The sequence below is a fragment of the Manihot esculenta genome, chromosome 12 (assembly GCF_001659605.2).
Source record: "Manihot esculenta cultivar AM560-2 chromosome 12, M.esculenta_v8, whole genome shotgun sequence".
Classification (NCBI taxonomy): Eukaryota; Viridiplantae; Streptophyta; class Magnoliopsida; order Malpighiales; family Euphorbiaceae; genus Manihot; species Manihot esculenta.
This window is the reverse complement of record NC_035172.2, coordinates 30876781-31020959: the sequence shown is the minus strand read 5'-3', so window position 1 is coordinate 31020959 and position 144179 is coordinate 30876781. Positions and strand designations below refer to the sequence as shown.

General features: G+C 36.8%; 9 protein-coding genes and 1 long non-coding RNA gene across 15 annotated transcripts; 3 read left to right on the top strand and 7 right to left on the bottom strand.

Annotated features, from left to right (window-relative positions):
* Positions 1-25265: 25265 nt before the first annotated feature.
* On the bottom strand, positions 25266-25944 carry LOC122725249. Its single transcript, XR_006352716.1, has 2 exons — positions 25690-25944; positions 25266-25599 (listed from the first exon to the last, which is right to left on the bottom strand). It is a non-coding gene; the product is annotated as an uncharacterized LOC122725249 (long non-coding RNA).
* A 13569-nt stretch (positions 25945-39513) lies between these two features.
* LOC122721321 lies at positions 39514-39907 on the bottom strand. Its single transcript, XM_043948566.1, has one exon. The coding sequence runs from the start codon at positions 39900-39902 to the stop codon at positions 39609-39611; it is 294 nt and encodes a 97-aa protein (XP_043804501.1). The 5' UTR covers positions 39903-39907; the 3' UTR covers positions 39514-39608.
* A 4188-nt stretch (positions 39908-44095) lies between these two features.
* On the top strand, positions 44096-51910 carry LOC110628085. Of its 2 annotated transcripts, none has more exons than XM_021774552.2 (8): positions 44096-44581; positions 45568-46461; positions 48237-48322; positions 48798-48938; positions 49847-50196; positions 51079-51193; positions 51282-51352; positions 51834-51910. In XM_021774552.2, the coding sequence occupies exons 1-5, from the start codon at positions 44276-44278 to the stop codon at positions 49989-49991; spliced, it is 1572 nt and encodes a 523-aa protein (XP_021630244.1). In that variant the 5' UTR covers positions 44096-44275; the 3' UTR covers positions 49992-50196; positions 51079-51193; positions 51282-51352; positions 51834-51910. The 2 variants fall into 2 exon arrangements, with proteins under 2 accessions (XP_021630244.1, XP_043804632.1); XM_043948697.1 differs by having other exon boundaries at positions 49847-50272.
* On the bottom strand, positions 50801-54953 carry LOC110628086 (protein CONSERVED IN THE GREEN LINEAGE AND DIATOMS 27, chloroplastic). Of its 3 annotated transcripts, XM_021774553.2 has the most exons (7): positions 54493-54946; positions 54061-54213; positions 53666-53743; positions 52477-52572; positions 51866-51901; positions 51251-51432; positions 50801-51171 (listed from the first exon to the last, which is right to left on the bottom strand). In XM_021774553.2, exons 1-7 carry the CDS (start codon positions 54724-54726, stop codon positions 51009-51011), a joined length of 942 nt encoding a protein of 313 aa, XP_021630245.1. In that variant the 5' UTR covers positions 54727-54946; the 3' UTR covers positions 50801-51008. The 3 variants fall into 3 exon arrangements, with proteins under 3 accessions (XP_021630245.1, XP_021630247.1, XP_021630246.1); XM_021774555.2 differs by lacking the exon at positions 54061-54213 and having other exon boundaries at positions 54493-54953; XM_021774554.2 differs by lacking the exon at positions 52477-52572 and having other exon boundaries at positions 54493-54951.
* An 18480-nt stretch (positions 54954-73433) lies between these two features.
* On the top strand, positions 73434-77389 carry LOC110628326 (probable prolyl 4-hydroxylase 9). The gene is made up of 8 exons (XM_021774941.2): positions 73434-73755; positions 73832-73948; positions 74029-74186; positions 74460-74562; positions 75255-75350; positions 76601-76666; positions 76753-76872; positions 77207-77389. The coding sequence occupies exons 1-8, from the start codon at positions 73633-73635 to the stop codon at positions 77291-77293; spliced, it is 870 nt and encodes a 289-aa protein (XP_021630633.1). The 5' UTR covers positions 73434-73632; the 3' UTR covers positions 77294-77389.
* Positions 77390-77511: 122 nt separating this feature from the next.
* LOC110628325 (molybdate-anion transporter) lies at positions 77512-83474 on the bottom strand. 3 transcript variants are annotated; one of them, XR_002490040.2, is made up of 10 exons: positions 83108-83474; positions 82870-83014; positions 82521-82689; positions 82105-82360; positions 81013-81101; positions 79290-79472; positions 79108-79193; positions 78930-79014; positions 77977-78249; positions 77512-77812 (listed from the first exon to the last, which is right to left on the bottom strand). XR_002490040.2 is itself a non-coding variant. In XM_021774940.2 (9 exons), the coding sequence occupies exons 1-9, from the start codon at positions 83328-83330 to the stop codon at positions 78115-78117; spliced, it is 1371 nt and encodes a 456-aa protein (XP_021630632.1). In that variant the 5' UTR covers positions 83331-83474; the 3' UTR covers positions 77512-78114. The 3 variants fall into 3 exon arrangements, 1 of the variants encoding a protein (XP_021630632.1); XR_002490041.2 differs by having other exon boundaries at positions 77989-78249; XM_021774940.2 differs by having other exon boundaries at positions 77512-78249.
* Positions 83475-89106: 5632 nt separating this feature from the next.
* Positions 89107-90535, top strand: LOC110627788 (uncharacterized protein At2g23090). Its single transcript, XM_021774152.1, has 3 exons — positions 89107-89270; positions 89419-89459; positions 90235-90535. Exons 1-3 carry the CDS (start codon positions 89195-89197, stop codon positions 90352-90354), a joined length of 237 nt encoding a protein of 78 aa, XP_021629844.1. The 5' UTR covers positions 89107-89194; the 3' UTR covers positions 90355-90535.
* Positions 90536-92047: 1512 nt separating this feature from the next.
* Positions 92048-97890, bottom strand: LOC110628521 (casein kinase II subunit alpha-2). Its single transcript, XM_021775221.2, has 10 exons — positions 97522-97890; positions 95579-95708; positions 95253-95447; positions 94690-94847; positions 93528-93618; positions 93384-93449; positions 93174-93256; positions 92962-93025; positions 92787-92855; positions 92048-92276 (listed from the first exon to the last, which is right to left on the bottom strand). The coding sequence occupies exons 1-10, from the start codon at positions 97857-97859 to the stop codon at positions 92217-92219; spliced, it is 1254 nt and encodes a 417-aa protein (XP_021630913.1). The 5' UTR covers positions 97860-97890; the 3' UTR covers positions 92048-92216.
* A 3367-nt stretch (positions 97891-101257) lies between these two features.
* On the bottom strand, positions 101258-102670 carry LOC110627278. Its single transcript, XM_021773527.2, has one exon. The coding sequence runs from the start codon at positions 102585-102587 to the stop codon at positions 101424-101426; it is 1164 nt and encodes a 387-aa protein (XP_021629219.1). The 5' UTR covers positions 102588-102670; the 3' UTR covers positions 101258-101423.
* A 2894-nt stretch (positions 102671-105564) lies between these two features.
* LOC110628897 lies at positions 105565-106887 on the bottom strand. The gene has a single exon (XM_021775720.2). The coding sequence runs from the start codon at positions 106772-106774 to the stop codon at positions 105674-105676; it is 1101 nt and encodes a 366-aa protein (XP_021631412.1). The 5' UTR covers positions 106775-106887; the 3' UTR covers positions 105565-105673.
* Between the last annotated feature and the right edge of the window lie 37292 nt (positions 106888-144179).

Sequence of the window (144179 nt, the reverse complement as noted above, 5' to 3'; positions counted from 1 at the left end):
TACAGAGTACAGAGCTAGTGCATGCACAGGTTAAGCCTTGGTTCAGAAAAGAATTTTTATTTTCACAGGAAATGTATGATCTTGTATGAGTTTTACAGGTACACAGAGAGTATAGCAGGCTTACTACGGGTTCTGGCGGCCTTAAGCCGACCTGAATCCTAGCGCCGGTGACGGTCCATTTTGGGGTCGTTACAGATTGGTATCAAAGCCCTAGGTTCACATGATCGGACCTATAGAGACAGTGTTGGGCTCATACAGGGTAGAAATGGTCAAGCACAATAGGAAATCATGTCCACTAGGATAGGGTCTTGAGTCCTATCTGCTATGCTATGCCATGAGTGTTGCATGTGTATTACTGATAATGCCATGAGTGTTGCATGTGTATTACTGATATGTGATGTTTATGTGCTAAAGTGCTATATTATATGTTGTGTTCCAGAGTAAAGATGAGAGGAACTCATCGATCAGCTCGATTGACTGGAGTCCCACCAGAGAATGAGAGACCAGCTGCTCGTCCTCCTGCATTGCCAAGGGCAAGGTCTCAGAGATCTAGCAGGGAAGGTGTGTCAATAGACCCTAGAAGGTCTGTAGACGAGAGCAGAAGAGGAACAGCTAGGGGAGGAAGATCAGAGGAAAGGAGGGAAGCTATGGAGCTTGATCAGTCTAGAGATGACAGCATGGGTATAGGCAGCTTTGAGGAAGGTATGGGAGAGTCGCAGGGAGGCGCTCAGACCTCAGGTTTTGGCTATCCAGAGTATCCGATGGGAGGTATGTCGGAGTACTCGAGTTTTGTGCCATATCCTCCTTACATGCCATATATGCCTTATCCTTACTATCCACCATATCCTATGTATCCCTCTTCCCCTACCCATCCAAGTGCAGCACACCCAGAGCCAAATGACCCAGTACCACCACCAGAACCAGTAGCCCCTGTTGTTGACAGACATGAACCTAGCTCATCTGGAGGTAAAGTCCACATGACGGAGTACTTGAAATTGGATGCTCCTAAATATAACACGGGAGATGATCCATTTGATTACCTCAGAGCAGTTAGGATGATAACCAGTGAATTGGGAGCTGATGATAGGAGAGCCATTGAGATGGAAGGGTTTACACTTAAATGCAAGAAGGCCAGAGAATGGTTCAAGAATTATGTGGAACCCAGGATGACCAGCATGTCTTGGGGAGAGTTCGCCAATGAATTTGCAGGGTGGGCTTTTCCTGATAGTTCCAGGGAGATGAAAGTAATGGAATTCGAACAGTTGAGACAGACAGATGAGATGAGTGTTGATGAATTCACAGATAAATTTCTGGATTTGCTTCAGTATGTGGGTCAAGCCTATGATACTGATCAGAAGAAGGCAAGGAGATATACGATGAGATTGCATCCCAGGTATTCTTCCTTGATTCTTCCAGCATAAAAGGAGAGTTTCCACACGATAGTGGACGCAGCCAGGAAAATGGAAGCTAGTGCCAATATTCAGAAACAGTCAAAGGCACAGGCTTCGGGTTCTAAAGCCCCCACTCCAGGCAGTAAAAGATGGGATAGAGCAAAAGGAACAAAGAGTAAGTTCTGGAGTAAAGTCAAGTCAGGTCTGGGAATAGGTAGTGGCTCAAGCTCTGGCACAGCTCCAGTATGCAGACGATGCGGGAAACCACATGGAGGAGTTTGTCGGTTGGGATCTACAGCTTGTTTTCGATGTGGACAGGAAGGGCATATTGCTCGGGATTGTCCGCAGATGACTTTTGCACCATCCCAGCAGATGAGTTCAGGCAGTGTGGTACAGCCAGTTGTTCGGCCAGCAGCTTCAATCATGCCTCAGAGTAGTGGCAGAGGTAGAGGGAGAGGGGCAGCCTCTACTTCAGCATCAGGTTCCCGAGGTGGAAATCCGATAGCCCCAGCACGGATTTTCACTGTGACACAGGAGGAGGCTAACACGTCGAACACAGTGGTGTCAGGTAATCTCATCATTGGGTGTTCCGATGTGTATGCTTTGATGGACCCCGGTGCTTCTCATTCCTTTATTGCTTCGAGAGCCATAGAGCAATTGGGTTTGATCAGTTCTGAGTTAGAGTATCCTCTCTGGGTCAGTGGACCTAGATGTGACCCATCAGTGGCAGTGTCAGTCTGTCGTTTCAATCCAGTGTTCATAGAGGGTAGATACCTTCCAGCTGACCTTGTGGTTTTAGATTTGACGGATTTTGATGTCATTCTAGGGATGGATTGGTTATCTACATATAGTGCTACTTTGGACTGTAGAGAGAAGCTAGTGAGTCTCAGAGACCAGGATGGGTCAGAATGTGTCTTCAGAGGAGACAGGAGAGGTATACCCAGAGGTATGATTTCAGCCCTTCAGGCTCGTCGTTTGCTTAGGAGGGGTTGTCAGGGGTTTCTAGCTCATGTGAGAGAGCTAGACAGTCAGGTGAGGGAACCAGCCACAATACCAGTAGTCCGAGAGTTTCTCGATGTGTTCCCAGACGATTTGCCAGGACTACCACCTGAGAGGGAGATAGGGTTTGAAATTGAATTACTGCCAGGTACTAGACCTATCTCTATTCCTCCCTACAGGATGGCGCCAGCAGAGTTAAAGGAGTTGAAAACACAGTTGCAGGACTTGGTAGATAAGGGTTTCATCCGCCCTAGTACCTCACCTTGGGGTGCTCCAGTGCTCTTTGTCAGAAAGAAGGATGGCTCCCTCAGACTTTGTATCGACTATAGACAGTTGAACAAGGTCACTACCAAGAATAGGTATCCTCTACCTAGGATTGATGATCTATTTGACCAGCTAGCTGGAGCAGGTTGTTTCTCGAAAATAGATCTGAGATCCGGGTATCATCAGTTAGAGAGTCAGAGAGGCAGATGTGCCTAAGACAGCTTTCAGGACCAGATATGGGCATTATGAGTTCTTAGTGATGCCGTTCGGGTTGACTAACGCCCCTGCAGCATTTATGGATCTCATGAACAGGGTATTCAGTGAGTTTCTGGATCACTTTGTCATTGTGTTCATCGATGATATCCTAGTGTATTCCAGAGATGCAGAGGAGCATGCCCAGCATCTGAGGATTGTTCTGCAGACACTGAGAGAGCATGGTTTGTATGCCAAGTTCTCGAAGTGTGAGTTTTGGTTGAGGAGCATTGCCTTCTTGGGACATGTGGTATCAGCAGAGGGTATGGAGGTAGATCCCAAGAAGATAGAGGCTGTAGCTAACTGGCCCAAACCCACTACAGTGACTGAGATTAAAAGCTTTCTGGGACTGGCAGGGTACTACAGGAGGTTCGTTCAGAACTTCTCAAAGATAGCGGCTCCTATGACCAAATTGACTCAGAAGAACCAGAAGTTTGTCTGGTCAGACCAGTGTGATGAGAGCTTTGAGGAGCTCAAGAGAAGATTGACTACAGCACCAGTGTTAGCTCTGCCAGTGAGTCATGAGGACTTCACAGTGTTCTGTGATGCATCTCGAGTGGGATTGGGTTGTGTTTTGATGCAGAGTGATAGGGTGATAGCTTATGCTTCTAGACAGTTGAAGAAGCATGAGTTGAATTACCCCACCCATGACCTCGAGATGGCAGCAGTTATCTTTGCACTTAAGATATGGCGGCATTACCTCTACGGAATAAAATGCGAGATATTCACTGATCACAAGAGTTTACAGTACATCTTGAGTCAGAGAGAGCTAAATTTGAGGCAGCGGAGATGGGTAGAATTGCTCAGTGATTATGATTGTAAGATCCAGTATCATCCGGGTAAGGCGAATGTTGTGGCAGACGCCCTAAGCCGGAAATCACTAAGCAGTTTATCCCATATAGCAACAGAGCGGAGACCAATTGTGTTGGAGCTTTATAAGCTCTTAGAAGAAGGATTGCAGCTAGAGTTATCTGGTACAGGTGCGTTGATAGCACAGATGAGAGTGACACCTGTGTTTCTGGAGCAGATCGCACAGAGACAGCATGAGGACCCTGAGTTGATGAAAATTGCCAGGACTGTTCAGTCAGGCAACAGTGCAGAATTCAGATTTGATAACAAAGGGATCCTTCGCTATGGGAGTCGACTTTGTGTACCAGATAGGGGCAGTGTGAAGGAAGACATTATGAGGGAAGCTCATAATGCGAGGTATAGTGTTCACCCAGGAGCCACCAAGATGTACCAGGATCTGAAAAAGGTTTATTGGTGGCCAGCCATGAAGAAAGAAGTGGCGCAGTTTGTGACAGCCTGTGAGGTTTGCCAGAGGGTGAAACTAGAGCATCAGAAACCAGCCGGAATGCTTAACCCACTGCCGATTCCAGAATGGAAATGGGAAAACATAGCTATGGATTTTGTAGTGGGCTTACCAGCAACGTCCAACAGGATAGACTCTATATGGGTGATTGTGGACAGACTCACGAAATCTGCTCATTTTCTTCCAGTACGGAGTAACTATTTTGTGGATACGTTGGCACAGGTCTATCTGGATGAGATCGTGAGATTACATGGAGTTCCAGTGTCGATAATCTCAGATAGAGGACCTCAGTTTACCTCCTGCTTTTGGCGGAGTCTGCAGAGTGCGATGGGCACGCGATTGGATTTTAGTACTGCTTTCCACCCACAGACTGATGGACAGTCAGAACGGACCATCCAGACCATAGAAGATATGCTTCGACTGTGTGTGTTAGATTTTGGCGGTTCTTGGAGGCAGCATCTACCTTTGGTGGAGTTTGCTTACAATAACAGCCATCATGCTAGCATAGGGATGGCTCCTTATGAAGCTTTGTATGGGAGGAAGTGCAGATCACCTGTTTGCTGGGAAGAGGTAGGAGAGAAGGCTCTTGCAGGGCCAGAGTTAGTAGACATTACCAGTAGAATGGTGCCCATGATCAGAGAAAGAATCAGAACAGCGCAGAGCAGACAGAAAAGTTATGCAGACGTTCGCAGAAAGCAGTTAGAGTTCCAGGAGGGTAATTGGGTATTGCTGAAAGTGTCTCCAATGAAAGGAGTGGTTCGTTTTGGGAAGAAGGGTAAATTAGCTCCACGGTACATTGGACCCTTTGAGGTGTTGCAGAGGATCGGAAATGTGTCGTATAAGCTAGATTTACCTGCTTCTATGGAGCGGATTCACCCGGTCTTTCATGTTTCTATGCTACGGCAGTTTGTGTCAGATCCGAATCAGGTTCTGAGTGAGCCTGAGGTGGAGATTCATACAGATCTCACCTATATAGAGCAGCCAGTGCGGATTTTGGACACACAGATCAGACAGCTAAGGAACAAGGAGATTCTGATGGTGAAAGTTCTGTGGAACCACCATAATCTAGAAGAGTGCACTTGGGAGACGCGGGAGTCTATGCTCCAGCAATATCCATATTTGTTTTGAGGTTCGTTTCCTCCTTTTTATGTGTTCATTGTTTATGTTAGGAACATTCGAGGACAAATGTTCTTAAGGGGGGGAGAATGTAATACCCGGCTAGAGTCCGGCACCGGAATTCTTGTCGTCCGGTGGACTCCGGGATGTCGGAATCCTCTAGAAGGGTAGGCGATATGATTTTCTAAAGAAATGTTGTATGTTTTAATGTGTTAAAGGGAAATGGAACTAAGTTTTGAGGTGAAATGAACCAAGGCAGAGGAGCCAAGTTCGGCCGCCGAAAGTGCCCAATGTTCGGCTTCCAAAATTCAGGTTCGGCCCCCGAATGTTGCATGGTTTTGTATGCGATTTGGCAGCCGAAGCTGAGTTGCTTAGCCAGCAGTTGTGTATCCCTTAGTCAGCATTTTGGACAGGTGTTATCACCAGATCATGTCCAGAAGGTGGCCACATCTCCCATGATTTATTTGCAAGCTTTTAGCTGTTCAGGCTAAGAGTTTCAAAGGTTTTGAAAGTTTTGAAGTTAAAAAGCAAGTTTTGAGGTTTTATGCGTTTGAAGAGATGGTGGTTCATTTTCTTTGTTCAGATTGGTCATCTTCGTGTTTACAGGAGGTAAGTGAAGATCGTGCACATGTTTTATTGTTTTACAGACGTGACGGTGTGGGTAGAGATGCATGCTTAGGTGACAAAGGGTGTTTGTGATGGTTTAGCTTGTAAGCATGATTATGTGTTTTGTTTGATGTGTTTGTTGGGGTTTTTAGGGAGTTTTGGACCCCTTTGTACATATACATGAGTATATGTGTGTTGAGGAGTTGAAGTCTGAATGTTTTGTGAGATTGAAGGGATGGAGGAGCTTGTTTGCCGTCGGGGCTGAGTTCTGGATGAACTCAGGTTCGACAGCCGAAGGTTCATTCGGCCGCCGATGTAATGACCCCAAAATGGACCGTCACCGGCGCTAGGATTCAGGTCGGCTTAAGGCCGCCAGAACCCGTAGCAAGCCTGCTATACTCTCTGTGTACCTGTAAACCTCATACATGATCATACATTTTCTGTGAAAATAAAACTCTTTTCTGAACCAAGGCTTAACCTGTGCATGCACTATCTCTGTACTCTGTACTCATGTACTCAGTACTCTGTATCCCTGACTAGAGCTTACTCTAGATGGGTTATTCCATACCTGTTAAGCCTGGTTTTCACATACAAGAAAACATATATACATAGACAGATCATGTACAAAACATACATCACTAGGTCAAGCAACAACTATTACATCTCTTTAATATTACATGTCCACTCTAAGCTATTACAGATCTCTTTACTTTTCCTGTACTCTGCTGGACTGTCCCTCCCTGTACACTGTATACTGAACCTGCAAAACTGGGGTTAAGGGAGTGGGATGAGCTCTATAGCCCAGTGAGTAGAACAGTAAAACATCTCAGTAAAATATGATCTCATGGAATGCACCATATCACAGACAAGCCACATCAAGAGTAAACCTGTCACCACATAGTCCCAGTAACTCTGTGCCAGGGCGTAGAATCGAGCACCTGGTCTTCCTGTCATATATGTATATGTGTATATAACACCTCTGTACTTACCATTGCCAGGGCGTAGTCAAAGGCTCCTGGACTTTGCTATACCGGCCAGGGCGTAGTCAAAGGCTCCTGGACTTCACTATACCTGCCAGGGCGTAGTCAAAGGCTCCTGGACTTCCTGTCTGAGACTATTGGATCATTCAGCATTCACTCACATCACAAAATAACGATGCAATGCAACATATTCGTGAATACTAATGCAGGCAACCTATTTGCATAATCAGGATGCATGAGATATGCTAAAACATTCCATTGTTTCATTAAAAACATTAAGTTTAGTTCCACTCACCTCTGGCTCTGGACTGACTATGCAGGTTCAGTAAACTCTGGAGCAGTACTCACTGCTGCTCTCTCTGGTTCCTCTGGTCTGTAACACAAAAAGACTCAAATGAGGGACCAAACTATCTTAAGAATACCTCTCTTAAACGACCCAAGAAACCCCTTAATCTTACTCTAAAACTCATGCAAAACATGCAAAAGAAAAGCTGGACATAACACTTTCGGCGGCAGGTTCGGCGGCCGAATGTCCTCTCCAGAGACGAAACTCAAGCACCTTCGGCGGCACCTTCGGCCGCCGAATCCCCCAAACAGAGCCGAACTTGCAAAAACACTCGGGGGCAAGCTGTGGCAACCAAGTCACCATGCAGGAGGTTCGGCGGCCGAATGAACCTTCGGCTGCCGAACCTGAGTTCATCCAGAACTCAGCTTCAACGGCAAACCATCTTCTCCTTCCCTTCAACCACTCAAACCATATATACTCCAACTCCTCAACACACATATACTCACGTATATGATCACAGGGGTCCAAAACTATCTCATAACCCCAAACAACAAATCAAACATAACACATAAACATGTATACATGCATAAAACAGCAAAACTATCATTAATAACCTAAGCATGCATCTCCTTCCTTTATCCCCATAAAACCTTCAGAAAACACATAAACAGGTTCAAGAGCATTACTTACCTCCTGTAACAAGAAGCTGAACACTCTGAACTAAAGAAAACGGACCAACTCTTCTTCACCCTCACTAACTCTTCAAAACCTCAAAACCGTAGCTTGAGTTCTCTCAACTTTCAACACAAACACCTCAACCTTCGGTGTGATCAACCAAAACATGTACAGATGAGTCATAAGAGACGTGGCCTATTCCATGGCAAGAATCTGAGGCCAACATCTGTCAAAATACATGACTCAGCTGACTAGCCAATTCAGCTTCGGCTGCCCAAGCGCATGCAAACACCATGCACCATTCGGGGGCCGAACTTACCTTTGGAAGCCAAACCTTGAGCACTTTCGGCGGCCGAACTTATCTTCGGCGGCCGAACTTGGCTCCTCTGCCTTGGTTCATTTCAACTCAAAACTCACTTCCATTAACCTTAAAACATCAAAGTAAAACATAAATCCTACCCTTTTTATAGAATTCCGACACCCCGAATTCTACCGGACAACAGGAACTCCGGTGCCGGATTCTAGCCGGGTATTACATTCTCCCCCCCTTAAGAACATTCGTCCTCGAAGGTTCCTAAAACACACAATAACACATGAAACGGAGGAAACTAACCTCAAAACAAATATGGATACTGCTGGAGCATAGACTCCCGCGTCTCCCAGGTGCACTCTTCTAGATTATGGTGGTTCCATAGAACTTTCACCATCGGAATCTCCTTGTTCCTTAGCTGTCTGATCTGCGTGTCCAGAATCCGCACTGGCTGCTCTATATAGGTGAGATCCGTATGAATCTCCACCTCAGGCTCACTCAGAACCTGATTCGGATCTGACACAAACTGTCGTAGCATAGAAACATGAAATACCGGGTGAATTCTCTCCATAGAAGCAGGTAAATCCAGCTTATACGACACATTTCCGATCCTCTGCAACACCTCAAAGGGTCCAATGTACCGTGGAGCTAATTTACCCTTCTTCCCAAAACGAACCACTCCTTTCATTGGAGACACTTTCAGCAATACCCAATTACCCTCTTGAAACTCTAACTGCTTTCTGCGAACGTCTGCATAACTTTTCTGTCTACTCTGAGCTGTTCTGATTCTCTCTCTGATCATGGGCACCATTCTACTGGTAATGTCTACTAACTCTGGCCCTGCAAGAGCCTTCTCTCCTACCTCTTCCCAGCAAACAGGGGATCTGCATTTCCTCCCATATAATGCTTCATAAGGAGCCATCCCAATGCTAGCATGATGACTGTTATTGTAGGCAAACTCCACCAAAGGTAGATGCTGCCTCCAAGAACCGCCAAAGTCTAACACACATAGTCGAAGCATATCCTCTATGGTCTGGATGGTCCTTTCTGACTGTCCATCAGTCTGTGGGTGGAAAGCAGTACTAAAATCCAATCTCGTGCCCATCGCACTTTGCAGACTCCGCCAAAAGCGGGAGGTAAACTGAGGTCCTCTGTCTGAAACTATAGACACTGGAACTCCATGTAATCTCACTATCTCATCCAGATAGACCTGTGCCAACTTATCCACAGAATAGTTACTCCGTACTGGAAGAAAATGAGCAGATTTCGTGAGTCTGTCCACAATCACCCATATCGAGTCTATCCTGTTGGACGCTACTGGTAAACCCACTACAAAATCCATGGCTATGTTCTCCCATTTCCACTCTGGAATCGGTAATGGGTTAAGCATTCCGGCTGGTTTCTGATGCTCTAATTTCACCCTCTGACAAACCTCACAGGCTGTCACAAATTGTGCCACTTCTTTCTTCATGGCTGGCCACCAATAGACCCTTTTCAGATCCTGATACATCTTGGTGGCTCCTGGGTGAACACTATACCGCGCATTATGAGCTTCCCTCATAATGTCTTCCTTCACACTGCCCCTATCTGGTACACAAAGTCGACTTCCATAGCGAAGGATCCCTTTGCTGTCAAATCTGAACTCTACACTATTGCCTGACTGAACAGTCCTGGCAATTTTCATCAACTCAGGGTCCTCATGCTGTCTCTGCGCTATCTGCTCCAGAAACACAGGTGTCACTCTCATCTGTGCTATCAACGCACCTGTACCAGACAACTCTAGCTGTAATCCCTCGTCAAAGAGCTTATAAAGCTCCATCACAACTGGTCTCCGCTCTGCTGCTATATGGGATAAACTGCCTAGTGACTTCCGGCTTAGGGCGTCTGCGACAACATTCGCCTTGCCCGGATGATACTGGATTGTACAATCATAATCACTGAGCAATTCGACCCATCTTCTCTGCCGCAAATTTAGCTCTCTTTGACTTAAGATGTACTGTAAACTCTTGTGATCGGTGAAGATCTCGCATTTAACCCCGTAGAGGTAATGCCGCCACATCTTAAGTGCAAAGATAACTGCTGCCATCTCTAGGTCATGGGTAGGGTAATTCAACTCGTGCTTCTTCAACTGTCTAGAAGCATAAGCTATTACTCTATCACTCTGCATCAATACACAACCCAATCCCACTCGAGATGCATCACAGAACACTGTGAACTCTGCATTACTGACAGGCAGAGCTAACACTGGTGCTGTTGTCAATCTCCTCTTGAGCTCCTCAAAGCTCTCTTCACACTGATCTGACCAGATAAACTTCTGGTTCTTCTGAGTCAATTTGGTCATAGGAGCTGCTATCTTTGAGAAGTTCTGAACGAACCTCCTGTAGTAACCTGCCAGTCCCAGAAAGCTTTTAATCTCAGCCACTGTCGTGGGTCTGGGCCAGTTAGCTACAGCCTCTATCTTCTTGGGGTCTACCTCAATACCCTCTGCTGATACCACATGTCCCAAGAAGGCAATGCTCCGTAACCAAAACTCACATTTCGAGAACTTGGCATATAAACCATGCTCTCTTAGGGTCTGCAAAACTATCCGCAGATGATGGGCATGTTCCTCTGCATTTCTGGAATACACTAAAATGTCATCAATAAACACAATCACAAAGTGATCCAGAAACTCACTGAATACCCTGTTCATGAGATCCATAAATGCTGCAGGGGCGTTAGTCAACCCGAACGGCATCACTAAGAACTCATAATGCCCATATCTGGTCCGGAAAGCTGTCTTAGGCACATCTGCCTCTCTGACTTGCAACTGATGATACCCAGATCTCAGATCTATTTTTGAGAAACAACCTGCTCCAGCTAGCTGGTCAAATAGATCATCAATCCGTGGTAAGGGATACCTATTCTTGATAGTGACCTTGTTCAACTGTCTGTAGTCGATACTAAGTCTGAGGGATCCATCCTTCTTTCTGACAAAGAGCACTGGAGCACCCCAAGGTGAGGTACTAGGGCGGATGAAACCCTTATCTACCAAGTCCTGCAACTGTTCTTTCAACTCTGTTAACTCAGCTGGCGCCATCCTGTAGGGAGGAATAGAGATAGGTCTGGTACCTGGCAGTAATTCAATTTCAAACCCTATCTCCCTATCAGGTGGTAGTCCTGGCAAATCGTCTGGGAACACATCGAGAAACTCTCGAACTACTGGTACTGTGGCTGGTTCCCTCACCTGACTATCTAGCTCTCTCACATGAGCTAGAAACCCCTGACAACCCCTCCTAAGCAAACGACGAGCCTGAAGGGCTGAAATCATACCTCTGGGTGTACCTCTCCTGTCTCCTCTGAAGACACACTCTGACCCATCCTGGTCTCTGAGACTCACTAGCTTCTCTCCACAGTCCAACGTAGCACTATATGTAGATAACCAATCCATCCCTAGAATGACATCAAAATCCGTCAAATCTAGAACCACAAGGTCAGCTGGAAGGTATCTACCCTCAATAAACACTGGACTGAAACGACAGACTGACACTGCCACTGATGGGTCACATTTGGGTCCACTGACCCAGAGAGGATACTCTAACTCAGAACTGATCAAACCCAACCTCTCTATGGCTCTCGAAGTAATAAAGGAATGAGAAGCACCGGGGTCCATCAAAGCATACACATCAGAACACCCAATGATGAGATTACCTGACACCACTGTGTTTGATGTATTAGCCTCCTCCTGTGTCACTGTGAAAATCCGTGCTGGGGCTATCGGATTTCCTCCTCGGGAACCTGCTGCTGAAGTAGAGGCTACCCCTCTTCCTCTACCTCTGCCACTAATCTGAGGCATGACTGGAGCTGCTGGCCGTACAACTGGCTGTACCACACTGCCTGAACTCATCTGCTGGGATGGTGCAAAAGTCATTTGCGGACAATCCCGAGCAATATGCCCTTCCTGTCCACATCGAAAACAAGCCGTAGATCCCAACCGACAAACTCCTCCATGTGGTTTTCCGCATCGTCTGCAGACTGGAGCTGTGCCAGAGCTTGAGCCACTACCTATTCCCAGACCTGACTTGACTTTACTCCAGAACTTACTCTTTGTTCCTTTTGCTCTATCCCATCTTTTACTGCTTGATGTGGGGGCTTTAGAACCCGAAGCCTGTGCCTTTGACTGTTTCTGAATATTGACACTAGCTTCCATTTTCCTGGCTGCGTCTACGATGGTATGGAAACTCTCCTTTTCTGCTGGAAGAATCAAGGAAGCATACCTGGGATGCAGTCTCATAGTATATCTCCTTGCTTTCTTCTGATCAGTATTATAGGCTTGACCCACATACTGAAGCAGATTCAGGAACTTATCTGTGAATTCATCAACACTCATCTCGTCTGTCTGTCTCAGCTGTTCAAATTCAATTACTTTCATCTCCCTCGAACTGTCAGGAAAAGCCCACCCTGCAAACTCATTGGCGAACTCTCCCCATGACATGCTGTCCATTTTAGGCTCCACATAATTCTTAAACCATTCTCTGGCCTTCTTGCATTTTATTGTGAAACCTGCCATCTCAATGGCTCTCCTATCATCTGCTCCCAATTCACTGGTTATCATCCTAACTGCTCTGAGGTAATCAAATGGATCATCTCCCGTGTTGTATTTAGGAGCATCCAATTTCAAGTACTCCGTCATTTGGACTTTACCTCCAGATGAGCTAGGTTCATGTCTGTCAACAACAGGGGCTACTGGTTCTGGTGGTAGTACTGGTTCATTTGGCTCTAGGTGTGCTGCACTTGGATGGGTAGGGGAAGAGGGATACATAGGATATGGTGGATAGTAAGGATAAGGCATATAAGGCATATAAGGAGGATATGGCACAAAACTCGAGTACTCCGACATACCTCCCATCGGATACTCTGGATAGCCAAAACCTGAGGTCTGAGCACCTCCCTGCGACTCTCCCATACCTTCCTCAAAACTACCTATACCCATGCTGTCATCTCTAGATTGATCAATCTCCATAGCTTCCCTCCTTTCCTCTAATCTTCCTCCCCTAGCTGTTCCTCTTCTGCTCTCGTCGACAGACCTTCTCGGGTCTATTGACGTACCTTCCCTGCTAGATCTCTGAGACCTTGCCCTTGGCAATGCAGGAGGACGAGCAGCTGGTCTCTCATTCTCTGGTGGGACTCCAGTCAATCGAGCTGATCGATGAGTTCCTCGCATCTTTACTCTGAAAACACAACATATAACATACCACTTTAGCACATAGCACATAAATATCACATATCAATCATACACATACAACACTTAGTACGTGCGCAAGCAGGCATGGTTATAATCAATAGCCAGAGAAATATGACTCAAGACCCTATTCCCAGTGGACATGTATATTCCTGTATGTGTTCCTTGTCATAGAGCTATGCTCATAGCTTCTAACCTGTGCTGAGGCCAACCTGTCTCTCCTAGGTTTCCGATCATCGATTGGAACTACTGAGGAGCTACGGAGTACCCTAGATTGACAGCTATAGGCTATACTGGAGTAGTCGACTTGTGCGATGATGCAGCTCGGCTATAGATGTCGACCATTGCGTTCAGGTCACAACCAAAATGGGAATGGAAGGCACCCTTTGAGGATGTCCAGACGTTCGAGTGTGGGCGGACTTCGATTCAGCATTGCCGAGGAGCTGATTGATTAGGATAGCGAGGACCTACAGTGAGTCCTTATGCCTGCGGAGTGCGGCTTCGCTAGGGACATTCCGGTCGGCTTGACAGGGCCCGACAGTAAACCCGTGAGCAAGACTGCTATAACTAGCTTCCTGTGTACCTTAAACCTCATACATTGATTCATACATTTTTTGCTGTGAAAATAAAACTCTTTTTCTGAACCAAGGTCCTTTAACTGTGAATAGCACTATACTCTGTACTCTGTTACTCATAGTAAAGCTCAGTACTCTGGTATTCACTGACTTGGGCTATGAGTCTTATCGTCGTGTACGAGAGCGGCTTCTTATGTCGCAGTATACCGGTGGATATTATGAGGTCCTGCTATATGGGTTTCGATCACATGACAGAACAGTACCATGACGATTGATGTGTCGTCATTAGTCCACTTAGGGAGAGGTCACTGATCATGTAGCATAAATCATACAGTCACTGAGAGCTTCGAACAGGGTGCAGTACGAGAGAGCACGAGAGAGGATATGAGTCTTTGCTATTATTAATACATGTCCAACATAGAGGGCGCGAACGACGTGATTCGCCGACACAGCCATGATTTCGTTAGAGAGAGAGCACGCGAGGAGGAGCGCGCCACTTCCTCTCTGTATGTCGGGATGGTAAAATAATCTGGAGAGAAGCGTGCCAAGAGACCTTGGGCTTCACAGAAGTGTGGGATGAGCATCTATATGCCCAGTGAAAGTAGAACAGTAAAACATCTCAGTAAAATATGATCTCATGGAATGCACCATATCACAGACAAGCCACATCAAGAGTAAACCTGTCACCACATAGTCCCAGTAACTCTGTGCCAGGGCGTAGAATCGAGCACCTGGTCTTCCTGTCATATATGTATATGTGTATATAACACCTCTATACTTACCATTGCCAGGGCGTAGTCAAAGGCTCCTGGACTTTGCTATACCGGCCAGGGCGTAGTCAAAGGCTCCTGGACTTCACTATACCTGCCAGGGCGTAGTCAAAGGCTCCTGGACTTCCTGTCTGAGACTATTGGATCATTCAGCATTCACTCACATCACAAAATAACGATGCAATGCAACATATTCGTGAATACTAATGTAGGCAACCTATTTGCATAATCAGGATGCATGAGATATGCTAAAACATTCCATTGTTTCATTAAAAACATTAAGTTTAGTTCCACTCACCTCTGGCTCTGGACTGACTCTGCAGGTTCAGTAAACTCTGGAGCAGTACTCACTGCTGCTCTCTCTGGTTCCTCTGGTCTGTAACACAAAAAGACTCAAATGAGGGACCAAACTATCTTAAGAATACCTCTCTTAAACGACCTAAGAAACCCCTTAATCTTACTCTAAAACTCATGCAAAACATGCAAAAGAAAAGCTGGACAGAACACTTTCGGCGGCAGGTTCGGCGGCCGAATGTCCTCTTCAGAGACGAAACTCAAGCACCTTCGGCGGCACCTTCGGCGGCCGAATCCCCCAAACAGAGCCGAACTTGCAAAAACACTCGGGGGCAAGCTGTGGCAACCAAGTCACCATGCAGGAGGTTCGGCGGCCGAATGAACCTTCGGCTGCCGAACCTGAGTTCATCCAGAACTCAGCTTCAACGGCAAACCATCTTCTCCTTCCCTTCAACCACTCAAACCATATATACTCCAACTCCTCAACACACATATACTCACGTATATGATCACAGGGGTCCAAAACTATCTCATAACCCCAAACAACAAATCAAACATAACACATAAACATGTATACATGCATAAAACAGCAAAACTATCATTAATAACCTAAGCATGCATCTCCTTCCTTTATCCCCATAAAACCTTCAGAAAACACATAAACAGGTTCAAGAGCATTACTTACCTCCTGTAACAAGAAGCTGAACACTCTGAACTAAAGAAAACGGACCAACTCTTCTTCACCCTCACTAACTCTTCAAAACCTCAAAACCGTAGCTTGAGTTCTCTCAACTTTCAACACAAACACCTCAACCTTCGGTGTGATCAACCAAAACATGTACAGATGAGTCATAAGAGACGTGGCCTATTCCATGGCAAGAATCTGAGGCCAACATCTGTCAAAATACATGACTCAGCTGACTAGCCAATTCAGCTTCGGCTGCCCAAGCGCATGCAAACACCATGCACCATTCGGGGGCCGAACTTACCTTTGGAAGCCAAACCTTGAGCACTTTCGGCGGCCGAACTTATCTTCGGCGGCCGAACTTGGCTCCTCTGCCTTGGTTCATTTCAACTCAAAACTCACTTCCATTAACCTTAAAACATCAAAGTAAAACATAAATCCTACCCTTTTTATAGAATTCCGACACCCCGAATTCTACCGGACAACAAGAACTCCGGTGCCGGATTCTAGCCGGGTATTATAGCCGAACCTCTTGCATGGTGGCTTAGGCTGCCACAGCTTGCCCCCGTGAGTTTTGCATGTTCGGCTCTGTTTGGGGGATTCGGCCGCCGAAGGTGCCACCGAAGGTTAGAGACTTTCGTCTCTGGAGTGCCTTTTGGCCCCCGAAACTTGCCCCCGAAAGGGTTCGGCCGCCGAAGCTTGAGATTCGGCCGCCGAAGGTGCTTGAGTTTCGTCTCTGGAGAGGACTTTCGGCCGCCGAACCTGCCGCCGAAAGTGTTTTGTCCAGCTTTCTTTTGCATGCTTTGCATGGATGTTGGAGTGAGTTTAAGGGGATTCTTGGGTCGTTTCATAGAGTTGTTAATAAGCTAGTTTGGTCCCTCATTTCAGTCTATCTGTATAGGTACAGACCAGAGGAACCAGAGAGAGCAGCAGTGAGTTCTGCTCCAGAGTTTTCAGAGCCTGCAGAGTCAGTCCAGTTAGCCAGAGGTGAGTGGAACTAAACTTAATTCTTACTTGCACAATGGAATGTTTTAAAATATCTCATGCATCATGACTATGCAATAGGTTGATTGCATTAGTATCGACGAATATGTTGCATTGCATGGGTAGTTGATGATGTGAGTGAATGCTGAATGATCCAATAGTCTCAGACAGGAAGTCCAGGAGCCTTTGACTACGCCCTGGCAGGTATAGAGAAGTCCAGGAGCCTTTGACTACGCCCTGGCAGGTATATAGTAAAGTCCAGGAGCCTTTGACTACGCCCTGGCAATGGTACGTACAGAGGTGTTATATACACATATATCTATATGACAGAAAGACCAGGTGCTCGATTCTACGCCCTGGCATAGAGTTACTGGGACTATGTGGTGACAGGTTTACTCTTGATGTGGCTTGTTTGTGCTATGTTGCATTCCATGAGATCATATTTTACTAAGATGTTTTTCTGTTCTACTCACTGGGCTATAGAGCTCATCCCACTCCCTTAACCCCAGTTTTGCAGGTTCAGTGTACAGTGTACAGGGACAGTCCAGCAGAGTACAGGAAGAGTAAAGAGATTTGTAATAGCTTAGAGTGGACATGTAATATTAAAGAGATGTACTAGTTGTGTATACAGTTAGACATGTGCTTGACCTAGTGATGTATGTTTTCTACATGATCTGTATATGTATCTATGTTTTGCTGTATGTGAAAAACCAGGCGTAACAGGTATGAGTTAACCCAGCTAGAGTAAGCTCTAGTCAGGGGTACAGAGTACAGCGTACAGAGTACAGAGCTAGTGCATGCACAGGTTAAGCCTTGGTTCAGAAAAGAATTTTTATTTTCACAGGAAATGTATGATCATGTATGAGTTTTACAGGTACACAGAGTGTATAGCAGGCTTACTACGGGTTCTGGCGGCCTTAAGCCGACCTGAATCCTAGCGCCGGTGACGGTCCATTTTGGGGTCATTACAGCGGAGGAGTTAAATAATGAGATAATATTAAAGAAAGGAATACGCAACGTCAAGTTCATAGATTCCTTAATCAAAAACCCAACCGCAGCGTGTCAACAGCTCCTAGACAAAGCCATAAGTATATCAGGCTGGATGATGAAGTCCAAGCACTGAGAGATGACAAGAGGGCGAACCAAAAGCAAAATCAAAAGCCAGAGAGGCAAGGACGTAAAGACCACGGGAGTTACCCCGTCTCTCGAAGAAGGGAAGACTAAAGTAAGTATAAGAATTATAATCAATTAAATGACTCACAGACACGTATTCTAATATGGATAAAAAAAAATGATAAGGAGGTCAGGTGGCCCCTCAAAATTAATTCTGAGAAAGCGGAAAGGTGAGATAGGACCAAGCACTATCGTTTCCATAAAGACCACAGACATACGACGGAGGAATGTTGGCAATTGAAAGATGAGATTGAAAGACTAATAAGGGACAATACACTTCAAATGTTTGCTAGAAAAAGTGGAGAAGAGAGGAGGCCCGAGCCTGAGCCGATAACTTTTGAGACTCTGGCTTACCAGGAACCTGTAGGGGTTATACATATAATTGCAGATGGACCCAGCGACGAAATAAATGAGTCGCAGAAGATGTCTTGAAGGTTCACCAATAGAGACATATCACATGCCTTTAATGTAGAGGGCTTAGTCCCTAAAAGAAGAGATCTAACTAGAGGTCATACTGGGTTTGGTAAGATGGGAGAAAACTAGAAAGGACCATTTGGGGTCTCAAAGGACATTTTTCCAAGATCCTATAAGCTGGCCAAGTTAGATGGCTGAGTCATTTTTTATTTCTAAAATATTTGTAATTTGAGAAAATTTTATCAATAAAGAGTTAACGAGGTATTGTTTCATATATTGTGCTCTTCAGTGGCAAGGAACGATGGAATTGCCTTCTTTAAGAAAGATTGAGGAGCATTCATTGGAGGCCACAAGGTGAGTTTCATAAGAAGACCAGGCATTGATCGCACTAAACAAGGCCATAAAGCGGGTTCCGCCAGGCTAGAAGACCAAGCATTGGTCCCAATAAATAAGGCCACAAGGCAGGTTCTATCAGGCCATAAGACCAAACGTTGATCCCACTAAACAAGACCACAAAGCGGGTTCTGCCAGGCCAGAAGATCGGGTGTTAGTCCTATTAGACTAGGCCACAAGGCAAGTTCTGCCAAGACAAAAGACTGAGCGTTGGTCCCACTAAAATGCATTCAGGCCAGGCCATGAGATGAGCATAACTATCGGGTGTTAATCTCATATTAATTTTTAAGGCACTTAAGGCACAAGCCACAAGACGAGTGTTTGCATTCAGGTACTACCCTCAAGTTTATAAGGAATCTTATAGAGCATCTTAGGTCTAAGGCAGGTATCCACCAGGTCATATGTCCAGGTATTTATTTTTATCACCACTATGATGGTCAGGTGTTAGTCCTTTAGCAATCTTTTAAAGAAATAATGTAAGTCTTGTTGACAAGGATTGGACAAGATTTATGGCTAAATAGTGATAATACAACACTGTCAAATAAAATGAGTATTAAAGGCAGGAGGGACATCATCAATCACCTCCGCTTGGGCTTCTGTTACAGGTTGATTATTGGCTATTGCAGTAGAAGCTGGGCCAGGAGGGTTGTCTTCAATTATTCCTTCTTGTCCCGCTCATCCCCATCCTCCTCATCAGAAAAGATGTTGTCAATCCAGGAGAATTCCTCTACAAAAAAATGCCTAAGAAGCTCCTTCATGATAGAGTCCTGACCTTGTACGAACATCTCCCCATCTTGGACCATCGTCTCTTGAAGTTCTGCCTCAAGCTCAGCAACCCTGGTAGAGGCGGCCCGGGCCTCCTCAGCTTGAGCAATTTCAGGACTTGGCAATGTAGTATGGCCACTTGATCCTCAGTAGTATTTTCTCGATTCTTAAGGACCATCTTGGAAGCATTAGTCTCACTTAGCTCAGCCTAGAGCTTGTCCATGAACCCTAGAGTCTCCTTCATAGTGCCTTTCACTCATCAACCCAATTCTTCAGCCTTAAGCATTCTTTTGCCAAGAGTCTTCTGTCCATTTCTTAAGTACCACAAATTCTCGCTCAGGACTTTGTTACGCTCTTTGGCTACATAGGCACAGAGGGCACTCTCCACAGCAGAATATATAACATTTTCAAAAAGCTCGTCCATCTCAAGCTCATTCAAGCGATAGTAGTCCTTGGGGCATTCTTGGTTAAAAGGACAGTCAGGTTGGGATCCTCAAGGAGTGAGGGCGTCTGAGTTAGCGCCAATGCCCAGTGCTAGAGGCTAGGAGGCCATGAGAAATCAACCCCCCACGTTCGCAGGAACGAGCTCAGTAGGAGTGGTGACTACAATAGAAGGCTAAAAAATAGGGACAGATGCAGAAGCACCCATTGCAGAAGACTCAGGCTACAAGTGAGTTGGCTCTTCTACTGTAGGTTAGGGAGGAGGAGGAGGAAGCTTGATTACTTTTTCTGCTCAGTGAGCAAGCTTGGGAAGGGGATCGGTTGCCCTAGTGACAACTTTGCCTTTGCGGGCAGCACGCGTTGCCTCAGCAAATCTGCTTCTTGACTCGACCATATCTACGTAAATTGAAAAGCAAGTAAGACAGTTTGAAATTTAAAAGAAGGCAGAAAGAAAAATACCCTAATGTCTAGATAGAAAAGTGCTCTCCCCAAGACTAGGAAGGTTGTGTAATATTCGACTAGACTCCGGTATCGGAATTTCCACCGTCCGGTGGAATCTCGGATGTCGGAGATCCCTAGAGGGGTAAAAGCATATTTTTTTATAAAATGTTTTAATGTATTTTATGTTTTTAAGCAAGAAAGAAAATGAGTTTTTGTGTAAAAACAGCCTTGGAGGAAGACCCAGGTTCGGCCGCCGAACATGCATGCGCTTCGGGAGTCCTTTAGGCCCCCGAAGGCATAAGTGAGGGAAGTCCAGGTTCGGCTGCCGAACATGGCATGCATGCGGAGGCACGTTAGGCCCCCGAAAGTGGCCTGACCAGCCACCTATAAAGGGGTCCCCATGTCCGAATGGGCGAGCTTTTTTTTTTCTCCCCATTTTCGGCCAAGGTGAGTCTCCGCCGCCCTCATGCCAATCTTGAGTTCTTCCTTCAGATCTTCCATGATTTTTACGAGTTTTCACCTTTATTTTGAAGATTTTTGAGCAAATAGCAAGTTTTGGAGCTTGGAGGTTTAAGGAACTCGATCTCTCCCATCTCCGAGCTAGGATCATTTTTCCTCTCGATCTTCAAGAGGTAAGAGCCGATCTTAAGCTCATTATATGTTTTAAACGAGTTTTAAGTTGATTTTTGGGGTAGAAGTGCATGTTTAGTTTAGTTGAGCTTTGTTAGGTTTTGTGTTGTGTTTATGGTTAATGTAGGTTGCTGAGTTGCTTTTGATGTGTTGTAGTTGGGGTTTAGGATAGTTTGAAGCCCCTAGGAGCTTATGTATGTGTTTATGCATGTTTTGGTTGAGTTGTATGCATGATTGAAGGTTTTGGGAGGCAAATGTGCATAAGAGCCGAGTTTCTGCCACTTGGGAGAAACTCAGGTTCGGCAGTCGAACCTACCTGTGGAGGCAAGCTTTCGGCTACCGAAGCCTGCCCCCGAAAGTGGACTTTCGTCTCTGGAGGGGACTTTCGGCCGCCGAAGGTGCCGCCGAACATGCATGAGTTTCGCCTCTGGAGAGAACCTTCGGCCGCCGAAAGTGCCGCTGAAGGTGCATGACTTTCGGCTCTGGAGGGACTTTCGACCGCCGAAAGTGCCCTATTCGGCCCTCCTTTGCATGAATTTTTTGATTGTTTTGAGGTGTTTTAGGGGGGTTTCTGGGGGTTATTTTAGAGTCATGTTCTAGTATGTTTGGTCCCTCATTTGAATCCACCTGTGTAGGTTCGGACCCGAGGAACCAAGGACCCCAGCAGTGAGTCAGCTGCTTCAGTTTATTGTTAGAGCTAGCCTGAGGTGAGTAGAATAAACTTTTATGTTTTAAAGCAAATAAATTATAAAGTTTGAGCATGTTCATGCATCATGACTGCCATGTGATATCCTAGGTTGTTTGCATTAGAATTCACGAATATGCTGCATTGCATAATTCTATGATGGATATGGATGGATGTTGGATAATCCTTAGTCCTCGATATGATGCGATGTGATATGATACGGTATGATATGGTATGGTATGGAAGTCCGGTTGACCCATTCTACGTCCCGGCACTATGTAAGAGAAAGACCGGTTGACCCATTCTATGTCCCGGCACATTGGAATGTTATGATATGTTATGTTAAGAGAAAGTCTGGTTGACCCATTCTACGTCCCGGCACTTTGGAATGTAGAGGACTATAGGTGACAATACCATCCTTGATGTGACTTGTTTGTGATGTGTTGTATTTCATGAGAGCATGAAATTTTAATATATGATTTAAATGTTTTATTATTCTGCTCACTGTGCTCTAGTAGCTCACTCCTTTCCCTATATCCCCCAGGTTTGCAGGTACGGGCTAGACCAGGAAGTCAAGAAGTGTAAAGTCATGTGTTTTGTAATAGCTAGATGTGGACATGATAAATTGTAAAATGATGTAAGGTTATGAACAGTCATGTTATGTAATATTGATATTGAGGATTAGAAATGTACTTGATCATAGTATGTTTGGTTAATCCCATTTATATACATGATCCATGTTTTACGATGTCCATGTTCAACCAAGTTTGATGTATGATGAGATACCCCATTGGAGCATTTGATGAGGGCTCCAGTGTGTGATTTATGTTTATGTGTATGTGCATGCATAGGTTGAGCTTGGTAAAAGAAAAAGAAAAGAAAAAGTTCAAATTTTTATGTATATGTTTGATCATGTATGGGATTTGACAGGTATTCAGGATGTATGTTTGGCTTGCTACGGGTCCCAGCGACCTTAAGTCGATCTGGATCCTAGCGCCGGTAGCGGTCCGATTTTCGGGTCGTTACAGGCTGGGTGGGTGAGGACCCCGAGACTAGCTCGCCTAGAGATAACTCTACCAAGACAAAACGACATTCCTCACCGTGTTGGGAATGTCCACGTTTTGAGGGGACCTAGCTATTGTTAACAGAAAGGCTAAAGCCTCATCATCATCCCTCCTCAGTTGGACCCCATCCCTCCTCAGTTCCACCCATAGGTTCCAGATCGTTCGGAAGCGCCCAAAACCCCTAGAAGTCTGGTGACGAAGGACAAAAACTTGTTCTTCCACCGCTTTAATGAAGAAAGTATCCAGTCGAACATCGTTTGGCATTTTTATCCGCTAAAAAATCAGAACTCTTCATTTCTCCGAGTACCCAGCTGGTACAGCTAGGAGAAGGGGGTCACGCTCAGCTCGATGTTATTATTGAAACAAAAAAATTGAAAGACCACCAAAATTCTCCAGCCATTAGGATGTAGCTGGGCGATTATAAGCTTATGAAATCAGAGGACCTCAACAAAAAAGGGGTCCATGGGGCATGGAAGACCTGTCTTTAGCTGCTCTTTATAGAAAATGAAGGTATCCTCTACAGGGATCTAGTCGGTTACACGAACGCCCAAGGATGGAATAAAGGCACAAAAGGTTTCTGGAGAAATTTTGTAATGGCCATAAAGATGATCTATGTCTTGCTCTGTTAGTATAGACGTGATGTCACTAATTAGGCTACCTTTATTTTTTGGAGCCACCCTCAATGAAACGATAGGAGCTGATGCACAGATGGAGCCACCGGAGGAGGAGTTTGAGGTGGAATCTCCACAAAGAGTAAGAGAAGAAGAGGAAGTATTCATTTTAAAAGGGAAAAAGGAAACAAAAATTACTGTGACCAAGAGAGTATAAATGAGAAAGAAGGAGTGACTGAATCTTTTTAGAAGCAAAAATTACGGTTTTAAGCAAAAGTGATATTTAGAGAAGAAGAAGGGTTCTTATAAGACGATTTCGACGATAGGCTTTAAATGCGACTCAAGAAACGGGACAACCATCATTGAAGAGCTAGGTAGGGTAAGGACCAATCTCGATGGACCATGTGCCCTAGATCGTGAAAACAACTGTCATCTTCGAATTTGAAGAATCAATGACCAGCGGGTAGACCTCTGATGCTACACAAAAATCGTCCAAAGTGAGCCATGAGCTGTCACCATAGAATAGAGTCACGTGGTAAGTATCCAATAAGCCGGTACTCGGTCCCACCTGAGAAAATGAAGATTCGAACACTATTACATGTGGCTCTTCATCAAGACTCGCCCTCCCATAAAGAGGTCGAACATTCACATAAAATTATCGTGAGCAAGCACAATCCAGTAGACTCCCATTACACCTGTAATCATGGGATCACTAACTAGATAAAACCAGTGAGATCCCTTATCTAATAGCTGGACACATCATCGCCAGAATATCAGAAAATAGTATATTTAATTACATCCTCTTACAGTATAAAAGTTAACGATTATAGAGACAAAAATACACAATTCTTATATAATTATACTTGAAGTCTAAGAAATTTATTACATTCACCCTGTTCTCCAATTTATTGACTTGAGCGTTCGAATGGCTGTCATGAGTACCCACCACCTCACATTCTCTTTCTTGTAGAATTGACCGATTACAGTATAGCTCCATTTTGATCACCTCATCAACTTGGTTTTAGCAACATCAATACTAATTAGTTCTTTCATTAGTTTTAGTCATTAAATGTTTTATTAGTCCTTATAATAAGAGAGAATTCATTAGTTGGTCTTTCGATTTTATAAAAATTTCTATTAATTAATCCCTTCCTAGTGAGAGAACTTAAAAAAATTTTGCAACTCTTAACAATTAAAATTGATGGAGAGGTTAACTAATAGATTCTTTAAAATTTCAAGGACGTTAATGCATTTTTTCAAAATTAATGGATTATTTAGTAAAGTTTTTATATTATAGGGATTAAATAATAATTTTTATTTTTTATAATATTTAATGGTTAAAATTAACGGATTGACTAACTAATAGATTTTTTAAAATTTCAAAAACGTTTTAATATATTTTTCAAAATAAAAAAAATAATTAACGAATTTTCTTATAACATAAAGTTTAAATAATAATTTTACTTATTTATGTTAAAATAATTTATTATTTATTTTTATATATAACTATTTATAAGATTATTTATATCCGTATTTTATTATTAAATATCATACTTCAAAAAATATTTTAGTTTTTATTGTTGTATAAAAATTTATAGACTTATTTTTATATAAATAGTGTTTAGAGAAACGTTTTTAAAAAGTGAATAATAGAAATAAAAAAAATTATTTTTAATTTTTAAAAAGTAAAAAATAGAAAATCTGCAGTGCTATCTAATGATATCTCTCTATTTCTAAAGGCTAATGCTTTATTCTTAAAATTTAATTTCGTTAAAATCTGATACTTATAAAATTATCTTTTTTAAATTTTAATACGTTAGTCGTTAAAATTTAATTTTATCAAAATAAAAAATATCGCTTTCAAAAAATTGAAACAATAAAATTTGTTCATAAGTCAAAATAACAAACTGAAAATTTTATACTCAATATTCACAAAAAAAAATCAATAGATCGAAGATTGAAACTCAATAAATGCCACATAAATTAAAACAGAGGTTCCTCCTTAAGTTCTTGTCGCTGCTCACTATTACTCATTGCTTGTGTTGCCCACCAATCACTGTTATCCGTCGCTCGCATTTCTCCTTATTCGCCATTGTCTGTGGGTCTCATCGTTCGTCATCTTGCGTCCTACGCTGCTCGTCATCACGCGCAGCTTGGTCATCCACCATCGCGCATTGTTGCTCGTCATCTCACTTTGTTGGCCATCAATCGTTGCTCGTTGCTTGCTGCTTGCTGCTTATCGTCACCCTCCGCTTCTCCATCCTTTTAACCAACATGAATAATAAAATGATCTAAAAATTTGTAAAGAATGAAGATGATTTAGAAATTTGAAGAGTGATGTTGGCTATCGACCATTGCTCGTTGTTTGCCGTCGATTGTTGCTTGCTGCTTATCGTCACCCTCCGCTTCTCCATCCTTTTAACCAATATGAATAATGAAATGATTTAAGAATTGCTATCCACCGTTGCTCGTTGCTTGCCGTCGATTGCTGCTTGCTGCTTATCGTCACCTTCCGCTTCTCCATCCTTTTAACAAGAATAATGAAATGATTTAAGAATTTGTAAAGAATGAAGATGATTTAGAAATTTGAATAGCGATGAAAAGGATTTGAGAATTTAAAGGGTAAAAATAATTTTTTTCATTGATAAGGGTATTTTATAATTATATTTTATCATTTTTTCTTTTAACTAAATTAAAATAATTGATTTAATAGAATTATTGGATGAAAAAACTTTTAATTTTGATAAAATTAAAATTTAAAAATTAGGATGTTGAGTTTTAAAAATAAAAATAAAAATTTATTAATTATATTATACTTTAAAAAAAATTCTAAAATAAATTATTATTTGAATCCTAATCAGCATTCCATTTCTTTTAGCAGATCATGAATCAGTCTTAACAATTAGATGTATACACCTATGCAATTCATAAATATCATATAAATTAAAATAAAAAATAAACGTCACTTGTAAATACAAATTGAATTGTCCCAAATCTTTTATGCTAATCACAAATTCATCTTAACAAAACATTAGACAACACCTTGCTTCCTGTTCCTTCCAATTATTATTTTCCCTTTTTTTTTTTTTTTTTTTTACGGATTCAATGATTTTTTCTTCCTTTTATAATTTGTGTTTGTGGGTTTTCTCTGTTTTGTGGCACTCACGAATTGCCATTTTCACACCCCACATTTGCATTAAAGCACCATTTATGAAACTTTAATCATGACAGCCACCTCCATCACCACCCCCACCGCCACCGCCAACTCCTCCACCCCTCCTCACGGCTGCCTTTCTCACACATGACTATTTCAATAAAAAAAAGAAAGAAAGGCCTACAGTTCTGGAAAATAGTGCTTATCACCATGTCAAATTACTCGATTCAAATTAAAGAGAAAAAGGACGAACCCAAAAAGAAATTTAAAAAAACAAAAAAAAAAAAAGAATACAAAGCATGCGCAGAGAGATGTTCATTATTCACGAGTATAGGCCCTTCTCCTTCTCATGATTAACTACAAAGCTCGCAGTTGAAAGCTCCTTTATCCACTCAAATGTTCGATGATGTGACATTGCTTGCTTTCCCTGCTGCTTATGCTGCTGCTGCTGTTGCTTCTCCACCATTTTCTTCATCTTCTTCTTATGTATCTTCAATTCTTGTAGCTCTTTTTCTTTGCTTTTTTCATTATTACTGTTCTTAATGATGATTATGTTTATGGGAACTGGTTTAACTGCACTAACTGTACAACTACACCCACTTAATAAGCCTCCTGATTTTTTCTCCAGGAAACTCTGTTTTCTCTGTTTCCTCTGTTTCTCCATGTTTTCCCCTTGCCGCCTCCTGCTGCTGCTGCTGCTGATTTTAACTCTATTGTTACTACTAATCCTGACGCTGGAATTGCTATTACTACTGCTTGAACTGCTGTTTCTACTAACGGGTGTACGATTCTTGAGATGTTGCAATTCAATTTCTGGTGTATGGACTAAACCCAATTTGAAAAAATCCCAAATGTTTGATTTTCTGTTCCTGTTACTGCTAGCATTTCCCTTTGAGGAGCTGTGAAGTCTGATTTGAGGCTTGGGACTTGGGTGGGTGTGAAACTGATTTTGGATTCTTGGCTCTGAAATTCTTGTGCTGGTGCTACTTGATGAGAATTGGCTTTGGCTTCTACTGCTACTGCTTCTGCTACTGAAACTTGTGAACCCTCCTATTGAACCATGGTCCATGGATTCTGATCTCGATATACAACGGCTTGGGTTCAAAGATTCTTGCCTTGACTTGTTAAGACCACTTTCAGAACTGACCGAGAGTCGAAAGGGTAGAATTTGGCCCTGAAAGAATATATCATCAGCTGCACACATTTCTGAACTTGTAAATTGAGAGCCACAACAGGGTCCGAAATCGAAATCTTCATGACTGGCCTCAGTTTCTCGAACAGCTACAGCTTCTTCACTTGACTGGTTTTCTTCTTTGATCAAATTCACTGGTAAATCGCAAAGAGATAACGCTTCTTCTTCTTCTTCTTCTTCTTCTTCTTCTTCTTCTTCTTCCTCCTCCTCCTCAACGTGAGAGCCAGAAAGTTGCCATTTTTCATCAGCAGAAGAATTTCCTTCCATTTGAAGAATCGGAATTTGTTGGGGACCCTCAGAAAGAAAGGATACAGAGGCTTAAATTTATATCCAAAGAAGAAAGTATTTAAATAAGAGAAAGAAACAGAGATTTGAATATGTTGTTATGAGAGAGAGCAGAGACGTGTGGCAGTTGGCGCATCATAAAGAAATAAAGGCACTGGGGGAAAAGGATTAAAGAAACGAATAGCCAAATGGCCTTTCTCTTTCTTTGTTTGGAACGGATCAGAACTGTACAAGTTTTCGGGGCCGGCCATTAACTGCACCTGACCCTTTAATCGTCCACAAATATACTCCTCATTGGAAGGGAGGTGCTCAAAGTGGGGCTTCACATCAAAAATTAAAAATTCAAAAAAAAAAAACTTCTACAATATATAAAATCTTATTAAATATAAAAGATAAAATCACAATTACATCTAAAATTTTTTAAATTTGGATGAAAAAAATCTATTTTTAAATTTGTCCAAATCATACTTTATTTGTAAAATAATTTTTTTAATTGGACTTATAACCGCCAGTCAGGGTGAGCATTCGATCGGTTCGGTTCAAAATCGAATCGAATCGAATAAATCAAAAATCGAAATTTTAGTGTTTATGAAAATTGAATTGAATCGATTTTGGTCAGAAACCGAATCGAATCGAACCAGTCTGATTCGGTTCGGTTTAATCGGTTTCGATTTTTAATAATTTTTTTATTTTTCACACTTTATTTTTAATATTTTAAAATTTAATTAAAATATTTTAATTTTAATATGATTTAATTTCTCTATATTATTAAAAAAACATATTATTATCACTAATCGGTTCGGTTCAGTTTTTTCAATTTTTTTCTGATCAAAATCGAACCGAACCGAAATACTTGAAATTTCTGAAATTAAAAACCGAACCGAACTGAAATGTATAAAAAACCGAACCAAATTTTTAAATCTGTTCGGTTCGGTCGGTTTTTTCGATTTGAATCGAATACTGCTCACCCCTAACCGCCAGAATTCTTCCTTTCAGACAAAGACAGACCCTAAGGAAAAATACTAGCCCAAAACCCATTAGCTTGATTCAAATGAACTGGCTTCATGCTACGTTTTTTATAAGCAGGCCGGACACGTCACGCGAATGAACCCATACAGAAGAAGTCTAGCGCGATGACGTCATAAGAGATAGGAGACGGGTCAAATCACCTAGTAGTCGTGCTCGCATAATTAAATAGTCGTCTGACATGAAAAGAGATTTTGACACATCCATAGATACGACGGGTGGCACTGGCAAACAAAAGGAAAGAGGATAAAAGGGTATAAATGTTTTTTTCTTCAGCCAAATTTACATAATCACTGTAAACCCTATTTTCGATCTCAGAATATCAAAACTTAAAAATCTAAATTTTTAGATTTAATTATGATTAGGACTTAAAAATAATTTTAGGTATAATTATTTCCGAATGTCCATATAAAACAGCAACTTTTTTGTGGGTTTTTCTTGCAATTCTTGAACATCACATAAAGCTTATTGTTCAACTTTATACGTTTGGGAGATTCATTTGCTGAAGGAAAAAAAGCAAAGTGTTCTTATTTTGGAAATCCAAATTTACTATTTTTTCTTTATCTTGAATGAAATAGAGATATTCTTGAAATGGGAATTACGGGTCGGTGAGGTTTTTATTTGTGAAAATGAACTGATATTAATTAATAGTGGGTGATATTTGTGGAGGAATTGAAAGCAATGAAGATTTTGAATGTTGTGTCATAGAGAGATGCAATGCCACTAAAGGTTTTTGTCTTTTATTTTGCTTTCTTATGGACATGACGTTTCCGCTTTTGAAGGTCATGTAGGAATGGAATGCCTAAAGTAATTAAAATTTTTAAATAATATTCTAATTTAAAAATCAAAATAAATTATTGAGGAGTGTTGGTATAATAGATAAAAAAAAATTTTCTTAAATGAAACGAAAATTTTAATACTCATTAACGAAGGAAATTCTTATTAAAATCAATTTATTTTTCTGATTTTAAATACCTATAAAAAATATATTTAATCAAAAAGTCATTGAGAGGCAACGAGATGATGTCATGCATTTAGACAAGAATTGGATTATGGTATTTGGAGTGTAGTGTTTTGATTCTGATTTTCTAAGTACTATTCATGAAGATGAGACTACGAATGTTCAAATTTGGATTGATTTTATCTCATATATACTTGGAAATAATTTTATTTTTTAACATGGTTTAGTATATATAATACAAAAACATTGCCAAATGTTAAAAAATATATTTTAATAAAATTAAACAAATTGATGAGCACACATATTCGTTTTCAGATAATTAGGGTCAAGATTCGGTATCAAATTGAATTAAATAAATTAAAAATTAAAATTTTAGTATATATAATCGAATTGATTTTGATTAGAAATCAAATCGAATTGAATTGGTCTGATTTGATTCGATTCAATTCAGTGTGACGGTTTGAATTTTTAATAAATTTTTTATTTTTTATATTTTATTTTTAATATTTTAAAATTTAATTGAAATATTTTAATATTAATATAATCTAATCTTTATATTATTAAAAATAATATATTATTATCATTAATCGATTTCGTTCAATTTTTTTAATTTTTTTATTAAAATTAAATTAAATTAAAATAATTAAAATTTTTGAAATTAAAAATTAAATTGAATCGAAATAAATAAAAAATAAATTAAAATTTTAAATTAATTCAATTTGACCGATTTTTTCAATTTAAACAGAATACGGCTAACCTCTCCACCAACAGTATCTCACAATTTCTGGTAATCATCTTCACAGGTCACACGCAGCAGAGAATGGAATATTTTTATTACATTTTAAGTTTCAATTTCAATTTAAAACTTCCAAATATTTTTTAAAAATTTAGGATAATAATACAATTTTTTTATAATTTAATATACAACTAAAAATATTTCTTTATTTGTAATTTTTAATCCCACTTCAATTTATATATATATTGAGATATATATAAACCAAATAAATTATAAGTTATTCAAGAGTCAATTCGATAAAAATTTAAACTCATTTAATAAATGAGTTAAATTTAAATTTAATAATATTTAATTTATTAAAAAATTTTAATTCGTGCGTAAACTTATTAAAAAGTTTATTCGTTAATAGACTCCTGAGTTAAATTTATTTACGAAGCTGATAAATTTAATAATAATCTCTTTATAAATAAATTAAATATAGACGTTATAAAAATATATATATTTATAAAATATAATTATTTATAAATTTTTTTTAAATTTATTTAGGAACCATTCCATTCAATTTCTGCCCTCTACTCTGCCTATTAATCATAGACCATAGAGGTATCCTGACTCCCAAAAGAGAAAGATAGAAGAGTTAAATGACCATGTGATAAAAGATAAGTTCATTATATTCTTAATATTGCATTCAAAACTCATCATGGCCACTTTAAAGTTCATTATAATCAGGGGCGAGGGGAAGCTACGGTAAGGGGCACGTGCCGTACCGTACCGGCGATCGGAAAATATTTTGAAGAGGGATGAAGGTGTCGCAGCGACGCAACCGGTAATACCGGTGGTGCCCTATCAAAGGGAAACTCCTGGCTCCGCCACTGATTATAATGCTCCTACTTTTCAAAAACTCAATTATCATTTTTCAACATTATTTTAGAAAATTTTTTCTCTCATTACGATGATATTTTAATTTATAGACTTTATCTCAAATCTCAAATGTAGTATTGAGAGAGTGTTTAAGATTTTGCGAGTCTAACAGTAAAGGTGTTTATAGATTAATTCAATTCATGAAATCCAACCAAATCAATCCAATCCAACCAAAACCAATAAATTTAGTCAAAGGTTAAATTGGATTGATTTGAATATTTCATCCAATTTATATATTTTTTGTTGATTTTTATTGGTTAACTAACAAAAAACCGTCTTATATATATACATATCTTAAATTCTATCATCTCTTATTTTTTTTATATTTAAATTTCGTTTATTTCACATAAAATAATTTTTAACTAAATATTTTTCATATTTTCTAACATTTTGAAAATTTTAAAAATTTAGTTAATAAAAAATATTTTTTCAGTCAAATAAAGAATAAGCCCTTTTAAAAAAATTGACTTTCTGTTTTTAAAACGAAAATGTCATTTTTAAAATTTTTATTAACGTTTTTATATATAAACTTTTTAATAAATTTTATTTTGAAAATTAAAATTAAATAATGAAAAATAAATTCTTTTATTCAAAAGTTATTTTTTTGGAAAATATTTTTCTCAAAAAATATTTTATAAATGCAAATTATTTTCTGCAAATAAATAGACACTTAGTTTGCATATAATATTAATTAGATTTTTTTATCTCTATTATTATTAGAAATATAATATCTTAATTCAATTATTTTATTTTTATTTTTATTTTTTAATTTTTAAAAAATTAAAAATTAGCCATATTTTTACATCTACGGTATATTTTATAAATACATTATTTTATTTTTCTGTAATTATTTTGAGTGCAATAATTTTTTAATTTTTATAAAACTAAAATTAGTCATATTTATGAAAAAAGTTAAATTAATATGTATAAATTATTTTAATTTTTAATTTACGTAAAATTTAAAATTTAAAAATAGCCATGTTTTTTAAAAAAATTTTAAAAGTAGCCACTTTCTAATTTCTACAATATTTAATTTTTTATTTTCACTTTTTTAAATTTCTGAAAAAATAAAAATAAAAATAAAATTTTTATTTTGAGATTAAACTACAAGATTTAAAATAGTATAATTTATAAAATTAATTAAATATTTTTTATAATATCTAAATTTAATTATTTTATTTTTATTTAATTTTTTATCATACTTTCTCATTTATTTCGATTGTGTTTTTATTATATTAACAAATTTGCAGTTAGAGATTTGAATTATTTTTTATTATATTTTATAATTAATATATTATTAATTAATAAATTAATTTTAATAGTGGATGGAATATAAGTTAATAGACAGTTTGAATGATTAAGCATTTAATAAAAAAATATATGAATTGATTGAATTTAGTTATAAAATCAATTAATTTATGTGTTATGATGAATGAAAATGGTTTAATTTCAAATTTGATTCAAACCAACCATTGAATGTTTCTAGCTATTGCTTGGAGATCTTAATGTACTTTTGGTCAAAAGGAAATTGAATTTCTGGCAAAAGGGTGTCTGTTGATCCTGAGAAATTGCAAGCAATGGTTTCTTGCTTCACTCCAACTTTAGCAAGCAAACTTACAAGATTTCTAGTCGACTTTTTTCATCACCATTGTGTCATTAGTAAGCCCTTTGCAAATTTAATTAAGAATGAGTCTTTCCATTGGAATGAGTCATCTCAATAGACTCTTGAATCCCTCTAAAATTCCATGGCTCAGGCTCTTGTTTTGGAAATTCTTGATTTTTCCAAATCCTTTATAGTGGAAATTGATGCTGTTAATTGACGTGTAGGAGCCGTTCTTCAGCAATAAGGCCATGCAAATGCATATATCTCTAAGGCTTTTTGGCCTAAGGACAGAGGATGTCAATTTATGAAAAGAGTTGATGGGCATAACATTTGCGGCCACCAAATAGAGGCATTATCTAGATAAGGAATAGTTTTTTATTAAGACTTATCATGAACGTATCAAATTCCATTGTAACAGACAGGCTTCATGCCAACTTACAACAAAAAGAAATCTCCAAACTACTAGGACTGGATTACAAGATCACGTCTGCAAGAGAGTTGATAATAGGGTCACAAATTCCCTATCAAGAAGACCTGCTACACCAGCAACTTTTTCCTGTCCTTTGCAGTTCCAGGGAGATAATGGAATTGCATTCTCATCATTTTATGAAAATTTAGAGTGCAATAAGCAAAATTAGAATATAATCAGCAATAAAAGAGATTAGCCAAAAATATTCTTTCTCATGGATGATCGATGACAAGGTTAATTTGTATTTAATTGTTATGATTCTTTTGAATTTATAATTTTAGTCTAAGTGTAAAATGGAATAATCTCAAATAGTATATATTTGGCTATTCTCCGTTTCTTCTTTCTATGAAGAAAAAATTATTATTTAGTCCTTGTAATATGAGAAAATTCACTGGTTAATATTTCGATTTTAAAAAATACATTAAAATATTTTTAACGTTTCAAAAAGTCTACTACATAATTCATCCATTAGTTTTAGCAGTTAAGTATAGTAAAAAAATCTAATGCCCCTAATAAAAAAAAGACTAATTAGTAAATTTTTTAAAAACTCGAAGGATCAATTAATAAGTTTTTTAAAACCATAGAAATTAAATAGTAAAATATTTAACTGCAAAATTAATGGAGGAATTAAATAGTAAATTTTTTAAAACGTCAAAAACGTTTTAATATATTTTTTAAATTTGATGAACTAACTAATGAGTTTTCTCATAGTATAAGGACTAAATAGTAATTTTTCTTTATTAATTGCCTACTCACTCACGTGCTAAACTACAACTTTTCCATACACCTGAAGTGCTAAATTTGGAATAGAACTTGCATGATACAAAATTGTTGAATGCTCGACTCCAAAACCCTCTCCCATACTTTACGAACCTTTTATGTTAAAGTTGTCTATTTGCATCATAATAATGAGGAAAGTAAGATAATTTCTTATCAAACTGGAATTAGTAATGTTAGCATAAAAGATGTTAAGTATGTTGCAACTGTGGTTGTAGTTGCAACTGTGGTTGTAGCTGCTTTGGATTCTTTAAAGGCCATTTATGAATTTGAAGTTCAGGACTACAATTATAGGGATTTGACAGTTATAAAGAATAACTATGTGCAAGCTTTTCTTGAATTACAAGCTAAGTACCATGAGATGCAAGAACAATTTCAAACTTTATAAAAATCCTATACTTCATTAGTATCTAAGTTTAAAAATGTTAAAAAAATAGCTCACAAATTGGCTAAAATCCTGAAGATGTTCAAAATTTTTGTTAACAATATGGTTAATGGTAATGTGTAGGAGGCAGCTTCTTTTGAGCCCTTAGATATATTAAGTTCGAGTTGTAACTATTTAATTGTTTATTTTTCCTTTAGTTTTGAATGTTTAAAGTGATTTAAGCTCTTTTATAATATTTTGTCTTCTTAATTCCTTTGTGTTGTTAAATATTATTTAATTTTAAGATAATTTATGAATATATCATTAGAGAGGGCATATTTAGTTCTTTTTAAGTCATCATCTATTAATTGAATGCATTGAAGCATATTTAATTCAAGCAATGGATGGATTTAAAAACGTGTTTACACAAGTGTAACAAGGTAAGTAGGCAAACCAGACAAATCATATTAACAACTATGGGCAAAATAAAATTTAAACAAGGATAAAATACAAAGTAAAATTGAAATAGAATTATATTAGCAAAACAGACAAATCGTGTAATATATCAATAAATTAAAACATAAATAAAATATAAGATATAATTAATATGACATTGTATTTTATATTTTTTCTTAGCAATATGATTTTAAAAATTAAAAAATTAATTTCAGTACTTTAATTGAATAATCAAAGAGAAAAGAGGTTAAAAGAAATAATTTTAATGCCATATAATTTTTACTTAGCTTTAAAATCGTTACTTAGCCAATTGGTGTTCTGGTGCATTGTCTTGCCTTCTTCTCCTCCACAGTGATCACAAGCTTCATGGGTCATTTAAAAAAATATTATTTCTACAATAAATACGGTTTACATGAGTATTTTTTTCTTTAAAAAAAAATTATTATAAACAGAGCATGCAATATAGTAGTACCGTAAAGATTTAAGATCAAACAAATAAAAATTAAGAAGTTATAAATTAGACGCTTATCTTTCGATATTCAAGATCAGAAACAAATAAAATAAAAAAGTTGCTTATCTTTCAATTTTTTGCCTTCGTTGTTTTGCTCCGGCAGATCTGTGGCCGTCAATGGAAGCAATGCCTTTAATTTTCATTTCTCGTGATATTGGCCTATAATGAGGCACTAAGTTGGTTGTCCTAAGGGTTATGGATTGCTTCAGTTTGTTAGAACAACTTAGAGTGTCTTTTCCTTCGAAAAAGCATGTGAGATGTAGGAAAGAGAAGCGGTAGTCGTACATGAGGGGAGGCAGGAGAAGAATTGGTGCGCATGAGGAGAGGCGGATGGAGGATTGGTGCGCATAAGGGGGTGGAAGGAGGATTGGTGCCAATGTCGTTCGTGAGAGGAGGCAAAAGAAGGATGGTTATTTTTTTACGGCTGTCATGCACAAAGAAGGTGGAAGAGGAATCGATTAATTGGAGGAGAATTGATGCACGTGAGGAGAGGCAGACAGAGGATCGGTGTACATAAAGAGGGTGAAAGGAGGATTGATGCTAATGTCGTTCGTGAGAGGAGGCAAAAAGAGGATCTATGATTTTTTACCATTGTCGTGCACAAAGAAGGTGGAAGAGAAATTGATTAATTGTTAAGGGTTTTATTATTTTCCTTTTAGATCAATATTATAGGTAGGGCATATTTGGAAATGATGTAATGGACGGTTGAGATGATATTTAGCTCTTTAAAAAACAAATTAAATTGAGTTGCCATTTGGAAGCCGTGGACCATCGGCCCACATGGGCAATTGAATTTATTTATCGGTTATAGGAGTTTATTAGCCCATTGCCAGAATAGCCAACCTATTATTATCTACAGATTGAAATTTAACTGCAATTTTTTTTTTAATTTTCATTTTTTATCAAGCTAAATATATATATTTAATTTTAAATATGAAAAAAGACATGTAAAAATTATTTTTGGTGGTGCAGTTTCACTATAACTAATATACATTAAATTTTCTTACTTAATTTTAATTATTAACCATAAACGAGATATTTTAAAATTTCCATTATTTATAATATGTTACATAAAATAAAGACAATACTTACAAATTATCTTTATAAATAAATAGTTTTGCTAAATAAATAATAATTATTATTATAATATTTTAGTTTTTTGCAACTGTTGGTATTATTTTTTGGTTGCTGTTATCGTCATTTTAATTCTTAATGTACAAGATTTATAAATTATCATTATTTATAAATTTTAAATTGAATTTGCCTATGATCATATTGAATTAATTGATTGTAATTAATTTTATGTTATACGGATTTTAAATTTAAATAAATAATTTGAATATTTCTAAATTATCATTATTTATAATTTTTACCTATAATTCGTTATATTATAGAAGATTAAATTCTTCATTGTCAATGAACGTGTTTAGTTTCTTTTATTACTATAATTATGTTAAACTAACTTATTGTAATTAATTTACCATTCTTTTGGAGCTTTATATTTCTATGATTATATTTAAATATTATATTAGTTGATAATATATTCTTTTAATTTGATTAAAAAAAATATATATTCTTTTAATTGAAGAATCACGTCGTATATACTATTATCAGAAATTAGTGAAAAATAGTAATAATGTCAGAATTATAATGAGAATTGCAAGAATTTGGAACTTCTTTAGCCCCAACAATCCAGCCGAGTTGTTTAGTTTTGATTTTTTTTATAATTAATGAAAAAGGAGATACATACAATAATTTACGAAGAAATAAGATGTTAATCTATTTAAGCTATTGTTTTCTGAAAAAGAGAAATTTATCATATATTTTGATTTGCTATGTTGCTCTATCAAAAAAATTATAGATCGAGTAGCATTCATTCCATATTAAATTAATGTGTAATGCATTTATCAAAAAGATTAATTTAAATAAACTATTGACTCCCTTTGATTGATTTTTTTTTTTTATAGAGTTTGAAGAAATCAATGCATCATGTGGGAGTGATACATCTCTCATCAAGTATTTTATATGATTAATTATTTGATATTGAGTAAATGTTCTTGGATAAATCATATTTGTAGGATATGTTCAAACAATACGCATAGATAACAAGATTGGTCGAAGGAGAGATGTTAAAATTCAAAACACCACATACAATTTTAAATATAGTCATTGCCTTAATATTTTTAATTTTTTTAATTATTTTTAAAATGTAGATAAGAAGAATCGTTGAAAAAAAATGGCTTTCGAATTTCTGGAAGCTCACATTTTCAAAGAAGAACAAAATAGACTAGTTATTTTTATATTTATTGGAACATTGTTAAGTATTTCAGAGGTAATTAATTTATTCTATTTAATTAACAATTCACTTAAAAATATCAACTAATATTTTGCCTTTTTATTTAGACGAAGTCAACCTTAACAGTACAATGTCTACCAAAATTCACATTAATCTAGAAATATCTGAAGTTGTTAGTATTTTTTTTAGTTACAAAACGTTATGTGGCATTTGAAAATATTAACCCTTCAATTTCTTAAATATCAAGTGCTAAATAAATCTTATTATTCATCACCAGATTAATCCTACTAGTGATATGTATATTAACCTAAAATTATCTTTAAAAGAGTTGTACATGTCAACTTTTTATCAGCAAAATTGCACAAGTAATTTCTAGTACAAATATAATATAATCAATGCGATTTGTAGAGATATAAACGAATTAAATTATTTTTGAGCTATTCGAAACTCAACTCGATAAAAGTTCGATTGGACTCGACTCGTTTAGGCTCGTAAACAAACTCGTAAACAGGCTCGCAAATAAATTTATTTGCTAACACTAATCTCACATTCAAAATTGAAAAAATGTGAAAAATTGTGACTTTTTATAAAAAAATAATTATTTTATAATTTTTTTATTAGTTTTGAGTTTGAAAGATTTAATTAAATAAAAAAATTAAATTTAAAAGTTTCTTAATAATTTTATAATTTATATTTATTTATAATTGAAATAAATTTAAATTATATTAAATTTATTTATAATATAATCGAATTCAAATTTAAATTTAAATAAATTTAAAATCGAAATTTTTCAGATCATCACGAACTCAAATTTAATATTTATTTTATAAAATTTATAAATTTATAATCAAATTTAAATTTAATATTTATTTTATAAAATTTAATATTTATTTTATAAATTAAACTCGAATTCAAATTTAATATTTATTTTATAAAATTTAATATTTATATGATACACGTTTTTCAAATCAAATTCAAATTTAATATTTATTTTATAAAATTTAATATTTATTTTATAAATCAAACTCGAATTCAAAATCAAATTTTTAAATTTATTTTTTAATCGAGTATGAATTTTTAATTTATTTTCTTATCAAAACCATCCGCGCCTCCGCTTGAATACGGCCCTAGCGATTCGGCATGAAAATTTTGGGCCGAGCTTAAAATGAATTTGGGCTCATAAGGTCCATTTTAGTCTTAGTTGAGAGATCAACGCGGCCCAATCTTGTTAAGTAATAAAAATCGAGAGCGTAAGCTTATTAAGAATAAGTCGAACTTTGAAATTTTTTTATTCATCGAGCTTACGTTTAACTCGGTTAAATTACACCCAATACATTTTGATTAAAAAAAAAAAAATCACAATACATAACACATTCAAAATGAGAAAAGGAAGAAGGTTTATTTCTTCTAAAAAGCATAGGGCAATTTAATGAAAAAGGAAAATACAAAATTATTAACTAATTGAGAATCTCAATCTTCCTCATCATATATATATCAATATATAAGTGATTCATATAATTTTAGCGAGTCCCTTGATTGCGACGATTGGTTATAGCATCGATAGTACTAACATCAGACTCACGGGGGACCGAGCCACCAGAGAGAGTGGGTGCATCGGTGGCACCGGCGCCTCGGCCAGGCTTGGGTGGGAGATGGCCTTGAGTTCCATAGCCCTTCTGCTTGTAATCCTCCAAATCCTTGTATTGCAGATAAGGGCTATCCTCAACTGGGAGGCCCTCTAAGCTCTTTACGTTCTTTTGCTCTTGATCATTCTCTGGCTTTTTCTCCATGTTTTGACCCTGCTGCTTCTTCATATGATGATTATGTTTCTGGTCTGAACTCGGTTGCCAGTTGCCACCTTATATGGAGTTTTCCCGCTAGCTGTAGCTTCGCCAAATGTTGAGACTGTGGGTACGTACGTGTCCAGTTTGCATGTGTAGTTGGCTCTACGTGTCTTCTGCTCTGCATAAATAATATGAATAACGTACCTGCTCATAATAACAATATATTTTAAATAATTTCTATTTATATTATTATTATATATTCATTTAACAATTATAGTTAAAATAATCACTATTAACTAAGTATATAATATATTAATTTAAAAAATAATACAAACTGATAATTTAAATCATAACTATATATTAGATTTTGTTTATGCATAAAATTTTATAAAATATGGTGTTTTGAAAATTTAATTAATTTCTTAATGAGTAATATATATATTATTTCAAATTATGTAAAATTATTGAAAATAACTAAAAACTAACAATATCTCAAAGACATAATTATAATTTATTCAATAATATACTAAAAGGAGTGCATCCGATTCTTTTTACATATAAGTGCTATATTCAATATATAAATTTATGTAAAATTAATTAAATTATACTTTATTTGTTTTATTATTTTTATTTTTTACACATATTAAAAAATATAGTTTTTTTATTAATTTTTAATTATATTTATTTTAAATATATTAAAATTTATTAAATATTAAAAAATATTTAAAGAGATTTCTTGAAATTAAAATAAAATTAAATAAAATTATAATAATTAATTTATATGTGATTATAGCTAGAAAAAAAAAATAATTTTAACAAAAATTATGAAACAAAAAATATATTATTATTTATAAAATTAAACTATATTTATTTAAATATTATTATTAAATTTATTTTCATATAAAATCGACATTATGATATATGAACTTGATAATAATAATGATTTAATGTTTAATTTTTTCAATTTTTAATTTGTTGTTTCAATTAACTTAAAATTTTAAACTTAAATTTAATTTAACTCAAAATAATAAATTTGAGTTTTTAATTTTTAAATTAAATATAAAAATAACTTTTTCTTCACCCTGCAAAGATAATTGCATTTTTAAAATGCTTACAAAAAGTTGCTAATAAACACCAAAATCTCATAGCGTTTTGAAAATTTGTATTAAGTTTTCCTCTGTAATTCCTTTGTAACTCTATACTCTTGCCTTTTTTTCTTTCTTAGATCTAACTTCTTATTTCTCCTTCTCATGGAAGACGATCTGCGTCAATTAACTATCGATAAAGAAGAAAATGTTGTTATCCCTATTAAGAGCTCTAGAGATATTCCTATCATCACTTATGATTTCTGGTGGTGATGTTTCTCATATACAATCCAATCAATTTTCAAAATATGTAGATCTTTTTGGCAGATTTATGGCGGCAATCCTCGGACAGTTAATGCATTGAAGGATTTGGTTCCTAGTTACAAGCCGGACATTTTATTTTTGATGGAAACAAAAGTTCTTAGTTCTCGTATGGAATTATTTCGTAATTTTTTACACTTTGATGATTGTTTCTCAATTAATAGATAAGGATTGGGAGGAGGCCTTTCGTTAATGTGGAAGAGTCATAGGTTTGTTTCTGTGGTTGGCTTTTATTCAAATTTTATTGATTCGGTTGTTTCGGAAGGTAATGTTCAAGGGAGGTTTACTAGTTATTATGGGTTTCCGGAATCGCAACGACGATATCAATCTTGAAACCTTATTCGAGATTTATCTCGTAGAAGCTCTATTCTGTAATTTTATTTGTGAGACTTTAATAATTTATGTTCGAGAGATGAGAAAGAATGAAGAGTATTTTTGTCAAATTATCTTATGCAAGGGTTTAGATAGACACTTGATGAGTATTTTTGCTAAATTATCTTATACAGGAGTTTGATTTTGAATGATTGTAAATCTTTATTAGACTCTAGAACGGATATTTATGTTAGATGGATTCGTTGTAATACTATTCTAACTGAGAATCTATCGGATATAATTGTCTCTGTATTTGGAATGATTTCCCTTTTTATTTGATGAAATTTTATTAATACAATCAGTAATTTTGCTTAAAAAAAACCCCAAAATCTAAAATAAAAAAAAATTAAAATAAATTTAACACAGACAAAAACAAGTAACCAAGCAGACGCAACCAAACAACCACACAACCACATTAGATCGACTCATCAGTTGCCAATGAGACTAAAAAATATAGAGTTTAAAATAAAAATAGTAAAATGAAAATTATAAAAACACGCAATCAAAGAGAAATATGTAAATGAACACGCAATCAAAAAGAAATATATCAATAGCTTGAATCAACCACCTACCGCAGCGAATCGAAGAAGGATGCTCTGCGAAATCCAATCAAAAAAGACTAACAAAAGCAATATCCACTAGATATATCGGTGCGCCTTAATTAGGTTGTTGACGCCATGCATGTGAAAACCCTTCCCACATGAGGCTGAAGTTAAAGCCCTCTAAATAGGTTTAGCATCATCTCTATCGTATAAACCAACACCAAGAATTCGAAAAATATGGACCAATAAATAATAGTAAAAGGGAAAAAAAAAAGTCTACACAGCCTATTCACGATGTGAGAGAGAGTTGGGATGCACAGTTACACCAAAAATACAAAACCTCTGGCCTAGTAAAAAAACCCAAAAAAAAAACAGTCAATAAGAATCAAACAGAAGATAAAAGCAATAGATCCGATACAACAATCACCACTCTAATTAACTTTTTATTTTGATAATCCAATAAAAATTAAAATTAAAATTTATTTAAAATTTAAAACTAAATCAAATCGATTTATAAGATCAATTGAATCATATTGAATCAAATCGAAATAAATCAATTTGATTTGGCTACAACCAATCGGTTCTCCCTACAAGATTGCAGCCACCATAACACAATTTGAACAAACAACACCCGAAGTTTTGAAGTTTTAACATAACATAATTCATATCACAAAATTGAACGATTTCCCAATTTAAGCATAATACAATTCATATAAAAATTTCAACTTTTCATAAATATTTCAATTAATATTTGATAAATTATCAAAATCATAAAATTTATAATTTAAAAAATGAATAATCGAAAAATTAAATCTAATTTAAAATAAATACCCAAAAACAAAACCTCAAATCTTTCTACAATAATATGAAATGTCCTTAATAATAAATCTCCATAGTAATGCAACTCCAGTTCTTGCAACTCATTTGAAAAACAAGTAACCAAGCGATAGCACACTCAATAATAAAAGTCTCTTAAACATTGTATATATTGGTTTGATTTCATTTTACCGAAATTTTACTTTAAAAATAAAATGAATCGATTAAATTAAAATTTTTAAAAATTATAATTAAATCGAATTATACCAATTAATTAATAAATTAAATTAAAATTTTCATTGGATTTAATTTGATTGATGTATTTGGTTTAAATGAAATAATACTCACCTAATAATTTAAATAAAAAAATTAGAAACATATTAAGATTTTGATGGTCGGTAGGAAAACATTTTTGAAGAAAATATCTTCTATACTTTTTAATGTTTGCAGTATTAAAAATTTAATTAATAAAAAATATTTTTTTTAATAAAAAGAAAAATTAAATTATTTTAAATAAAATAATTTTTTTAAAAAAAATTTTCAGAATTTTATTAATATTTTTATATGTATTTATTAATATATTTTATTTTTAAAATTAAAATTAAATAATAAAAAACAAATTATTTTATTAAAAATTATAAAAAAATATAAATTAAGTTTCACATATAACAAAGTCTAATTTCCACCTTATTTAATTGGGATAACTTAATTAAAAGACTTCAAATTTCCAATAAATAAAAAAATTATTTCTGTTTTGAGATAACTCAATTAAAAAATTTAAAATTTTTAATAAATATAAAATTATTTTTGTTTAGTTGACTTTTTTTCTCCACTTCTCAAAAAGTTAAATTTAAAAAAAAAATTTACTTATTCAATTAAATTAAATTAAATTATAATAAACCACTTCTCAAAAATAACACATTTAAACTTTAAATACCCAACTTAATTAAATTAAATTCTGATAAATGACTTTTTAAAAGATAAACATATGAATCAAATAAGACTTCGTTTTTAATAAAAAGGATTGCAGTTTACATAAGTTTCGCTCTAACTCTAAAAAAATTTTTTTTGAAAGGAAAAACCCCTTGAAACAGCTTCCGTGGCTCACTAAAGACTAGACATGTCTCAAATTCCGTGCACCAACTCGTCGTTGCATCACTTCCCAACCCACCAAACCTGGATGGCCGATAGCAATCCTTCTCGGACTCGGTAGCATCATCACCGTTTCCGATTCTTCTCTTGGAAGGGAAACACGAAAGAATAGAAAATGCTTTCCTCTTTGATATCAATGCCATCAAATAGCTGCTGCCACGGAACGAGGCGCTGTTATATAATTTTGCACTTCAATCCGAGTTCTATAGCTCACTGGTTCAGCACCGGTACTGACTCTACTCGGCCCGAGTTCCCGGGAGAGAACGCATACCATATCTTAGGAGTGTCCGAGACCAGCTCATTCACCGAAATCAAAGCATCCTTTCGGAGATTAGCTAAAGAAACTCATCCGGACCTCGCCGAGTCGAACAGCGGTTCTTCCACCTCTCAACGTTTCGTTCAAATTCTCGCCGCATATGAGGTAATTTTCAGTACTGTGAATTAATTTGAGCCTCATTATTGTTTCTGGTGAGTATTTCAATGTTGTTGTAAGGGATTCTGATTTTAGATGGTATTCATAAGGCTATGTTTGGTTCAATTATAATTTCTAAATTTTTGTAGAATTCAATTAAATTTCATGTTTTGTGTGTTAGTTTCAATAAAAATTAGAATGGAATTGATTATAACTAAAACCAATTCCTATCAAATTTGATGAAATGAATTCCTCAAAATTTACAAAATATCTTTTGAACTAAAATACCCTTCCTAAATAATTTTCTCTCAATAATTTATCCTTATACTTTATTAAACATAAAAGTGAAAACCATAAAACTAATTTTCTATTTATCTACTATTATTATATATAGACAATTATATAACATATTTTCTTTATTTTTCTAATTTTATAATATCTAAGTTTATTTTCTCTTACTAATAAAACTGTTATTTTATTATGTAAACCTTCCAGTCATGAAAATTTATTTTAAATTTATTAATATATATTTTAATGGGTTTATATTTTTGTTAATTGTTATACATTTATTAGATATAAAATTTTTTGATAGAGTAAAAACTTTTTATTATACTCTAAAGAGTAATTTAGGAAATGAAAAGATGAATCATGTGGAATTCAATTGAATCAAACAATGGAATTCATTTCAAATAAATTCTATTTAGAATTCAATTGAATTCCACATAGTTTTGTAAAATAGAATTGAACCAAACTCTATATAAGCGTTTTCTTATACAGGATAGGAAATTCGGCTACTTTTCTCGGCCATGGTTAACTGTTGCCTTTTTGGAGGCACATAACTGAAATTCAGTTGGAAACAGTGCAGTTTCGAATGTTTCTTCTGTTCTAATCCTCAAAAGGAGAGGCATTGCATAAAAATATTTACATTACAGTGTTTGGCTTTCGAGTTTTGATGATGTTGACAAGTGTAATCAATTATAAATAATGAATTGCAGATTCTTTCAGATTCTGAGAGGAGAGCTCTTTATGACAAGTATCTGATGTCTCAGAGAAGAGTCATGCAGAACCATTCTGGAGAAAGTTCGACATTGCACATGTATAAAACCCAAACGACTGCAAGTAAACAGATGGAAGTTGTTGAATGGTTGAAGTGGTATAGGTTGGCCATGAATGACATATTATCACAGAAGAAAGTGGTGGTTGGAACAAGTTATTTTGATGTACTTGAAGCTGATTTTTATTCAGCCATACATGCAGCTTACTATGGCCCTGTAATTGAGTCTATGGATCTTCTTCCTGACTGTTTTGAAGCAGAGGAGAGGTCTGATTATGAAACTTCAGAGGTTCTACATTTGGTTTCTGGACGTGAACTTTTTGGGATGGTCTGCCTGGTTAATAAAGTTCCTGAATTATCTTCTTCTTGTGCCAAGAAGTTGAATTCTTTTGCATCTGCTGGTTTGGGTTACTGTCAGTCTATTGAGAACACAAGTATCTTCATGAATTCTAATGAAGCGAATAATGATGGATTGTCTCAGATACATGCGAGGAATATTCTAAGTCAAGTATCAGATGCATATAGAGATTTGGAATTGCATATAAGTGGAAGGGTGGTTGCTGTGGCCACTAGAGTTCCTCCTAAAGGCCAATATAATGGAGTACAACATGAAGATTCTCAAGATCAAATACGTGTTTTTCTTAATTCTGATGATAATTCCACACATATTAGAAGAGGGTGTTCCCAGGATTCCATTTTGGATGGTGCAGTTGGACTTAAGATTCCCCTGGGAACTATAACAGGATTGGGATCCAGTCCTGAAGAGGGATCATGCTTTGTCTATGATAGGAATGGTGCAAAAACCCATGTCATAATGAAACATCGGACTTTGCTGGTTTGTAATGCTTTTCTTCACTCTGTTTTTTTGTTTTTTTTTTTTGGGTTTCCCTGATTCTTGAGATACAAATTGAGCTTGAATTTCCATGCTTCAGCATGAAAATTTGTATTTCATTTTTCTATTAGTTAATGCAGACAGAAAATAACAGGGCTCCTCTACCTGATTGAGCATCTCTGTATACTTTGTCAACCTGATTAACCTGCTTCTGAGCTGAATTGGATGGTTGAACATCTGCTTTTGGAGTTTGGGATCCTTGGGTTGTTTTTGTATCTCTTGGTTATTGTCTAGCATATCATTAATATTTTGATGACATTATTTAATAGAAGAGTAATAGGTCAAAGAGTACCTTTTTTGTTCTATATTCTTCAGTATTCTTGTGTGATCTATCTATGGTTAAGTCCATATGCAATTGTTAGTGTTTTTCCCATCATTTCTGTGCAGTTATTTTTGGCTGTGTGATGCAGTCAAGGAAATCAAGGAATATTCACTTTTGGAATCATGTTGATTTAATTTTTCATTGTGAAATTAGGAAGTCTAGATTTCTATTATGTAAGAATTCTGTTATTATTATTATTTAGAAATATTAAGTTTATTATTTTCTACTTGGAGTTTATTTGCTCATTTGTTTTGATATAGTATTCCTAATTAGTTACAAGGAGAACTACTTGATAAAATATAAATACCTATGCCTTCTTGGTATTTTATTAGATACAGTTTATTTTGATGTTATTATGGAGAATTAATAAAATTTGAGAATTTCTTTCTCTTCTTCACTATACATGTAGCTTTTGCCAAGGTTCTTTTTTTCCCCCATTTCTGTAGATAGTTAATTATTTTCCAAAATAAAGTGAATTTATTGTGTTTAATTTTCATACTTTTGGAGACATTTTTTGTGGCATACGTGTATGTTAGCTCCTTGTACCCTAGGATAATTAACCACTCCATTTCTCCACATTTTATCAGTGCGTTTCCATGCATCAATGTTGGACCATCCGCAGATTTTCATGCCTGCAAATTTTGTGCTCTAGATGTTCATGCCTAAGCATGAGGGATGTATTGTTCCTCATTGGTTTGAGACAAGCGTTTAGTGCTAAACATAAGTATTTGGGCAAGCCTACACCTTTAACCAAGCTTTCAGCGGGAGTTAGGTCCAATCCATTTTCTTAATAGTCTCTAAATTTGAATAAGCTGATTGTTTGATAGGATAGGTTAGACTTCACATGGGGGGAAACAATATAAGCCCATCTGCCTGCATCTTATAACTCGTTATCATTGCATATCAATAAGGAATTATCCATAAGTGCTTGTAAATGAGAAGAGCAATGGACTGGATGTGAAATTGTGATGAAAAACTTGTATTGATTGGTAATGGAAGAAACTACAAGTCCATTACTGCAACACTCTCACAGCACAACTAAAAACAAGAACAATAAAAGAACCAGGAACCAAGCAAAAAAAAAAAAAAAAAAAAAACAAACTCCTAAGAGCCCCCAAGAAAAGCTTCTTGTGCAGAGAAGAACGCTGCCCCTCTAACAAGAGAAATAAAAGATATTTTTCCAGATCCCTTTTCATTCTCCCCTTCTTCTCTTTATACTAATTTCTGCTCTCTTTGCCAGCTGTCCTGTCACATGTTTCCACCCCCATTTCTTTCCAACATACCCTATCCTTTCTGTTATCATATATTCTAGATTACTCCATATTCCTATCAGCTAATGACTGTATATGCATGTTCTTTAGTTGTTTTACTGATGATTTTGCTGAAAACTTTTCAGGTAAAGCATATGTACTGGTATGCAGTGGGGGATAAAGTTTCTATCTGTGAATGTAGGTGCAGTAGAGCTCGATTACCACCAAGCAGGTAAGAAATAAAATTTCAATTATTCCACACAGATTATTCATGATTCTTATGGGATGATGCAATAAACTTCATCCCATTTATTTCAATTGGCTGAGTTGAATTGTGTTTTTCCAACTTTTTTGTTTGTATCATTTAATAGGCAGCCTTGGCCTTAGTTACAAGCTTACATCATATGTTCCCATATTCTTGGCAATATCTCAGTGGCATTTTGATTATTTGACATTCTGGCCAATGGTATTGATAGTTTGGCACTCTGGAGATGGGACATGCTTTTGGTGAACATTTCAATAATACCCACCTTCATTTTTGTGTCATACCCATTTGAAATGGGTTGAACTTTGAAGCTTCCTTATTCTTGTAGATAGTAAATTGCAACTAGAATTGTTTTCTGTGTTTCATGATCATAATACCATGTGAAATCATTACGCTCCTTAAGAAAATTTTCACTGTTAATTTTTGTGAAATGTTGCTGCAGATTTTGGCTGTTTGAGCCTCGTTGTGATATGCATGATATAGGCGGTTGGTATATTGAAACATTTGGTAGAGATAAGAAAGGTCGAACAGTTCTGTCTCAAAGGTATTGGGATGGCATTGATGAAAGTGAACAATACGACAAGTAAGTTGATAACAATCTTCACAAAAATCTGAGCCAAATTGCAAAATTCTTCCCACTTTGCATCATTAACCTTTGGTTGAGGTCAAGCGTTTTACTTCTGCACTTGTTGGCTTTAACAACTATTCTGACATGAAAGTTTGACTTCAGTTGAACTAATATATTTACACAAGTATTTTTTTTTTTTTTTCTCTAGAACTGTTGAGAAGTTAAAAAATAAAAATAAAAGGAAAAACAAAACAAAAAGAAAAGAATGCCTGGGGTCTTTTAATTTTTTTTTCAAAAAAAACTTGAATTTGTTCTAATGTTTCCTCTACTTTAGGATCATTTTTTGGATTATGTCTTACTATGGAGCAGCAATTTAAAACATGCAGCATATTTAACCTATTTGTCATATGGTTAGGTACATGATAAGCCAAAAAATAGCTGAAAGGGAAACGAAGAAAAGGAAACAAATTAGTCATCCAGGAAAACCTAGTTATCCATATTATTTATTTATATGATTATTGTACAACATTATTGCATTCATCAATATTAAACGCTAGCTCAAGTTTTGTTTTATACCATGGGTTATTGATTAGCTTAGGATGTTGGATTTTGATTGCTGTGAATATAATTTCACCTTGTGTGATCTTTTCTCCAAAAATAATTTAATTTATCATCAATTAGTATTTGGAATGATCGTGTCAAATATTGAATTTTTTTTGTTTGAGGTGTTTGTTATGGTGAGTTTGAGGTGTGGGTACTGATTCTTAGCTGAGGAAGCATGGTGTACACTTCATGCAAGGATTTATTTTTTCTTCTCTTTCTTTGTATTTTTGAAGCTCCAGTTGTAGGTGAGTTGATTTATGTTGCATAATTGCACTCTTTAGGACATGAATAATTCCCTTCTGTTATTTATATAATTGCAGGAGACTCCATCCAGCAATGTATTTACTTGCTCTTGCATATAGAACATTAGATCTTGAAGATACAAAAAGAAGAAAACGAGCATTCAAGAATTTCATTGAAAGCCAACTGTTTAGAGTTTTCCATTGGTGCAAGAAACTTGTTTAGGAGTGATCACTAGATCTTAAAGATGCAATATATGGTTACGTCTCTGGCTTGATTGGATACTTCTTTTCTGAGGTGGTGGTGCTTCACCATTTAATTGGCTAAGTCAATTGCACTAGCAAGTAGCAAAGCTTTCTGGAAGATGATTCTTGCAATATTGAACGGATAAAACGCTTCAGAATTCTCAGCAGAAGAAGTTTATTTAAGGGTAGCCACTTCAGATGTTAAATATCTGATACTATAAATGCTCTGAATCTGGCATATTGGAAGGATTTGTTTCCTAGGTAGAAGAAGCTAATAACTCGCTTCGGTGTCTGTTTATCAAGATCACATTAATTGCCAATAATTTCTTCAGAATCTACCATAGTAAACCCTGATATTGTGGATTACTTAAGTGGTGTACAGAAAAGACCTTTACCAGTAGTTCCACAATTCTATGAAGACAAACTCATTTTAATAGTCGAGGGCTTACCTTTTCTGTTGTGTGGTGGCTTCCATCTACTCTAAAGAGCATATGTTACTGCCAATTTCTGCAGAAGGTGTTCTTGAAGTTGTTCTCAGAAATTGTACTATGTGTCTTGGCTGTTTATTTTTAGTGCAAAAATCACAGAAACTGGCTTATTAAGGATGAAATTGATGGTGCAAACAAGTCAGTTGCACTAACGTGGTTCTGTTTTTACTGCTTTATGTGTCAATTCATTTATTTCTTGTCAGAATAAAATGAGGGCCCAATTGAAAGCTTTGCTGTATTTTCTTTCCCTTTAAAGGCTCTTATGTATACACCAGACACTGGCATGTTTTGTTCCTTGAAGTTGATCAAGAGTCAATATATCAGTTTATTTGATCTCCTCAGAGTGCCATTCTTGTTTCTTTCTTTTGTTGGTTCTTGTCTTTTCTAATTTTAGCGATCTAATTTGTTCCTTGAAGATGCAAGGATAAAACTTAGACATAAACTTGTACTATATTTGACACAAATTACAAATTTATGAATCAAGGAAACCCATTCCTCTTTTTTACCCATTACTTAAGAAGATCTTCCCATTTGCAGTACTGCCCACCTGCTAATGCACGATAGTATCTATCTCTGCAGTAGACTGGTCTTCCGTCGGCAGCCTTGGCTGCAGCTGCTGCCAAATCATCATCAGCCATAACCTCCACTGGCAAACTGAGCAACTCCTCTTTTCTAAAATATGTAAAAGAAAAGGGTAAGGGTGTAAATTATGTGCAAGTAGGAACTGAAATCTCTATATTTGTGCTCATACCTGACATTATACTTTGTGTTGACACTTGAAGTTGGATCACTTGATGGGCTTTCTTTTGTGGTGAAGTTGTTCTGAAAGAAATTCTCCACTGGCGTGGCAAAGGTAAATAATAATACTGCTGTAACGAGCAATGCACCTGTTCCTACTAATGTTTGTTTCAGCAATTTGATGACTGGTTTAACCTGGATGCATGAAATTTCCTTTTAAATCCCATTGGAACGAAAGAAGTTCAGAACTTTAGTTTATGCTGCTTTGTAATCTTGAAAGACTTGATAAGCAAATTGGTATTTTATGCCAGTGTTTGATTGCTTGCTATTGGGAGTATTATACTTCACGCTTTACATTTGTGCATATGTGCATTCGTACAATCATATTTGTGTCTGGCTGTCTTCATATCTGTTCATTTGTGATGTTTGACTTGTTCTTCTAACATATTTATGTGCCAATTGAAGCCTTGATCTTTAGTTCTTTTCCTTCTTGTATTGTATTTTGAGTGTGTGGGGTATCTTCGTTTTTCTGTTCTTTTTTTTTTGCCTAAGTTTAGAATGCAGCCGTTTGTTATTTCATTTTGTTTTCTTTGCAGTGTGATGAATTTGATTGATGATGAATTCATACCTTGTAAGAGCCCAGCAATCTGTCACGAGCCAGGACCTGCCAGAGGAAAAAGGAGTCTTGTTATTAGTATTTGCATATGATCAACATTTTATGGCCTGCAAAGCAAAAAGAAAGATAGTCGATATGTCTTCCTTAGTTGCTGAGTCATTACTTCTATCTGTCTCCAGGCTAGACAAATTAACTAACAACTTTGGTGGAACATTTCTGAAAATTTTATATAGATTCTGGTTGCTTTCATTTTTATTAAGTTAGTTTTTGCTTTTTCACAAGATTGTGACATTTTTTCTTGTTTGACATTATATCTCAGTTAAAGACAAGGTAATTGAGTTAGCGCCAACCAGTATATGCTAAATTGAGGATAATTTTGGCTGCACGTTGGTGTTGCAAACTGGTAACTTGAGCTTATATTTTACTGCTTTACATTCTTAAACATTAAAGCTTGTCATATGTGATACTGAATACTTTTATGCATTTTCTTTGTCTATATATTTTGTCTAGTACTCTAATAGTTTTGTTTGGGAGCTACAAACCTGTTATGATGCCTTAATATTTTTCTCGCAAATGAAATGCTTAGAGAAAGAGAGAGAGAGAGAGAGAGAGAGAGTGCTAACCTCCGGTGGCTTCACCCACATTTGTCCGTCATACCATCCACTCTCCTCATAGGGAACCACTGCTGATAGAAGTCTATCGCCCACATAACTCCATCCCTTCATATGCATGTTTAAAATGAGTTGATACTTTCAATAGGATTATTATGAACTTGTGTCAATTAAAATTTAAAAGGGCAATAACTCATACAATGGCACTCCATTTTGATAGAGTAAGCAGTTCTACTAATTATAGTATATGTTAGATAAAATGTTCCTCCGTACAGTATCCATTTCAAATCCTGGGCTAGATGTTCAGTATATCATGCAAAAATCTGGTTTCCAGGAGTACTTTCTTAGGGGTGCAACTATCTTGTAAGTGATTTTGGTGGATAACAGGTAATTGTTAGAGTTCAAGGTCCAGACTCCAGAGTATTACTAATGCCAGATTCATTATCAAATTCTTCCTTGAAACGTAAAAAAGCCTTGAAAGCTGGCATTTATTGTAATGCCCCTTGCATAAATGTAGGTGGCGTTGTTGTATGGTCATTAGTCACTTTACGTCTGACTTTGTTGGATCAATCGGATATGGTCTGCTGCTTATACTATATATGGAGTTTGCATTTGGACCTGTGATAGAGACCGGAAATACATGTGTCTACTCTTTTCAAAATTGATCCAGAATTTATACTTCTTGTGACATATAGAATGGTCTATCGGCAAGGTAAACTAGCTTTAATATGTAGAGAAATCTAAACTTGTTCATTGTGTGCCTATTTGGGGAAAATGCTGCTATTTTCTCGGCTAATTAGGTGAATTGTTCTTGAAGATCTTTTATCTTGATGGTCTGTCAACAAGACAATTGAACTTAGATAATTAGAAAGTTCTGCAACTGCTGCTTGGCTCTGTGTCATGTTTTTAAATACTTTTTTGGTACACAAATAAGAAAAGTGTTTGCTAGTTTAGTTATTCTGCAATATGCATCACCAGAAATGACAAGTAACTAATTCTGGTAGGCTTCATGTACTGATTCCCACAATAAAATGTCAAAATCATATGCTCCATCGTTTGAATCAAATATCTGGTGGAATGTTGCGCAGAGCAATTGCTCTCTTGTCAACCATAGCCACGCAGAGAAGCTATGTTATATTCTCTATAATGGAATAAAGTTCCTGAAAAGAAAAGTTTTGAAGGGCGAGGATGATGATCATACCAGATAAATTCTTAGGACTATCAGTGAAACGAGGAGCAGAGTTCCAGTTCCAGCTGCCAGAATAAATCTTAGGGGTTCCTGCAAATTTGGAGCATAGAATAAGGTTTCTTATAGATAGTGGTTAAAATCTTTTTACTATTGAAACATTTATGGGATCATACTGATGCTTCACCTCGTCAAATGTTGGTTTCTCTTCTGTATGATTCTTAGTCATTGATTTTAGAAGTTTGAAATCTAGTTTGGAGATATGTAACTGCCTTATTCCATTTAGCAGAGAACTTATAATAATGAAGACATTCTTTTAAGATACACTATGGAATAAGCCAGTTCGTTTCTTATCCAGATGGTGTTTTGGTCGACATTTATTTTAAACGAGGTCTTTATTTTTAGCATACCCTTTCAGGATTGAAACTTGCAGCTGCAATTGGGACTCCAAGGACTGTGAAGGTTACTAACCAGAGACCTCCAAGACGAAGAAACAGTGATTGTGGACCCAGTTCGCCCCAGGAATACAAGGCTCCATCTTTCAGAGATTCGTACTCATTCACCTAAATAGACATGAATTAATGCAGCTATGAATACAGTTATCTTTAAATCTACATATGGTAATACACTTGAATACCCCAGAATCTGTTCAGGTTATGATGCCTTTAATCCACCATCCAATTTCATTTTTCCATATGTTTTACTTCATGTGCTGATTATAGTGGAGCTTATGAGGCTAGCAAATCATGTGTTCTTATTTCTCTGTGCACTTGTCAGTGTATACTCTAATACTTGTATGTGTGTATTTTTAATGGAGCAGAGCAGACGTGGAGTGGACATACCGGTCTTTGTTCAAATGGGACCTCAATTTCCAAGCCAGGATCCCATCTCCGGCCTGGAAAGCTGCTTGTGCCTCCATCTGTCTCATCCTTCAAGGCCTTGACATAAATCGAAGAAAATGGTTTCTGAGCAGATGAGGCTACATGGGACTTAATGATCCATGAACTGTAGCTGCTTCCAAGTTTGAATTGTCTTGGACAGGGGATTGAAGAGCAGTAGACGCTTAGCCTGAGCATTTAATTTCCGGTCGAACTGAAAACTGGCTGCTTCGGCAACCTCCTCTGGTAGAGACTTGAGGATTCTCTAGCACTGATGGCTGCGTATTTGTTTGTGACCATGCATTATTTACGTGGAGGAAAACAAACGGATCCATCGTTGTATTTATTTCTTTGAAGGAGAGGATTCCTTCAGACAGGAACATCTTAATCGGACCACCTGACCCCCCCCCCCCAAAAAAAAAAAAAATAAAAAATATTGTGGTCCCATCAGATTGTGGATTTGTTCATGCCAAACAGTCCGCGTACCCTTCTTTAGTACCGTTGATTTGACGAGCCCTTTGGATTATCCTAATTTGAGGCTTTTAGTTCTAACATTTTATGTGGTTGGAGGGAGGAGTTGCTTGCGCAACGTGTCTAGTGTTACCTCGCACGCAATGTTGTGCGTTCTACTCAGGTTTCCACGGGCTCAGGATCCCCAATGCACCAGGTCAAATGAAAGGCTCTAGCCCCTTGCAATACAAAAGAGACTGACAAAAAGGCCCTTGTCAAAGTAAACAATAGCAAGCCCAAGGCCTGGAACCATGAAAACGCCAAGCCTTCAGAGAGTGGGGGATAGAGGCTTGGTAAGCCTTCGGACAACACCGATTAGAAGAAGCATCTGAGGTCGTCGATCTACAAATCAAAGTCTCACTAAGATAGAGCCCTATACCCATGAATGAACCTCAGCTGTCCACAACACAGTAAAACTCGGCCGATAGAAGTCATTTAACGTGTGAACAAAGCTCATTGGCACACTAAAAGACAAATAAACTAAAAGAAAAAAAAAAAAAAAATCAAACCATGACTACACAAATAAAAACATATTAGATGTCAAAACTTCTCTCGTTTTATATTATATTACTAAGGTGCTTTTTCATACCTTCGAAATTGATTCATTTATGGGATAAGAAGAAATCCATGCAGTATTAAAACAAACGTGTTTGCGACGGCTAGCTTGGTTGACAAATAATATTAAGTTAGACCTTTTTTTTCTCTTATTAGAAAAAATATTACTATTTTTTTTATTCCACAATTCCTATCATTTAAAGATTTATACACTGAAATCAATGAAATTAATTAAGAGTTTTATTTTTTAAAAAATTTATAATAATGTCTAATATACCATTTAAATGCTTTTTTTTTTAAAGTAAAATGCTTTTTTTATCCATTAGTATTGAATAATTTAGAGACTAATAAAGGTGTGTATATAAGAGTTAAAATTAATATTATTTTGAAATTTTTAAAAAGACTTAATTTTTAAAAAAATTATAAAATGATATTTATTATGGGTTGCAGACAACGAATATAATTTATCTGCACGTAAAAAATTTCGTTCGTTGGAAAAGGTTGCTTAAGTGGACCCGTACTTAATTTCAGATTAATTAATGAAGCCCGTGATAAAAGTTGGAAAAGGTGACGTGGCGTCCAAAGTTAGGAAATGACAATGTTGGTGGTCCTTGACTCAGCATAACAATACTTTGATAGTTTTACCTATTTTTAATATTGTTCGGTTCTGATATAAGAACTAAAATCTGAATCAAATTTTTTATTTTTTTATTTTTTAAAATTATATTTAAAATTAAATTTTAATATAATTTTAATACGGTTGTAATTATTTTCATATAATAATTAAAATCTGAATCAAATTTTTTATTTTTTTATTTTTAAAAATTATATTTAAAATTAAATTTTAATATAATTTTAATACAATTTTAAATAATTTTAGTATAGTTCGGATTTAGTTTTAATTTTTATTTTATTTTAATTTTAATCTTAATTTTTCTAAATAAAATTATAATATAACTAGGTTTATTTTAAAATTATAAATAACTAATATCAAAATAATAATATTAATATAAATATATACCCTATATAATTTTTAGTAAAAATATTATATCATTTTATATATAATTATTAATTATATATTTTAAATATAAAATAAATATATAATTAATATATGAAGATATATTATATTACTGTGATTCATTCTTATAATATAATTAAAATTTATAAAGTAATTAATATATTTATAATTAAAATAATAGATATATATAACTTATTTAAATAGAATAAATTATAATTAATTAATTAAATTATATTATTAAAAAATTTTAATAACTAATTAAAATATATAATTATTTTATAATATTTTTAATAATTATTTAATAGTCAAAAGAGAGAATTATATTTAAATTATATAAATAATTTAATTTATAAAAGTAATTAAATAATATTAAATATAAAAATAATTAAAGAGAGTATATATACAAATATGAAATTAAATTTTTATTCAGTTTGGAATTATTTTTAAATAATTATTTTATTGATACTTTTATTATTTATAATTTTTTATTATATATTATTTAACGATTTATAAAATTAAGATTTATATTTATTAAATAAAATTTTATAATTTTAATAATACAAAATAATAAAATTACATTAAAAATATATAAAATATAAAATATATTACTAAAATTACATAATATACTATAATATCACTAAAATCATTATACTATCAATTTTTCAGTATGTTCTAATTTAATTTTGGTATAATTTTTAATAAAAAATTAAATTTAAAATTAAATAATTAAATAAATTCATTTAATACAATTTAATGTCTATAATATCAATTTTTTATAATTTCAATACGATTTAATTCAATTTTTTCTCATGAGAATTTCTCTAATAATTAAATTAATTTCAACTATTTAAAAAATTAAATAAAACCCTTATGAATATGTATGCTTTTGAACTTGAATGAAAAAAAAAAAAAAAGAATGCTTATGTAATAAAAGTTTAAGTTTAACAGAAAATTAATAATAAAAATAATTAAATTAAAAGATAATTTTATTTTATTTATTTATTTAACTTTTAAATAGTTAAATAATTTAATTTCTATAATTATAAAAATTTAATTATTTAAAGTTTAAAAATTAAAGAGGTGATATATATATTTGATTATTTTATAAAAATTAAATTATTTAAAATTTAAAAATTAAAAAAATAAATGAAATAAAATAACTTTTTCATAAGAATATGAAAACATAAATGATGCATTTAGCGAAGGATTAACAATGATAGGGGCAGTGCTTTGAAGTTAGGTACAATTTCAGAAAAAGCAAAGCAATTAGGTACAGCTCAGTTTTGTCATGGTTTGACCGCATCATCATTCATCAAATGCAGTGGTGAAGCTTTTCATGTTGTTCACCTTAAAAAAGCTTTTCATGTTGTCCTTTCTCCTTCTAGTCTTTGCTTCTGCTGCTTACCCTGACTCGCATTTTCAAATAAACTTCTCTCTCCTTTTATTCTTTTATTTAGGAAGTAAAAAAAAAAAAAAATCATATAATTTTGTTAAAATTTATTTTAAAATTTATAATTTAATTTATATTAAAATAATATTTTATAAAACTGGAATACATACTCAGAAATAAAAAATTCAGCTTTGATTTTTTTTTGAAAGGGTAATTTTTTTGTTGTACACACTCAGAAATTATAAAACTGGATACATACTCAAAATTATAAAACTAGATAACATTTTCAATATTTAAGTCAATATGAATACGAAATAAATAATCAAATTGGCTATAAATAAAATAATATATTTAATTACGAAGATTGAATTTTTTATATAACATATTGAATATAAATTTTAGATACTGTTAGAAACGTATGAAATAATAGAATTATATACAGCGTAGGATGTGGAGTACTAAAATGAGGAATTTTAGATTTAAGATATATAATTTTATCAAATAAAAATAATATTTTAATATTTATTAGAAATTTAATGTGATTTAAATTACTGGTATAAAATTTAATATATTTTAATATTAAATTACCTCCTTTATATGTTTTTAAAATTCAAATTAAATTTAAGTTTTACGCCTTTTCAACTCGAAGCAAATATCAAAATTTTAAAATTTTATTAATTTGCTAAATTAACCAAAAGTATTTATCGAGATGAGTATCATATATCTGATGAGCAAGTTTATTGATTTATAATTTTATTGAGTTTTAATTTAAAATAATAAGTTAGAAACTAAATTTTACATTTAAATTAAATAAACATAGTCATGAAAAATGTATAAATATAGTCCAATAAAAGAAAATTTTAGATGGATGTTATAGAATTTTTAAAATAAAAAATAATATTTTTATTAAATAAGCATATATTCAGAGTTTAACAGACTAAATTATGTAAATATTATTAAGTTTAAATTCAACTTGTAAAATAAATTTTTAATTTTTAATTTATATAAAAATAAATTAAACCAACTTAAATTTTTATTCGGTTGAGTTTTGAGTGACTCATTATTATATTTTTATTTATAATTATTATTATACGAGAAATTGGAGCTAAATAATAAATAGAGATAGGAAATAATTGATGGAGATAAAAATAGGAGGTTAGAGCATTTGAAAAAGAACCATAAAGAAAATAAAAGGTATGAAAATTATAGAAAAATAAAAAAAATCTCTTATTTAATATGTTTGATTGAGGATTGGGCAGTAAAAATAGTTGGATGGATTTTTTTTAATTTGTGAAAATAAAATATAACAATTTATTAATTGGATTTTAGACTGATTAAGTAAAAAGACATAAATAAATAATTCTGTAACTTTTTCTTTTCCAACTTATTCAAAGTCTTCTATAATTAAATTTTGGAATTGGTCGGACGAAAAGACCAGTTTCATATTATGACAAGGAATTTTCTCCTTTTCCTTTTTTTTTGCTTAGAAAATTTTTAAAAACTGAGAAAAAAAAATCTGAGAGATTATTATTATTAATTAATTGTTAAAGAAAATGAGTTGGTTTATTCATAGATTTTTACAAATTTAAGATTAAAGAAAAATAATCCCTGGACGTTGCCCGAGGAGATTTTTACAAAGTCTGACCGGAATGTGGGGCCACAGCCGGACATAGACAGGCAAATCTGGTTTCAGGATTAGAAAAATATTAATCAAATCAAAGCATCCTTGTAAGTGATTTAAAAAAAAAAAAAAAAAAAAAAAAACTTGTTTTATCAACTGAAATAAATTGAGATTAAAAAAAAACCTAACTACAGCTGAAAAATTCAGTTAGTTATTAGGTATGACTAAATTAATAAAAGTAATGCATATTTTATATTAGTAATTAAAATTAATAAAAACAACGTTTATATCATTTATGAATCATAATATAATTTATATTAATGAAATTATAAAATTATAATAATAATATTTAAAATTATAATTGATATAAAGTATATTATGCGTTATCACTATACGATAGAACCATGTGACAGAATTTTAATAGACTGTAATTATCGGTCACTCAGGTCTCATCCACGAAAGAGAAAATTCGGTCAATCGAATGATCGGTACTCGAAACAATAAAAGTTTAGCCCCGTGTGTCTAGTCGAGTCTCTTTTGATATCTAGTTATCATTAAAAAATGTTATAATAGATCTCATTACACCTACAATAAGAGAATCTCTTGTCCACTAATCAGTACTAGTCAGATTTTCAGGGAAGTCATTAACTAACCTTATCTTATTATAGTATAAAAGCAAAGGATACACAGAGTTCAAAGTACACATTCTAACACACTCTTCTAAAAATTTGAGCTCCCTATTTACACTCGCCCTTCTTGAAAACTTACTAACTTGAGTGTTGGAGTGACTGTCTCTAGGTGCTAATCACCTCACCTTCTCCTTTTACAAATTGACAGATCATATTCAGCTCATTTTCGGCAACATTATTTGGTTCTATTGTCAGAATCTCATTGATTTCTCTTGTTCATTTGGGATAAATTTGACCTAGCAATCTCATTTACCCTTTCACATGAAATCCTCTTCCCTAAAGTTTACTCTTAAAATAGTTGAAAATTCATGAGTTATTGCTTAGTCCGCTGCCAATAGGGGAGCCATCATCTCCTTCACCCTTGGTAATGGATAAGACGCTCCTCTCATGTTAAATGTAATACCCGGCTAGACTCCGGCATCAGAATTCCTACCTTCCGGTGGAATCTCCGTTGGAATCTGGAATTCTCGGATGTCGGAACCCTCTAAAAGGGTAAAATATATTTGTATAAGATGTTTTTACATGTTTTTATGGTTTTAATGAAGAAAGAAAATCAAGTTTTGAAACAAAACACCATGGAGGAAGAGTTCAGGTTCGGCAGCCGAACCTCATGTTCGGCCGCCGAACATGGTGCTCTTGCGGAAGCACCTTTGGCCCCCGAAGGTGGTCTGGCCAGCCACCTATAAAAGGCCCCATGTCCGAAAATGGGCGAGTTTTCTCTCTCTATTTTCGGGCATAGGTGAGATTTCACCCTCCCATGGTTGATTTTGTGTTTTCCTTCAATCCCTTCAAGTTTTTGATGAGTTTTACTCTGTTTTGAAGATTTTTAAGCTAAGATCAAGTTGTGAAGCTTGAGACCCCCGGAGCTCGATTTCTCCCAATCTCCAAGTTTGGATCACATCTCCTCTCGATCTTCAAGAGATAAGTATAGATCCTCATCTTCTTCTATGTTTTAAGTAAGTTTTGAGGGGTTTTAAGGGTGTTTGATGCATGTTTAGGCTAGTTGTAAAATGTTAGGGTTTATGTTAGTTTTATGCTAAATGTGATGCTATGTTGATGTTTGTTGGGGTTTAGGCTAGTTTTATGCCCCTGTGAGCTTGAAAATGTGTTTATGCATATTTTAGAATAGTTGGATATATGTTGTGAGGTTTTTGGTGGCTGGAAGTGAGAGGCAGAATCGGGTTCTGCCATTCTGGAGAACCGAGGTTCGGCCACCGAAGCCATATTCGGCTGCCGAACCTGCCTGTGGAGGCAGCTTTAGGCCACCTAACCTTGCCCCCAAAAGTTAGACTTTCGGCTCTGGAGGCAAGGTTCGGCCGCCGAACCTGCCCCTGAAGGATAGTGACTTTCGGCTCTAGAAGGACCTTCGGCAGCCGAACCTTGCCCCCAAAAGTGCCTGACTTTCGGATCTGTAGGGGCTTTCGGCCGCCGAACCTGCCGCCGAAAGTCCCTTGCCCAGCCTTCCTTCGCCTGTTTTTCTATGCATGTTTATGATGTTTTAGGGGGTTTTGGAGAGATGTTTAGAGTCATGTTAGAGTATGTTTGGTCCCTCATTTGAGTCCACCTGTGTAGGATCAGACCCGAGGAATCGAGGAGGCCAACAGTATTAGCTGTTGTAGAGTCGGCCAAAGGTGAGTAGAACTAAACTATGTTTTGAAGTAATGAAATCTTTTTAGCATGATCCATGCATCACGAATGCCATGATATGTATTAGGTTGTTTTGCATTAGAATTCACGAATATGATGCATTGCATAATATGATGTTGATGTGGATGGATATTGGATGACCCACTAGCCCTCGGTACGATATGATATGGTATGATAAGCAAGTCTAGGGCTACCCATGCCACGCGCCCTAGCACCACGTAAGAAAGTCCAGGGCTGCCCATTCCACGCGTCTTGGCATTTTGTTATGATTAAGAGGAAAGAGGGTTATTGGTGACAAGTCCATCCATGATGTGAATTGTTTGTGTTGTGATGCATTTCATGAAAACATATGTTTAATAAATTGTTTTAATGTTCTGCTCACTAGGCCTTAGTAGCTCACCCCTCTCCCCTAACCCCCAGGTTTGCAGGTTCAGGATAGACCGGGAAGTCGTCGAGGTTGAAGGTTGTATTAAATGTAATAGTCTAGTAGTGGACATGAAATGTAAAATGGTATAATGTAATGTAATGTAAAGAAATGTTTCATGGTTTATTATTGTGCTTGGCCCTAACAGTAGTGGTAATCCCTTTTTGTACATGATCTATATGAAATGTTTTAATGATGAGAAATGTTGAACCAAGCTTGATGTATGTTATGTTGACCCAACTAGAGCATTTGATGAGAGCTCTAGTGTGGGGTTTTATGTTTACAGTTATGGTGCATGCATAGGTTAAGCTTGGTATATGGAAAGTTTAAAGTTTTATGAAAATGTATGATCATGTATGGGATTTTGTCAGGTATGACAAGATGTATGTTAGGCTTGCTACGGGTTCCGGCGATCTTAAATCGATCTGAATTCTAGCGCCGGTAGCGGTCTGATTTTTGGATCGTTATAGAGTGGTATCAGAGCCCTAGGTTCATATGGTCGGACCTAGAGAGTTCGGGCTCATAGATGTTATAAAAGGGCAAGCACAATAGGAAAAATCATGTCCACTAGGATAGGATGTAGAGTCCTGTCTTGATGATGATGTGAAATGCCATGACTATATGCATGTGCATTAATGATATGCTATGTATGATGTGGGTTCATGTGTTTCCACATGAACCATATGATGTTGATGTTTATGTGTATGTGTTGTTTTTCAAAAAACAGAATGCGAGGCACTCGTCGATCTGCACGATTTACTGGAGTCCCACCAGAGAATGAGGGCATGGATGCCCGTCCCCCTGCTTTGCCAAGGGCAATATCATGTAGATCAAGTAGAGAGGGAACGTCAAGGGACCCTAGAAGGTCTTTTGATGTAAGCAGGAGGGGGACAGTTCAGGGTGGAATGTCAGCTGATGTAAGGGGATCAGAGGAGGATGAACAGAGAAGAGATGGTAGTTTGGGCATGAGTATGTCAGAAGAGGGTATGGGAGAGTCTCAAGGAGGCGCTCAGGCCTCGGGATTTGGCTATCCACCCCAATATCAACCCTTTCCATAGGGCCCAGGGTATCCGATGGGGGGTACATCGGATTACTCCAGCTTTAACCCATATCCCTCCTTCATGCCTTACCCTCCTTTTTACCCACCATACCCCCAGTACCCTATGTATCCACCCTCACCTTTCTATCCAAATCCAGCAAACCCTAACCCAGGGAATGCTGCACCTCCTCCTCCACCAGCAGAACCTGTAGTCCCTGAAATCCAAACACCTAAACCTAGCTCATCTGTGGGGAGCAAGGTAAAGATGACAGATTATCTGAAGCTGGATGCTCCAAAGTTCAAGACAGGTGATGATCCGTTTGAGTACCTCAAAACTGTCAAAATGATAACAGATGAGTTGGGAGCTGATGATAGTAGAGCCATTCAGATGGCAGGGTTCACTTTGAAATACAAGAAGGCACGAGAATGGTTTAAAAATTATGTGGACCCAAGGTTGGACAGCCTATCCTGGGAGGAGTTTGCAAATGAGTTTGCTGGATGGGCGTTTCCAGACAGTTTCAAAGAGCTAAAAGTTTTTGATTTTGAGCAGCTAAGGCAGACAGAGGATATGAGTGTCGACGAGTATACCGACAGGTTTCTGGAGTTGCTGCAGTATGTGGGTCAGGCATATGACACAGATCAGAAGAAAGCTAGGAGGTATACCATGAGGCTCAACCCTAGGTATTCCTCCCTGATCCTTGCAGCAGAGAGGGAGAGCTTCCACACCATTGTGGATGCAGCACGGAAGATGGAGGCTAGTGCCATCATTGAGGGGTCAGTTAAGCAGACAGTGGCACAATCTTCGGGTTACAAGACCCCAGGCGGGGGAAAGTTAGATCCCTCTTCTCATAGTACAGCAGCTTCAGGTAGTAAAAAGTGGGGCAGATCCAAGACCAAGAAGAGCAAGTTCTAGAACCGGTTGAAGTCCGGTCTGGAATTAGGTGGTGGCTCGAGCTCAGGTTTAGATGGTTCAGAATGCATGAGGTGTGGGAAGCCGCACAAGGGGGTCTGTCGGTTGGGGTCTACAGCCTACTTCAGGTGTGGGCAGGAGGGACACATGGCACGGGAGTGTCCTAGGGCAGCTTTCATGGCACCGTCCCAGTAGACAGCTTCAGGCAGTGTGGCACAACCAGTAGCTCCAGCCATGACATAGGGCAATGGCAGAGGCAGAGGGAGAGGAGCAGCCTCTTCTTCAGCAGGTTCCCGGGGTGAAGGTCCATCAGCTCCAGCTCGGATCGTCACTATGACACAGCAGGAGGCAAACATGTTAAACACCGTGGTGTCAGGTAATCTCATCATTGGTTGTTTAGATGTGTATGCTTTAATGGACCATAGTGCATCTCATTTTTTTGTTGCTCCGAGAGTCGTAGAGAGGTTGGGTTTGATAGTCTCTGGGTTAGAGTGTCCCCTCTAGGTCAGTGGACCCAAGTGTGATCCATCAGTGGCAGAATCAGTCTGCCGGTATAGTCCAGTGTTTGTTGAGGAGAGATACCTTCCAGCCGACCTTGTGGTTCTAGATTTGACGGATTTTGATGTCATTCTAGGGATGGATTGGCTATCTGCCCATGGTGCTACCTTGGACTGCAGAGACAAGGTAGTCAGGTTCAGAGATCAGGATGGGTTAAAGGTTGTCTTCAAGGGAGACAGGAGGGGTACACCTAGAGGTTTGATATCAGTCCTACAGGCTCGTAGGTTGCTCTGGAGGGGTTGTTAGGGGTTTCTAGCTCATGTTAGAGAGCTTGATAGTCAGGTTAGCGAGCCCGCCTCAGTGCCCGTGGTCAGATAGTTTCCAAATATCTTCCCAAACGAGCTTTCAGGACTACCACCTGCTAGGGAGATAGAGTTCGAAATAGAAGTAATGTCTGTATCTAGACCAATCTATATCCCTCTCTACAGGATGGCACCAGCAGAGTTGAATGAGCTAAAGGAGCAGTTGCAAGAGTTGGTGGATAAGGGCTTCATCCGACCGAGTACCTCACCTTGGGGTGCTCCGGTGCTGTTTGTAAAGAAGAATGATGGATCCTTGAGGCTTTGTATCGACTACAGGCAGTTGAACAAAGTCACTACCAAGAACAAATATATGTTACCTAGGATCTACGATCTATTTGGACTTTCGGCTCTGGAGGCAAGGTTCGGCCGCCGAACCTACCCCCGAAGGATAGTGACTTTTGGCTCTAGAAGGACCTTCGGCCGTCGAACCTTGCCCCCGAAAGTGCCTGACTTTCGGATCTGTAGAGGCTTTCGGCAGCCGAACCTGCCGCCGAAAGTCCCTTGCCTAGCCTTCCTTCGCCTGTTTTTTCATGCATGTTTATGATGTTTTAGGGAGTTTTGGGGAGATGTTTAGAGTCATGTTAAAGTATGTTCGGTCCCTCATTTGAGTCCACTTGTGTAGGATCGGACCCGAGGAACCGAGGAGGCAGTAGTGTTAGCTGTTGCAGAGTCAGCCAGAGGTGAGTAGAACTAAACTATGTTTTGAAGTAATGAAATCTTTTTAGCATGATCCATGCATCATGAATGCCATGATATGTATTAGGTTGTTTTGCATTAGAATTCATGAATATGATGCATTGCATAATATGATGTTAATGTGGATGGATATTGGATGACTCACTAGCCCTCGGTACGATATGATATGGTATGATAAGCAAGTCCAGGGCTGCCCATGCCACGCGCTCTGGCACCACATATGAAAGTCCAGGGCTGCCCATTCCACGCGTCCTGGCATTTTGTTATGATTAAGAGGAAAGATGGTTATTGGTGACAAGTCCATCCGTGATGTGAATTGTTTGTGTTGTGATGCATTTCATAAAAACATATGTTTAATAAATTGTTTTAATGTTCTGCTCACTAGGCCTTAGTAGCTCACCCCTCTCCCCTAACCCCCAGGTTTGCAGGTTCAGGATAGACCGAAAAGTCGTCAAGGTTGAAGGTTGTATTAAATGTAATAGTCTAGTAGTGGACATGAAATGTAAAATGGTATAATGTAATGTAATGTAAAGAAATGTTTCATGGTTTAGTATTGTGCTTGGCCCTAACAGTAGTGGTAATCCCTTTTTGTACATGATCTATATGAAATGTATTAATGATGAGAAATGTTGAACCAAGCTTCATGTATGTTATGTTGACCCAACTAGAGCATTTGATGAGGGCTCTAGTGTGGGGTTTTATGTTTACAGTTATGGTGCATGCACAGGTCAAGCTTGGTATATGGAAAGTTTAAAGTTTTATGAAAATATATGATCATGTATGAGATTTTGTCAGGTATGACAGGATGTATGTTAGGCTTGCTACGGGTTCCGACGACCTTAAGTCAATCTGAATCCTAGCGCCGGTAGCGGTCCGGTTTTCGGGTCGTTACAATAAATGAGACTAATCTTAATAATCTAAATAATGTGCAGATGATGCAATATATTAAGAAGCTACAGACAACTATTAAGCAGTATAAAGTTCGGGAGGAGGTCTCATTCATGGCTTCCAAAATAGGGAGGAAATTTCCTTCGAGGCTCCAAAGACTCGAATAGAGGCAATTCGCACGGAGTTCAAAGACTCGAACTGAGCATCCACTGTTGAGTTTCAATATGATTGAACGTAACAGAAGAAATAGAAAAATAAAATTTTTCACCAACATTGATCACATTTAAACGAAAAAAGCAATAATATAAAAGAGAAAATAAATACCTTTTATTTTCTTTGCAACAAAAACACGAGATCATTCATTTTGGTTAAGTTGTCACAAACTATAAACCGTCCAAATGTCTAGTCTCTAATGATATCCATATAGAATGGTGATCGAAAAACCCTAAAACAATTCTAAGGGATTGAGAAGAAGAGAGGTTTTGACTGTTAGCTCTGTGCTTTTCTTGCAAGTTTTAGAGACTCTCAACAGAGTTTCTGCCAGGAGGCACATGCTCTTATAAGATACCCTTTTATATTAAAAGCCTAAGGTTTCAGTATAACAATAATTAATTATTTATTTAACTAATTAAATAAATAAATTACAACTATGGTCTAACACTTTAATAAATAGGCCATATAAATTTTAGACAAATTAAGTCTCTATTTAATTAATTAGATTAAAATCATAATTTTTTAAAATTGCAATTTTATCCCAATATCAATTTATATGTAATTAAGTCCTCCTTGATTTATCTTCTCATTTTATTTTCTCATACAATTCTTTATGTGTATGACTTATTAGGTTTTAAATATGTTGGCAACAAATATGATTAACTAATTAATTAATTTGAAAGTCAAGAATATTATCTAGCAACATGTTAAGGTTGTCCAAATATTCAGAATGTCAAAAATGGTTTGATTTAACATTTCAGTGCATAGTTTGTCAGTATAATTAATATCCATTTATCACAAATGTCCCGATTTAACATTTAATACATGGAGCGTGTCAACAATGTTAAATCATATTAATTCTCATTTTATTAACCATTGACCGATTAAATGAAATTTCAAATCTCATTTGCTAATTTCATTCCACCTTGTGCAAGGATTTCATGATTAATTCTAGCAGAGAATAAATGGAATATTCCCTAATTTAATGGGGTGATGAAACTTTTCTCAATTACATAAATACCTTCATAAAGTTCCTAATATATCAAATTTATCCCCATTTATTACTCATGAACCAAGTAACATGTAAGATGAATTCAAATATAAAAGTCTCTATATATGATTATTAATTGATTTCAAGTTAAAGGATCACATACACAACCATCACTTGAATAATCCATAAATACAGGTTATTCTCCATATGAATTTCTCAGGCGGGTCAGTTCAATGTACCTATTTATAAAATAAGCACCTAAATATTAGTTCTAGATATCTCACATATCTCAACTTATAAGATCAATTGCTTCCTCTAAAAGGACATAATATAATATGTACTGATTTCAATAATTCTAATCATTGTCCAATCATAATAAGAATATCGACCAGGAACATTTGGAAATGTTACTTAAATACAATAGGAATCTCACAATTATAATCACATTATAATTTTTTTTTGCACAGTAATATAATCTCATGAATTTTATCTTTACTTGAAATTCAATTAAATTAACACTAAAGATAAATAATAGCATTTTTAAAAATATATTTAAATATTTAAAATACATGAAAAATAATATCCAACTACAATCAATAGATTGGCTATAGGGCATATTATTAACATCTACAAGAATAAGCCTCAATTAGAATGGTTGTTTATAGGAACAATGTCTTAGATGTTCAATGTATGAGTTAAACCCTGAGTCTTTAATTTAGGAGACTTAGTTCTTAATCTGTCTAATGTAACAGGAGGTAATGCCGAGTCTGCTAAGTTGGGCGAAAACTAGAAAGGACCATTTACGGTATCAAAAGTCATTCCTCTCGAGACTTATAAACTAGCCAAGTTAGACAATCGAGTCATTCTCCATTTCTGGAATATGTGTCATTTGTGTAAATTTTATCAATAATATTAACAAGGTATTTTTTTTATATGTTGTGTTTATACAACTACATGGAATGATGTTTTGCGAAAATAAGCATAAACCGATGATTAAGGAAGGTGCTTACAGGGATAGGCCACAAGGTGGGCAACTGCTAGGCACATGACTGGGTGTTAGTTCCACAAAATTTTTCAAGGCATTTATGCCCAAACCATAATGCGGGTAATTGTCAGGCACATGATTGGGGCTAGTCCTATTAAAAAGCTTCTAATACATTTATACCTAAACCACAAGCCAGGTAATTGTTAGGCATATGACCAAGTGTTAGTCCCGTTAAAAAGTTTTCTAAGGTATTTATACCTAAACCACAATGTGGATAATCGTCAGGCACATGACCGGATGTTAATCCCATAAAAAAGTTTCTAAGGCATTTATGCCTAAGCCATAAAGTGGGCGACCGTCAAGCAAATGTTCAAATATTAAAATTAATTTATTAAGCCATGAGGCGAGTAAAAATCTCTAGGCAAATATCCGGCTGTTAGCTCCGTTAAAATAAATTAAAGTATTCATTTATCAGTCACGAGGTTGGCGAATAATCTGTAAAACAACCAGACAAAAGTTCAAATTATTATTTATTGGGACGAGTACCAATTCTAATACTTAGCAATAATAAAGATAAGAAGATGAATGAACTATTTTCATTAGAAAATTTTTTACATGGTAGGAGGGACATCTTCAGTCACCTCCTCCCGAGCTTTTATTATATTTCATCTACATCTATTACATTTTCAGCAGAAGCTGGGTCAGCGGGATTGTCTTCATTTGGTCTCTTTTTATCATGCACATCCTGGTCCTCATCCTCTTCCTTGGGAAAGATGTTGTCAATCCAAGAGAAGTCCTCTATCGGGAAGAGCTTGATGAGCTCCTTCTTCATAGAGTTCTGACCTTTAACAAATATCTGCCCACCCCAAGCCACTGTCTCCTGAAATTCAACTTTCAGCTCAGTGACCCTATTAATGGTGGCCCGGCTCTCCTAAGCCTGAGATTGGAGTTCTTGGACTTGGCATTGAAGATTGGCTACTTGATCCTCGGCAGTCTTAAACTGATTTTCAAGAGTGGCCTTCGCAGTATTAGCCTCGTCTAGGTCCGTTTGGAGCTTTTCTATCCACTCTAGGGTCTCCTTCATGGGGTTCTTCACCTTGAACACCCAAGCCTTCAACCTTAAATATTCCTCTTGAAGGAGGTTTTTGTCTATCTCTTGAGACCCGAACACCTTTCTCAGGCCCTTGTTGTGCTCATTGGCCGTTGGCGGGCAGAGCACACTCTATGGCCGAGTGGATGACGTTGTCATACAGACCATCCATTTCAACAACCTCCAACCTCTAGTGATCTCCATGACGTATGAAATTTTTGGCAATAAGGAGAGAAAATCTAGGCTCCTCAAGGAGAGAGTCGAAGTGGTCAGTTCCATAGCAAGATGCTTAAAGGCCAAGAGCTCCTGTACCAGCCTCTTCATAGTTTTGTGGAGTGGGATGTCTGGGAGAGGGGAGAAGATTTCTCCTGGCTGAAGACTCAGGTTGGGTGTTTAAAGGCCCGATCGTTGTAGCAGAGGGAGTAGGGGAGGAGGTAGCACGATGATCTCTTCAGCCCATCGTGCCTGTTTAGGAGGAAGGGACAAGGTACCAGCAATGACTTTTCCTTTTCGAGCAGCACGGGCTACCTTTGTAAACTTGTGCTTCCTTTAGTTAGCCATATTTGTATAAAATGGAGAGTGAGTAAGTAAAATAGTGCAAAAATAAAAGTGTTTAAAAGTTAAAATACCCTGCTCTGAGGAAGAGGGTAAGATCATCCTTGAGTTTTGATGACCGGTTGACCGACGCAACCGAGCTTGCTCTGCTTAGAAGTGGCTTTGCCAGGACAAGGTAGCGTTCCTCATGGTCACATTAATATCTACTCGGTGGGTCGATGGCATCTTCTGGAGGAAGTTCAGAGCCTCTTCCCTGTACCTCCACAGTTGGACCCCATCTTTTCTTAGCTCCACATACACATTCCAATCGGTTCGAAGCTGCAAAAACCCCCCATATACCCTGTGGCAGAGATGAAAAACTTGTTCTTTCAACGCTTTAGAAAACAGGGGATCCAATTTAAAAGAGTCTGGCGCTTTCTCCTGCTGTAGAACCAAAACTCCTTGTTTTATGGGTATCCAACAGGTACAACTGAGAGAATAGGGCCACGCACGGCTCAATATTGTTATTGAAGTAGATAAAGCGAAAAGCCACTAAAATTCTCCAGTTATTGGGGTGCAATTGGGTGATTGACAGTTTGTAGAATTTGAGAATTTCAATAAAATTGGGTCAATCAGAAACCACAAATCCGCTTTCAACTGCTTCTCATATACCATGATAGTATCTTCAACAGAGATTTAGTCATCAACGCGAACATTCAGATGAGGAGCATATATTCGAAAGATATCTCAGGAGATTTGATAGTGGTCATGAAGACAATCTATGTCCCTTTCAGTGAGCACGGGTGGGATGTCATTTACCAGTAGGGTGTTATTATCATGGACCGCCTTCAATGGAGCTATGGGAGCCAGGGCATGGATGGGCTGTCAGAGGAAGAGCTAGAGGTTGAGCTACCATCATAAGAAGAAGACGAGGAAGTAAAAGAAGATCAATTCATTTCAAAGGAATAGAAAATGACAGAAGAAGAAATTATCTTTAGAAAGTGCAAAAGAAAGATTCGAGTGTTTGAGCATTTTTCAAAAAAGAAGGAAGTAATTGAGAGCAAAAGTGGTAAGCATTGGAGGAAGGTTGAATTTATACTATTGTTATGAAGGTTGGTTTAAATGCAGCTCGACAAGCGAAGCAACATCATTTATCACTATAACAGTTGAAGGGACGTGAGTATGGAAGCCATTTTGAGCATGCTATGTGTCCAAACAGTGGAAAACAGCTGTAAGCTTTGAATATGAAGAATCGAAGACCTGTGAGAGGACTTCTGATATAGCACAATAATCACTTAAAGTGTATTATGCGTTGTCACCATATGATGGAACCATGTAGTAGAATCTTAACAAATCGTGACCATCGGTCACTCAAATCTGATCCAAAAGAGAGAAGACCCGATCAACCATATAATCGGTGCTCGGAATAATAGAAGGCTCACCCCATGTGTCTAATGGAGCCTCTCGTGACATTTAGTTACCATTAAAGGATGTTATACAATAGATTCCCATTACATCTACAATTACGAGGTCTTTTATCCACTAACCAGTACCAGTCAGATTTTTAAGAAAATCATTAACTAATATTATTTTATTACAATATAAAAGCAAAATATATACAGAGTTTAAGGTATGCATTCCAACTCACTCTTCTAAGAACTCAAACTCTCTATTTACACTTATCCTTCTTGAAAACTTATTAACTTGAGCATCAGAGTAGGTGCTTCTAAGTGCCAAACACCTCACCTTCTCCTTTTGCAGATTGATAGGTTATGTTCAATTCATTTTCGACAACATCAATAATTAATATATTAAATAATTAAAATTCAATTGTTTCGATAATAAAATTAATATGAATCAAATTAAACATCAAATACTAACAATTAAATAAAAATATCCTCCTATCAAAACAACTAAATTTCATACATTCGATTCAATTATTTAATTTTATTCAAATATTTTATATTTTTAAATAAATTCTATTACATTAAAAAATTTCAAAATGGTTTTAAATAGAAAATTTTGACTTTAATTTAAAATTAAATTGAATTAAACTAATCAACTTAAATTTAATGTTTAATTATTTTTTAATTTTAATTTGATATAAATAAATTTAATTCTAGATGTTATTTGGTTAGAGCAGTACAACTGAAGTTATTGAGAAGGACTAAAATTTATTTATTTGGATAGCTATATTCATTAACTTTCTAACAAATTAAGGGCAGAGTTATTTATGTAAAATAATTTTTAAAAAAATTATAATTTTATTTTTTATAAAAAAATAAAAAAAATTGTAAACATGTTACACTTGTCAATAATAAAAATTTTGTTTATAATTTAAAATAAAAAATAATAACTAAAAAATCATTAAAAAATTTTTAAAAAATTAATTGTTTTACTTTTAAAATAGTTTAACTAATTTTATATATACAAATAAATATTCTTTAAATAACAATGTAATTTTAATAACAAAATATTATAAATTTTTTTCAAAAGAGCCACTGTTGTTTATTTGAAAAATAATTTGAAAGCAGAAGTTTTACTATAGAACAACAGTGAAAAAAAATCTATATATTAAATTTTAGCTAAATTTAAAAAAAATAAAACTAAATTTCCAGAAAACAGGCATTTATAAAAAAAAAAAACCTTGGATTTTCAATTTTATTAAAAAAAATTTACGGAAAACTTTCAAATTTTCTATAAATAAACAATTCTTGAGTTTTTTTTTTTTTATTTTTTTTCTTGACTTGATGACTCGTTAGGAAATGAATAAAACAAATAATAAAAATAAAGAAGTCATTAGTGTTGTATAAAGGCGGAGCGTGGTCAATACTGCCAGAAAGGATCACATAAGGAAAGCGGAAAAAGAAAAAAAATAAATTCAGTGGGCAGCTAAATCTCTGTATTCACTGTATATTCCTGTCTCCTGAACCAATAATTACCAAATCCACCAACGTCTAAATTCCCGCCCGACTCCTCCATTGGATTCGCTCTCACTCATATCTCCACCGCCACTGTCTTCTTCCGACCATCGCCGATCATCTATGAAACCTAAATCCACTAAGCAAAAATGGAATTTCAATCCGAAGCTACGCTTCACTTATGTCTTTCTTTCTTGCTGCTTCTTCTTCCTCGCTGGTCATTTTGCCTCCACTCTCATTTCTCAGGTTTAATTTCATTTTATTTTTTTAAAAAAATTGTATTTGATTTTTTTGTTCTGATTAATCTTCTTGTCCATTGTAGGATTTCTCTGGAGCTAAGCAGAAAGCAAGGCAGCTCCAATCTCTGAAAGAGGAGATTATCGATTTGTTGCCTCCTGGAAAGACTGGAGATGATTCTATTACTGTGATCCCCTTTCAGGTTCTTCTTCTTCTTCTTTTTAATGATACTACTATCTTAGCAGAAATCAGCGTTGAAAATCTTGCGTTGGTACTTTGCAGGTTTTGAGCTGGAAACCGCGTGCTCTATATTTTCCTAATTTTGCAACTGGAGAGCAATGTCAAAGCATAATTAATATGGCAAAGCCAAGCCTTAAGCCCTCTACTTTGGCTTTACGGAAGGGAGAAACAGAGGAGAACACACAAGGAATCAGAACCAGGTTTTTATTTTATATATGCTTAATTACCTTCCTGCATTTGAATTGGGAACAGTTGAATAGATTGATTGAGTCGTTTAAAGACTTCGAATTTCCAGCCATATGGTTATAATGCTATTTACCATGTTCAGGTTGAATGCCCCTGAAAATGATTGGTGCAATTTATTGCCCCAGCAGATATCTTTGCATGTCAAATAATTCTCAAAAGATTGTTTTTTTTTTTTTTGGAGATTTTATGTTGCTTGTTCACTGCTTACCTCTTCCTTTTTCAAACAGCTCTGGTATGTTTATTAGTGCTTCTGAAGACGAAACTGGAGTTTTGGATGCTATTGAGGAAAAAATTGCCAGAGCCACTATGCTTCCCAGGGCCCATGGAGAGGTATTGTTAATACCTCTTTTTGCATACATTTTCATTGGAGAAACCTGCACGTTCTTATTGTTCCTATTTTCTGATAACAGAATAACATAACTATCCAGAAATGACAGGGAAGGTTCTTCACTAAGAACCCTTAAAGAAGCTTATTGTTGTGGTCCCAAAAAAAAGGAAATTGTCAATTTTTAAGTAGCTAAGAATATCGTCCAAAAGAAAGGTTATCCTTGTGCAATTCACTTATTAAATACATTCTTCAATTTTGTCTCTTGCCTTTTTCCTCCTCCTTTCCTGGCTGAACCAAATGAAGGTCGTCAGCATAAAAGACAAGATATGGAAAAGCTAGGGTGAGAAGAGATGCATCACCCCACGTCAACTTTTGTAATTTGGAGTTTACCATTGGAGTGGTGCAGTCAACTTCAGTTTAATATGTATTCTATGTTTTAATCTTTTCATAATATCTGCTGCTGTTGCTTTCCCCAGGCATTCATTGTTCAAACCCTTCTAATAAATGAATCCTCTTCATAGTTATGTTCATGTCAAAGAATTATAATATGCAAATATCCAACTTATTAAGCTTCAAAACAATTATCAAGAGCTCAAACAATTATTTAATTATTTGCAATTAATTTGCTTTGAATTATTGAACCTTTTATTTCAGGGCAATTTTAAAATTGTCTGAGGATTGCACCATGTTTCAGGCATTCAATGTCTTGCGCTATGAGATTGGGCAAAAGTATAATTCTCATTATGATGCATTCAATCCTGCAGAGTATGGGCCACAAAAGAGCCAAAGGGTAAGTCTCGTTCTAAAACATATCTTTTTCTTTTTTTACTTTATTTTAATCCATGTAGTTTTATGCAATACATGCGTATGAATGCGAACATCCACTTACAATCTTGTCATTTCACCTCTCTTTATTTCACAATAACATGGTTTTTATATAGGGATGATAGATCTCTGGTCTGTAAATCAGTTGGAACCAGTTTCATCTAATTGTCATCAAACCAAGCCAACTAGCTGCTGAAATGTTTCACCCTAGAGAAGCATATATAATAAACATGAAACCTTTTTATTTACATGGAATTGTGAAATTCTTGATCTGGTATCCTATCCTATGCCAATCTTGTAGATATCTAACCATCCTGTTGGTCCTTTAACTCATAATTTGCTTATATGATTCCCACATTGTGATTTTTGCAACATGATGATGACTGGATAATGCATACATAGCACTAGGGTAAAATCCCTTTAGAAAGGAAAATGAAAAATAGATCCACTTCTGTGTTGAAAAGGTGGTTTTCTGAATTGATGTATCAGAAACAATGGCATTTGTGATTCACTGGTGAGCTAATTGTGTTTGTGTTTGTATTTTTATTAACATACTGATGGGAAAACCCATCGGCTACTGTATCGGTTCTCCAAGTTATACTACAATGACAAATCACCATTCTATTATTCTTATAAAGTTATTCTATTTTGTTCCAAATGGTCAATATCAATTTCTTCATGTTAGTTCCTTTTTATGATTCACTGGTGAGCTATACATGGGGAGAGCTCCCCCTTACCATAAACACTTGATCCTCCATTCAACCTTACAATGTTTGAACCTGAGACGTTTTAATAGAAATTCCAAGTCTCCAACTACTTGATGTCCCCTTGGACATATCCTGATGAAAATTCTTTATATTACCAAGTGCGTGTATTCATCTCTGACAAAAGTGGTAATATTTGTGCCTGGTTTGAAAGAGAAAAAAGAAATGACATTAAATTTATTATGCAAATACTGCCATACTTGGACCTTCTTGTAATTGCTTCATTTTAGAACTGTCAACTATAGGCCTCCTGAATACAGCAAAAAATTTGGAAAAATAAATAAATTATGTAAGACATAGGACTTGAGAGCCTCAATGGTCTCCGATTGTCAGTTGAAAAATGCCATATCTGTGATTAGAGCCAACTTTCATAAATAAATTCTTAATTTGATTAGGATCATTACAAAGACAAAGTTTTAATTCTAAACCTCTTTGATAAACTTTTATGCAGGTTGCTTCTTTCTTGTTATATTTATCTGATGTAGAAGAAGGTGGGGAGACCATGTTTCCATTTGAGGTAAGATCAAGAACTCTTTCTCCACTTTCTTTTTGTTGGTCACGTTACTTTATAGATTAAACATTCAACTAGACTTTTTTTTACAGAATGGCATGGAAATCGATGAAAATTACGACTTCGAAAAGTGTATTGGTTTGCAAGTAAAACCACGCCAAGGGGATGCACTTCTATTCTATTCACTTTTCCCAAATAATACAATCGATCCAGTAAGTATTTCCGAACTCTGTAAGTTTAACCTGAACATCACACCACATAAGAGTGCATGAATGCCAACAACTGAAGAATAAGTGTATATCAAAGATTTTCCCAAAAACACAGAGAATAATTTCCCCAAAATGGAGATCACCAATAACTTCTCATCCGTTGTAGTTCAACTTAGTATTTTGATCGGCTAGATTCATGGGCTTAGATTATTTGTAGGGCAACTGCAGAATTTAATATTCAAGGCTGATTATTGTTTTGGACATATGTTATCGTCTAGAATTGTAACGAACCTGTTGGTTTCTCTTGATCGATATATGTGTCTGGATGCTTTGGCAGACATCATTGCATGGGAGCTGTCCAGTAATCAAAGGGGAGAAATGGGTGGCTACAAAGTGGATTAGAGATCAAGAACTAGACGAATAGAACAGTTCTGCATGCCTTCAGGGTACTGTAATGTTCAAGTGTTGCTTTTGGACTTCGACAAAAAGAATAAGAAAATTTCGAGCCTCTATTCATTTACCTTTTTGTCGAATATAATTGTTATAGTAATCGAAAATAACAAGTCTATCAGATGAAAAGGGACATCAGATTCAATTTTTAGCCAAATATAGCAGCTTGGCTACAAGGCAAACTTTAAAAAATAATAAAAACAAAGGCTGTATTAAGAATAATTCTAATGAAATCTTTGATCAATCACACAATGGAAAAGAAGAGAACCATATAACTTTAAATACAAAAAAAATTTTAAAAAAATTAAAAAAAAAAAAAAGAACGTCACGTAAATTGTAACCTAAGTTTTGTGCAAAATTGAACATTGAATAAAAATTCTCCCGTGCATGTTGCTAAGCTCTCTCCGGATGTGTGGATGTTGCTCAGCTCTCTCCGGATGTGTGGACTCGCAGCGCCTTTTTCTTTCCTGGTTATATACATATGAGATTGGACCTGCAAATATAAAGTGGAACAATTGATCTACGATCCCTAACGGCCACATCAGTTGATTATCTGGCTATTGTTGGTAAGCTGTGGCTTTGCCAAGGAAGCATTATATAAGTTTTAGCCCTGGATTTCGTTATGTGCTTTCAGAAAGCAGAAAACAAAATGAATACCTTTTTGCTTACTTTGCTATGGGCTTGACATCACGTAATCTATCCTTCACCTCACTTGACCACCTAAGTTAGATGACAGACGCCCAAATTTAATCCAACTCAAGTTCTAAAATTTGGTGTACAATGGAGTTGTTGGAACTACAACTTGTGCCAGTTCTGGTACGGCTGTTTCCCCCATCGCTTCAACAAATGCACGCAACCAGCTGCTATGAAAAGCCCAAGGGCAGCTAACGCGATCACAGTTGAATTCTCAAGTTTCTGATAATAGCCTCTCTGAAACATGGAAAAGATTGCAAATGAGTATGTATTACACAGCTGTTTGTTTATATTGAAGACGGCAACTTAGCCGAGAAGGCTAGAACAGGTTTAAGTGCAAAAGAGCACCCAATGAGAGTAAAAGAATGGCCATAATTAAGAGCTAACAGGACTACATCCAGGTATGCCAACATTTATTGACGCGAAAAAAAGATGAGGGTGACAAGAGAACAAAAACCAGGTGTGAGTCGTGTGACCCTGAAACATCAAGTAAATGGGCCAAACTGGAGGTAGTTCCAACAGGTCCTCATTGTTATTGTTTTGAAAACCATGACTATGTAATGGGAAAACACTTCTCCTGTTAAAGTTCTGGTAGACCAGCTGACAATAATTAGTCTATTCTCTTTCTATTTCTTTTTTTCCCAACTTCTAAGAAAGTCATTGTTGGGCTGCCAATTCTGGCTCACATAGAACCACACTGCAGCCCTGTTTTCACACCCTCCAGTAATCTATTCTATGGTGAAGAAAAGCATGGGGTTATGAACACGTGTTTGCTATATGTACGATCAAACATCTTATTAATGAAGATATCCACAGCAAACATTTATTCATTCAAGGAATGGCCAATGTTTATTGCTATGTATGGAGGAGATGCTCAAGTACCATGTGCTCAGGCAACCTCGTTAACAGAAACTTACTTGCATCAGCAAAAACAGAATAGCTGCATTTGCAGGAGCTAGAGAAAGGCTTATCATTCCTCCACGCAACTCATTCGGCACATGCCTACGCATAAAGAAGTGGAAACTCAATTAAAAGCCACTTGATGGTCACCAGTAGTTACAATACAATAAAATCGGATAGCACATTTCGCCATACATGGTCCTCAGTCTTGCGAGTGAAGGTATGATCAGGCCTACTCCAGCATGGAATAAGCAAAACAGTGATACTAACACTCCAATTTCCTGCATTTCACAGATAAACATCAAGTACCTCAGAAGATCTAGTACAAGAACCAAAATGAATACATACATTTATCAGAGATGCAAAACTTGAGTTACCTGATAATCATAAGCCACAATTGACAACGTGAACCCTAGAACAATGAATGCATACACTAGGCAATCCTCAGTTCTAAGTGATGATGGACCAGTGAAAAGCCATGGAAATACTGTGCTTCCCAGCATTCTTGATCCCAGTAGGCATGGAAGTATCAGTCCCAGAGATACTTCTCGTCCATCAGCCTAAAGTCACATCCAATAAAAAATATCTCATATCCTTGCTGATTAAAATTGGTTTCTTGGTCTACTCCAGAAAAATAAAAGGTTACTTGGTGATTCATCATCATTATTAATTGTAATTAATTCCAAAATTATAAGAAATTACAGGAAGAATATAACTTTTTATAGAAAAGCCCAGCCTTCATGAATTCAAATTAATGTATGTTCTTAGCTGTGTAATTACCAATGTAAAGAGTTTTCAATTAGAGTTCTCTATAAATACAACTATATAAACTCCCCTTCCAACTTCAAACAAAAAACAAATATGCTGTCTCATGTTACAAATATTAACAGTTTTTGGCAAAATCTTCTTGTATATTATTGAGTCAAACCATTTAAACTTTTTCCATGGTAAATACCACAGGAGAGAAGGAAAAAGAAATAAAGAGAGAAAATATTAAAAAAAAACTCATACTCTAGCATAAGACTGAGATGTTTACAGACATATGTATTTATCTTGCATTTGCTTTCAATCATAAAGCAAGCTCGTTCTTAAGGGGGAAGGAATATTGCCTCTTCACCAAGTCAAGGTTCAATTATAAGTTTCAATAGATCATTAACTTTTAATACATCATGTTTGTATCATTTAACCAAGGAATTTATTATATCTTAAAAATAGGTGAATTTATTATTTTGTTTAAAACAAAGTAACAAAAAAAATTTCTGGCTTTACAAAATATTTTATCGACAAGGAACAGCATTATTCACAATCAATAATAAAAAATAACACAATTTATTAGTACTAAGTTAAAATAAGGTTTATTGTTTATAAAGAAATATTATATTTATATATAATTATTTAATGTGAAATATCACTATTTTTCATTAAATTTAACATTTTTTTATTTTTTTTATGAAATAATTACTTTCAAAGACTAAAAATGTTACTTCATGTAAAATTTATTAGAAAATATACTAATTTCATATAGTTTTAAGGGTGGATGTTACAAAGGCTGCCGAAGAGGGAGGCCCAAAACCATCTAGAAGGATAAAAGAAAGTAACAGAAATTGATGCTGAAAATTGATGACTCAGCAGGACTCAATGGAATAGGCCAGCTGTAGGATACAGAGAGAATGTTTATAAATAAGACAAAAGAGAACGTAAAAGACATGTTTTGTGAGTATAGAGAAAATCTCAGACTGAGAGGCTGGTAATTTCCCAGGAATACAAATCTTATTTGCCGAGTATTGGCTAGAATCATCTTCTTCCTTTATTTCCTTCCTACTTCTATTGTGTATTGTTCCTTACTCTACCAGTGGACTTGGTTTCTCACAAAGCTAAATGGAAGCAAAATATCCATATAGTTGACCCCTACTAGTTTGGGATTAACCTTAGTTGAGGTTGTCATTGCTTTTGTAAAACAAAGTAATCCTACTTTAAATAAAAAGCAAATTGATCAGCAGGATAAAAATAAATCTAGCATGACAAGGAGGAAACCGAGATATCAAAAAGCAATAGTGAAAGCATTTGACAATCTTTTATATAAACAAACATGTTATCTACCACCAATGTTGGGGCCCACAGAATCCAGAAGACTGCAATAGAGAACTGAAGGCAAGCGTGTGCAAATCCCAGCAGCCACATCCGTTTATCTGGTGGATATTACAAGATCACCAACAATAAGAACTGATGAGAAAACTCTTATTGTAATCTTATTACTCAAGCCAAGAATATAACAAATGCATAGAGAAGTAAACTTTCCTTCGCTCTATCTTTAACAGCATAAATACATCTAGAAAGTTTTCTTCGAGCATATGAACATCAATATGTCCATGTCAAACAAACACGTTAAATGTAAAATTGATCAAGGTAGTTTCAAAAGTGCAAAGTTTGAAACTATTTATGTTTAGTAAAAGCACACATTATGCTAAATTATACGATGATGCAATCTGCTAAGCATACTGCACGACAATGAGGAAAAAAAAGAAGTAGAACTGTCAGAAAACAGATGCCAAAAATACAAACAGTTCATAGAAAAAGAAAGACAAATCACATGACACTTGCTAATGCATAAACACTTCTCAATCCTACTAGAGTGATGTCCCAATTAAATCAATCCTTTGAACTTCAGGTAAAATGACCATGCTTTCATAGTAAGAAAAATAAAAAAGCCCAAAGTCAGGTACAAACAAGTATAAATAGTTCAACCTTCGGAAGATTTTCTTCAGATTTAATTATGCAAAGCAGCAATGAAAAGACATAATCTAGAAGAGCTGTATGAAATGCGTGCGAGTGATCAGATATGAGATATCATTGGAAAGGTAATCAATAACCTAAAATCCTTCAAAATAGGGAAAAGAGGCTAGTACATAAAACCAAGGTTAGAAGTCCGACCATCAATCCTAGTTTTAAAGTGCAGCATTAAGTAAAGCAAAAAGTACATTCCTTCTTTAGGCTATTGCTGTCCTCACACTAAACTGTTTTTAATAAAGACATTCAATTTTCTAAATCTAAAAATTGCAGTGCCTCGAATCTCAATATTGTACAATGCATGCACCAATACTGAAGAAATTTTAGATTAAAATGTTTCAACACAATTAATTTGTTTGCTTGAGTTAAAACCAGGAAGCTTCATAACAAAATATAAACACTTACCATTAAAGATATGAGTATAAGATACCCTATAATCTTTAATTGCAGCATTCTTTGTGGTTTCTTTCCATCCCTTGCTGACAAACATGATACCTATCATTGCCATAAAGGTGGCTGCAGAGTAAGAGGATGCAATGCCTTTTTCCGGATTACTACCTAACAGCCAATTTGCAAGCACCTGGCTTCCAATTAATGATGCTGACTCAAAGAAAGTCATTAACCAAACTGTGTCACTCAAAGTATCTTGTCCATGTCCTTGCTGCAACAAGGAAGAATACGAATTCATTCATTTTATAGCACAAAAAATGCGCTAATAATGTTCATATTGAAATGGAAATAAAAACTAAGCCTGAATCCTTACCAATATGAATTTGTTAAACGATAATAAAATAAAAGAAAAAAAATTTGCTAACACAAACCTTTTCATTTTCGACAACTACCCATGCCTCGAAACTGAAAGAAAAGATCGAGGTGGCAAGGGATAAACATATACTTGCTAACCAGATGCTAGGATGTGGCATAATCCTCTTCCATACGCCAACAAAGAGATGCAGGATGCAAAAAATCAAACAAGCTTTCTTGTGACCTCTACATAGAAGCATGCCATAATCGGCTTAGTTAGACTTTAATGTACTCTAATCCACACATGAAAGTAAAAAATTACATGAGAATTTTATTTTCCAATAGAAATAAATTATTGGGCAAAGATCTAGAAATCACACTCAGTCTAGCTATCAGATATCGGAGTAAAAAGTTAGCTTTGCTTACATTAAATCAGAGATCATCCCTAAGAAGGTACCAACAAGAAGAGAAGCTCCATATCCAACACACAGCGAAGTCACCATTTGCTCTTTATTAACTCCATAATTAGCCAATTCCAACTCTCCAAACACAGACCAAAGCCCTTCCATGACTGCCAAGAACGACAATTAATCAAACACATATCACATAACCAACCGAATCAAAGCCAATGTGTATGCAATTAAGCGAAGCAAAGGAGACTGACCTGAAGCGAGAGAGAAGAAAAGGAGGAACTTTCGCTGAAAACGTTGGAAAGAAGAAGATGAGATGCCATGATCAAAAGGAGATTGAAATTGAGATTTGTTGATGCTAGTGTTGGTTCTTGATGCGTGAGGGAAGAGAACGATGGAGAAGAAGCAAGAGATGAAAATGAAGAGATACAGAGAGGGGTTAGGTTCCCAAATGGAGGTTTCGATGACCACAGCCATTTTTATGGGGCAGTGTACAGATCTGGAAATTTAGAATTTTGATGTTAGATTGGTAAAGACGTGCATTTCACTCTCATTCAACAACAAACTCAAACCGGTAACTGAATCTGAAATCCGGCCAAAGCTTGGTACTTGTTTCCTCGGCCAATTCCCCAAAAACGGTGCGTTGCAGTACTCTAGTTGTAGAAAACTAGAAATTATAACACACTCTCACCTAATTATCAATTAATTTTTCCTATAATTAATAGTAAAAGATTTTATTTGTGTAGATAATTAATTTTTCGTATAATTAATAGTAAACGATTTTATTTGTGTAAATATAAATTGGAATTGTAATCAATATAAAGAAGAAAAATCGCCTAAAAAAAATTGAAGAAGATGAAGAATTAAAGGAGAAGAAAAAAAATGAGAAGAGAGTATAATTTAGTTTTTTGCTATATTTTTAACAGTTGAAATAGATAAAAAAATTATTTTATTAATAGAAAGAAAATATAAAAATATTTTAATAGGTTTTTAAAATGGAAGAATTAATATATTAATAATGATAATATTTAAAAATTTAATATTCCAACAAACTTTATATTCTGAATGCCAAAATTGAAAACGTTGAAATTGAAGTTGATGAAAATATAAAAAAAACTTTAAAAATACATGCCCCATAAAATGGACTTTTAAGCCAAAACATGTAAGGTAAAATTGAGAGAAATTAATTAATAAATTTTAAAAGATTTATAATATTTTAATATAATTTTTAAAATTTAGTGATTAATTAATAAATTTTCAATATTATATAAATTAAATAATAATTTTTCCTATTATTAAATTTTCTATTAAATCTAATATAAGTTTAATTCTATTATATTGTAGTATAATGTAGCAAACATAACCTTACATCAATAATTATATAAATTATTGCAAATTTAAAACCCAATATAAGAGCGATGTTGACACGTATAGATCATCGTTCAATAAATTTGATTTAAAATCAAATTAAATTAAATAAATTAAAAATTAAAATTTTAACATTTATAAAAATCGAATCGAATCAATTTTAATAGAAATTAAATTGAACTGAATTGATTTAATTTGATTCGATTTGAACGATTTGAATTTTTAATAAATTTTTATTTTTTACATTTTATTTTTAATATTTTAAAATTTAATTAGAATATTTTAACTTTAATATAATATAATCTCTCTATATTATTAAAAATAATATACTATTATCCTTAATTGGTTCGATTCGATTTTTTTAAATTTTTTTATCAAAATCAAACCGAAATAACTGAAATTTTTAAATTAAAAATCAAATTCAACTGAAATGAATAAAAAATTAAACCAAATCGAAATGAATAAAAAACTGAACCGAACCGAAATGAATAAAAAACCGAACTAAATTTTCAAATTAATTGAATTCAGTCGATTTTTTTTATTTGAACTGAATACTGCTCACCCCTATTCATACGCATATGCAGATATTTAAAATTGGAAAACATAAACCAATCAGATTCAAAGAATTTTAACCCTGCATCAATTTGCTCTTAGTAAATTTATTTACTAGAATCAATTCAAAAATCAATTAACCGATCAGAGTAACTTGATTAATCTTCCTATATTTTTAAGGGGTAGAAAATGGATAAAATTTAAAGTTAGTCTTTCTACCTACTTGAGATAGTCGCCTTTATCAATTATATAAATTAAAATACAAAAGTGCTATCCCTAGAGTGTTCTCAAAGCCAAGCCAATATACCATATAAATCTTTTTTTTTTTAATTAATAAATCTTAGGATTTTAATGTAAGCGTTGAATATATTAATCTCTAGTGGTATATTGATGTGATTATGTATTTAGAATAAAAATATATTAAGTATATAAAATTAATTTTTAATTTGAGTTGAATAATATAATCCGATTTTATTTAAAAAAAAGCACACAAACAATAAAATACACTCAATCTAATATATCCTATGCGCTGAGTTCAAACTCTAAAATCAAATAAACCATTCACATTTCAAAATAGGGTTAGAATTAAATAATTAGAAATAAATTTAAATATATCCTTGTAATTTTTATCAAGGCTAAATAAGCTCATTTAGTGCTCTCTCTCTTTCTGATTAAAGAGAAAGTTCTCTCTCTCTCAGTCTTTAGCTTTCTTCCCTAAGCTTCCCAGAGAGTTTTCTATTAGTTTATCGGCTTAGATGAGGCGAAAAACAATCTTCCTCTAGCCTCCAGAAGTGAATTTCCCTTCCTAACTTCTGAGTCTAGATATATAGAGGATTTTTTCTTAATTTTCTTTTATTGCACGATGGTGAAGAAGAAATTTACTTAGGATCTACATGTTATATTTATTTGGTTTTCGTTTAAATATGTAAGGCCATAATCTATCAGGGCTACTGCAGTTCCTTGCTTAAGGGGATCGAAGAGGAAAGGAATTTTGTAGACGTTCGCAAATCTTATTATCTTATAATTTCAGTCTCTAAATACCATAAAAAATGCCAGAGCTCTTCTCTCTCTCCCTTTTTTTTGTCTCTACCATGGCCTTGATTTTTTGGTGCTAAATCTACTAGTGATTGCTTTCTGTCTTTTAAGCTTGATTATTAAAGAGCTAATTTTCTTTTTTATCATTTTTTATGCTTATATGTTACGATCTTCAGATACTTTGCTTCTCAGCCGTGTCTATTTTGTAATACATATGGTTTTGTTGGGTGGATGTAAACTATTTGAGGTTGTTTAAGTTTTTCTCCAACATCAATTTGATTCTCTTCCCAATGCTAGAGATCAATATAACAGAGCAGACTCCTTACATTTTCAAATGCTTCTCTGAGTCTAAAAACAGGTGGGCAAAAAACTGACCGAACCGAATTAATTTAAAATTTTAGTTTAGTTTTTTATTTATTTCGGTTCGATTTGATTTTTAATTTAAAAAATTTCAGTTATTTCAATTCGGTTCAATTTTGATAAAAAAAAAATTAAAAAATCAAATCAAACCGATTAGTAATAATAGTATATTATTTTCAATAATATAAAGAGATTAGATCATATTAAAGTTAAAATATTCTAATTAAATTTTAAAATACTAAAAATAAAGTGTAAAAAATAAAAATTTATTAAAAATTCAAATTGATCAAATCAAACTGAATTGAATTGAATCAGATCAGTTTAATTTGATTCGGTTTTTGATCAAAATCAATTCAATTTGATTTTTATAAATACTAAAATTTTGATTTTCGATTTATTCAGTTCGGTTCAATTTTAAATTGAACCAACTGAATGCTCTCCTAGCTAGGGATTATATTTTGAGTTGGGCTCTTCAACTATATTGTGCTTTTTTTGTTAAGCTACTTGTAATCTAGCGTTTTGATTTTTTTTTTAAATGGGTATTAAGAGAGTATAATATGAGATTTCTCAAATTTATTCAGATGCACTGACCACCAGACTAAGTCTGTGAGTGCTTTTTTCATTTTGATTTATACATTGTAATGTGATTTAAGTCTTCCATCAATGAATCTAATATACTTTGACAAAAAAAATCATTTTAATTTTTTATCAAATAGATCCATAACTTTATATTTAAAATTATATATGTCCTCACATATTAAAATATTATTTTTAAAGTAAATTGGAGCTGATATTCTTTATTTTTTAGTTTTTGTTTTTTATTAAAAATAGTATATATTAAAACTTATGGAAATAATATTTTTTTATTAAAAAATTAATATTTATACTATTAGGACCTCTTTAATTGAAAAAATTAAAATAAATTTATTTAACCTCAGTTAAAAGGTATATATGGAGATTTGAACTTATTTTCCTAAATAATTAGATAAAAGTGATAATTAATGATACAAACATTTTGGACCAATTAAAGGAATAAAAATATCTAAACAATTGCAGCTTTGGTTGCTTCGTCTTTTCAAATGGTTTATTTCCATTAGCATTGATCGTTTCTTGGCATTTTGTTAGGCTCCTTAGAAATGAAATCAGTTATGAAACGGAAATTAATAGATCAATAAATGAATAAGAAAGTGGTTATATATATTATTTATAATGAAAATTGTAGAGAAAATTTAAAAATTACACTCATAGGTTTAATTTGTTGGTAAGTGTATATGAGTAAATATGAGAGGTTTCAGATTTTACTCTCCTAATTCTCAATCTCTATTTCAAAAAACGAAAATTTAAAAATTAAGTATTTATCAGCTTTTAACAAATTAATCAAGTTTACTTTATTATCTCAAGTTTTAATTGAATTTAAATATAAAAAGAAAATTTTATCTCTTTCCATAAACAAAAAAAGATATTAATATAATTAAAATATAAAAAATTACCGTTCTACAACTAAAAAAAAAATAAAATAAAATAAAATATGTACACTACAGTTAATAGTACTATTAATCACTAATAGTATTGTTTCAACATTATCAATTACTAACATTACTATTAACACATAAAAGATAATACTATTCATCATTAACACGTAAAAGACAACACTACTAGCGAGTAGAATATCATGATTTTTTTCAACTGCATTAATCACTTTTAACTTCATTTTGTATTTTAATATTTTTATTTTTATATGAATCTCTCGTATATTAACACAATTTTAATTTGATTTTGCATTTTAATATTTTTATTTTTGTGTAAATCTGTTATATTAATATCAGTAAGGATCTGCTAACACATTTATTGTTGTTTAATGTTTAATTTTCTCTATTTAAAATCTAAACTATTAGATAACAACATTCCAACAAACTGAAATTTTTATAAATTTTTTATGGGCTATGAAATTATATAAAATATTTTTTGCAATTTATATTTCGCATAAATACCATTTTTTAACTTTTCATAAATTTTTATTTAATTTTTTTGTGGTGGCCTAAACTTAATAAAAGATTAATAAGTGCACAAAATTTAAATGTAATGAATACAATTAAAATTATGTCAAAAAATTATAAATTAAAATTGATAAAATAGACAAAATTTCACCGAGTTGAGAAATGTGTCCAGTATTTGCGAATTGAGAAAGGAAAAAAAAAAGAAATAATAATTTAATAAGATATTAAAATGATGTATTTACGAGATTTGCGGTTTGAGTTGAAGTTCCACATTCAAGAAAAAAAAAAACAAATGGAAAAAAGAAAAAGTTATTTACTTGCAAAAACGATGTCGTTTATGGACGAATGATGAAACAAATAGGGTGCAATTACAATAACTACAGTTTGTATTATCTTCCATACCCGAACTGTGGAAATTATATAATATATTGGTAATATTATAATTTATTTATTTAAAAAATATATAAAAATATTTTATAATTTTATTTAAAGTTTATAATTTAATTTATATTAAAATAATATGATAATTGCAAATGTCATAAAAAAATTTTAATATGAAAATTATATTATAATATATTATTTTAATATAAATTAAATAATAAATTTTAAAGTGAAATGGATAAAATTATATAATTTTTTTTTAATTTTATTTTTAAAAATATTAAAAATAATATGAATTAATAATTATATTTTAAAAAATAATTTTTGATGACAGTTAAAAATTATCATATTATAAAATATTATTTTAATATAAATTAAATTAAAATGGAGAAATTTTACTCGACATTTTTTCAGACAGGGCCTTAATGAATTTATGTTTGACAAAAAAGGAAAATAGTCGATACAGCATCAGGTGTCCAATCAGGTAGGACCGGGTGTATAGTGGCAATTTGCAAGTGACCGTTCAATCTTTCCCGTTAATCATTGTCCTTTTTTATAGTCACCCTGTAAGTTTGCCCCATTCGCCCTCAGAATTCAGAATTAGGGTATTTTCGGGGGTCGTCAATATCGCGTTAATCGGACGGGAAAATGGGAGGTGGCAATGGCCAAAAGGCTAAGATGGCTCGCGAGAAGCACATGGAGAAGCAGAAAGCTGCTGGCAAGGGTATAATTTTTCATTCTATGTTTTCGTTTATATGGAGAATAACATAATAGAGGATAACAAAAGCTACTGGATCCTAAATTTCAATTTTTTTTTTCCTTTGGGGATTGAAAATTATTGATTTTGATTTTGTGCGGTTTCATATGCTCAGGGAGCCAATTAGAATCAAACAAGAAAGCCATGAATATCCAGGTAATCAATCCCCTCTTTATATGATATGACCGATTTTTTCGTCGCTATATATGCAGATTCAAATGTGTATAGGCCGAATTTAAATGAATTGTTGAAAGTGAGTTTTTTCATGATATTAGCACCAAAACTGCAGCTTTGTTTTGGGTTTAAAGCTCAATCCAAATGCATGATGAAGTAATGGCAGGAATGCAATGGGTTCTGAGAATTTTGTTAAGGCTAAATGCATCCTTACACTCTTGTACTATATGGATTAATCCATCAAAGACTTGATTAAAACTAAAACGTGTAAAACTCCTTAACTCATAAAAATCGAAACAATTAAACACAAAATTAATTATGTCTTGCAAAAAAACCATAATGATCTCACTTATTACTTGTTGTACTCTAAGTTTTATTTACTTTTATGTAAATTTTTGTTTATATAAAATGATAACCCTTTTGTTATATTAGCAAAATTTAGAGTACAACCATTAAAAATTAAGGTACAATCAATAATTAGTGTGACTCTATTTTACTTTTACAAGACATGGCTAACTTATATGTAATTGGTATAATTTATAACTTCATATGTTTAATAAATCTTTATTTTAACTTAGGCGTTCAATATTTAATCTCAAATAGAACAAAGGAATAAGTTTATATTTGGCCATTTTGATAATGCCACATAGCGTACGATTTATGCATGAACCATTTCAAGTTCTCTGAAAATGGATCTTGTGCTTTGTGTGAAATTTTTATGTAATTATATGGTGATGGCGGTGAACTTTGACTGCAGTGCAAGGTTTGCATGCAGACTTTCATGTGCACAACATCGGAGGTGAAATGCAGGGAACATGCTGAAGCAAAGCATCCTAAATCCGATGTTTCCGCCTGCTTCCCTCATCTCAAAAAGTGAGTGGAATTTCACAAAATGCTATATCTAGAGGCAGTGGATCAATCTCTACTTTGTTACAATTTGTATGATGCATCTGTTTATGCTTGTGTATTTGAGAAAAACATTGATTGATACTATTGCCTCTTATATTAAAACCTGTTGATGATTGAATAGAAAAACTGTGCATTTTCATGGGTGCTAATTTCAGCGACTTGATCATGAAAGGCTATTACCTCACCAGATAAAAATGGAAACACAAGTCTTTTATGCAAGTGTGCCTTTTGATATACCATGTAATCGCTAATTACAGCTCAAACTTCGAAGGTCCTTTCGGGCGTATGCCTCTAATGAATTCCAGTGCGTCTTACCAGTCATGGCCATGGTTTGGAGCCGGACCAATTCAATTCTGATGAAAATTGGTCGAACACTGTGACTAAAATCAGCCTAGTTCGCATCTGGGTTGAAGTTTTTTCTTTTTTTCATAAGAAAATTTTTTAAATAATTTATCCACTTAGTTTGATTAAAAGCGGGCAGAATTGCTAGTAAAACAAGGGGGGGGCAGAGTTGAAACAAACCAGAACTGAAACCAGGGTAAACCTTTTGGTCCAGTTCTGGTTAGCCCTTGAATCGGAACTGTAGGTTATGTACATGTCTACTTGTTGTCTGAGACTTTTAAGCGACTTAATGCAAGTCTGCACCAGGAGTGAGGATCTATAACTTAAGCAGAGCAGATGATTGAAAAGCCTTAATGTTTGCTTCATTTTTACATTTTATTCTAAACGTTCGAACTTTGAATAAATTGATTCAATATTTGTGTTTGTATATAATTTTAGTTAATTTTTAAAATTAAAATTAAAAATAAATAATTTAATTATTAAATATAAATTACTACTGTAAAATAAAATTTATTTATTATTAAAGTTATGAATTACATGTTTTAGAATTAAATTTATCACTGTAATTAAATATGAGTTAATATTATTTTTATAACTCATTATTTTTATAAATAAAATTAATTTATATTTAAAAATAATAAAAGATATATCATATAAATTCTCACATTTTAATTTTTAAAAATTAATTAAAATTATATTAAATAAAAATATTGTGTCAATTTATTTAAACTTTAAACATTTAGATTATAATATTGAATCTTTGATATAATTGTTTAAGCAACGAGTAACAAATATTTTTCCAGTGTTTGATCATCGGCAGAATAACCTTTGGTTTTCCATCCTGTAACTTTTCACTAATCTCTCCGGTCTAAACCTGAAAATTTTCTGTAGCGTGCTTCAAACGTAATCTTGCATCCCTAGAGATCAAAACCAGCAATGTGTGATCATCGCTTACGGATGCAATCTTGTAAACTCGTGGATATGAGAAAGCAAAGAAACTCGGAGATATTAAGATAATTAACACCTAGAAAAATTAACAAAAGAGGCAGACATTTGATGTTTTAGTCCACCGTGCCAATGGATTTTACAGTTGCTAAGATGGACAGCTCCTATGAACATTTCATAAAAGCATCTGCAATAAAAAAGTTATGTGATAAGGCGATAGGAGGCTAGATTCTATGATGTCGATAAGATAGAAGCTAATATCAACTGAAATTTTAGCATTGTGTACAAGAAAGCGGTGAGGCCTATAAAATCAACCAACCACAGCCAAATATTCACGCCACGAGACATTGCATATGAAAATTCACACATTGATGGATTCTCATAAAGTAAATTATTATAAAAATACAAGCCATGACAATAAGATAACGTTGCATCCTTTCTCAAACAAGCGACAGATCATTGTATAAAACCCATACACAATCTCACAATTGTTTTTTAGACTAGATAAATCACAAGGATTTCACATCCTCGCCATGTAATGGCCTACTGGGTCCGCATTCTGCTACTTTCTGCAGCCCTCACTTGTGAAAAATATGGATGTGCCTACACCACCACAATCAGCAACTAGAAATTATCAGTTTACTCAACACTTCAAAGGCTTGGTTATCCAAAAAATTTTAGCCAAGGGAAATGGGACAGTTTGTGCTACCTTTCTCAAAAGGCAGATAAGGTGACATCACCAGAAAGAAAGCAAATCGGCCAATTGCAAACAGAGGAAATTAATTACTCAAACATTTAAACCATAAATTATCACCGGGACAAGAGGTATAGTTATATTTAGAATTCCCTCCAATCTCCTACAGCTAGCCCCTGGAAATTTCCTGATGTCCACTACACAATTCATGTTCACTATAGGAGTGAGTTGCTAAGTTATGGAATTTTTATATGCAAGATGGATACAATAACTACCTTTTCTTTTCCTATCATGCCAACTGTTCAAAGGTTAAGGACAGGAGGCTGTTACCCCCAATCATTGTTCCTGATCAAACAACCCATCCACTCACACACAAGAAAAAAGGAACACACACAACAGACATGCCCAAAATTAATTACCATTGCTTCTTTTGCTGTTAGTCTGTCGTGATGATCATATCGAAGAAGCTTATCAAGAAAATCAATGGCCTACAAGTTAAGAGAAACCACACAAGAATGAAGACCATAATAAGGCCGCTGATGCCAGGTGAAAAAAACTAAAAGCTAAATATTGAACAGTCTTAAGATGAGAAACCTCTGGAGAAACCAGATGCTGATTGTCTGCATTAATAAATTTTGACCAGGGCTTTCTACTGTGCCTGATGCAAACAAAAGAACATATTGGTTCATATTTGACTATAGTTCTCTGGCTAAAAGGTTTACAGGAGGGCTTAACATAATATATGATACAATTTTAACAGCAACACTGTTTAATATAATGCATATCATGCCAGAGACGTCACAAACCTCCCAACAAGCGCATCAAGTTGAGGATCAAGCTCTAAGTGATATTTATTCAGATATGCATTCAACTCATCAGTTCCGAGTACCTGAAATCAGGTTAAAATCAGGCAGCGATCATGTGGAATCAATCATTTCCACAAGTTTGATATAATTAATGTCCTCCCCCTCCCCAAAACAACAAAAAAAAAAAGAAGAATACAGAATCAGCATTACCCTTGCAATTTTGACAAGCTGATCATGGTTGTCATGGCCATAAAAGAATGGTTCCTTCCTAAATATCTGCATCGAGTACAAGCACAATCAGCATTGAGGAATAATAAAAAGGGGCTTGTGAAGGCACCACATATTTATGCTTACCATCCCTGCAAACATGCAACCAAGGCTCCACATGTCCAAAGAATAATCATAGTCTTGTAAATCAACTAGAAGCTCAGGACCCTTAAAGTATCTGAGATAAAGCAAAAGAAAATTCAGTTTTTCAACTAGGATGAAACTGTAGGAATGTTCAATCATAAAAAATGACATAAAAATATTATACAAACATAATAAACTTCATTACTCCTGGGAATGTTCAATCACATAAAAAATGACCTCTTGGGCCCAATAGGAAAACACCTAATTTAACCTCAAATAGATCTAATTTTCAACTTAAAAAATTAAATATTACTTTCTCTAACCTTTATTAATTAAAAAAATAAATCAAAATGAAAAATATAAACATAAACCCAGCAACACACATCCAGCAACTTCCTCTCTCCTCTCCTCTCCCTCCTATGTCCTCTTCAGTATCAGCCTTGATCTGATCAGTCCAGCGGATTTCTCTGGCAGATCAATCCTACCAGCATAACCCCCATGCTCTCTTCCTCATGCAATTCATGTGCTCGGTTGCCTTTGACAATGAGGGTGTTCTGTTCCACAAGGACCTTCACACCCTGCTTGTCAAGCCCATGTTGTTCATGCAGATAAGTGTCATCCGTCTCATGAACATCTCAGCCTCTCTGTCTTACAGCTATAATACTTCATGAGGTAGGGAGGATTAGATTTGTCCATGAATTGGTCGATCATGTTCAATGCCTGGTTCAGGCTGCTATTGGCCAGAATGGATTGACAGTGTCTGGCATACATCTATCTTGTTCACAGTTCATTAGTATTGGAGATGAGCTGAGGATGCCAAGAAGGGGACAAAGGCTTATTGGAAACTGAGTTGAGATTGAGTTCTAATAGGGAAATTAGATTTTTGTTATGAGATTGAGAATTTGATGTAAGTTAGGGTTCTACATTTCTACATTGGCGTTGTTGAATTTTACTTCTCAGTTTTGATATTGATTAATTGTATAAAAGTTGAAACAAACATCATCATGTTTTCCCCCAACTTGAACAGTTAAAACATTTTCAATGCTCCATTTTACGTTTTTCACCATCTATAATTAATCTTGAATTCCAGAATTGGAGGTAAATCACAAAAGTGAAAAGGTAAAGAAGTGTTATAAAAAAAATCTAAAAGTCTCCACATCACTACCTTGATGCCACCCGAACATTATATTCCTTGCCAGGATGGTAAAATTCAGCAAGACCCCAGTCTATCAAGCGGAGCTTTCGCAACTCATGGTCAATCATAACATTGTGAGGCTTGACATCTCTATGCATTATTCCTTGTGAATGGCAGTAATCCAATGCCTGCATTACAAAGATAATTAGTTCATAAACTTTCATGTTAATGCCATACCACATCAATTATCCATGCCACTCATGATCTACAGTGCCTTTTGTAGCTAGGTGAAGCCCAAAGCAGGTCATACCTCAACCAAACAAAAAAGAACAAGAAACCACTAAAATGTGAAAACTCAAAGTTTGATGAACACTGGAACTGAAACAAATGGTTTAAATAAGTAAATGTGAATGCTTAACACGACTCCAGGTCAATGCAATAACTCAAATGCATACAACCCAATATCCCATTATTTTAATGTAATTCTAACAATTACCCAGTCATATTAACAAGACCTATGAACAAGAGGTAAATAATTCTGAAGCTTGTATATGTACTGATCAGAGTGATAAAAAGAGTTTTCGCATAATTACCTTGAGAAGCTCATATATATAGTAGCGTATGTCATAATCAGTGAGTGTGGGATACAAAACTTTGAAGTCTGTACTGTTCACATATTCAAATATCAGGCTTGGAGTTTTTGAGTGCTGATCTCTAACAATGTCAAGAAGTTTGACTATATTTGGGCCACCACAGAGATTCTGAAGTATTTTTATTTCCCTCTTGATCTGCAGAAAGATCAAAGAATTACCATTGTTATGCAGCAATAAACTTCTTGAAGCACTTTCACCAAAATAGCTCATGACCAACAAAGAACATAAAATCACTCAAGTGCTGCAAGGGAGACCATAAAAGTTACCTTCTTTTTCTTAACAGGTTTGAGAATCTTGATTACGCAACGCTCATTACTATTCACATTTATGCCCTCAAAAACCTCACTATACTTTCCTCTTCCAACTTTACGAACAACTTCATAATCATCTTGGTCACTGAAAAAGGTAAAATATTAAGGCACTACAACCAAGACAGCAAGAGGAACATACCTCACGTATATCATATGAAAAAAGAGAATTAGAATATCCACAATTTATGCCAAGTAAAAGTGTTACAAGAACAAAAATAAGATAAAAACATACCTGGAGATATTGAAAAAAGATGCCATTGTGAAACCAATAACATAATGCACAAATGGAACTAAACTCTATGAAAGGAGATATAATTTAAAAGTAATTGTACTCTTGCGTTCTACCATACATCATATCTTGTATTCCACATTACATTAATTATACTTGATTGAATTTTATGCATCAGCCAATAAAAATTTAAATTCCAAACTGTATCATTCAATCTAAGCCATTTATCACTAACGAACAAATAAGCTCACACGAGTCGTCACTTGGATACCCTTAAAATAAAACTTCTTTCTCTTCTCGTCAAAGGAACAGCCCACAAGTAAATGTTTGGTCCCCCAGGGGACTTTGGCCTAGAATTCTGTTAAGTGGACTGAGAGGGTTAAGAAAAGAGGAGGGTGATCCCCAGTTAATATCTCATTGATATTCCAATGAAACATTTCTCATCTTGATAACAAGGTAACCCAATTATAAAACTTCAAAAGAAGAAAAAAAAACATTTTATGATTCTGGCATCCAGTCCACTTTCATTCTTTTCTTCAGTACAACAATGTGATAAAAATTCACTCAAAAGAAATTCTCAACTTTCTGTTTGCTAGATGAACATTCCAACTTTTTGGTGTAAGTTTTTGTCAATAAACAAAAAGAAGATGAGGGGATAAAAATTATTTCCTTTAGTATGTGTTTTCACAATCTGAAAGCGAGGTTTTGTCATTTATAGTGTCCGATAGAGGGGAAAAAACTTTATCTTAAACTGTCTGCAAATTTTTTACCCCCAAATACTTCAACTTTACAGCCAGAAAACAATAGGACATCAAACATAACAAGAAGCAAGGAACATTCCAACTTTTTGGTGCAAGTTTTTGTCAATAAACAAAAAGGAGATGAGGGGATAAAAATTCTTTTCTTTAGTATGTGTTTTCACAATCTGAAAGCGAGGTTTTGTCATTTATCCTGTCAGATATAGGGGAAAAAAACTCTATCTTAAACTGTCTGCAAATTTTTTACCCCCAAATACTTCAACTTTACAGCCAGAAAACAATAGGACATCAAACATAACAAGAAGCAATGAACAGTTGAGACAACTAAGCATGGTTCCAAATTTGACAGAGTATCTGAACCAAAGAAATATCCATTACGCATTATCCAGTTAATACACAAAAAGTAATTCAGATTTGGATTCCGTTTTACCCAATGCACATCAAATCCTGATTGTGCGGATAAATCTCACTAATTCCCACATTTGCAGACTCTAATCAAAATTTTCCTACAATCAAACCAGCAGAAAGCAAGAAACGTCAATCCGTCCCCGTAGTTTCCTGTGATTAGCCATTAAGCTCTCTCTCAATTACAACGAAGAGTTTAAAATTCAATCCCGGAAATCGTTGCCTTATAATCTATAATTCCGATTCCAATAGAATTAAAGCCCACAAATCACAAACTATGCATTTAAACACCAGTCGTCTGATTCTAAAACCAAGAAAAAGAAAATAGAAGAGGAATGAATCACAACCAAATCGATCACCCCCGCCCTGTAGAGAGGTCTAATACCTTCAAGATTTCTACACATTATATCAGCCAAACAGTTCCCAGTCGCATAGACAAACAAACAGATAAAAAAACAAACAATCAGATTAGGGTTTAAAATTAAAAAAACACAAGTAAAAATTACCCCCATTGCACAGAGAGAGACTCGTAATCCCAATACTCCTTGGGACGGAGGACGTTAACATCAGCATAAACTCGTGCTTTCGACATGGATAGCAGATCGGAATCGAAACAAGAAACTGAGATCTCGTCGATAGGATCAGTGGAAGCGACGGTCTTATCAGTCTCGAGTCCGTTATTGTCGAGGATGACAGAGGAAGCGTGGTTGGTTATTGGACTAGGAGGAAAGGTGGTGAGGTTGCGCGGGTCGGGCTGGTGCGCAACAGGCGCACGCAAAGCAATAAGGGTGCACGCTAGCAGAAAGCGTGGAAGAGTTGCTGAGTTTTGAACCTTTTGTTTCATGTGACACTAACGCGACGTGAGACCGTCGTAAATCGCGCGCTCAGAAAAAGCCGAAAAAAAGAAAAATCATTACTAATAAAAGGAAAAATAGTTAGTTGCCTGTAGGCTGTACGTCGGTGAATGTGAATCTAAACAATAATTACAATGGGATTTATTCGTATAATAAATATTATAATTCCTTCCATATAAATAGAATTTAAATAAAAATTACTATTTATTAAAAATAAAAACAAATACACATTTGAGAAAATAGCATGGACAATACAATTACTTAGTTACTCTCTATTCTATTGATGAAAAATATGATAATGAATGATTAATAAAAAAAGAGAAAATATAATAAATATTATTTAATTAATATGATGGAGAATATTGGATAATCACTTAAAAGATAATCATTTTTAATATTTTTAAAATATATTTTTTTAAGTGGTATTCGAATTATGATTAGTGATTTATTTGTTAAAACAGTGATCGATGAGATAAAAAAATAGTATAAATTTAAAAATTACATATTTGAGATTAAAAGGTTATTTATTAGAAATAATAAAAGATTATCATAATATATTAATAAAATATTTATATATAAAATGCTCACATAAACTTTTAGAGATAAGGGGAGAAAGACGGCAGAAAGGGTGAAGAAATTTAAAAAAAGAGAAGGATTTGACCGTTATTGATTTTGTTGTGCTTGGTTTAAGTTGCTTATTATGTTTATTCATCCTAATTATCGTTCTTATTATTGTTTTTTTCTACCCTGACTTTGAACAACGGAGAATTTGAATATATTTCTCTTGTCATGGATGGAGAGGTTTGTTCCTGTTTGCTTATTTTTATCTCATTGTCTCTTTTTTTCACATGTTTGATTATGATTCAAATGAAGTTTTTTATGAATTTTATGTGAGAGTGCTTTGTTTTGCCTTTCGGAGATATCTACTCGCAATTGATGTAGGTAATTTGAGATCGCATTAATGCTTTTGATGCTAATATATTATCCGTTGTTATTTTTTGCTAAACTCTGTCGCATTTCTCCCCATCGGTATTGATCGAATCTTCAGTGTTGTTCTGTTGGCTTTTTCTATTTGTATGTTGATGTTTTATGTTTTGTTGTGTTGTAGTTGCCTTTATGTTGATTCTATTGTTCATACTTCTAGTTTCTGTTTGTGTATGCGATGGAGAAACAATGTCGGTGGATTGACGGTGAAGTCAGTGAGCTATAGTTGGTGGTATATTTATTTGTCTTTTCATATTTTTAGGTTCTCATATTTTTAGGTTTACATGGGGTTGATTTGTTTGGTTTTATTTTTGGATAAACTATAATTTAGTCCCTCTGGTTTAGTGAAATGCAACCTTTCGTCCCTCTATTTTAAAAAACCTTCAATTTAGTCACTATGATTTTTAAAAACCATGCCATTAGTCCCTCCCGTTAGATTTTCAGTTAAATCACCGTTAGTTTTAGTTAAAAAGACTAAAATATTCATTCTCTCTCCTTCCTCTTCTTCTTCTTCTTCTTCTTCTCCTTCCCGATCTTCTTCTTCTTCTTCTTCTTCTTCTTCTTCTTCTCTTCTTTTCCGATCTCCTTCTTCTTCTTCTTCTTCTCTTTTCCGATCTCCTTCTTCTTTTTCTTCTTCTTCTTCTTCTTCTTCTTCTTCTTCTTCTTCTTCTTCTTCTTCTTCTTCTTCTTCTTCTTCTTCTTCTTCTTCTTCTTCCTGATCTCCTCCTCCTCCTCCTCCTCCTTCTCCTTCTTCTTCTTCTTCTGTGTTTGATTTCATGCAAGCAGCTATGCAAATAAGCTAATGAAAGCAACAACCTCAAGAGCAGCATTGGCATCCCGGATGGCAGCATTGGGTTTCTTCATATCAAGTCATATAACACCATCTACTCACACATTCATTCTAATACCTTCAGATATGGCCCCCATGGCTTTGAACTTTGCTTCCTGTGAGGCCTCGCGGTTCTCCTCTGTGACTTTCACTGACGGGTCACCCATCTGCAAACAGCCAATGCCATACGAAAACGCAAATAATTATAAAATTCCACGAACCAAGCAAAATTAAACGTATAAACGATGTAAATTCCCAAACAAGACCTTCTAAGGGGGATCATTATCAGGCTCGACAGTCTCACCCTCAATCTCTATATTCGATTCGATTATCTCATCCTCCTCTTCTTCCTCTTCAGGCTCTGCTTGTGGACCTTCCTTATCCTCAATTTCCTTGTCGCTCTCCTCCACGACATAGCTCTTCTGCAATACCCCAAAGTACACCGGATATTGACACGTGGAGAATTAAAAACACAAGCAAAAAACAATCGATTGGAAGAAGAGGAGTCATCAGTGGACGAAGCAAAGGATTTCGCAATGGGGTTCGCTTAGTGGTGGACCTGAATGCCGAAGTGGCCATTTGGGAGGAAGCAGGTGAGGTCAGGAGTGAAGAAGCTGTTATGGGTATTTTAGTCTTTTAATTAAAATTAACGGTGATTTAACTGAAAATCTAACAGGAGGGACTAATGGTATAGTTTTTAAAAATCACAGTGACTAAATTGAAGGTTTTTTAAAATAGAGAGACGAAAGATTATATTTCACTAAACCAGAGGGACTAAATTGCAGTTTACCCTTTATTTTTTATTTGATTGTGAGAATTTTTTTTTATTAAATCTTTAAAATAGTATATTATATGGATTAAATAGTACATTTTTTAAAAAAATTTAAAATGTCTTAAATATTTTTATAAAATTGAATAATCAATTAATGAATTTTTTTATATTAAAGAGATTAAATAGTAAAATATTTAAAAATTAAAATTAATAAAAATATTAATTAATAAATTTATTAAAACCTCAAATATTTTTTAATATATTTTTAAAAATTAAGAAACCAATTAATAAATAATTTTTATAATATAAGAATTAAATAGTAAAATTTTTTATAATAAATAAATAAAAATATATTTTATAAATTAATAGAATAAATATATATTTAAAAAAATTGAATTTGATTAATGAAAATAAAATTTTAAAATTATTAATAATTTGATAAAAATTGAAAAAATAGTTTAATAGAGTATCATAAAGGATTGCTAAAAGAAAAAAAGATTAAAAAAATATTTTATATTGTACCTGTAAAAGGAAAGAAAGAGCAAAAATTGAGGAAAACAATATCATATGATTTGAGATTAAATGATTGAAACCAGTAAAACTACTTGCATTTAGTTTTGAAATTCTGACAACTGCCATCAAATTTTAATTTTTTACTATTAAATTTTGCAATATCACTTATATTTATAAACCTAATTTAATGATAAATATATCAAAAAAATTTCAAATTCTGCTTTCTCTGATCTCTAATTTTTATTTAAAAGCAATTTTCATTTAAAAAAAAAATACAGTGTAATACTTGCATTAATGACATTATATTAGATAACATATAAAACATCCATCTTGGACGTAAAGAGTCTTTCAAACATAAAATGAGACCATACTCATGTGAAGCGTATTACAGGAACAACCTTAAGAGTTTCTAAAAGAGTGTTAATTCTAAAATTTATAAAAATTACGTGGCAACATTTAATTGGTTTTTTTATCTATATTTTTCACAAGCTGCTTCATCTGAAATCTCCAGAACAAGAAATAAGCCAAACCCAATCCAAGCAACACGAAAATCCATACATTCTCCTCCTTACTCTCCCTTTCTGACTTCACTTCCTCTATATCAAACCACTCCCTCCCCTCACTTCCCATTATACCCTCAATCACTCTTCCATATATCACATATGCCCTATCCTCTCTTCCCACTGCTACTGAAGTGGGGAACCTCTCCGCATCAAGGTCAGTTTTGTCATAAACCACTCCCTCTCCCCAACTATCATCGCTTTTCAAGAACCATAGCTTAGCTTCAACCGGGGTCACCACCAAAACGACGCCGTCACTTCGCATCGCGATCCCGTCGGCTAAACTCAAATCCTCGTTCAGCAACACCGTTCTTGCTGTCCCGTCCTCCACATCCACCTTAAACATTTTCCCTGTGTTGGATTGCACCACCAGCAGATACCCCTTGCTGACGTAAGCAATTCCGTTGAGGCCGGAGTTGTTAAACGGTGCGTTTCGGTCCACGGGATGCTGATTGAAAATTGGAGATCTGGAAAAAATGGACGCCTCTCCTTGAGCGTTGACTTTCCAAATGAAGTTTCCTTCAGAGTTGCCCAGTGAATTGGTGACGTATGCGTTTCCCCTAAAGTCGACTGTCACGGCATTGGCGACGGCCCGATCGGTGGAACTGACGTCGCCGTCGGGTAGGAGGGAGAGAAACAGGCGTTGGCGGGTGCGGAGGTCGTAAGCGGCGAGGGCATTGAAGGGAGCGAGTGGGGCCAAGGAGTGGATAACCGCAAGAAGACGGTTATTGACCGAATCTACTGCCAGACCCGCAAAGCTGGTGTTTGGAGGGAGGGAAGGATCGGAGATGAGGGTTTCGACGACTCCAGCATCGGATACGGCGTGGATAGTGCGGTCGCGAAGGGAGCCAACGATGAAGTGTTGAGCCGATGGGTCGTAGGAAAGGCCCTCTGGATAGAGATTAGGGGTTCGGAAATGGATGACGTGAGACTTTCCGGCAATCGAAGGAACGACACCCGCGAAAAGGAAGAAGATGAACAATGTGAGTAGAGACATGGCTTTTGCAATATTTGGTTTGCGGAAGTAGACGGCGCAGCTAGTACTCCTTGGCGCTGACATGTTAATTCTTAGTTTTTTAGGGTTTATAAAATTGAAATTAGAACAATGGTCAATTCGTTCCTTGAAGAGCAATTAAACATATATACATTAGATTAAATAAAACCTAAATACAAAATTTTTTATAAAATTTTTTTATAATATTTTAAACTATAAAACATCTCATAATACATCTAAATTATTTAAAAATAATATTATAATTCTTATATAAAGTAGTGTAAACAGTAAAAAAAACATTGGCACTCCAATTCTTAATCTGGTGGAAAGTGTATCCTGCAGTCTTGAAAGGTCTAAAATTCGACTCCCCCAACACCTTATTTCAAAAAAAAAAAAAAAAGTAAAAACATTGAGATATATTTATAAGTTTCAAATTAATGCTTAAATTTATTATTAGCAATCAATGTGATGTATAATATCTCCAATTGAAATTCATTTCATAATTTTACACCTAAAAAATTTCCTCTCCTTATATCGAAACTAGTTCAATAATACATTATTAACATTACTTGCTAATTGAATTTGCAAAATCGTTTTAGTTTTAGTTTTAGATAGTTTGGGGCATGTTATGGGCTTTTCTAAAAATTCAAGATGCTGAAAATATGTTGTAAATTTAAGAAAAGATAAAAAAGAAAATAATGTAATTCACTTATTTTTATTTTAAAACACGTAATTCAAAATAATATTTTATGATATCATGTTATTAGTAAATTATTATATTTTTTAAATATGGTTAGAAAATGTTAATACAATAAATAAAATATAATTATTAATTAATATTTTTTTAAATGTTTTTAAGGAAAAAATTAAAAAAAATCATATAATTTTATTTATTTTTTATTTTGAGATTTATGTTTTAATTTATATTAAAATAATATTTTATTGATAACTGAGATCGGAGGGATTCCGAGATTAAGACACCTGGATGTTGGTTTGATTTAATGGGAAATCAATAAGCTGAGAGATTGGTCCGAAGTGAAGTAAATGCCGAAAATAAATATATCAAATATGAGTTTAGAGATGTTAAGGTTTCTTGAGAGAAAGCAAATATGATGAATTTAATGAAAGTTAGAAAAATTTTCTGACTTTGAGTTAGACGGCTGGCATATATACCCTTATTCGTTCGAACATTTCTACATCATTTTCCATCGGATTGAATAAGGATGTTTTATTGTAAAAGTGTCAAATAACTCATTAATGGTGAGTAATTGACTAAAAAATATAGAGCCGTTTAGTATATATCCTGTCTATCACACGCGTTACATCAGTTTAATTTACCATACACATATTTATAATCTCGAAGATATTTCGAAGAGATGACCGACCTGCAGGGGTCGGCTTTGTATCCTAATTTTCTAAAATCGTATTCAGTCTACTTGGTTTGTATCGAGATAGGCTCTACTCAGTTAATAAGACCGATCGAACCATGTAAATGTGTATTGATCGAAGAGGAATCTTATATTTTATATGTTATCATTTATGATTTTTCACATAAGTTTTTCTAATGACATCTTAAAATGAAAAATTAATAAAACTAGCTACGTTTACATGAAAAATACATTTCATATTTAAGAGTACTATCATTGGAAACTCAACCTTATATTAGAATGGCATATATAACCTCTTGGTTGTTTTGATACTCTATTTGCAGGCCGTTTAAATTCATAATAAACGGTGTCGTTTTACTAGAATGATATATATACCCTCAATGTCAAACAGTTTATTAATGGTGAATAATCGGCTAATAAAAGCGGAATCTACTAATTCATACTCTGTCTATTCACATCAATCTAATTTATTGTACGTGTATTTATAATTTCAAAAATATTCAAAGAAATTGACGAGCCTATAGGGTTAGCCTTATATTTTGGTTTTCTAAGGTATGTCCGGCCTACTGGTCTGTATCGAAATTGACTCTGCTTGATTAATAAGACCGATCAGATCATGAACACATATCTTAATCAGATAAAAAATTTACATCATTTTTTTAATGGCACTTTAAAATAAAAAATTAATTAAACTACTAAATACTTTTATAAAAAAAAATTTCATATTTAAGAATTGAAACTCAACCTTATATTAGAAGGGTTTTAAAATTTATTAAAATGAATATTTTCATTTATAGTTATTTATTTATCATATACTCCTTATTTCATTTCATAAACATCTCAATAAAATTAATTTTTGTCGTAATTCCTACTTTACGCTCTTCTACTCACCCAAAAACCAAACCTTTTGATGTCCTAGTTGATTTAGCTAACCAAGCACAAGAAGATTTTGTCTAAGTAAATTCTACCCTCCTCTCGTTGCATGGTAGCCCCCACTGATCAATCTCATCAAAGTAAATATTTATGTTGCTATATGTTTAAAATCTAAATATAATGCTATAATAGTTGTTAAATTTGGGTCAGGCTTAACTTACCCAATCGATGTGGATTCAATACACCTACTCACGCCCAGAATTTTTTACTGGTGTGCGCGCCCAACATCGGATGGGAGGCTCTGATACCATGTTAAATTTGAGTCAGGCATAACTCACCCTAAAAGCTAGTTCAAGGGGGAGGAGTGTTTATGACCCATATAAGGGCACATTACCCTTTTATACAACCGATGTGGGATTCAACAATAACTTAGTAATATTGTAGTAAAATCTTGGACTGGTGTTATCGTTTGTAGAATTTTATTATGAATTTTTTATTTTTAAAAAACATGATATGATGAGAGACTTTTATGTTAATGAAAAATTGAGATTTCATGAGGATCATTGTGAAATAACGAATAAAATATCGTGGAGACACAATAGAGAAAAGTTCTCAACTCCGTCCTAACTTGAAGAGACCAAAATGCGAAGATTATGGCCGAATAATTATATCTCAAATCATGTAATTTTGCATAAGAAACTTATAATAATTCTTTGAAATAAAGAGGAGACGATTTTTTTTCCAACTGGAGATATCCAACATATTCAATTTAGACACCTGGATGTGAAATATATTTCTTAAAACATAAATGTAAAAATTGCAAGAACAACCTTAAGAGTTTCTAAAAGAGTGTACATTCTAAAATTTATAAAAAAGATTACGTGGCAACATTTAATTGGTTTTTTTATCTATATTTTTCACAAGTTGCTTCATCTGAAACCTCCAGAACAAGAAATAAGCCAAACCCAATCCAAGCAACACGAAAATCCATACGTTATCCTCTTTACTCTCCCTTTCTGACTTCACTTCCTCTATATCAAACCACTCCCTCTCCTCATTTCCCATTATACCCTCAATCGCTCTTCCGTATATCACGTATGCCCTATCCTCTCTTCCCACTGTTACTGAAGTGGGGAATCTCTCAGCATCAAGGTCAGTTTTGTCATAAATTACTCCCTCTCCCCAACTATCGTCGCTTTTCAAGAACCATAGCTTAGCCTTAACTGGGGTCACAACTAAAACGACACCGTCTCTTCGTATTGCAATCCCGTCGGCTACATCCAAATCCTCGTTCAGCAACACCGTTCTTGCCGTCCCGTCCTCCACGTCCACCTTGAACATTTTCCCTGTGTTGGATTGCACTACCAGTAGATACCCCTTGCTGACGTAAGCAATTCCGTTGAGGCCGCAGTAGCTGTACGGTGCGTTTCGGTCGACGGGATGATGATTGAAAATTGGAGATCTGGAAAAAATGGACGCCTCTCCTTGAGCGTTGACTTTCCAAATGAAGTTTCCTTCAGAGTTGCCCAGCGAATTGGTGACGTATGCGTTTCCCTTAAAGTCGACTGTCACGGCATTGGCGACGGCACGATCGGTTGCGGTGACGTCACCGTCGGGTAGGAGGGAGAGAAAGAGGCGTTGGCGGGTCCGGAGGTCGTAAGCGGCGAGGGCGTTGTAGGGAGGGAGTGGGGCAAAAGAGTGGATCGTCGCGAGAAGGCGGTTATTGACAGAATCTACTGCCAGGCCCAAAAAGCTGGCGTTTGGAGGGAGGGACAGATCGGAGATCAGGGTTTCGACGACGCCCGCATCGGATACGGCGTGGATACTGCGGTTGCGAAGGGAGCCAACGATGAAGTGTTGGGCCGATGGGTCGTAGGCAAGGCCCTCTGGATAGAGATTAGGGGACAGGAAATGGATGACGTGATACTTTCCGGCTATCGAAGGAACGACACCCACGAAAAGGAAGAATATGAACAGTGAGAGTAGAGACATAGCTTTTGCTGGGAGTAGAATGCGGAGCTAGTAAGGCGGCTGACATATTAATTTTGGGGTTTATAAAATTAAAATTAGGATAATCGTCTATTCGTTTTTTTTTTGGCCTAAGAGATTCCATTGATAAAAGAAGTAATAAAATTTCGGAAAAAAAAAAAAGAAAGTTATAGAAGTCCAAAAACAAGCTTTAACCCACCCAATCCAACAGGCTCATGCCCAATAACAATAAAACCATAGAGTATTGGACTATCCGACTTGAGACAAACACCTGGATCAAAGCAACAGCAGCGCCGCACATCTTATCCAAGGCTTCAAGGTCACAGCTATAAAATCGGCGATGTTGCCACTGCTATTCGATACCTAACGAAGCAAGCAACTCCACTTAGCAAGGGGAAAGAATAACCACACAAGATTCCCTACTAGTCGAATACCATAAGGAAAACACAAGGAATTACAAAGCATCAATGAAAACTATATTTCAGATAAGCCGGCAATACTCTTAATATTTAGTAAAATTTAATATATTTATGAGAGATACAATTAAAAAGTTAATAAAAAAATATTTTTTAATATATATAAAAAAATAAAATAAATAAAAATTATAAAATAAAAAAAGTAATAATAATAAGTAATACTATTTGAAATGTATTTTATATTTTTACACAAATTCTCTCTCCTTTGTATTTAAATGATAATACTTTAAAAACAATATAAAATCATCTTAATTTTAGTTTTAAATAATCCAAGCGTGTCATAAAATTAAATTTAAAATGTCACAAAAACTTTATAAATAAAATTTAAATTTATTATTCTACCAAAAAAAATTAAATTTATTACGTGAAAAATACATTTCATTGAAGAAATAAAAAAAGTTTAAGAGTACTTTGAAAAGAAAAATCATAAAATCTAAATCTTATCAACTTTAATTTAAACATATATTATCAAAAAAATTAAAACAATTATTTAAATTTAAATTATTAAATTTAACATATCATTGGTTGTTTCAAGGAACATATCATAACCATGCAACTTCATATTGCTTAGATTACCAACCAACCAACCCTCAATAGTGATTGTTTGATTTTATTTCATTTCATCAATAAAATGCCTTTTTTACTGTTCTTCCAGATGTTGTATAATGACGGTATTACAATAGAAAATGGCTTCTCCGACTCCAAGCTTGAACTACCGGCGTCGCCTCTCTATCTTTGACGTATTTAGGGTTATTGGGCCTTGGGCCCTAGTTGTGTATACAACTAAAAGCATGAGCCTCAAGCTTTAATCTGTACATTAAAAAAAAATAATTATTATCGTACCCCTATACTATGTTCTAATTAATTAAAATACTCTTATAATTTTAAAATTATATTAAAATACTCCTACATTTTGATTTCGTCAACCGTAAAGAATTTTCGTTAAATTATACTCATTTCTCCTGCTGGTTTATGTGTTGGAGGAAAGAAAATAAGTTTTTATTCCAAAATTACCCTTCTAACATCTAATAAAGCGAATTACTTGTGACATCTCAAAACCGTCTTGCATCTTCTTCTCCATTTTGCTTTCTCTATTCCATTTTGCTCTCTATTGCATAAAGGAACAATCGAGGAGGGGAGATAGAAATAGTAGCTCTCCACGATGAGGAAGGGTCTGCACGAAGAGAAAATGATTGTTTTATTGTTGAAAAATGATAAAAAATATCATCTGTAAGTGGAATAGATAGGCAGGAGGATAGCCGATTTATAAATATCAATTGTAGGTGTGGAAGAGGGCAGGGGTTAGAATCTCAGAGTCTAAAGAGAATCCTAACAGATTGTATTACTACTGCAGAGATAATAAGTGTGAGTTTTTTGAATTGGACAATTCCTACTACATCTGTTGGGAATAATCAAGCATTTGAGCAAAGATATCAATGAAATTCATCCCTGCTTGTTGAGATTAAAGCTAATGTCGTGAATATCAAGAAAGAGAATAGAGAAATTTTTGCAAAACTTGAGAATATTGAGATGCTTGTAGGATATTTGAAGACTGTGATTATTATTTTTATAGCTATTATTGTTTTGTTAGGTTTGAAGTATGCTTAGGTTTGGTGTATATAATTATTTAGTGAGGTTGAGAGTCATTATCAAGTAGTGTGTTAAATGGTATTTTGATTTGTAAATGGCTTAAACTGTAATACCCTGCTAGACTCCGGTATCGGAATTCCTACCGTCCAGTGGAATCTCGGATGTCGAAAACCTCTAGAAGGGTGAAACCATGTTTTCATAAAATGTTTTAATGTATTTTATGGTTTTAATCAAGTAAGAAATGAGTTTTTGCATGAAAAATAATCTTGGAGGAAGACCCAGGTTCGGCCGCCGAACCTCAAGTTCGGCCGCCGAACGTGCATGCACTTCGGGTGTGCCTTAGGCTCCCGAAAGCATAAGTGAGGGAAGTCCAGGTTCGGCCGCCGAACCTTATATTCGGCCGCCGAACATGGCATGCATGCGGAGGCACGTTAGGCCCCCGAAAGTGGCCTGGCCAGCCACCTATAAAGGGGTCCCTTAGCCGAAACGGGTGAGCTTTTCTCCCCATTTTCGGCCAAGGTGAGCCCTCCGCCGTCCCTCGCCGATTTTGAGTTTCTTCCTTCCATTCTTTATGATTTTTATGAGTTTGCAACTTTGTTTTGAAGATTTTTGAGCATAAGGCAAGTTTTGAAGCTTGGAAGACTCAGGAGCTCTCTCCCTCCGTTCTCCAAGTTTAGGTCGCCTCCCCTCTCGATCTTCAAGAGGTAAGGGTCGATCTTGAACTCTTTTTATGTTTTAAGTAAGTTTTAAGTTGATTCATGGGGTAGAAATGCATGTTTAGGTTAGATGAGCATGGTTAGGTTTTATGTGAACTTGTGGACAATGTGAGTTGATGTGTTGTTGCTTTGTGTTGTAGTTGGGGTTTAGGATAGTTTGAAGCCCTTAGGAGCTGATGTATGTTTCTATGCATGTTTTGGTTGAGTTGTATGCTTGATTGAAAGGTTGGGAGGCATTTGTGCATGTTGGAGCCGAGTTTCTGCCATTTGGGAGAAACCATGTTCGGCGGCCGAAGGAACTTTCGGCCGCCGAACATGCCTGTGAAGGCTAGCCTTTCGACTGCTGAAGCCTGCCCCCGAAAATGGACTTTCGTCTCTGGAGGGAACTTTTGGTAGCCAAAGGTGCCGCCGAACATGCATGAGTTTCACCTCTGGAGAGAACCTTCGGCCGCCGAAAGTGCCGCCGAAGGTGCATGACTTTCGGCTCTGGAGGGACTTTCGGCCGCCGAACCTTCCGCCGAAAGTGCCCTGCTCAGCCCTCTTTTGCATGAATTCTTTGATTGTTTTGAAGTGTTTTAGGGGGGTCTTTGGGGGGGTATTTTAGAGTCATGTTCTAGTTTGTTTGGTCCCTCATTTGAGTCCACCTGTGTAGGTTCGGACCAGAGGAATCGAGGACCCCAGCAGTGAGTCAGCTGCTCCAGGATATTTTCAGAGCTACCCAGAGGTGAGTAGAATAAACTTTTATGTTTTAAAGCAAATAAATTATAAAGTTTGAGCATGTTCATGCATCATGAATGCCATGTGATATCCTAGATTGTTTGCATTAGAATTCACGAATATGCTGCATTGCATAATTCTATGATGGATGTGGATGGATGTTGGATGATCCTTAGTCCTCGATATGATGCGATGTGATATGATACGGTATGGTATGGTATGGAAGTCCGGTTGACCCATTCTACGTCCCGGCACTTTGGAATGTAGAGGACTATAGGTGACAACACCATCCTTGATGTGATTTGTTTGTGATGTGTTGCATTCCATGAAAGCATGAAAATTTAATATATGATTTAAATGTATTACTATTCTGCTCACTGGGCTCTAGTAGCTCACCCCTTTCCCTAATTTCCCAGGTATGCAGGTACAGGATAGACCAAGAGGTCAACTAGAGTAAAATATTGTCTATGTTATAGCTAGTGGTGGACATGACGGATATTGAAATGTATTATATTGAATAGTTATGTAATGAAATGATGTTATTGAGGATTAGAATGTGCTTGACCCTAGTGTGTATGGTTATCCCTTTTGATACATGATCTCTCCAAAGTAATGATTTATGAATGTTTTATGTAAACCAAACTTAATGTATGAATGTTACCCCATTGGAGCATTGATGAGGATTCCAATGTGGGGTTAATGATTATAGTTATGATTTTATGCATGCACAGGTTGAGTTTGGTAATTGAATGAGAAAAGTTCAAATTTTTATGTTTATGTTGATCATGTATGGGATTAAACAGGTTTACAGGTTGTATGTCAGGCTTGCTACGGGTCCCGGCGGCCTTAAGCCGATCTGGATCCTAGCGCCGGTAGCGGTCCGATTTTCAGGTCGTTACATAAACTATTGTACTTGAAAGTTAATTAAGCAATATGTATTGGCATTTTAAGTTGTTATTATCTTGAACTGTAGTATTTGCAAGTGATTAAGCAGTATGTAATGACTTGAAAATTAGTGTAGTTATATTATCAATTACATAACTATTCTTAAATTTCATTGAATCTATGTGCACATGATTGAGTAAGAAATAATGGCTCTTGATAGTGTAATTATATATGGATTGAAAATATATGAATTGATTTATGGCTTGAAAATTAGTTTAATTATATTATCATCAAATTACATATCCATTCCTAGATTCCACTGAATCTGTATAAACATGATTGAATCAGAAATATATGAACTTATAAACTCATAAATAAAAAAATATAGATTAGTGGATTTTTAAAATAGTAATCACATTTCATTGCATTGTAAATGTAACCATACATTCTCTAACTAAACAAAAAGTATTAATTGTAAAAATACATGTGCTCAACTAAATAAATTCTAAAATTCACATGTGTTTACATCAACCAAATCTAGTACCATTTCCCAAAAAATATAGATTCACATCCCCCAAACTAGTAAAATACAAGTCCCAAATTACATACATCCATTAAAAATAGCAAAATCACCAAAAGATTTCTATCTATGAAACACATCCAAATCCTGTTAATTTCTCGATAAGCTTGTCCTTAAAAAGTTTCACAAAATCACAAAAAAAGAACTATTTCAAAAAGTTTACAACTTGTCTTTAATGATTTCTTGGTAAGCTATGATCTCTTCTCATAGATTAGGGAGCTGCATTGACATGTTGTGGAGCTGCATTGACAGATTGTGGAAGTGCATTGGATGATAATGGCATGTTTGACTGAACAACAAATACATGTATATAGTTAAAAGATTGTATTTTATAATGATCAAGCATGATTTAGCTACATTTTAATTATTATTATTGATGCTAAATTATACATTTTCTAGGTAATTTTGTGCTTTTGATAATATTTTGCAGATAAAGATGAAAAATAAAAATTTGGTGAAAAATGGCTTAAATGCATGAAAAGTTAATTTGGTTGGAGCAATTTGGGCACATCACCCTCAAGAATGACCAAGGAGGTTGCATAAGTATATGGAAGCTAGAAGTTGAAACTCAAGATTTTGATGTGCCAGAATCAATTTGCCCAAATCACTGGTCGATTATCACAGAACAGAGAAGGGAAGAACGGCACAGACTAACGACAAGGGCAAGCGACTTGCCCAAATCATTGGGCAAATAGATTATCGCAGAGCAGAAATGTAACATCCTCTAGGCCCACACCAGTGAATATTGTCCGCTTTGGGTCAAGGGATTGAAACCCTTTCTTCCCTCACGGTTTTATTCTTGGGTCAAGGGATTTGATACCATTTCTTCCCAAAACGCGTCCACTGGGGTCTCTTGGGGCTTGCCCTTATAAGGCTTTCCCCCTCCTTACCTTTTTCCGATGTGGGATACTTTTAATCCACCTCATGGGGTTCCTTCCCCCCATAAGGCCTGAGCGTCCTCGCTGTGGATTAAAAGTATCCCACATCGGAAAGAGGTAAGGAGGGGGGAAGCCTTATAAGGGCAAGCCCCAAGAGACCCCAGTGGACGCGTTTTGGGAAGAAAGGGTATCAAATCCCTTGACCCAAGAACAAAACCGTGAGGGAAGAAAGGGTTTCAATCCCTTGACCCAAAGCGGACAATATTCACTGGTGTGGGCCCAGAGGATATTACAATTGGTATTAGAGCCTGGGCCTCATGAGTACGGTGTGCTGAGCGAGGACGCTCAGGCCTTATGGGGGGAAGGAACCCCATGAGGTGGATTAAAAGTATCCCACATCGGAAAGAGGTAAGGAGGAGGGAAGCCTTATAAGGGCAAACCCCATGAGACCCCAGTGGACGCGTTTTGGGAAGAAAGGGTATCAAATCCCTTGACCCAAGAACAAAACTGTGAGGGAAGAAAGGGTTTTAATCCCTTGACCCAAAGCAGACAATATTCACTGGTGTGGGCCCAGAGGATCTTACAAGAAAAGTGCAGAAAAGTGGGAAACACCAAAATATGAATTTCAAGAGTTCTATTCCATCTCAAACACACGAGGACACATCTGAAACACATCAAACACTTTGCAAAAAGAAATCCTTCACTCAAGAAATTCTATTTATGAAGAAACACAATCAAGGAAGGAATCAAAGACTAAGTAAAAAAGGAATTCCATCCAACAAAGGGCTATTTTCTAGAGTTTTCAATCATCTATAAAAAGGGACAACAAACCAACAACAAGAGATTATCGAGAATCACAGATCTCTCACCAGCACCGAAGCTTTCTTTTCTTCTTTCTTTTCTCTTTGTGTTTTTTTCATCAACCATAATTGGCTAAATACATTTTCTTCTAGTTGAAATTGGAGAAATTTCAGTTTATTTATGAATTGGGAGATCTGAAACTTTATTGTCAATCTTTTATTTTTCAGTATTTATGCAACTTCGTTCTTCATGTCATTATTGCCTTGTTGTTAAGATCAATAGGGCCCGTTGCTTTTAATTGCAAAGTAATATATTGTTATTTTGAATATTTTAGGTCCGTAATTGCTTAGATTGTTCAAACACAAATAACAATTAGTATAACAACTAAAAGGTTGCATGATCTAACTCACCACACGGTCGACTAAGTTAGAATTAAGTCTCTCTATTTTTTAATGCAGTTAACAGTTGAAAAGTAAAAATCTCCAAGGACGTTCCTTGACAACTTATTAACTATTGTTTGATTAGCGAACATTTCCTAATCAATCTAAACCTAAGAAGAGATTTGGTTGTGTGGAGCATATTCCACAATCTAAACTAATTTATTAAAACAAATATAAGAATTTAAGTATCAATGATCAATTCCCAAACTGAAATGGATCCTATACTTCAACTAGAACTTTTCTTCATTGATTAATTCCTCTTTCAATTATTGCTTTCTTATATTGCTTTAGTTTTAACTTTAGTTAGTCATCAAAATCCCCCCTGCTTTATTTTTATTGTTGATTTGCCCAAGTCAGTATTTGAAAAATCGTAGTGTCAATTCCTTGTGGATTCAACCCTATTACCACTATCTGCAGTTCTTAATTGTTAATTATTAATAGGTTATTTTTTACGGTTTCGACAACCGCTATCATATAACAAATAAGTAAAATTGTAATTTGTAAGCCTTACCTCGACTCGTACATATTGGCAAGTCCTTTTGTGGTGATCGACTCCCTTGCAATATGCATATGTGACAGTGAAATGTCTTGTTCTCCTTGCTGGTGGCTCATCATCTCCTCTTTTTCTTGCCTTTCTTAGCTTCTCTGGTTGCCTTTTGAGGGATAGTGGAACCATTACAGGGAATTCATCATCAGGTTCAATATTCCTTTGAGTAATGTCATGAATTGCTCATTGATATACTTGCAAATAAGTATTCACAAAATAATACTCATGACAATAATCTTGAAGGTCCCCTCTTTTATAACCAATAGCCCTAGCTGCATGCTTACAAGGCAGCCAACTAATGGTCCACCAACTACAAGTATAAGTATTTTTTTTCTAGACTTATAATAAATCTGCATGGGCCTTCATGAGTTTCAAACTCATCATTCCTTCTTGGTATTAGTTTCAGACCCCTACTCATGTTAACAATTTTGTCTAATATTTTCTTGATCTTTGGGGTTACTTTATCCTCCCATGAATTGGCCTTGGTATAGCTCTTATAGAATATGTGCATGCACTTTAACCTAACTGAATCAATGATATTGATTAGTGGTTGCCCTCTTAACTTACCAACCCAAGCATTCATTGACTCTATTATGTTGTTGGTATAATGATCACATTTAGCTTTTGGCCAGAAAGCATGTCTACTCCACCGAGACATAGAAATTTTCATTAGCCAATCATACAACTTTTACTCTCTCTTAGGCTTTAGATTGTTTATGTGCAATCAAACTCATAACCATGAGCTGATTTAGCTGCATTCCAAAAATTTGATCGTAACATCAATCCAGGAAATTTCTTCTTAAAGTTCATGTATAAATGTCTGCTACAGAACCTATGGCATAAGTTGAGAAATAATTCCTTAATAGTTTCAATTAATCCTTGAGAAATAATATAACATTAGTAAATATAAATAAATATATAATATAAAGACCTTTATAAATATAATTTAAACTAATCTATTATTAAGACTCATACCTTTTGTCTATCTGACATGATGGTCTATGGCTTCTCATCAGTGCTCCCTCTAATACAATTGAGTAACTTTTGAAGAAAAAACATCCAACTGTCATAGTATTCTGACTCCACAATAGCAAAAGCTAAAGGTAAGACCTCTCTGTTACCATCCATAATAACTGCAGATAGAAATATCCCTCCAAATGGTCCTTTTAAGTGGCATATATCTAAGCAAAAAAAAAAAAAAGATCTACATTTATTTAAAAAACCTAACTTAATGGCTTCAAACATAATTCACACTCTCTTGAATACCCTAGGCTCTCTCTCATTCATATTCATATTAGGTTCAACTTCTATCTTAACTACAGTCTTTGGATTAAAATCTTGCAACAAATGCATATACTTCTTAAGCTTCCTAAAACTGTCAGAGTGCAAACCCTCATGAGTTTGTTTAGCCAGACTCTTAGCTTTATAAAGCTGCCATAGTGGCGCTTCAATGCCCCGATTTTCAAGTAACTCATGCTGCATCAACTCATAACTCATGTCTGGATCTGCAATTAATTTCTCTTTAAGAATTTTAACAATCCATTTTGTGGTGCAATTTGAATTCTTATGAATTGTTTGCCTCACACACATATGCTTATCTTGTAAACTTTTTATCATAAAAGTCATTTGGTCTGCTAATCTAGAGGCATACAATCTCCAATAGTTAGTCTCTTTATGTCAGATTTCTTTCTAACTAGCTCATACCCTTTTTTAATGGCATAATTCCTAACAACTTCCCTCAAAGCATAGACAACTGCAAATATTTGACCAACCCTGAAAATAATTTCTTGACCTTCAGCAGTGTCATTACACATACCATGAAATGGATCCCTACTTTTTTCCCTCTGTTTAGAATTGCCTATTTCATCCTCATTGTCAAATGTTGCATCTAACTCATCATCCTTATCATTGCCTAATTCAGAAAGTCCATCAGACACAAATGAATTCCTTGACTCTTCATCACATGGCATCTCTTTTTCTATATTAAAACCCTCATCCTCACTGTCAGAAAAAGATAGCTCACAATCACTTTTAACCTCAACTTCATTTGCATCTTATAAACCTCCCTCATTTAATGCAGCCCTGCCCCTAATGCCTCTTTCACACCTGCCCATTGTGCATCTTCCTTCTTTACCCCTATTGCCTCTTTGACTGCTGCCCATAACCCTTTTCACCCCTGCTCATTGTGCCTCTCCCTTCCCTGGCCATATTTTCATTGTCATTCTCATTTTCACCTAAATGCTCACTAAACCCAGGTGCAGGTGTACATGGTGCAGGTGTTGAAAGTCCTGCAACATGATTTCCTAAGCTCTCCAAACTCTGCACCCTATTTAGCCTACGTGTGTGACTTCCTCTTAAAGGCACAATCCTATCGCTCCCCCTAACACTTCTCACATTCCCCATAAAGGTTAAACTAGGCTGCCTAACAGTGTTACTATGCAAATGTGTTGGAGTTACTACCTTCAACATTCTCATCATGCCTAATAACATTCTCATCTTGCATCACAATATTCTCATCTTGCATCTCAACATTCTCATCATGCATTACAACATTCTCATCTTGCATCTCAATAGGCACCTCAACACATAAATGCTCAAATTTCTTGAAAATATTGATCTTAAATACTTGAGTATCTTTGTGTATGTCAACACTTGTAATAAATCCAGATCATCATCTATTTGCATTCATTTTAACTCACAAACTGTACAACTTTAAACTTTAATCCAAACATTTCATGCACATTAGATAATAAGCAGATATATGAATACTTATCAGGAGATAATTTTCTCAGTTCACCATACTCATCCTCATCAGCTTGTACCTACAGCAAACTCCATTATAAATCTATAAATAAATAAAAAACTAGTTAAATATCTTCATAGTAATAGAATATTGAACTCTCCTTAATCTAACATTTTCCAGAAATATTTGGTTAGACCACACATTAGGGAGATAAAAGCCACTAACTTTTCGACAATGTGGTCCTCCCTTCGATAGTGATGCTTAGGGATGGCAAGCGGGCGGGTTTTCACGGGTACCCGATCCGCCCAAATCCTATTAGGACGGATTTAGGTTTTTACAAAACGGATTTGGGCGGATTCGGATTTGAAAAATTTTACCCGTCTCGGATTCGGGTAGGGTTCGGAGTTAGGTGATTGGATACCCGTTACCCGAACCCGGTTAGCTATACTAACAAAACTAACCCGAATCCCTAATTACTTTTTTCATTTTACTTCATACACTTCTCTCTCTCTGTCGGCGCCTCTCTCCCCCGCTTCCCTTCCCATAATTCCCAATCAACTCTTTCCTCCACTTCACTGCCGGTAGCCCCGGCACCGGCGACGTCTCCTTTTTCTCCCCAACGACCATAAATCTTCTCCCTCCCAATAAGCGATATCTCCCTTTTCCCCATCGCTTGAGTACTACCTTTAAGGAATTCCTCTCGCGTCCCTGTATTGATAAGAGCACATTCTCATACTCCCACACCGGTTACGTGTAGCGGTAATTCCCAATAAGCAAGAGCAACTGCGTCTGATTGAAGAGCTCCAAGGCAAACAACGGATATTCTAACAAGACCGGGTAAGCATTCATCTATAGGAACAGTAATCCCACAAACTAAAAATACAGAGTCTGCAAGCTGCTCGTGAGGTTTTTTTTTTTTTTTTTTATCACTTGTGCGCTTTGTGTATTATTGAATTGGCATGATATTAGCATTTTTAATCTTGTTCTTGTAGTTTCCTTGTATGAGATTTTGCTCTATCTCTGGGTTGGTGCAAATTGCTTTTTTCATTTGGATAGAGAGTTAGCTTTTAAAAAACCCGTATATGGTGTTTTTTTGTTCTACCTGAGTTTGGCATCTAGATATTGCTGGATGCGTGCCATTATTTACGACTGTATTACCAAACTAATTGCTTTTGATATTTGAGAAGCTATTTTGTTATGTTTCTGTTTAGTTTTTTGATGTTTGTCCTCTCGCCTCCTCTCTCTCTTTTTCTTTTCTTCAGCCTAGTGTAACGAAAATTGACTGGGAGGCTAATTGTTTGACATCACAGGCTTAGGTATTGATCTGTGCAACTTCTATGAGTAGTTCATTCATTTCTTCTTTTTTATTTTTCCTTCAGAGTGTTACTGGTTTGGTCTTAAATCTTAATATCTGAACCTGGAGTAGTAATTTCCTAGCATATCAATTAGCATTACCCAAATGAACCTTAGTGGCTTCCATGATATGGTTTTCCTTGGCTTCTGGAAAAATCTTTTTGTTCTTCTATGCATATGACCTTGGGTGTTCTTAATTTCTTATGCTTCCGTGGGAACAGGCTTCAGTTTTGAGTGAATTTTGTGATTCTATGAATTGGATCTAGTTCTGCTAGATGTCAGATTTAATTAAGAGTAGTATTGGACTAAATTACGATCATAACACCCACTGCATTAGTTTTAGATTGTTTGATGGAGTAGTTTTATCAAGAAGTACTGTGAATAACCTAGCATTATTACAATTATTCTAATATTAGAAATTTGCATTAATTTGACATCATGTTGCACAGATATTTGTGGAAGAGTCCAAGTAGTAATGAGTAAAAACTTGGCTTAATGATATAATAATGCAAATCAATGAGAGACTTTCTCCTCCATAACACAATGAATATTGCACTAACTTTTCAAGTAGTGTTGTAAATAGAATTAACTAGGTGAACTGGAGTAGTTATTTTAGTTTGTGGTTTTGTATTGACTTAAATAAATTTATTTGTTGATTAAGTTACTATGTTATTTGTCCTTGTGGTTATGTATTGTTCGCTAATACATGTTATTATTCTTCATATTTAGGATATTTAAAATGTCAACATTTAATAGTTCCGAAACTGTAGCGAGTTGTAAAGCTACTACTGTTTCTCAACCTTCTTCAACCACTGAGCCCTCTCAACCTTCTTCAACCACTCAGCCCGCTAATAATTCCACCCATTCTCAATTAGAGACATCGACACCAATCAATCCCTCTCATTCATTGCCAACCAATACAAATCCAACTATTAGTGTTCCTCCAATACAAATCCAACCAGGCTGCCTAACAGTGTTACTATGCAAATGTGTTGGAGTTACTACCTTCAACATTCTCATCATGCCTAATAACATTCTCATCTTACATCACAATATTCTCATCTTGCATCTCAACATTCTCATCTTGCATCTCAATAGGCATCTCAACACATAAAGGCTCAAATTTCTTGAAAATATTGATCTTAAATACTTAAGTATCTTTGTGTATGTCAACACTTGTAATAAATCCAGGTCATCATCTATTTGCATTCATTTTAACTCATAAACTGTACAACTTTAAACTTTAATCCAAACATTTCATGCACATTAGATAATAAGCAGATATATGAATACTTATCAGGAGATAATTCTCTCAGTTCACCATACTCATCCTCATCAGCTTGTACCTACAGCAAACTCCATTATAAATCTACAATAAAATAAAAAACTAGTTAAATATCTTCATAGTAATAGAATATTGAGCTCTCCTTAATCTAACATTTTCCAGAAATATTTGGTTAGACCACACATTAGGGAGATAAAAGCCACTAACTTTTCGACAATGTGGTCCTCCCTTCGATAGTGATGCTTAGGGATGGCAAGCGGGCGGGTTTTCACGGGTACCCGATCCGCCCAAATCTTATTAGGACGGATTTGGATTTTTACAAAATGGATTTGGGCGGATTCGGATTTGAAAAATTTTACCCGTCTCGGATTCGGGTAGGGTTCGGAGTTAGGTGATTGGATACCCGTTACCTGAACCCGGTTAGCTATACTAACAAAACTAACTCTAATCCCTAATTACTTTTTTCATTTTACTTCATACACTTCCCTCTCTCCGTCAGCGCCTATCTCCCGCTTCCCTTCCCATAATTCCCAATCGACTCTCTCCCCCACTTCACTGCCGGTAGCCCCGGCACCGACGACGTCTCTTTTTTCTCCCCAACTGTAATACCCGGCTAGACTCCGGTATCGAAATTCCTACCGTCCGGTGGAATCTCGGATGTCGGAAGCATCTAGTAGGGTAGAACCATGTTTTCATAAAATGTTTTAAGGTATTTCATGGTTTTAAGTAAAATGGAAATGAGTTTTTGCATAAAACAACCTTGGAGGAAAACTCAGGTTCGGCCGCCGAACATGCATGCCTTCGGGAGCGCCTTTAGGCCCCCGAAAGCATAAGTGAGGAAAGTCCAGGTTTGGCCGCCGAACCTCATGTTCGGCTGCCGAACCTCATGTTCGGCCGCCGAACATGGCATGCATGCGGAGGCACGTTCGGCCCCCGAATGTGGCCTGGCCAGCCACTATAAAAGGGTCCCTTAGCCGAAAACGGGCGAGCTTTTTCCCCATTTCCGGCCAAGGTGAGTTCTCCGCAACCCCTCACCGATCTTGAGTCTTTTCCTTCAGATCTTTCGAGTTTTTCACTAGTTTTCATCTTGTTTTGAAGATTTTCGAGTTTTGAGCGAGTTTTGGAACTTTAAGGTTCAAGAACTCAAATCTCTTCCAACTTCAAGTTAGATCGCCTCCACCCTCGATCTTCAAGAGGTAAGAGTCGATCTCTAGCTTACATTATGTTTTAAACAAGTTTTATGCAAGTTCATGGGGATAGAATGCATGTTTAGGTCATAGTGATGATTATGGGTTTTTGATGTGATTTTTGAACAATGTGGCTTACAAATGTATGTTGAATGTGTTATAGATGGGGTTTTAGTTAGTTGATGCCCCTAGGAACTTGTATGCTTGTGTATGAGTGTTGTAGAATAGGTTTATGCATGTTTGGATGAGATTGGAGGCATAAATGCATAGGGGAGCTGAGTTTCTGCCATTCTGGGCGAAACCAGGTTCGGCAGCCGAAGGAACTTTCGGCCGCCGAACATGCTTGTGGAGGCAGCCTTCGGCTGCCGAAGCTTGCCCCCGAAAGGAGACTTTCGTCTCTGTCTGGGACTTTCGGCCGCCGAAGGTGCCGCCGAACATGCATGAGTTTCGCCTTTGTCTGGGAGTTTCGGCCGCCGAAGGTGCCGCCGAACCTGCCTGACTTTCGGCTCTGGAGGGACTTTCGGCCGCCGAACCTGCCGCCGAAAGTGCCCTGTCCAGCCCTTTCTTGCATGTTTTTCTATGATTATTCCATGATGTTTTAGGGGGTTTTTGGGGAATAGTTTAGAGTTATGTTCATGTTTGTTTGGTCCCTCATTTGAGTCCACCTGTGTAGGTTCGGACCCGAGGAACCGAGGACCCCAGCAGTGAGTCTGTTGCCCCAGTGTCTGGTCAGAGCTACCCAGAGGTGAGTGGAATAACTTATTATGTTTTAAAGCAAAGAATGAACTTTTCAGCATGTTTCACGCATCATGAATGCCATGTGATGAATTAGGTTGCTTGCATTAGAATTCACGAATATGTTGCATTGCATATTTTTATGTTGATGTGGATGAATGTTGGATGATCCATAGCCCTCGATCTATGATATGACGATGTGATATGTACGGTACGGAATGTAAGACCAGTGGGACCCATTCTACGTTCGCTGGCACTATGTAAGGGAAAGACCAGGACCCATTCTACGTTCTGGCACAGTTGGACACTGTTATGTTATGATATGTAAGGGAAAGACCAGGACCCATTCTACGTTCTGGCACAGTTGGACACTGTTATGTTATGATATGTAAGGGAAAGACCAGGACCCATTCTACGTTCTGGCACAGTTGGACTATGTAGAGGGCTATTGGTGACAAGTTCATCCTTGACGTGATTAGCTGTGATGTGATGCATTCCATGATCCATATGATTTAAATGTTTTTATTATTCTGCTCACTGGGCTCTAGTAGCTCATCCCTCTCCCATTTTCCCCAGGATTGCAGGTACAGGGTAGACCAGGAGATCCATAAGAGTATTGAAGTCCTGTGTATGTAATAGATAGTGTGGACATGAAAAATGTATTAATGTTATGTAAAAGTACAGTTTCAGTCATGTATTGATATTGAGGATTAGATATTGTGCTTGACATTGTGTATGAGGTATCCCTTTTATTACATGATCAAAAATGTTTTATAATGTTCATGAAAGTCAACTCATCTTATGATGTATTCGCCCATTGGGGCATTGATGAGATCCTACAGAGGGGTCATGATTATGATTATGACTATGTACAGTGTATGTTCAGGTTGAGTTGGATGTTTGAAGGAAAAGTTTTAAATTTTTATGTATGTTGTTGGTCATGTATGGGATTAAACAGGTTTTCAGGATGAATGTCAGGCTTGCTACGGGTCTTGGCGGCCTTAAGCCGACCCAGATCCTAGCGCCGGTAACGGTCCGATTTTCGGGTCGTTACAGAATGGTATCAGAGCCCTAGGTTCATAGGATCGGACCTAGAGTGTCGGGCTCATAAATGTTCTAGAAGGTCAAGCACAATAGGAAGATCATGTCCACTAGGATAGGATGTGGAGTCCTGTCTTGTATGATGATGTGAAATGCCATGATTGTATACATGTGCATTGATGCTATGATATGAATGATGTATATGTGATGAGGGTTCATGTGTGCCCACATGAACCATATGATGCTAATGTTTGTATGATGTGTACTGTTTTTCAAAAATAGGATAAGAGGAACCCGTCGATCTGCAAGATTGACTGGAGTGCCACCTGAGGATGAGGGCACGAGCGCCCGTCCTCCTACATTGCCTAGGGCAATGTCTTGTAGAGCCAACAAAGAAAGAGTGTCAAGGGACCCTAGAAGGTCTTTTGACGCTAGCAGAAGGGGGACAGATAGAGGAGGAAGTTCTTCAGATGTGAGGGAGGTTATGGAAGAGGATCAAAGGAGGGATGGGAACCTGGATGTCAGCATGGAGGAAGAAGGGACAGGGGAGTCTCAGGGAGGCGTTCAGGCCTCGGGGTATGGTTTTCCACCCCATTATCCACCCTTCCCACAGGGTTCAGGGTATCCGATGGGAGGTACATCGGATTATTCCAGCTTTAACCCCTACCCTACCTACATGCCTTATCCACCTTTCTATCCACCTTACACACAGTACCCAGCTTATCCACTCTTACCCTTCTATCCAAACCCAGCAAACCCCACCTCGGGGAATGCTGCACCCCCACCTCCACCACCTACAGAACCAGCAGCCCCAGTTACTCAACCTCCCAGACCTAGCTCAGCCGATGGGAGCAAAGTAAAGATGACAGATTACCTTAAGCTGGATGCTCCCAAATACAAGTCAAGGGATGACCCCTTTGAGTATCTGAGAGTAGTGAAGACAATAACTGATGAGCTAGGGGCAAATGACAGCAGGGCCATTCAGATGGCAGGGTTCACCTTAAAGTGCAAGAAGGCACAGGAATGGTTCAAGTGTTATGTGGACCCGAGACTAGACGGCATGACATGGGAGGAATTTGCGAATGAGTTCGCTGGATGGGCTTTTCTAGACAGTTCCAGAGAACTGAAGATGATTGAGTTTGAGCAACTGAGGCAGTCAGAGCACATGGGTGTAGAGGAGTTCTCGAATAAATTCTTGGAGCTATTGCCTTTTTCAGGGCAAGCTCTAGATACAGATACGAAGAAAGCCAAGAGGTATGTTATGAAGCTGCATTCTAGGTACTCCTCGTTGATTCAGTCAGCTGAGAGAGAAAGTTTCCACACTGTGGTAGATATGGCTCGAAGGATGGAGGCAAGTGCTATAGTTAAGGGGTTAGTGAAGCAGTCAGTGACCCAGTCTTCAGGGGTTAAGACCCCAGGCAGAGGAGGGCCAGGTCTCTCTTCTCAGAGCTCAAGTAAGAAGAGGTGGGATAACACCACCAAGAAGCCGAAAAAGAATAAGTTTTGGAATAAGCTGAAGTTCGGTCTGGGATTTGGCGGTGGCTCGAGCTCAGGCTCAGATGGTATAAAATGCCAGAGATGTGGAAGACCGCACAGGGGAGTGTGTCGAGCTGGGACTAATTCATGTTTCAGATGTGGACAGGAGGGACACATAGCTCGGGAGTGTCCTAGAGCGCTTTTTATGGGCCAGCCCCAGCAGACAGCTTCTGGTAGTGTGGCACCGCCAGCAGTTCCAGCCACAACTCAGGGTAGTGGCAGAGGTAGAGGGAGAGGGGCAGCCTCTTCTTCTGGTTCCCGAGGTGAAGGTCCATCAGCTCCAGCCAGGATCTTCACCATGACTCAGCAGGAGGCTAACACATCCAACACCGTGGTGTCAGGTAATCTCGTCATTGGGTGTTCTGATGTGTATGCATTAATGGACCCGGGTGCATCTCATTCATTTATTGCTCCAAGAGCCGTTGAGAGGTTGGGTCTGATAGTCTCTGGGTTAGAGTGTCCCCTCTGGGTCAGTGGACCCAAGTGTGACCCGTCAGTGGCAGTGTCAGTCTGCCAGTACAGTCCAGTTTTTGTTGAGGGAAGATGCCTCTCCGCCGACCTTGTGGTTCTAGATTTGACAGACTTTGACGTCATTCTAGGGATGGATTGGCTATCTACCCATGGTGCTACCTTGGACTGCAGGGACAAGGTAGTCAGGTTCAGAGATCAGAACGGGTCAGAGGTCGTCTTCAGGGGAGACAAGAGGGGCACACCTAGAGGTCTGATATAAGCTCTTCAGGCTCGTAGGTTGCTTAGGAAGGGATGTCAGGGGTACTTAGCTCATGTGAGAGAGCTTAGTAGTCAGGTCAGGGAGCCTGCCTCGGTGCCAGTTGTCAGAGAGTTTCAGGATGTCTTTCCAGACGAGCTTCCAGGTTTACCACCTGCTAGGGAGATAGAGTTCGAGATAGAGTTGGTGCCTGGAACTAGACCGATCTCTATCCCTCCCTACAGGATGGCCCCAGCCGAGTTGAAAGAGTTGAAAGAACAGTTGCAAGAGCTGGTAGAAAAGGGTTTCATCCGACAGAGTACCTCACCTTGGGGTGCTCCGGTCTTGTTTGTGAGGAAGAAAGATGGATCCCTTAGACTTTGTATCGACTACAGGCAGTTGAACAAAGTCACTACCAAAAATAGGTACCCTTTGCCAAGGATCGATGATCTATTCGACCAGCTAGCAGGAGCGGGTTGTTTCTCCAAAATAGATCTGAGATTGGGGTACCATCAGCTAAGGATAAGGGATGAAGACGTGCCAAAGACAGCTTTCAGGACCAGATATGGGCATTTTGAGTTCCTTGTGATGCCGTTCGGGTTAACCAATGCCCCTGCAGCATTCATGGATCTCATGAACAGAGTATTTAGCCAATACCTGGATCACTTTGTTATTGTCTTCATAGATGATATCTTAGTGTATTCCAGGAACGCAGAGGAGCATGCCCATCATCTGAGGTTGGTTCTGCAGACTTTGAGGGAACATGGCTTGTATGCCAAGTTATCTAAGTGTGAGTTCTGGCTGAGGAGCATTTTGTTCTTGGGGCATGTGGTGTCGGAAAATGGTATAGAGGTAGACCCCAAGAAGACAGAAACTGTGGCTAACTGGCCTAGACCCACTTCAGTGACAGAGATTAGAAGTTTCTTGGGTTTGGCAGGTTACTACAGGAGGTTCGTTCAGGACTTCTCAAAGATAGCAGCTCCTCTGACCAGGTTAACCAGGAAGAATAAGAAGTTTGTATGGACCGACCAGTGCGAAGAGAGTTTTGAAGAGCTTAAGAAGAGGTTGACTTCAGCACCAGTTTTAGCTCTGCCATCTAGTGATGAGGACTTTACAGTCTTTTGTGATGCATCCCGTGTGGGACTGGGTTGTGTACTAATGCAGAATGAGAAGGTGATTGCTTATGCTTCTAGGCAGCTGAAGAAGCATGAGTTGAATTACCCCACACATGACCTAGAGATGGCAGCAGTAATCTTTGCACTCAAGATGTGGAGGCACTACCTCTATGGGGTTAAATGTGAGATCTTCACGGATCATAAGAGCCTACAGCACATCCTGAGTCAAAGAGATTTGAACCTGAGACAGAGAAGATGGGTGGAGCTGCTGAGTGACTATGATTGCAAGATTCAGTACCATCCGGGTAAGGCGAATGTTGTGGCAGACGCCTTAAGCCGGAAATCACTCGGTAGCTTATCCCACATATCGGCAGAGAGGAGGCCAGTGGTGAAGGAGCTCTACAAGCTCATTGAGGAAGGTCTACATATGGAGTTATCTGGTACAGGTGCCTTGGTGGCCCAGATGAGAGTGGCACCCGTGTTTCTGGAGCAGGTGGCTCAGAAACAGCATGAGGACCCGGAGTTAGTGAAGATTGCCAGGACTGCTCAGTTAGGTAATGATAGTGAGTTCAGATTCGACAGCAAGGGGATCCTTTGCTATGGGAGCAGACAATGTGTACTAGATGACATAGGGCTAAAAGGAGACATTATGAGAGAGGCTCATAATGCAAGATATAGCATTCACCCCGGAGCCACCAAGATGTATCAAGATTTGAAGAAGGTTTATTGGTGGCCAGCTATGAAGAAAGAAGTGGCACAGTTTGTGTCAGCCTGCGAAGTGTGTCAGAGGGTGAAGCTGGAACATCAGAAGCCGGCTGGAATGCTTAACCCGCTACCTATTCCAGAATGGAAATGGGAAAATATAGCTATGGACTTCGTAGTGGGGTTACCGGCGATGTCCAACAGATTGGACTCCATATGGGTGATTGTGGACAGACTTACCAAATCTGCTCACTTCATTCTTGTCAGGAGTGGCTATTCTGTGGACAAGTTGGCGCAGGTGTATGTTGATGAGATCGTCAGGCTGCATGGGGTTCCTGTTTCTATAGTGTCAGATAGAGGGCCCCAGTTCACCTCCAGATTTTGGCGGAGTCTGCAGAACGCCATGGGTACTAGGTTGGATTTTAGCACTGCTTTCCATCCACAGACGGACGGACAGTCAGAAAGGACCATCCAGACCATCGAGGATATGCTCAGGATGTGTGTGCTGGACTTTGGCGGTTCTTGGAGGCAGCATCTACCTTTGGTGGAGTTTGCCTACAATAACAGCCATCATGCTAGCATCGGGATGGCTCCATATGAAGCTTTATATGGAAGGAAGTGCAGGTCACCTGTTTGCTGGGAGGAAGTTGGAGAAAAGGCCTTGGCAGGGCCTGAGCTTGTTGAGATCACCAGCAGGGTGGTACCCATAATTAGAGAGAGAATCAAGACTGCTGCCAGCAGACAGAAGAGTTATGCAGACGTCCGCAGAAGACAGTTTGAGTTTCAGGAGGGGGATCTGGTATTGCTCAAGGTGTCTCCAATGAAAGGAGTGGTTCGCTTTGGGAAGAAAGGTAAACTAGCCCCACGATACATCGGACCCTTTGAAATCTTGCAAAAGATTGGGAATGTGTCGTACAAGCTAGACTTACCTGCTTCAATGGAAAGAATCCATCCGGTTTTCCACGTTTCAATGTTGAGGAAGTTTATGTCAGATCCGAGCAAGGTTCTTAGTGAGCCTGATGTGGAGGTCCAAGAGGATCTCACCTATGTTGAACAGCCAGTACGGATCATAGACACCCAGATCAGAAAGTTAAGGAACAAGGAAATCCCGATGGTGAAAGTCTTGTGGAACCACCACAATTTGGAGGAATGCACTTGGGAGACACGGGAGTCTATGCTCCAGCAGTACCCTCATCTCTTTTAAGGTTAGATTTCTATGTGTTTATGTGCTATGTATGTATGTTATGTTTTATGCCATGCTATGTGCTAGTTGAGGAACATTCGGGGACGAATGTTCTTAAGGGGGGGAGAATGTAATACCCGGCTAGACTCCGGTATCGGAATTCCTACCGTCCGGTGGAATCTCGGATGTCGGAAGCCTCTAGTAGGGTAGAACCATGTTTTCATAAAATGTTTTAAGGTATTTCATGGTTTTAAGTAAAATGGAAATGAGTTTTTGCATAAAACAACCTTGGAGGAAAACTCAGGTTCGGCCGCCGAACATGCATGCCTTCAGGAGCACCTTTAGGCCCCCGAAAGCATAAGTGAGGAAAGTCCAGGTTCGGCCGCCAAACCTCATGTTCGGCCGCCGAACATGGATTGCATGCGGAGGCACGTTCAGCCCCCGAACGTGGCCTGGCCAGCCACTATAAAAGGGTCCCTTAGCCGAAAACGGGCGAGCTTTTTCCCCATTTCCGGCCAAGGTGAGTTCTCCGCAACCCCTCACCGATCTTGAGTCTTTTCCTTCAGATCTTTCGAGTTTTTCACTAGTTTTCATCTTGTTTTGAAGATTTCCGAGTTTTGAGCGAGTTTTGGAACTTTAAGGTTCAAGAACTCAAATCTCTTCCAACTTCAAGTTAGATCGCCTCCACCCTCGATCTTCAAGAGATAAGAGTCGATCTCTAGCTTACATTATGTTTTAAACAAGTTTTATGCAAGTTCATGAGGATAGAATGCATGTTTAGGTCATAGTGATGATTATGGGTTTTTGATGTGATTTTTGAACAATGTGGTTTACAAATGTATGTTGAATGTGTTATAGATGGGGTTTTAGTTAGTTGATACCCCTAGGAACTTGTATGCTTGTGTATGAGTGTTGTAGAATAGGTTTATGCATGTTTGGATGAGATTGGAGGCATAAATGCATAGGGGAGCTGAGTTTCTGCCATTCTGGGCGAAACCAGGTTCGGCAGCCGAAGGAACTTTCGGCCGCCGAACATGCTTGTGGAGGCAGCCTTCGGCTGCCGAAGCTTGCCCCCGAAAGGAGACTTTCGTCTCTGTCTGGGACTTTCGGCCGCCGAAGGTGCCGCCGAACATGCATGAGTTTCGCCTCTGTCTGGGAGTTTCGGCCGCCGAAGGTGCCGCCGAACCTGCCTGACTTTCGGCTCTGGAGGGACTTTCGGCCGCCGAACCTGCAGCCGAAAGTGCCCTGTCCAACCCTTTCTTGCATGTTTTTCTATGATTATTCCATGATGTTTTAGGGGGTTTTTGGGGAATAGTTTAGAGTTATGTTCATGTTTGTTTGGTCCCTCATTTGAGTCCACCTGTGTAGGTTCGGACCCGAGGAACCGAGGACCCCAGCAGTGAGTCTGTTGCCCCAGTGTCTGGTCAGAGCTACCCAGAGGTGAGTGGAATAACTTATTATGTTTTAAAGCAAAGAATGAACTTTTCAGCATGTTTCACGCATCATGAATGCCATGTGATGAATTAGGTTGCTTGCATTAGAATTCACGAATATGTTGCATTGCATATGTAACGACCCGAAAATCGGACCGTTACCGGCGCTAGGATCCGGGTCGGCTTAAGGCCGCCAAGACCCGTAGCAAGCCTGACATTCATCCTGAAAACCTGTTTAATCCCATACATGATCAACAACATACATAAAAATTTAAAACTTTTCCTTCAAACATCCAACTCAACCTGAACATACACTATACATAGTCATAATCATAATCGTGATCCCTCTGTGAGATCTCATCAATACCCCAACGGGCGATACAACATGAGATGAGTTGGATTTCATGAACATAATAAAACATTTTTTATCATGTAATAAAAGGGATACCTCATACACAATGTCAAGCACAATATCTAATCCTCAATATCAATACATGACTGAAAATGTACTTTTACATAACATTAATACATCTATCATGTCCACACTAACTATTACATACACGTGACTTCATTACTCTTGTAAACCTCCTGGTCTACCCTGTACCTGCAAACCTGGGGAAATTGGGAGAGGGGTGAGCTACTAGAGCCCAGTGAGCAGAATAATAAAAAAACATTTAAATCATATGGATCATGGAATGCATCACATCACAGCTAATCACATCAAGGATGAACTTGTCACCAATAGCCCTCTACATGGTCCAACTGTGCCAGAACGTAGAATGGGTCCTGGTCTTTCCCTTACATATCATAACATAACAGTGTCCAACTGTGCCAGAACGTAGAATGGGTCCTGGTCTTTCTCTTACATAGTGCCAGCGAACGTAGAATGGGTCCCACTGGTCTTACTTTCCGTACCGTACATATCACATCGTCATATCATAGATCGAGGGCTATGGATCATCCAACATTCATCCACATCAACATAAAAATATGCAATGAAACATATTCGTGAATTCTAATGCAAGCAACCTAATTCATCACATGGCATTCATGATGCGTGAAACATGCTCAAATTCTTTGCTTTAAAACATAATAAGTTATTCCACTCACCTCTGGGTAGCTCTGACCAGACACTGGGGCAACAGACTCACTGCTGGGGTTCTCGGTTCCTCAGGTCCGAACCTACACAGGTGGACTCAAATGAGGGACCAAACATACATGAACATAACTCTAAACTATCCCCAAAAACCCCCTAAAACATCATGAAACAATCATAGAAAAATATGCAAGAAATGGCTGAACAGGGCACTTTCGGCGGCAGGTTCGGCGGCCGAAAGTCCCTCCAGAGCCGAAAGTCAGGCAGGTTCGGCGGCACCTTCGGCGGCCGAAACTCCCAGACAGAGGCGAAACTCATGCATGTTCGGCGGCACCTTCGGCGGCCGAAAGTCCCAGACAGAGACGAAAGTCTCCTTTCGGGGGCAAGCTTCGGCAGCCGAAGGCTGCCTCCACAAGCATGTTCGGCAGCCGAAAGTTCCTTCGGCTGCCGAACCTGGTTTCTCCCAGAATGGCAGAAACTCAGCTCCCCTATGTATTTATGCCTCCTATCTCATCCAAACATGCATAAACCTATTCTACAACATTCCTCAATCATACACAAGCAAACATACAAGTTCCTAGGGGCATCAAACCATCAAAAACCCCAACTACAACACACAAGCAACTCACATTGTCCAAAAACACAAATAAAACCCATAAACCTAACCAAGAGCTAAACATGCATTCTACCCCATAGATCTTGCATAAAACTTACTTTAAACATGAAATGAGCTTGAGATCGGCTCTTACCTCTTGAAGATCGAGAGAGAGACGTCCTAACTCGGAGGTGGGAGATTTTTGGGTTCTTGAACCTCAAAGCTCCAAAACTTGCTTAAAACTCGGAAATCTTCAAAACAAGATGAAAACTAGTGAAAAACTTGAAAGATCTGAAGGAAAAGACTCAAGATCGGTGAGGGGTGGCGGAGAACTCACCTTGGCCGGAAATGGGGAAAAAGCTCGCCCGTTTTCGGCTAAGGGACCCTTTTATAGTGGCTGGCCAGGCCACGTTCGGGGGCCGAACGTGCCTCCGCATGCATGCCATGTTCGGCGGCCGAACTTGAGGTTCGGCGGCCGAACCTGGACTTTCCTCACTTATGCTTTCGGGGGCCTAAAGGCGCTCCCGAAGGCATGCATGTTCGGTGGCCGAACTTGAGATTCGGCGGCCGAACCTGAGTTTTCCTTCAAGGTTGTTTTTATGCAAAAACTCATTTCCATTATACTTAAAACCATGAAATACCTTAAAACATTTTATAAAAAAAACATGATTCTACCCTACTAGAGGCTTTCGACATCCGAGATTCCACCGGACGGTAGGAATTCCGATACCGGAGTCTATCCGGGTATTACATTCTCCCCCCCTTAAGAACATTCGTCCCCGAATGTACCTCAACTAGCACATAGCATGGCATAAAACATAACATACATACATACATAGCACATAAACTCACAGAGATCTAACCTTAAAAGAGATGAGGGTACTGCTGGAGCATAGACTCCCGTGTCTCCCAAGTGCATTCCTCCAAATTGTGGTGGTTCCACAGGACTTTCACCATCGGGATTTCCTTGTTCCTTAACTTTCTGATCTGAGTGTCTATGATCCGTACTGGCTGCTCAACATAGGTGAGATCCTCTTGGACCTTTACATCAGGCTCACTAAGAACCTTGCTTGGATCTGACACAAACTTCCTCAACATTGAAACATGGAAAATCGGATGGATCCTTTCCATTGAAGCAGGTAAATCCAGCTTGTACGACACATTCCCAATCTTTTGTAAGATCTCAAAGGGTCTGATGTATCGTGGGGCTAGTTTACCTTTCTTCCCGAAGCGAACCACTCCCTTCATTGGAGACACCTTAAGCAATACCAGATCCCCCTCCAGAAACTCTAACTGCCTTCTGCGGATGTCTGCATAACTCCTCTGTCTGCTTGCAGCAGTCTTGATCCTTTCTCTGATTATGGGTACTACCCTGCTGGTAATCTTTACTAGCTCAGGCCCTGCCAAGGCCTTTTCTCCAACCTCCTCCCAGCAAACAGGTGATCTGCACTTCCTTCCATATAAAGCTTCATATGGAGCCATCCCGATGCTAGCGTGATGGCTGTTATTGTAGGCAAACTCCACCAAAGGTAGATGCTGCCTCCAAGAACCGCCAAAGTCCAGCACACACATTCTGAGCATATCCTCGATAGTCTGGATGGTCCTTTCGGACTGTCCGTCCGTCTGGGGGTGGAAGGCAGTACTGAAATCCAACCTAGTACCCATGGCATTCTGCAGACTCCGCCAAAATCTGGAGGTGAACTGGGGCCCTCTATCTGACACTATCGAAACAGGAACCCCATGCAGTCTGACGATCTCATCAACATACACCTGCGCCAACTTGTCCACAGAGTAGCCACTCCTGACAGGGATGAAGTGAGCAGATTTGGTGAGTCTGTCCACAATCACCCATATGGAGTCCACTCTGTTGGACGCTGCCGGTAACCCCACTACGAAGTCCATAGCTATATTTTCCCATTTTCATTCTGGAATAGGTAGCGGGTTAAGCATTCCAGCCGGCTTCTGATGTTCCAGCTTCACCCTCTGACACACTTCGCAGGCTGACACAAACTGTGCCACTTCTTTCTTCATAGCTGGCCACCAATAAACCTTCTTTAGATCTTGATACATCTTGGTGGCTCCGGGGTGAATGTTGTATCTTGCATTATGAGCCTCTCTCATAATGTCTCCTTTTAGCCCTATGTCGTCCGGTACACATAGTCTGCTCCCATAGCGGAGGATCCCCTTACTGTCGAATCTGAACTCACTGTCATTGCCTGAATGAACAGTCCTGGCAATCTTCACTAACTCCGAGTCCTCATGCTGTTTCTGAGCCACCTGCTCCAGAAACACGGGTGCCACTCTCATCTGGGCCACCAAGGCACCTGTACCAGACAACTCCATCTGTAGACCTTCCTCAATGAGCTTGTAAAACTCCTTCACCACTGGCCTCCTCTCTGCCGATATGTGGGATAAACTGCCGAGTGATTTCCGGCTTAAGGCGTCTGCCACAACATTCGCCTTACCCGGATGGTACTGAATCTTGCAATCATAGTCACTCAGCAGCTCCACCCATCTCCTCTGTCTCAAATTTAAATCTCTTTGACTCAGGATGTACTGCAGGCTCTTATGATCTGTAAAGATCTCACATTTAACCCCATAGAGGTAGTGCCTCCACATCTTGAGTGCAAAGATTACTGCTGCCATCTCCAGGTCATGTGTGGGGTAATTCAACTCATGCTTCTTCAGCTGCCTAGAAGCATAAGCGATCACCCTCTCATTCTGCATTAGTACACAACCCAGTCCCACACGGGACGCATCACAAAAGACTGTAAAGTCCTCATCACTAGATGGCAGAGCTAAAACTGGTGCTGAAGTCAACCTCTTCTTAAGCTCTTCAAAACTCTCTTCGCACTGGTCGGTCCACACAAACTTCTGATTCTTCCTGGTTAACCTGGTCAGAGGAGCTGCTATCTTTGAGAAGTCCTGAACGAACCTCCTGTAGTAACCTGCCAAACCCAAGAAACTTCTAATCTCTGTCACTAAAGTGGGTCTAGGCCAGTTAGCCATAGTTTCTGTCTTCTTGGGGTCCACCTCAATCCCATTCTCTAACACTACATGCCCCAAGAACGAAATGCTCCTCAGCCAGAACTCACATTTAGAGAACTTGGCATACAAGCCATGTTCCCTCAAAGTCTGCAAGACCAACCGCAGATGATGGGCATGCTCCTCTGCATTCCTGGAATACACCAAGATATCATCTATGAAGACAATAACAAAGTGATCCAGGTATTGGCTAAATACTCTGTTCATGAGGTCCATGAATGCTGCAGGGGCGTTGGTTAACCCGAACGGCATTACAAGGAACTCAAAATGCCCATATCTGGTCCTGAAAGCTGTCTTCGGCACATCTTCATCCCTTATCCTTAGCTGATGGTACCCCGATCTCAGATCTATTTTGGAGAAACAACCCGCTCCCGCTAGCTGGTCGAATAGATCATCGATCCTTGGCAAAGGGTACCTATTTTTGGTAGTGACTTTGTTCAACTGCCTGTAGTCGATACAAAGTCTAAGGGATCCATCTTTCTTCCTCACAAACAAGACCGGAGCACCCCAAGGTGAGGTACTCTGTCGGATGAAGCCCTTTTCTACCAGCTCTTGCAACTGCTCTTTCAATTCCTTCAACTCGGCTGGGGCCATCCTGTAGGGAGGGATAGAGATCGGTCTAGTTCCAGGCACTAACTCTATCTCGAACTCTATCTCCCTAGCAGGTGATAAACCTGGAAGCTCGTCTGGAAAGACATCCTGAAACTCTCTAACAACTGGCACCGAGGCTGGCTCCCTGACCTGACTGTCTAGCTCTCTCACATGAGCTAAGTACCCCTGACATCCCTTCCTAAGCAACCTACGAGCCTATAGAGCTGATATCATACCTCTAGGTGTGCCCCTCTTATCTCCTTTGAAGACAACCTCTGACCCGTTCTGATCTCTGAACTTGACTACCTTGTCTCTGCAGTCCAAGGTAGCACCATGGGTAGATAGCCAATCCATCCCTAGAATGACGTCAAAGTCTGTCAAATCTAGAACCACAAGGTCGGCGGAGAGGCATCTTCCCTCAACAAAAACTGGACTGTACTGGCAGACTGACACTGCCACTGATGGGTCACACTTGGGTCCACTGACCCATAGGGGACACTCTAACCCAGAGACTATCAGACCCAACCTCTCGACGGCTCTCGGAGCAATAAATGAATGAGATGCACCCGGGTCCATTAATGCATACACATCAGAATACCCAATGAAGAGATTACCTGACACCACGGTGTTGGATGTGTTAGCCTCCTGCTGAGTCATGGTGAAGATCCTGGCTGGAGCTGATGGACCTTCACCTCAGGAACCAGAAGAAGAGGCTGCCCCTCTCCCTCTACCTCTGCCACTGCCCTGAGTTGTGGCTGGAGCTGCTGGCTGTGCCACACTACCAGAAGCTGTCTGCTGGGGCTGGCCCATAAAAGGTGCTCTAAGACACTCCTGAGCTATGTGTCCCTCCTGTCCACATCTGAAACATGTATTAGTCCCAGCTCGACACACTCCCCTGTGCGGCTTTCCACATCTCTGGCATTCTGTACCATCTGAGCCTGAGCTCGAGCCACCGCCAAATCCCAGACCGGACTTCAGCTTATTCCAAAACTTATTCTTCTTCGGCTTCTTGGTGGTGTTGTCCCACCTCTTCTTACTTGAGCTCTGAGAAGAGAGACCTGGCCCTCCTCTGCCTGGGGTCTTAACCCCTGAAGACTGGGTCACTGACTGCTTCACTGACCCCTCAACTATAGCACTTGCCTCCATTCTTCGAGCCATATCCACCACAGTGTGGAAACTTTCCCTCTCAACTGACTGAATCAATGAGGAGTACCTGGAATGCAGCTTCATCACATATCTCTTGGCTTTTTTCGTATCTGAATCTAGAGCTTGCCTCGAAAAAGGCAATAGCTCTAGGAATTTATCCGTGAACTCCTCCACACTCATGTGCTCTGTCTGCCTCAGTTGCTCAAACTCAATCATCTTCAGTTCTCTGGAACTGTCTGGAAAAGCCCATCCAGCGAACTCATTCGCAAATTCCTCCCATGTCATGCCGTCTAGTCTCGGGTCCACATAACACTTGAACCATTCCCGTGCCTTCTTGCACTTTAAAGTGAACCCTGCCATCTGAATGGCCCTGCTATCATTCGCCCCTAGCTCATCAGTTATTGTCTTTACTACTCTCAGATACTCAAAGGGGTCATCCCCTGACTTGTATTTGGGAGCATCCAGCTTAAGGTGATCTGTCATCTTTACTTTGCTCCCATCGGCTGAGCTAGGTCTAGGAGGTTGAGTAACTGGGGCTGCTGGTTCTGTAGGTGGAGGAGGTGGGGGTGCAGCATTCCCCGAGGTGGGGTTTGCCGGGTTTGGATAGAAGGGTGAGGGTGGATAAGCTGGGTACTGTGTGTAAGGTGGATAGAAAGGTGGATAAGGCATGTAGGTAGGGTAGGGGTTAAAGCTGGAGTAATCCGATGTACCTCCCATCGGGTACCCTGAACCCTGTGGGAAGGGTGGATAATGGGGTGGAAAACCATACCCCAAGGCCTGAACGCCTCCCTGAGACTCCCCTGTCCCTTCTTCCTCCATGCTCACATCCAGGTTCCCATCCCTCCTCTGATCCTCTTCCATAACCTCCCTCACATCTGATGAACTTCCTCCTCTATCTGTCCCCCTTCTGCTAGCATCAAAAGACCTTCTAGGGTCCCTTGACACTCTTTCTCTGTTTGCTCTACAAGACATTGCCCTAGGCAATGTAGGAGGATGGGCGCTCGTGCCCTCATCCTCAGGTGGTACTCCAGTCAATCTTGCAGATCGACGGGTTCCTCTCATCCTGTTTTCTGAAAAACAGTACACATCACACAAACATCAGCATCATATGGTTCATGTGGGCACACATGAACCCTCATCACATAAACATATCATTCATATCATAGCATCAATGCACATGTATATAATCATGGCATTTCACATCATCATACAAGACAGGACTCCACATCCTATCCTAGTGGACATGATCTTCCTATTGTGCTTGACCTTCTAGAACATCTATGAGCCCGACACTCTAGGTCCGATCCTATGAACCTAGGGCTCTGATACCATTCTGTAACGATCCGAAAATCGAACCGTTACCGGCGCTAGGATCCGGGTCGGCTTAAGGCCGCCAAGACCCGTAGCAAGCCTGACATTCATCCTGAAAACCTGTTTAATCCCATACATGATCAACAACATACATAAAAATTTAAAACTTTTCCTTCAAACAACCAACTCAACCTGAACATACACTGTACATAGTCATTATCATAATCGTGATCCCTCTGTGGGATCTCATCAATACCCCAACGGGCGATACAACATGAGATGAGTTGGCTTTCATGAACATAATAAAACATTTTTGATCATGTAATAAAAGGGATACCTCATACACAATGTCAAGCACAATATCTAATCCTCAATATCAATACATGACTGAAAATGTACTTTTACATAACATTAATACATCTATCATGTCCACACTAACTATTACATACACGTGACTTCATTACTCTTGTAAACCTCCTGGTCTACCCTGTACCTGCAAACCTGGGGAAATTGGGAGAGGGGTGAGCTACTAGAGCCCAGTGAGCAGAATAATAAAAAAACATTTAAATCATATGGATCATGGAATGCATCACATCACAGCTAATCACATCAAGGATGAACTTGTCACCAATAGCCCTCTACATGGTCCAACTGTGCCAGAACGTAGAATGGGTCCTGGTCTTTCCCTTACATATCATAACATAACAGTGTCCAACTGTGCCAGAACGTAGAATGGGTCCTGGTCTTTCTCTTATATAGTGCCAGCGAACGTAGAATGGGTCCCACTGGTCTTACTTTCCGTACCGTACATATCACATCGTCATATCATAGATCGAGGGCTATGGATCATCCAACATTCATCCACATCAACATAAAAATATGCAATGAAACATATTCGTGAATTCTAATGCAAGCAACCTAATTCATCACATGGCATTCATGATGCGTGAAACATGCTCAAATTCTTTGCTTTAAAACATAATAAGTTATTCCACTCACCTCTGGGTAGCTCTGACCAGACACTGGGGCAACAGACTCACTGCTGGGGTTCTCGGTTCCTCGGGTCCGAACCTACACAGGTGGACTCAAATGAGGGACCAAACATACATGAACATAACTCTAAACTATCCCCAAAACCCCCCTAAAACATCATGAAACAATCATAGAAAAATATGCAAGAAATGGCTGAACAGGACACTTTCAGCGGCAGGTTCGGCGGCCGAAAGTCCCTCCAGAGCCGAAAGTCCGGTAGGTTCGGCGGCACCTTCGGCGGCCGAAACTCCTAGACAGAGGTGAAACTCATGCATGTTCGGCGGCACCTTCGGCGGCCGAAAGTCCCAGACAGAGACGAAAGTCTCCTTTCGGGGGCAAGCTTCGGCAGCCAAAGGCTGCCTCCACAAGCATGTTCGGCGGTCGAAAGTTCCTTCGGCTGCCGAACTTGGTTTGTCCCAGAATGGCAGAAACTCAGCTCCCCTATGCATTTATGCCTCCTATCTCATCCAAACATGCATAAACCTATTCTACAACATTCCTCAATTATACACAAGCAAACATACAAGTTCCTAGGGGCATCAAACCATCAAAAACCCCAACTACAACACACAAGCAACTCACATTGTCCAAAAACACAAATAAAACCCATAAACCTAACCAAGAGCTAAACATGCATTCTACCCCATAGATCTTGCATAAAACTTACTTTAAACATGAAATGAGCTTGAGATCGGCTCTTACCTCTTGAAGATCGAGAGAGAGACGTCCTAACTCGGAGGTGGGAGATTTTTGGGTTCTTGAACCTCAAAGCTCCAAAACTTGCTTAAAACTCGGAAATCTTCAAAACAAGATGAAAACTAGTGAAAAACTTGAAAGATCTGAAGGAAAAGACTCAAGATCGGTGAGGGGTGGCGGAGAACTCACCTTGGCCGAAAATGGGGAAAAAGCTCGCCCGTTTTCGGCTAAGGGACCCTTTTATAGTGGCTGGCCAGGCCACGTTCGGGGGCCGAACGTGCCTCCGCATGCATGCCATGTTCGGCGGCCGAACCTGAACTTTCCTCACTTATGCTTTCGGGGGCCTAAAGGCGCTCCCGTAGACATGCATGTTCGGCGGCCGAACTTGAGATTCGGCGGCCGAACCTGATTTTTCCTTCAAGGTTGTTTTTATGCAAAAACTCATTTCCATTATACTTAAAACCATGAAATACCTTAAAACATTTTATAAAAAAAACATGATTCTACCCTACTAGAGGCTTCCGACATCCGAGATTCCACTGGACGGTAGGAATTCCGATACCGGAGTTTAGCCGGGTATTACAGCATATTTTTATGTTGATGTGGATGAATGTTGGATGATTCATAGCCCTCGATCTATGATATGACGATGTGATATGTACGGTACGGAATGTAAGACCAGTGGGACCCATTCTACGTTCGCTGGCACTATGTAAGGGAAAGACCAGGACCCATTCTACGTTCTGGCACAGTTGGACACTGTTATGTTATGATATGTAAGGGAAAGACCAGGACCCATTCTACGTTCTGGCACAGTTGGACTATGTAGAGGGCTATTGGTGACAAGTTCATCCTTGACGTGATTAGCTGTGATGTGATGCATTCCATGATCCATATGATTTAAATGTTTTTATTATTCTGCTCACTGGGCTCTAGTAGCTCATCCCTCTCCCATTTTCCCCAAGATTGCAGGTACAGGGTAGACCAGGAGATCCATAAGAGTATTGAAGTCCTGTGTATGTAATAGATAGTGTGGACATGAAAAATGTATTAATGTTATGTAAAAGTACAGTTTCAGTCATGTATTGATATTGAGGATTAGATATTGTGCTTGACATTGTGTATGAGGCATCCCTTTTATTACATGATCAAAAATGTTTTATAATGTTCATGAAAGTCAACTCATCTTATGATGTATTCGCCCATTGGGGCATTGATGAGATCCCACAGAGGGGTCATGATTATGATTATGACTATGTATAGTGTATGTTCAGGTTGAGTTGGATGTTTGAAGGAAAAGTTTTAAATTTTTATGTATGTTGTTGATCATGTATGAGATTAAACAGGTTTTCAGGATGAATGTCAGGCTTGCTACGGGTCTTAGCGGCCTTAAGCCGACCCAGATCCTAGCACCGGTAACGGTCCGATTTTCGGGTCGTTACACTAACGACCATAAATCTTCTCCCTCCCAGTAAGCGATATCTCCCTTTTCCCCATCCCTTGAGTACTACCTTTAAGAAATTCCTCTCGCGTCCCTATATTAATAAGAGTGCATTCTCATACTCCCAAACCGGTTACGTGCAGTGGTAATTTCCAATAAGCAAGAGCAACTGCGTCTGATTGAAGAGCTCCAAGACAAACAATGGATATTCTAACTGTAATACCCGGCTAGACTCCGGTATCGGAATTCCTACCGTCCGGTGGAATTTGGGTGTCGGAAACCTCTAGAAGGGTAAAAGCATGTTTTTATAAAATGTTTTCATGTATTTTAATGTTTTAAGTATGATTTTAAATAAGTTTTTGCATGAAAATTCTTTAAGGAAAAACCCAGGTTCGGCCGCCGAAACTCACTTTCGGCCGCCGAACATGCATGGACTTTGGGAGGCACGTTAGGCCCCCGAAAGTCTAAGTGAGGGAAGTGCAGGTTCGGCCGCCGAACCTTATGTTCGGCCGCCGAAAATTGCATGGATGCGGAGGCACATTCGGCCCCCGAACGTGGTCTGGCCAGCCACTATAAAAGGGTCCCCTTGGTCCGCACGGGCGAGCTTTTTCTCTCCCATTGTCGGCCAAGGTGAGTCTCCGCCGCTCCCCTCGATCTTGAGTGGTTCCTTTAGATCTTTCATGGTTTTAACAAGTTTTCATCTTGCTTTGAAGTTTTTTTAAGCTTTTGAAACGAGTTTTGAGCAAGTTTTGAACTTGGAGACCCAAGGAGCTCAATCTCTCCCAACTCCAAGTTAGATCGCCTCCACTCTCGATCTTCAAGAGGTAAGAGTCGATCTCTAGCTTACATTATGTTTTAAACAAGTTTTATGCAAGATCTATGGGGTAGAGATGCATGTTTAGGTTTGTTGATGAGTTTATGGTTTTGATGCTTTGATGAACAATGTAGCTTGATTGTGTATGAATGAAGTGTTGTAGATGGGGTATATGCATGTTTGAGGCCCCTAGGAACTTGTATGCATGCTTTGGTTGAAAAATATGCATGATTTATAGATTTGGAGGCGAAATGTGCAAAGGGAGCCAAGTTTCTGCCCTTTGGCAGAAACCAGGTTCGGCAGCCGAAGGTACTTTCGGCCGCCGAACATGGCTAGGGAGGCAGGCCTTTCGGCTGCCGAAGTTGCCCCCGAAAAGAGACTTTCGTCTCTGTCTGGCACTTTCGGCCGCCGAAGGTGCCGCCGAACCTAGCTGAGTTTCGTCTCTGTCCAGGACTTTCGGCCGCCGAAGGTGCCGCCGAAGGTGCCCTGTTCAGCCATTTCATGCATATTTTCTGTGATGTTTTCAGGATGTTTTAGGGGGTTTTTGGGGGATACATTAGAGTTATGATTTTATATGTTGGTCCCTCATTGGAGTCCACCTGTGTAGGTTCGGACCCGAGGAACCAAGGACCCCAGCAGTGAGCCAGCTGCTGAGAGTTTGACAGAGTCAGCCAGAGGTGAGTGGAACTATACTTAACCTTTTAAATTAATAAAGTGAATGTTTTATCATGTTTCATGCATCATGACTATAATATAGGTTGTTTGCATTAGAATCACGAATATGCTACATTGCATTATTATATTGTGGTTGATGAGGAGGGACATTGCACGACTCACTAGTCCTGTGTACGAAGTCCTGTGGTGCCCATAATAGGGCCGGGCAATAGCTCCGATTTACGAAGTCCTGTGGTGCCCATAATAGGGCCGGGCAATACGAAGTCCTATGGTGCCCATAATAGGGCCGGGCATGGAGCTGAGGGATTTTTGGGTCGGTCCTTCCATGATGTGAAATGTTTGTGCAATGATGCATTCCATTATAGCATGTTTTAAATATTTTTTTATATAGTTCTACTCACTGGGCATCTAGCTCACCCCTCTCCCCTAACCCCCAGGTTTGCAGGTACGGGATTGATAGAGAAGAAAAGAAGAGAAAAGTCATATGTATGTAATAGCTAGAGTATGTGGACATGACAAATGATAAGAATGTAATGTAAAGTTTTGAACAGTTATGTTTATGTAATTATGTTATTGAGGATAGAGTTGTGCTTGACCATAGTATATGTTAATCCCTTGGTATGTACATGATCTTAGTTTATGATGTATATGTGAACCAACTCAACACAGGATATATTGCCATTGAGGCTTTGATGAAATCCCACAGAGGGATTAATGTTTATGTATATGATGAACATAGTGCATGCACAGGTTGAGTTTGGTGAATGAAGAAAAAGAAAAGTTTTTAATTCTTATGTATGTTTGTTGATCATGTATGGGATTAAACAGGTAAACAGGATGTATGTAGGCTTGCTACGGGTTCCGGCGGCCTTAAGCCGACCTGAATCCTAGCGCCGGTAGCGGTCCGGATTTCCGGGGCGTTACACTAACAAGACCGGATAAGCATTCAGCTATAGGAACAGTAATCCCACAAACTAAAAATACAGAGTCTGCAAGCTGCTCGTGAGGGTTTTTTTTTTTTTTATCACTTGTGCGCTTTGTGTATTATTGAATTGGCATGATATTAGCATTTTTAATCTTATTCTTGTAGTTTCCTTGTATGAGATTTTGCTCTATCTCTGGGTTGGTGCAAATTACTTTTTTTATTTGGATAGAGAGTTAGCTTTTAAAAAACCCGTACATGGTGTTTTTTTGTTTTACCTGAGTCTGGCATCTGGATATTGCTGGATGCGTGCCATTATTTGCGACTTTATTACCAAACTAATTGCTTTTGATATTTGAGAAGCTATTTTGTTATGTTTCTGTTTAGGTTTTTGCTGTTTGTCCTCTCACCTCCTCTCTCTCTTTTTCTTTTCTTCAGCCTAGTGTAACGAAAATTGACTGGGAGGCTAATTGTTTGACATCATAGGCTTAGGTATTGATCTGTGCAACTTCTATGAGTAGTTCATTCATTTCTTCTTTTTGATTTTTCCTTCAGAGTGTTACTGGCTTGGTTTTAAATCTTAATATCTGAACCTGGAGTAGTAATTTCCTAGCATATCAATTAGCATTACCCAAATGAACCTTAGTGGCTTCCATGATCTGGTTTTCCTTGGCTTCTGGAAAAATCTTTTTGTTCTTCTATGCATATGACCTTGGGTGTTCTTAATTTCTTATGCTTCCGTGGGAACATGCTTCAGTTTTGAGTGAATTTTGTGATTCTATGAATTGGATCTAGTTATGCTAGATGTCAGATTTAATTAAGAGTAGTATTGGACTAAATTACGATCATAGCACCCACTACATTAGTTTTAGATTGTTTGATGGAGTAGTTTTATCAAGAAATACTGTGAATAACCTAGCATTATTACAATTATTCTAATATCAAAAATTTGCATTAATTTGACATCATGTTGCACAGATATTTGTGGAAGAGTCCAAGTAGTAATGAGTAAAAACTTGGCTTAATGATATAATAATGCAAATCAATGAGAGACTTTCTCCTCCATAACACAATGAATATTGCACTAACTTTTCAAGTAGTGTTGTAAATAGAATTAACTAGGTGAACTGGAGTAGTTATTTTAGTTTGTGGTTATGTATTGACTTAAATAAATTTATTTGTTGATTAAGTTACTATATGTTATTTGTTCTTGTGGTTATGTATTGTTTGCTAATACATGTTATTGTTCTTCATATTTAGGATATTTAAAATGTCAACATTTAATAGTTCCGAAAGTGTAGCGAGTTGTAAAGCTACTACTGTTTCTCAACCTTCTTCAACCACTCAGCCCTCTCAACCTCCTTCAACCACTCAGCCCGCTAATAGTTCCACCCA

What these genes read in the sequence shown, in the direction of transcription:
- LOC122721321 (XM_043948566.1), bottom strand. Translation starts at nt 39,902, where the DNA reads ATGAAGAAGCAGCAGGGTCAAAACATGGAGAAAAAGCCAGAGAATGAT.
- LOC110628085 (XM_021774552.2), top strand. Translation starts at nt 44,276, where the DNA reads ATGCTTTCCTCTTTGATATCAATGCCATCAAATAGCTGCTGCCACGGA. An exon ending in GCTCGATTACCACCAAGCAG is followed by an intron (nt 48,323 to 48,797) that starts GTAAGAAATAAA and finishes ATGTTGCTGCAG; the next exon opens with ATTTTGGCTGTTTGAGCCTC. An exon ending in GAAAGTGAACAATACGACAA is followed by an intron (nt 48,939 to 49,846) that starts GTAAGTTGATAA and finishes ATATAATTGCAG; the next exon opens with GAGACTCCATCCAGCAATGT.
- LOC110628086 (XM_021774553.2), bottom strand. Translation starts at nt 54,726, where the DNA reads ATGCTCAGGCTAAGCGTCTACTGCTCTTCAATCCCCTGTCCAAGACAA. An exon ending in TCCCATTTGAACAAAGACCG is followed by an intron (nt 54,214 to 54,492) that starts GTATGTCCACTC and finishes ATGTCTATTTAG; the next exon opens with GTGAATGAGTACGAATCTCT. An exon ending in AACACAAAGTATAATGTCAG is followed by an intron (nt 51,172 to 51,250) that starts GTATGAGCACAA and finishes TACATATTTTAG; the next exon opens with AAAAGAGGAGTTGCTCAGTT.
- LOC110628326 (XM_021774941.2), top strand. Translation starts at nt 73,633, where the DNA reads ATGAAACCTAAATCCACTAAGCAAAAATGGAATTTCAATCCGAAGCTA. An exon ending in TTACTGTGATCCCCTTTCAG is followed by an intron (nt 73,949 to 74,028) that starts GTTCTTCTTCTT and finishes GGTACTTTGCAG; the next exon opens with GTTTTGAGCTGGAAACCGCG. An exon ending in ACACAAGGAATCAGAACCAG is followed by an intron (nt 74,187 to 74,459) that starts GTTTTTATTTTA and finishes TTTTTCAAACAG; the next exon opens with CTCTGGTATGTTTATTAGTG.
- LOC110628325 (XM_021774940.2), bottom strand. Translation starts at nt 83,330, where the DNA reads ATGGCTGTGGTCATCGAAACCTCCATTTGGGAACCTAACCCCTCTCTG. An exon ending in TTTCTTCTCTCTCGCTTCAG is followed by an intron (nt 83,015 to 83,107) that starts GTCAGTCTCCTT and finishes CGTTCTTGGCAG; the next exon opens with TCATGGAAGGGCTTTGGTCT. An exon ending in TTGTGGCTTATGATTATCAG is followed by an intron (nt 79,194 to 79,289) that starts GTAACTCAAGTT and finishes TGTGAAATGCAG; the next exon opens with GAAATTGGAGTGTTAGTATC.
- LOC110627788 (XM_021774152.1), top strand. Translation starts at nt 89,195, where the DNA reads ATGGGAGGTGGCAATGGCCAAAAGGCTAAGATGGCTCGCGAGAAGCAC. An exon ending in GCAGAAAGCTGCTGGCAAGG is followed by an intron (nt 89,271 to 89,418) that starts GTATAATTTTTC and finishes TCATATGCTCAG; the next exon opens with GGAGCCAATTAGAATCAAAC. An exon ending in AGAAAGCCATGAATATCCAG is followed by an intron (nt 89,460 to 90,234) that starts GTAATCAATCCC and finishes CTTTGACTGCAG; the next exon opens with TGCAAGGTTTGCATGCAGAC.
- LOC110628521 (XM_021775221.2), bottom strand. Translation starts at nt 97,859, where the DNA reads ATGAAACAAAAGGTTCAAAACTCAGCAACTCTTCCACGCTTTCTGCTA. An exon ending in AACCTGTTAAGAAAAAGAAG is followed by an intron (nt 95,448 to 95,578) that starts GTAACTTTTATG and finishes ATCTTTCTGCAG; the next exon opens with ATCAAGAGGGAAATAAAAAT. An exon ending in AGCATCTGGTTTCTCCAGAG is followed by an intron (nt 92,856 to 92,961) that starts GTTTCTCATCTT and finishes CTTAACTTGTAG; the next exon opens with GCCATTGATTTTCTTGATAA.
- LOC110627278 (XM_021773527.2), bottom strand. Translation starts at nt 102,587, where the DNA reads ATGTCAGCGCCAAGGAGTACTAGCTGCGCCGTCTACTTCCGCAAACCA.
- LOC110628897 (XM_021775720.2), bottom strand. Translation starts at nt 106,774, where the DNA reads ATGTCTCTACTCTCACTGTTCATATTCTTCCTTTTCGTGGGTGTCGTT.